Source organism: Zalophus californianus, chromosome 9 (assembly GCF_009762305.2).
Source record: "Zalophus californianus isolate mZalCal1 chromosome 9, mZalCal1.pri.v2, whole genome shotgun sequence".
Taxonomy (NCBI): Eukaryota; Metazoa; Chordata; class Mammalia; order Carnivora; family Otariidae; genus Zalophus; species Zalophus californianus.
Genome location: NC_045603.1, coordinates 108104418 through 108248596, shown reverse-complemented (window position 1 = coordinate 108248596; position 144179 = coordinate 108104418). Strand labels below are relative to the sequence as shown.

Genomic DNA, 144179 nt, shown 5'->3' with positions numbered 1-144179 from the left:
ATGACTTCCCGTTCCCACTGTAAAACAAAAATGGTAACCATCCTAATTTACATTGTTGGCCAGGGAAAGTACTGGGTGAGGGCTCCTTCCTCCGGACCTGGCGAGCTGCTCAGGCTGCGGCCCTGGGATTTCAAGCTACAGAGGAACTCAGCGCAGTGGGCAAACCAGCCCAGAGCTGCCTCCTGCCCCTTCCTCCTGGCTGACAAGGGCCCCTCACTGCGCTGTCCGCCCAGCCCGGCTGCTCGACGGCTGTCCAGGCCTGTGCTACCACCTCTCCCCCAATGTCGCCTCGGCCAGCGGCTGACAGACTGAAATTTCACAGGTGTGCTAGTACACAGCAATGGCTTGGTGCTGGAGGAGGGCCCCATCTCTTAGTCTACCTCAATGCAATGCTGAGGCTAGAACAGTCACAACCCAGTAATCAAAAAGTGCCCTCAAAGCCATAAAGTGTTACCCAAATATAAAGTGGTATTTTGATTGCTGGAGCAGCTATTGGAGTTGGACAGATGAGTTTTGTCTACAGGATTTCTCAATCTCTTTCCCTCCTAAAAGTGGGTGCGTTTAGAGAACGCAGGGTGTGAGCTTGTTTTTAACTGCAGGGACTTCAAATCACTTTATTTTCAGTATTTCGCAATCGCCCTTGAAATAGACACCCGGGGGTGTCCTCAAACCAGGGCTGGGAATCATGGATTTAACCACTTAGCAAGTAGCGTAACTAGGGCTGGGTCCAGGCAGACTGGAAAATCTTGTTTGAATTTTTGTTCATCACTCTCTCTGTAAACTAGCCACATTGTCGCTCTTATGTTGTTTTTTGCTTTGGGGACCTGAGCAAGGTAGGGGTGGGGCGGAATAAAGGAAAGGACACGGGAGGTTTGATATGCATAATCCCCCCCCCGCCCCCCCGTTAGTCAGGGTCTCTGCGAACATGGTTTTTTCTAGTCCATTGTCATCTTCACAAGGAGGACCCTGCTTTCTCTTTTCCCTTTGAGCCACCTAAGAGGTACCCATGGGTGCAATGCTTCTTTATTTAACCCTCAGCACTGTGATTGCCCAACTCCCCAGAGAAAAGCCTGGATCCACAACCCGGCCATGGTGAGTAATCAACCAACAAAGTGTGCAGGATCTGGGGAACAAGGAACATATCTGGTTATACCCAGGTCTCATGGTAGCATGCTTCTTTTTAGCTTTCTCTCTTGGAAAAAAAAAAAAACCTCTTTTTTTGATTTCATGTATGGGTCACACTGGGCACCGCTTGGTCAGCCTTCTTTGCTGCAGGCTTTCCCTCTTACCAGGGCAGCACTGTGAGGGGCATGGCTCAGGCGCCCCGGCCTCAGTCCCTCAATGGTGGGTGATGTTGGGTGATGGTGGGAAGCAAGGACCCCATGTGTCTCCGGAGCCTCTCTGGCTGTGTGCGTTCAGGGAGTCCAGGTCCGCCTGAAAGAGCTCCCCAAATCCAGTATGTGGGCTCCTGGCCCCACCCGGATACCCACTCTGTGCTGGGTCCAAGGTAGTGGGGCAAAGAGGCCCTCTCCCTGTCTCTCCTCCCGGCTTTTTTCTTTCTCCACAAAAGTGCTTTTCATCATTTGCAACAATGTTTCCACTATGGAAGCAGGTTTCCCCAATATTCATCTGTGTCCAGAAGTGCCCTTCAACAGGTAAAACACAGCGCACATCAAAGACAAACTTGCCAACAATTCAATTTGTGACTAAAAGAGTAACTGTGTGAGGTGATGGATAGTAGCTAAACTTACGGTGGTGATCATTTTACGATATATACAAATATCAAATCATTCTGTTGTACACCAAAATGGATTACCATGTTAGATGTCAATCATATCTCATTAAAACTGGGGGGAAAATGCCTTAACTAAATGTAAAACTGCTTTATAAGGTCCTCCCTTCCTCTGCAGATGTCATTAAAAGCATTCCTGTAGCTCCTCCTGGCTTCCCCTCTATGTTCCACACAGTCTCTGACCCAACTGGCATGGCAGCCAGACGTGTGAGGAGACCTGCAGCTGCGCGTGGCCAGTCGCCTCCTGCGTGTCCCTCTCCGCAGGCCCCGCAGAGCGCCAGGGTGACGCCGGCTCAGCGCTTTCTATGACGAATCCGCCTCTCTTCCCTCCCACCTTCGTTCCTTCGCGCCGCAGGCTTCGCTCATCACAGAGGTTCCCACACCGTTGTGTTTGGCTGAGCTTTAGGACTGGACTGGTCGTAGGTTTGTTTAGCTCCAACTGCTATCGATATGTCCCTGAGCATGTGCCACTTGTTCCTTCTTCCATGGATGGCGGTCCCTGGGTGGGCTCTCAGCTATCTGCCTAAAGACACGGCGCCATTGCCGATGACGGCTGTTGGGAGAGTCCAGCTTCAAATGTCCATACAGATCTGGATGTAAGGGGTCTGGAGAAGTAGGGGGGGCAGGAGCATGAGCTTGAAGCAAGACTGCAGGGAAGGCGGCACTGGCTTTCCTAATGCCTTTCTCTTCCGAGGAAAGACGTAGTCACTGCCTACCCTTTACTTCACTGGAGCCAGCAAGATGGCTACTCCGAATCCCTTCAAGTAAAGGAGCAAGATAAAAGCCAACCCTTCAGGTAATTTTCCACCTGCCTCCCCTGAAAATGCCAGCTTATCTTTTTAAACAAAAGTACTTGACAACACCAGAAGTCCCCTATTTAAGGATCACAAAGCCTTTTTTAAAATTCTTTTTCTTTTCATCAGAGCAATATGTGTACTTGGACGCAAAACAAAATTTTTTGAACAAGACGAACCATTAGAGAGGATGGACTCTGAAAAACAAACAGGGTTCTAGAGGGGAGGAGGGGGGTTGGGTTAGCCTGGTGATGGGTATTAAAGAGGGCACGTTCTGCGTGGAGCACTGGGTGTTATACACAAATAGTGAATCATGGAACACTACATCAAAAACTAATGGTGTAATGTATGGTCATTAACATAACAATAAAAAAATCAAAAAAATTTGTTTGAACAGTTCCATGTCATGTAAACCTACCTTCCCAGACTGTTTGAACCTTTATGGTTCCCGGCAGAGGGCCACGCGAGATGGCTTCTGCCTGTCACCTGGGCCTTTCCGTACCTTCGACTGAGACCTGAGCGAGTGGGGAAGGAGGCAGGGTGCGGGGCTGCATTTTGCCAGTCAGGCTCGTCCTGCTGAGGACAGCTGGGGCTGTGGGCCTCGGGGTGGCGGCCCCCGGGCGTGGTAGAGGCCGTGGCTCCTTCAGTGGCTGCTTCTGCAGTCGGGCTCTGGGAACCACTGCAGAAGCACAGCCTAGAGTCTCCCTCTTCAGACCTCCCATGATTCTTGGAGTTATAGCTATTCCTTAATAAACTGCTTGCTGTCTTCTTAAGAAAAAAAGCTATAGTGGATTCAGCTGTCTCAACTAAGAACCCCAACAATAACGGATTACGGACTTACAATGAAAACCCGCAGCGCCTCCCCATTTTAGCCGATGCTTCCGGTATATGTTAACTTTAGAGCCAATGTTTTGACAGGATTTTGTGAATTTAACACAACCACATATTCCTTTTTCCCCTTTCACTTTCCAAATATATTGATACATTAAATCTATTTTAGACTAACAATGTAAATGTTTACTGTTGAGTTAAGCAGTGCACTATATGTTTCCTTTCTAGTATAACTTTTATTTCCTGATTGTTTTTCAGTTGCTTAGCTGTCTAAGAAAAAAAAGAAAGAGAAAAGAGAGAGAGAGATCTGTTCTGATTTCCAATGTCCCAACAGATCCAACAATGCCTAACCAGGATGAGGATATTTACACAATTTGCACAAGATGCCACAAAGAACAGTTGGCAAATGGTGCAACGAGAACAGAGCTTCGGTGTTCCGAAGGGGCTTGCCATCCTTTGTGTATGCATATTTATAAAAGACACTCCAGAAAGTCAGGAGGTAAGCAGTCATACATATGAGACAAAACCCAGCTAAGTTAATACCATACTCTTAACGTCCATTGATTTAGAATGGCACTTTCAACTCTTCTCAAAAATGTATAAGAATGATAAAGGTCAATGACATGGGGGAATGTGGTTTTGCTGAGCCTCCATGTCTTTAATTTGCTTTTAGGCTTCAAATCCTTATTTTTATTGATGGATTGATTTTCATATTTTATCGCTTCCTAAAAATTACCAAGGTAATACATTGGCAATGGATCAAAGCCGAATAAAACATGAGCAAATAAAGTAAAAATGTGTCTTCTTAACTCCCCACCACCACCACCTTCCCCACAAAAGAGTGTGCTCCCTCTGAGATCTTCTTGAGTGGTTAGGTGCATGGCAGGTGGTCATCTGGCCGGAAGGCTAGAGGGCACGCTTGTGAAGCATTAAGCTTTGACGTGAAAGAGACCCGAGTTCAGAGTCTGGCTTTGCTGTCGTCTAGTTGAGTGACCTTGGGCAAGCTCCTTGGGCTCAGAGCTCTGGCTGTCCCACCTCCAGCCCATGGATGATTGTGATGTCCACCTCACAGCGTCACCTGAGTGCATCTAGCCACATCATAAACCCAGAACTTTGGGACTCCCAGAAACCCTGATCTGCTGACCACCCAGCACCCAAAACTCAGCATGTTCTTCTCATTCCAACTCTCGTGAAGAAATTATAACTTTCAGCTTGTGTAGATATTATACTTAAGTTTATTTTAAAAAGATGAGGAGCTTTATAGAAAATAGTCCTAAAAAAGCCAGATGTTATGTGTCAGTAGTGGAAGTTCAATAAAAAGTAAGAAAGTGATGGTTCTTAACCAGGAAAATCAAAATTTTGAATAAACTAAGGAGTAGAGTTTTAGCTACAGTGTTGCCTTGGCACAAGAATGTGCACGCTCTGCTCTATAAACAGGAAAATAAACACAGACGGCAATTTGTGGAACTCTTCTCAAGCAAAGGCTCTAAGTAGTACAAAAATTGCCCATGTGAGAAATATTACTGAAAATTTGAACTCTAATTAACTTGCAGGGTGAGGAGAGACACAGAAACCATGTGAAATCAGATGGAAATATGCATAGCCAGGAATCACAACAAACACTTCCTTAGCCAAAACTTGTATGGATTATCAAAGTCTCCAAAAATATCCTTCAAAGATCCTTTTCTCATGACTGAGGAAATAACCAGAGAAATAGGAAATCCTTGAGAAATTGGACCCCTGGTGGTGCAGAGGTCTGGAAGGAGTGAGAACAGCTGACTTGAGTGTCGGGATCGGTGCCCAGTGCCACAGAGGAAAGAGTCTGAGGTGCAGCTCTGCAGGTAAAAACACCCAGCCCCAAACCCGCTTCAGTGCCCACTGCTCAGCCCTTCCTCAGCCTCCCCATACGTCCTACCTCAAGGGCCCAGAGCCTGTCTCTTCCAGCCTTTTTCTGTGCTTCTTCTTGGGAAAGGAAATGACAAACTCATTTGCACTCGTGCGTGACAAGTCTGTCACCTGCTCTCTAACAAAGCCTACATTGTGGTCACAATTACAAAGGCCTACAGAAGTCCAGATTTTTGTGTCAGCTTTTCCTATTTTTATTTATTAGCAACTAACCAATTTTGGTTAAAATCCATGTCCATGGACAGCCTTTGGCTGACAGGACACAGGGGGAGGGAAGACCATGTACAGATGGAAGATTGGAGTGATATGTCTGGAAACCAAGGAAGATGGCCAGCAATCCGCCAGATGTCAGAGAAAGGCAAGGAAGGATTCCTCCCTACAGGTTTCAGAAGGAGATTTCTGACGTCCATCTTCTAGAACTGTGAGAGAATAAATTTGTGATACTTCATTACAGCAGTCCTAGCAAACCAACATAGATTCTGGTATTTTATGTCCTCTGAAGCACAATGTTAGACATCACTAAGACCCAGGGGGCATCTTTGCACACCACGCTGGTGACCTCCAGCTGGTCAGATGGCCCTATTCACATGGCCTTTTGTTGAAAGGGAGCATAGGGCCACGTCAGAGCAAATTCCTCTCTGAGTTGGATCCAGGGAGATTCATCTTAAGAGGACAGGACAAATCGGGTGAGAGCCCGGGTCAAAGAGCCTGGAGCCAGAGCAGGGTCTCAGGGCTGCCCTGAATCAGGCTGAACTATTCCTCAGCATGGACGCAAAAGACATTTGTGTGGAAGTGTGGGTCTGTTGCTGAAGAGGGTGTAAGGCCACCCAGGGGAGCTCTATGGGATGGTGACAAGGTCCAGGCAGAGCAGGAGCCTACAGGAGAACATGGGCTAAGGCAGGAACCAGGAGAGCAGATATTACTCTGAAAGTAGGATGCAGGACAAGGTGCTCAAGAGAGAAGGTGTGACAAAGCAAGCATGCTGGGGTCTTGGCCCTTTTGGGTTCTGATCTTGTGGCCCAGGGGTGCAGGGCTGGTTTAAAGAAAGAGGACCAGGCCAGACAGCAAGAGAAATAGGCCCCTTGTCCCCTCTGTAGAGCTAACGAGGATTCTCCCTGTGTCCTTCACAGGCAAGGATGCCAGATAAAATACAGAACACTCAGATAAAGCTTAACGTTAGGTCCACACTGACAGATTTTCAGGGTATGTATGCAAATATTGCATGGAACATACTTAGGCTAAAGATGTATTTCATTGTTTATCTGGAATTTTGACCTAACTGGTGTCTTGTATCTTTATTTGCCAAGTTTGGTAACCCTATCCCAGGCAACAAAGAAAGTACTTCTGTGGCATCACAAGTCTCATCAATACCCAGTAAACATCCACATCCAGGAGAAAAAAAAATCCACAGGGCTGCAGAGAAAAACAGGGCTATTTGAACAGGCAGAAACATGGTAAATTAAGCTCCTCTTCCTGCCTCCAACAGCTTGAAGGTCACGGTGATGACAGCCCTTTAGAAACTCAACCCAAACAGTCCTTCTTTTTTCCAGACCAATTCCTAGTAAGTTGCAGGAGATTTCAACGTCTTTTATGATTACTAACCGAAGACACCATCTTGAACGTAGCTTGCAATGCCAGGAACGTGGTTTGGGTCCTGGCCCAGTGCAGTTTTCCCCAGAGCTATTATAAGGAAGTAGTCATGAAACAAAATGAATCTATCGTTGAAAACTGCAGTGCTGACCCAAAATATTTCTAATGTGTGGAACTAGCTGGCAAGATGAGAGCCTGAGAAAACAAAAAGAGCTGTTGGCTGCTTTGAAATGCCCAGATCCTCAAAGTGTGGCTTTGCCTTCATGTTATTAACTGGGTTCCAACAGGCGGAGGGCCAAGTTAGGCACTTCCAGTGGTGGGGGAGAGGGGGTGTTGGCAGACACAGGGCTTGGCCTTGACAGCTTCATTTGCAGGATGAGAAGGGGTGAGCCGGCGGAAGGACGCATGGAATGAGAAGGCCACAGCCTGTCCTTGCTTGGGTGTGGTGCCTCGCATCTTCACTGCCTTGTCCACACACACCACCTTGCCTTCCACTCCTTGCAACAACCCTGTGAAGTCGGCGTGTTCTCTCCATTTTCCAGATGGGGAAAGTGAGGTTTCCTAAGTTATCTGGTGGGGTAGAAGTTAAGCTCAGCTGCTTTCAATTTACACTTCTTTTTTTGTATAGATAATACATTTACGTGGTTCAAAATCCAAAGTGTGCCTTGGGATGGAGTGAAAAGTCTGTCTCCCCAGGTCCCAGGCTCCCAGTTCCCCTCCAAGGAGTTGACTGGTAATGTCCATTTCTTATATGGCCTCCTAGAGAGCTTTTATAAATATGGCTTTTGCTTTTCTTTTTTTAGACAGATGGTAGTTTACTATATACACTCTTGTGCTATTCTGACTGAAACCAAGCTCTTTCAATCCCCATCTAGTGATCTTCCTTGCTAAAAAAAAAAAAAAAAAAAAAAGATTTCCCATTATAAAATATACTAAATTTAATAAAGAGAAATGGAAAGAATATAATATCAACCCTTGTCCTGCTTTCCAGAGGCCACTGCTGCTAGCGGTTGGATACCTCACTCCAGGTTTTCACATAGCTGTTGCACCACAGTGGTCACCTCTTTGGACAGAATTAGGGGCAGGACGACAATGGGAAGAAGAAGAGAAGAAGAAACAGGAGCACATAACTCATCCAGCGTGTGTCGGGGCTGTGGGGGCCAGGAGAAATCAGTCCAGAGAGGAAGTGAATGTTTATTCATCCCTTTGAGGAAACTTTTTCCTTTTTGAGTTCCAAGTACCTGCTCTGTGGGAACACAGATCGTATCATAAAACAGAGAGTGGGAGGAAGATAAATCAACAGACCATTTCAACTCTGTGTGATAAGTGTTAAAACAACAGGAAGCCTGGGGAGCTGAAGAAAGCAGAGGATAGGGTGGGTGTCAGAGCGGGCTCCCCGGGAGGGTGACACCTGAGCTGAACCTTGACCCACCACCTGTAGGGTCAGTCCAGGTGATGAGCGAAGGAGGCATTGTCATGGAGAAAGGGGTTGCAGAATTAGAGATTGCAACAGGAGCGGCAAGAGACAGGAAGGGACAGGTGTGGAATATGAAAGGAATTTTGGCTTCATCTTGAGGGTAACATGAAGCTCTTGAAAGTCTCAAAGCAGGAAACTGACAAAATTGGATTTGCACTCTGATAGAGGCCAAGTCTGGCTGCTGGTGGGGAATACATCAGGAGCAGCCATGGCAGCGGGGAGTCTGGAGCCTGGAAAACTAGGTAGGGCACCGCGGCACACGTCCAGGTGAGAGAAGATGGTGACATGAACAAAGACTGTGGTGACCCTAAGGATGGAGAGACCTGGGTGGGTTTTAAAGAGGTTATGGATGTAGATTTAGTGACTGGGGATTAAATGGCTCCCAGACTGAGACTTAGGCATTTTTTCTTTCTTTCTTTCTTTCTTTTTTAAGATTTTATTTATTTATTTGAGAGATAGAGAGAGGGAGGGAGCACCAGTAGGGGAAGGGAGAGGGAGAAGCAGACTCCCCGCTGAGCAGGGAGCCTGATGTGGGGCTCAGTCCCAGGACCCTGAGATCATGACCTGAGCTGACGGCAGATGCTTCACCAACTGAGCCACCCAGGTGTCCCAAGACTTGGGCATTTCTTGACTCAAAATTCTGTTCTGGCTCAACATTTTTCTAGAAAAATATTTAGGCTTCTGAGCTTGGCATGCAGACCCTCAATGACCTCATTTCAACCTTCCTTTGTAATTCTCTCTCTGTCGCTCTCTCAACTTGTACTTGAGCCATAGCAGAGTGCTGGTGATTCCCCCAGCATGCCCTCCCTTCGCCCAAAAGGTGGGTCCTTCTCTACCATCTGGACTTCCTGAAGCCCATCTCATCTTTCAAGCCCAGCTCAATGCCACCTCCTCCAAAATGCTTTCCCAGACCTGCCCTTCCCTTCTTCCCTCTACTCGTTTGGAACAAATCTAGGCTCCAGTAGCACTTTGTTCTCCGTCTGCTGAAACAACACATTCTACATTTCAGTTTTTGCAGAAGTATCTTCTTTGCACTACAAAGTTGTTCTTTGTTTTTGTTTTTTTTTAAGATTTTAGTTATCTATTTGAGAGAGAAAGAGAGAGCAAGCTGGTGAAGGGGCAGAGACAGAGGGAGAAGCAGGCTCCCCGTTGAGTAGGGACCCAGACGCGGGGCTCATTCCCAGGACCGCGAGATCATGACCTGAGCCAAAGGCAGACACTTAATCAACTGAGCCACCCTGGTGCCCCCAAAGTTAAAAGCTTCTTGAAGGCAAGAACCACAACCCCCTTGGAAGCTCAAGGAATGTCTGTTCAATTCAAATGAGCACATACTGGGAAAGTTCAGAGTCAAGATTTGTGAACTAAAGGAGAATCAGTCAGGCACAGGGGATCCATTTGGGTAAACAGAGTCAAACCTATAAGAAGGCTCCAGATACAGGTAGGTTAGGCAAAAACATAGTTAATGTGAAGGCCAAGATCTCAGGCCCAGGACGGAGGCTGATGCCCTGGTTTTAGGTTCCCTCCTTCCACCAAGAAGCAGAGATTCACAAATGTTAGTAGACCCTGAATAGAGCAGGACCAGGGGACCAGGTTTTTGGGAGGTGCTTGGAGTCAGACCCCAGCCCCATGGTTTCAGGAAATGCTCTGCTGTAATTCAATACTCTGCCCATCCCTTTCCCAGAATACAAACATGCTCTTTTCTCTTACTCTCCTTGAGAGCTTACTGTCAACTTCTATGACTTATGGGAGCCTACAGTGACCATAGGCCAGACTGCCATGGCCTGGGGCTCCCATAACTCGGTCTCAAAGCAACTCTTTCTAGTTCACCATTTCTTTTTGAAAATCAGGGTGGAGGGTGGGGGAGAGGAAGTGTCCTGAGGACATTCCTGCCTTGAGCAAGGTGCAATGCTTTGAATGCCACCTTATGTGCACGTCCTCAGAGACCAAGGTATAAGTTCTCCCCAGATTGCACCTTCTGATTGAAACAATGAAGGACCAAACAGGAGGAAAAAAGAAGTTCCACAAGATTGTCTCTCAAAGACAAGAGGAGAAGGCAGGTTTGGGAGCTCCATTCTTAAGAGTAAGTACATTCTAGATAAGAAGTCTCAACGGGTTCCAGGAACTCTGCCTCTGGAGGTCTAAGGAACTACAGACCAGCTGGAGAATTTTGGAACCTTCCATGCATGTTACTTGGCCATCTCCAGAGCATCCCTGGCTGGAGCCCCTCACTCTGTGTGTGGTGTGCTGGGCTGTGAGAAGAATAGTAGAGGAAAGGAGGGGAGTGATTAGTAGAAAACTTGAGAGAAAGAAACAAAGGGCGGGAAGGAGCTTCAGTGCAGTTTGAAGTTGCTCAGTAGTGGAGAAGAGGAAGCAAGACCACTAAAAGAACAACCAATTCTTTAGTCTCTCATTTATTCACTCACTCAAGCACTTAGTGAGGGACAGGCATGGGGGCGGGGGTGGACACAGACAACACCCCCGAGGAGTTTCCCATCTGCTGTGTGGGAAAGGAGAAACCCACAGAGCTGTAATACAAATGCCATAATAAAGGTGGGAAAGGCCACTGCAGGATTTCCAGTCAAGAGCTTTTAACTCGGGTGGAAGAGATCAGAGAAGATGGCATCGTTGTTGAGTTTTGAAGAATGAGCAAACTTTTGATCTGAAGAGGCTGGGAGAACAATATGAAGAGATCGGAAGGAAGGAGACCGGTAAGGAGGCCAAAGCAACCATCTACAAAAGAGGTTAAGCATTAAAGCAGGAAGAGTAGAAACGAGGGGACAGAGACCTTGTTTGGGAAAACTTCAGCCTTTTCTGAACTAAGACATCCAAGCAAGACTCAGGAGATGGGTGCTGCCTAAGGTAGAACTTGAGGAGATGGTGGAAATGGGCCCCAAGGGTCAGAGGAGGGGGATTTTGTAGCGTCTGATACGCTGTAGGGGCACATCACAGTGGGGGCGGCTCAGGGGTTGGGAAACTCCACCAGAGACCCCCGGACTCTCTTCTCCATTCCTGGAGTTTTCGGTGCAGACAAGGTGGGTCCTCCCTCGTAAACCAGCTGCCTCTGAGGCATCCACTGTTCTGTTGCCTCTCAGACTCAGAGACAGGACAGGGCAGAGGCTGAACACACCTAAACCCCAGCCCTGTGAAACCTGCCCCTGGGCTTAGTCTGCAGCCCGCCTCCCCCCAAGCTGTGTTAATACCAGCCAGGTTGGCCCAGAGATTTTAGGTTAGCTGCTCAAGGCCTCACAGCTTGTAGGAAGTAGAAGTCAGTTTCGAACACAGGCCAGAGTCTGATGACGTAGTTGATAGTCTTTCCACATACCCTACACCTTTTGATCAGAGCAGGGGAGGCAAACAGGGGGAGTGAAAGGGCAGCAACCCTGTAGCCAGTCAATTCTCAGGTCTGCCAGACACATGCTGGTGACCTTGTGCAAATTACTCACCTGTCCTAAACCTCAGTTCAAGCACTTGCAAAAAAGGGATATTGACAACCACTTCAAAAGGTTGTTTTGAGATTTACATTATTTTTTAAATCCAGGAGAAAAAAATACAGGTAACCTATCACAGATCCTGGCGCATAGTAGATACTCAGTTAAATTTAGCTTATTCCCTCTTGCTTTTCTGCTTCAGATAATTCTCAGTACCTCCTTTGAGAAAGAGCGTGGAGGAAGAAAGGTGGGAAGAATATCTACTGGTTAGCATTCTGGGTAGTATGCACAGGGGCCAGTTCCAGAGAGCAGAGAATCCTGGAATTCTGGAGGAGAGCTCCTTCACAGGTGAAGAGATGGGAACCCAGGAAAGAGTAAGATTGTTGCTAAGTGCCACATTGTCAGTCAAGGCAGAGTGGGACCACACATCCATCAAACGCCTGTGGTCACTGAGCCTCTTCCATGTGCCGAGGTCCTCTGCAGCTCCGGCCATGCAGGATGGTCCCGACAGATGAGGTATCTGCCCCGAAGGAGCTCACACTTCGGCAGGGAAACTAATTACAAAGAAATAACTGCTGAGCTAAGGAACCCTGGGAGAGAAGGGGGCTCCCATCAAGAAGGTAAGTTGAAGACTTAGAAATTAGAAGGGATCCAGAACATAGGACAGATGAGAAAGGGAACACCCTCTTCACTGCAAGAAAGAGAAGTGTAGTGGACGTGGCAGCACCTAGGACTGCAGGTTTGGGGCCTAGGGACTGAGGGAACCTCCATCTGATGCCTTTTCTGTTTGCTGTGGTCAATTTTCTCTAGCTCAGGGGAAGCTTCTCTTTGTTCCTGTGGTTGCCTCTTGACCCCATTCATCCATGTTGCCACACACAGTTGTCTTGATCATTGACTGCTTTCAATGAATACAACTTTCATTGCATTTCTTCCATGAATATACCACTTACCCATTCTGTTGTCGATGGACATTTGGGTTCTTTCTAGTCTCGAGCGATTTCAAATAATGCTATGTACATTCATATATATCTTTTTCTTTTCTATGAGCATATTTCAGGGCAGGGTATATATCTAGGAGTAGAATTGCTGAGTCACAGGGTATGAGGATTTTCAATTTTAGGTGACTGCCACAATTTCCCAAAGGGATTGTTGCAATTTATTCCCACCAGTAATGCATAAAATTTTCATTCTGGAATAGTCAGTTTCTAAAATTTTAGCCATTCTGGCTGGTGGGTGAGTAGGGGTATAATATTGTGATTTAAGTTCTTCTTTTCCTAATTACTAATGAGGTTGAGCATCATCTCAAATGTTTACTGAACATCTGGATTTATGCTTTTGTAAAGTTCAGTCTCTTGCCAATTTTTCTGTTAGGTTATCTGTCCTTTTCTTATTGATTCACAGTACTTCTTTCAATATTCTAGATTTAAGCTCCTTTGTCAGATACAAGGGTAGTTCTCCCAGTCTGTGGCTAGCCTTTGGTACTCTCTTTATAGTATCTTTTCATCAACAGAAGTTCTGAATTTTAAGGTACACAGATGTATCAATATTTTAAAGGAATTTTAGTATTAATGCAAGGTCATGAAGATATTCTGCTATGTTTTATTCTAAAATTTTCATTGCTTTGCCTTTCATATTTAGTTGACAACCTGAATGGGACTGACTTTTATGTACAGTATGAGGTAAGAGCAGAGTTCCATTTTTTCCTTCTGGATGACCAGTTGTTCTGGGATCATTTATTTATAAGTGAATCTTTTCCCACTGCTTTGCAGTGACACTTTTGTCAAAACCTGTATTTGTGTATATTCCAGGATCTGTTTCTGGGATCTCTAGTCTATTCTACTACTAAATACCTATACAATATTGACTTAATGTATAATTTTTTAAAAAAGATTTTATTTATTTATTTGACAGGGAGAGACACAGCGAGAGAGGGAACACAAGCTGGGGGAGTGGGAGAGGGAGAAGCAGGCTTCCCGCGGAGCAGGGAGCCCGATGCGGGGCTCGATCCCAGGACCCTGGGATCATGACTTGAGCCGAAGGCAGACGCTTAACGACTGAGCCACCTAGGTGCCCCAACTTAATGTATAATTTTATGATAAGTCTTAATACTTGGAAGAGCAAACCTTCCCAGCATGCTGTTCTTTAAGGTAGAGTGTTGATTATTGTTGGTCCTTTGTACTTCCATATCAATTTTAAGACAGATTGTCAAAAACATCTCTTGAGAGGGAATCACACTGAATCTACACATCAATTTAGGGAGATGTGATAGCTTTATGGTAACTGAGTTTTCCGATTCATTAATATGGCATATCTCTCTATTTATTTAGCTCCTTTTAGTTACTTGTAATACAATTTTATAGTTTCTATATAGAGATCTTACATATCTTTTGTAAGATTTTTTAGTTTATCCCATTTTTTATGTCATTAAAAGTGATATGCTTTAAAATTTATTTTTCAATCTTTGAACACTGACTTTGCATTCACCAACTTGCCAATTCTAATAATTTATAAGTTCTCTTTGATTTTCTAACTACATAATAATGTGGCCTTCAAACGTGACACCTTGGCCTTCCTTCTAGTTCTTATACTTCTGATTTCCTTTTCTTGATTTATTACACTGGCCAAGAAATGTCACATGGAAGTGGTGAGAACAGTAATCCTTGTCTTGTTCCTAACATCAAAGGGAAGGCTTTCAACTAACTCTACCATTAAGTCTTTGGTTTTCCTAAAGATTTTCTAGGTCTGAGTAAGGGGTTTCTTTTTTACTTATCCTATTTATAATTTGCTGGCCTTCTAAAACCTGTGGCTTGATGTCTTTTGTTAGTTTTGGAAATTATTCAGCCAACCTTCCTCAAATATTGTTTCTGCTCCATTTTTCTCCCGTATGAGATTCTGATTAAGCCAATATTTAATCCAACACTAATAGAACCTGCTGCAATAATGGAACTTTTCTGTATCTGTGCTGGAGCTAGTGGGCATTTGAAGTGTGGCTAGTGTGATAGAGGAACTGAATTTTAGATTTTCATTTACTTGTAATTCATTTAAATTTAAACAGCCATGTTTGGCTAGTGGCTATCACATTGGCCAGCATATATTTAGAACCCTCCAACTCTATCATAAATATCTCTTACCCTCTCTATATTCCTTCCTTCTGATCTGTCTTCCAGTTCCCTAAATCTCTCTTCAGTTGTGCCTAATGCACTATTACACACATCTCTTTTCTTAACTGAGGATATTTTGTTTTTGAGTTATAGAATTTCTTCTTGTTTCTTGCTCTGGTTGTTGATTTATTATCGCTCAACTCCAAATTTACCCTTTTGGACTGCTCTGTGAAAATAGATCTTGCCCCCTTAAGTATTTTTTTTTTCTCATGCCAGTCGGCACTGAAGCTTTCTTGGTAGAGATGGCTGGAGAGACCCTGCAGGGAAAGGGTTTTGCTGCCTGGCTCCAGTGTACTAGGCTAATAAGTAGGCTCTGGCAGAGCACATGGCTTTTCCAGGGCTAGGATTCTGCAGTGACTGTAGCTTCCCTAGCACCTGGCTCCAGCAGTGTGTCCAGTTCTCCCCGTTCTGGCAGTTTTGTAGTAGAGCATCTCTAGTGGGACCCTTCCTGGTGACCAGCTACCCCCAGCACCCCAAAGTGCAGATTTCTGGCAAGTTTCAGAGGGCATAATTCCAACAGGTTCCACCAGTGCAGCAGCCCAGGGATTGCTGTTATCCATTGAGCCACAGTTAGCCATGGCCTCTCCACAAGGTCAGAATCTCAGTTCTGGAAGTGGGAGAAGACTTTTCCATGGGTGTTCTATCTCAAGGATTAGTGATTTCTCCTTACATCTGCTATTTCAATATTATTAGAGTTCTTTTTATTTCTTATTAGCCAATCCCTCATTACTTTGATCCTTTGTTGTAGTATATAATTCTTTATATTGGACTCTTCCCTGCTTAAATTACTACGTGGTTTCTCTCTCCTATTTGGATCCTGACAGATACAATTCTTTTTCAAACATGCAGTGTCACTTTTTATAGTTATAGTTTCTTGCTGAAGTGTTTTTTCTCTTGCTGAAAAAAATTTTTTTTTAAGATTATTTATTTATTTATTTGACAGAGAGAGAGATAGCGAGAGAGCAAACACAAACAGGGGGAGTGGGAGAGGGAGAATCAGGCTTCCTGCGAGCAGGGAGCCTGATGCAGGGCTCGATCCCAGGACCCTGGGCTCATGACCTGAGCCAAAGGCAGACGCTTAACAACTGAACCACCCAGGCGCCCCTCTTGCTGAAAATTTTAAGATTGGCTTTTATCTTAATGAACGTAATAGGCATGGTTATTTCAGTTTGCATCTAGTAACCACTTCTGGAGTATCTGTGAGTCTGTTCCTAGTGTCTGCATTTGTACTGATTCTTGTTTATTTGCCTCATCCCCTCATTATGTTTGATTTTGTGTTGCTTATTACAATTTTACAACTATTTATAGAAATAAGTTGTGACAAAGCATAGATGCTACTTTTCTCAGACATGTCTTACTTAAGTTTCTGCCAGGGTCTTAAACATACTAACAATACAAAACTACCTCAACATAATATCAACTGACATTTTCTAGACAATCCAGAGGACTTAAGAGCGGGCTGCAGGTAATATAGTTACTACAGATTTTCCTTTACTCTCAGGGTACAACCCTTGAAGGCCCAGCACTAAGCACAAGGGGTTACACAAAATCCTCACTGTTGACCATGCCTTGAGTCCGGTGTTTGTCCTTCTAGCCCTGGAAGGCTGTTGCAATGCTGTTCAGCTACTCAGCCACCTCTTCTGGGCCAGCAAATGTCTTCTCAGCAAAAGCAGTCACAAATGCTAGACTCAATTCTCTGGATTCCTATTTCATCTTGGATCTTATCCTTATAACTTTCCACTATCTTTTTAGTTCCTTGATGTTTTTAGAAAGATTTTTGGGGGCTCCTGGGTGGCTCAGTCAGTTAAGCATTTGCCTTCGGCTCAGGTCATGATCCCGGGGTCCTGGGATCGAGCCCCACATTGGGTTCTCTGATCAGCTGGGAGCCTGCTTCTCCCTTTCCCTCTGCTGCTCCCTCTGCTCACTTGGGATCTCTCTCTCGCTCTCAAATAAATAAAATATTTTAAAAAAGATTTAAAAAAAATATGTTGTCTTTTTTGCTGGCTTCAACAAGATTGGGGTATTAGGTTGTTCAACTCACACCTAATAGTAGAAGAGAGCCATTATTTATCCTTTACTGAAAACAAAGTCTTGAACCATGAACCATCTGTAGGCTTAGCTCATACTCCAGAGCATCATTTCCCCCAGGAAGCTGTCTTCGAGCACCCACCTTCACCTTCCATAATAACCTGTGCATTTTTAATGATCCATTTAATCCTATCAGACTATGAGTTACTTGAAGGCAAGAACGGTTTCATATTTATTCTTCATATCCTTGCTATCATGGCACCTTGCCCATGGGAGGTGGGCGATAACTGTTACAGGATTGAAGGAATGATTAATCATGGCTTGGTTCTGATTTCTTAAATTTTTGACATTTCCTCCAAAATGCTGATCTTATCCTTGGGAGCAAGAGTTCAATCTGTTCTTCAACAACTGAATATTAAAGGAGAGCTAAGAAACTTGCTCAGGCTTGCTATAGACTCCTGTCTTTCTTCCTTTTTCTCATAGAGCTAATCTCTGCTCCACTGAGAGCTTTTCTTTCCAGGTATTCATGTTTCAGCAAGTCAGAAGGCAAATGATTAGACATTAACTTGGCATCAAAAAGAAAGCAGCCTGGGATCACAAAGTGGATTTTTAAAAAATCCACACACAGAGAATTAATTTACTTTAAAGTGCTTTAATTTTCTTTAAAGTATTTTGGCAAGGACAATATGTAAATGTGTGTGAGTGTGTGTGGGGGGGCGGTGTTTAAGATGCATGTAAGCAGAAGTCAGTTTCTTTAATCAGGAAACTTGCTCTTCAAAAGCGGTCAACTAACATTTAACCTAATAGCCACACAGCAGAGTCAGCTACTACAAAAACTTCACTACACATATATGCTTTTTTCCCCTGGATTTTTTTTCTCTCTTTTATATATATCTTGATCAATAGCAGAGTCTTTTTTGTTTTTACTAGAAAAATGAATGTCATATATAGGTTTTCATTTGTAAAATTTCTAAACAATATGATGGGGGACATCTGGCTGGCTCAGTCAGTAGACCATGTGACTCTTGATCTTGAGGTCATGAGTTCAAGCCTCATGTTGGTGTAGAGCTTACTTTAAAAAAATAATAAATAAAACAAAATAAACAATAAGATGGATGTCAGAAGTGGGCTCTTTCCCCACAAAGAAAACTTCAAGCCCAGTTTGTTTTATACGCAAGTCTGCCTATTTGAAGAATAGATCATTCTAATTTATAAAGACTTTTTTAGAGAATGAAGAAGAAAGATTACTCTCCAACTCATTTCATGAGACAAATATAGCTTTGAATTTTTAAAAAAAATAGTAGGAATAGTATCCTTTAAAGTCAGAAAGGAGAGAAAGATGCCCACGATCACCAGGTCCATTCAACATGTCCCAGCCAGCACAATAAGGAAATTCAAGTCATAAGCACTAAAAGGGAGGAAAGAAAATTAGAATATTTTATGATGATACTTGTCTTCATAGAAAACTGAAAGGAATTAACAAATTACTAGATATAACAGGAGAAAGTTTGGCAAGCTGATAGATATCAGCATATAAACAGTAGTTCCATTTTATTCAGTGGCAACGACCGATTAGAAAATTGAACTTTTAAGAAAACACCATCTCATAGTAACAAAAACCTAGAAATAAATCTAATGAAAGATATGCAAACCCTGTACAAAGTAAATTATACAAGTTTATTGAAAAACTTTTAAAAAGACCCAAATAAAGAGAATGATAGTATGTTTACGGTCAGGAAAGTTTAACTTGAAAGAGTCATGCTTCACATACTGATCTATGGACTTAATGCAACTCCCATCAAAATCCACAACAGAGTTTACGTGTTTGTTTTTGTAAAACATGACAAGTGTGTGAGGAAGAGCAAATGTATATTCTAAAATGTGTAAGGAAGAGCACTTCAGAATATCCATAACTCTTCTGAAAAGAAGAGGAAACAGAAGAGCTTAGTTCTGCCAGATATAAAGACTTATGAGAAAGCTACAGTAATTAAGACCAGGATGTCACTGGCACAGAGACAAAGCAACCAATAGAATGAAACAGAGAGCCCAGAAACAGATCTATACATATGAGGGGCATTAATATATGACCAGGGGGTCATGGCAAATCCTCAGGGGAAAGGAAAACTACTCAATGACAGAAAACAGGTTATCCATCTGGAAAAAAAAGGAACATGGATCCCTACCATAAAAACAAATCCTGAATAGATTAAGAACTTGAATGTCAATAGAAAGAAAATGTAACGTTTAGAAGAAACCATAGGTGACTTTTTCTAACCTCAGAGTAAAGCATAATTTTAAAGTAAGCCCTACTCTACAAAATACTTGACCAGTACTCCTCACAACTGTCAGGGTGCAAAAAGCAAAGAAAGACTGAAAAAACTGTCCTATACCAGAGACTAGGGAGACATGACAACTAAATGCATTGCGGTTTCCTGTATAAGACCCTGGAAGAGGAAAAGGGCATTACTGGGAAAACTGGCAAAATCTATGTAAAGTCTGGAGCTTAGTTAATAGTAACATTCCAGTGTTGGTTTCTCCACGTTAACATGGTACCGCGATAAGATATGATAATGGAAGGGAAAATCGACACTGGTCAGGGGGATACAGGAAATCGCTACTCATCATCCCTGAAACTCCTCTGTAAATCTAAAATTATCCCAAAAGAAAAATTCTATTTAAAAAATAAATAAGACCCAAGAATCTCTAGTGATAAAACAAAATATTGACGAACTTGACATCGATAAACTTAATAACATTTTTTACCCAAAATATTCAAATCACTCATTGATAACTGTTAACAAGTGGTGTATTATTAAGCTTTGGGTACTGGGGATTCATTATATTATACTTCAGACTTTCACGTGTTTAAAATTTTCCATAATAAAAAATAAAAACACACAACTAAAAAAACAAACAAAAAAGATCCCCTAAAGAAAGTAAAAAGAAAATTATATACTGGAAGAAGGTATTTGCAGTATACATCACTGACAAAAGATTACTACCAAATATACATAAAGATCTCCTAAAAATCAATAAGTGAGAAAACACAACCCAATAGAAAATAGGCAAAGGGTAAGAACAGGCATTCAGAGAGAAGGAAACACGTGGGAGCCAGTTATGAACGAGGGATTGCCATTCCTAGTGCAGGCCCAGGCAAACATTCTAAACTTTCGGGAGGAAGAGCTTCCTTGTCAAAACGAACTCCCTAGCCCCAATTTCTAAAACAAGTCCCTGACCTAGAACATGTCCCAGCCACATTAAAATGTAAAAATCTGTTTGAGATGGGAGATTTGAGGTTGCTTTCTGGGCCAGGCTTCCTGGAAGGGGGTGATCTGCTGGCAGAGGCTCTGCTCCCATAGGACACTGACCTGTGACCAAGGAGACAGACAGTCCTGAGGACAGCAACTTCCACAAAGCTGGGCTTGTTTCCTGTGGGTGCCAGGATGCTGCAGCTCGATGCCTGAGAGTGCTCCAGGGCAGAGTCGGCTGCTGTCCCTGCCCAGGAACCTGTCTCCCTGGGGCCAGATTACACCAGATTTCTCAAGAGAAGGATGGTCTGGTCCAGGGATGACCAAACTGACTCTAGGGTCCCTCTAGCCCACAATTCAGGCCCATGAGAGCTCTTGGACCACAGTTAAGGGAGGTGTATTCAACTGGCTGTTGAAAACCCACCCCAAGCCAAATTATTTTCTAAAATTAAATCAAAGCACCCTAGATCTGCTAGCTTGTATATTCCCCACATTAGGAAAGTACCTGCATGATGAGTCTGAGTCATTTATGGGTCTGTTGACTCAGCTCATTCTCTATAGTTGTGTCTTGCAGTAACTCCATTTGGGCATATCAGACTTGGTTTTACCCTTGGCTTTCTCTTTGTTCTTTTCAAATATAACTGGAAACCTCTAAGCCAACATGAGAATTTGAGTCCCAGTGCAATGATTAGGAAAAAAGGCCAGATCTTCTCTTAGTATAAGTGGCTGGTCCTAGGGCTGAACTCAGAAAGTACAGATGAGATTGAAACATCTTGTTGTCCCAGAAAATAAAGAAAATAAAGAAGTGCTCTAAAAAGGGGAACATGTCAAAAAGACACAGAGACCAGTTTGGAGGAATTCAGCCTGGCCAAATCTGGGATAATTTGAGCATCCAAATAAATGCTAATAATGAATTATAATCCTTTGAATAGAATAGGAAACCACAAGTCCATGCTGATATAAGTAAGGGAATAAATAAAGGGTTGGTGAGAAACAGGGTATTTACGTAGTTTCAAAACACCTGCCCATAACATGCTTTCTAATTCCAAAGGGAAAGGAGTAACCCTACAGCCTGGGAAATACCACCTGCCTCTGTCAACTCAGGCTGCTGCAACAAAACAACCATGTTTAAGTGGCTTATAAACAACAGAAATTCATTTGTCACAGTTCTGGAGGCTGGAGGTCTAAGATCAAGGTGCCAATACAGTCAGGTTCTGTTGAGAACCCTCTTCTGGGTTGCAGACTGCTGACTTTTCATTGTATCCTCATATAGTGGAGTGCAAAGAGATGATGTAAAGTCTCTTGTGACCCTCATGAAAGCACCAACCCCATTCATGAGGGCTCCACCGTCATGACCTCATTTAATCCTAATTACCTCCCAAAGGCCCCAACTCCTAATACTATCACATTGGAGGTAGCGTTCAACATAAACCTGGGGAGTGGGGGCGGGGAACACGAACATTCAATCCATAACACCATGTTAACATAGTGATCAAAGGCAATGTCACCTGTTATGGGACAAATCAGAATTATGGGCCACCTGATGGGATGCCATGAGGAAAACGTGACATCACTTGTGCAACACTCCTACCAAAGATACACAATAACCAAAGTTACATCAAATGAGAAGGAAACATCAGACACACCCAGACTGAAGAGCATTCAGTAACTGAATAACTGACCCAATAATCTGCAAAAGTGTCAAGGATTTAAAAGTCAAGGGAAGACTGAGAAACTATTTCAAATTGAAAGAGACAATAAAGACATGGCAGCTTAATGCCCCAAGTGATCCTGACCTGGATCTTTTTGTTATAAAGGACATAACTGGAGCAATGGGTCATTCTTAAATGGAGTTTGAGGATTAGGTGGTAGTAACATGTAATGTCAATTTCCTAATTTCCAGGGGTTTATTGAGGTTGTATAGGGAAATATCCTCATTCATGGGAAACACATGCTAAAGTATTTAGAGGTAACTCTAAATAATTAGAGGTAACAGGTCAGCAACATACTTTCAAATTATTGAGGAAAAAGAAGAGGTTTTTGTACTGTATTCAGCTTTCCTGTAAATTTGAGATTGCTTCAAATAAATGAAAAAGAAAGGAAGAAAGAAAGAAAGCCAGACAGATCACAATGCTCCACCACCGTGAATGGGAACAAGGGACAAAAAGGAAAACAATGTCCACATATCACGCTTAGCATATAATTTGTTGTTTTTTTTTTAAAGATTTTATTTATTCATTTTGAGAGAGAGAATGAGATAGATAGAGAGAGCACGAGAGGGGGGAGTCAGAGGGAGGAGCAGACTCCCTGCTGAGCAGGGAGCCTGATACAGGACTCGATCCCAGGACTCCAGGATCATGACCTGAGCCGAAGGCAGTTGCTTAACCAACTGAGCCACCCAGGCTCCCACGCTTAGCATATAATTTGTAATCACCACGTTTTGCCTCACATTTTAAGCCAAGGTGTGACATTAACTAATGGGACTATTGAAGGTCATTCCCCTATTTATCGTGTTCATCTTCCAGTAGTTACCACACGAGTAAAAGCAAAGAGTTAACCGCTCCAGACGACTGACAGAGGAGAATGGAGGAAGAAATGTTCCTGATTCCTGGAAGCTTACCTGGGAAGTGATGGGACTTACAGCAAGGAGTGACAAGTCCTCCTAGTGGCAGGGTCAGGGGTCCCTGGGCTTGGACTGAGGCAGCTGAGGGAGGGTTCCTAAGCCTGCACTGCAGGGGGCTGCTGGCTCCGCCCAGGGCCCCTGTTGTCCCCTGGGATGGCTCTTCCCTGCACAAGTTCCAGTGGTTCTGGCTGTTGGCTGGCTGGCGGGGGGGGGGGGGGGGGGGGAGGGCAGGTGGGCTAGCAGTTCCTGACTAGCAGGAAAGAGGGGGGACAAAAGAATTGCCAGCTGAGATCTGCACCATCTCCCCTCTTTCATCAGCTGCCTTTGCAAACGAGGGTGGGAGGGCTGAGGAACAGACTGGCCAGCCAGGAAACCTGATGCTGGGCCTGGGGAGCCCCCTGCTTCGGGTCCTCCCCAAGTGATATGCCATCCTGGTGAAACTCATTTCTTGAAACTTCCCCTTACTCAGGGTGGGGCACTGGGTGGTTCTCAGTGCCCAGCTGTCTAGGAAACTTACCTGGGCAGTGCTCACTGTTTTCTTCTCCTGCTAAAGGGACGAAGATTCGAAAGAGGTGTTTTCAGATTCTCAAGTCCCTGAAAACACAGACTACACCGAATATTGTTTTTAAGGTCAGTTTCATCCTCATTGGAAACTGTACAAACAAGTCTGGTGTTACTGGGCCTAAGACCACAGTCCCTTTCAGAAGTCAGGCCTTACACCTTTCTGTGAATCCAAAATTTGAATCAATCACAGCATCGGGGACAGCAGTATTGCTGCAACAAAGAAACTGAGCAGCTAGGCTATGCATTAGGCAGAGTCTGCATCCAGAGTCATTATTGCAAGAAATCAAGCTTACCAGTGGATGACAGGTTAATGAGTAACAGGATATTTGACATGGTCTTAGAGTATATCCCCACAAATTGCTTCTTAATTACAAAGGGAAAAATAATAACTAGAGTGGAGAAGCCTGGCAGACCCCACCTTAACCTGAATCTAATCATGAGGAAACATCAAACAAGCCCCAGTTGAGGGGGTCGATGCCCTGCGTCAAAGTCTGACAGGAGCATGTCTGTGATTGAATGAGCTGGCTCTCGTCCTAGTCTGGGTGAGGGAGAGTGCACACTCTGTGATGTGGGCCCTCAGTCAGAGGGTGTTAGCACTTCTAGGACTTGGGCCCTGATAGGGTGGTTTGGAGGAGGGCTTAAGGAAGCAGGGCTTTGCTTTGGATTGGATACTATCAAGAAGCAGGAGTGAGTTGAACTGGGCATCTTAACAATCTTGTTTATAAGGAGGGCAGGCTAAAGCTGTAATTGGTAAGGCAGCAGTCCTTCATACTGGCCAGAGAGGGAGGTACTTGGTGCTTTGTGGTTTTGACAATGGTCATGTTTTGTCTGTGTTCAGACATGATTATAGGCTAGTTTTGTTTTAGTCATAATCCAGCACGGTCACAGAGTGGCCTCGGTGCTGTGGGTGTTCTGTGAGGTTGCTGGTGTTCAACAGGAGAACACCAAGACCTTCTGGTGAGTGCCCCACCAGCCCAGAACACCACTGGGGCCTAATGACAGTAGCCAGCCAGCGCCTGGTTATCAGGGGCTCCATTTCTCCTTCTCAGAGACATCCACCAAACTGCCTACTACTCTTCAAGAATATGGTCAAGAAAGACAAAGAAATGTTGAGACATGTTTCCAGATTAAAATAGACTTAACAGAAATGATAGTATATGATCTGGACTTTGATTCTGGATGAGAAAAGTATCAAATTTGAATATGGATTTCTTAATAGATAGTAGTATGTAAATGTTAAATTTCCAGCTTCTGATTATTGTTCCATGAGAGAGAATACACTGAAGTATTTGGGGAGAGGGATAATGTCGGCAACTTATTCTCAATCTGTTCAGGAGGAAAATGTTTACATAAAATGAATAATAAGGCAAATTGGGCAAAATGTAAATAATTGGTGTATCTGACAGAGGGGCATCACAGGGTTCCCTATACTATGCTCACATTTTTGCATGTTTGAAATTATAAGAAGATGAAAAGTCATTGAAAAAGGGTAAACCTTGAACAAATGATCATTTTTCTTAATTTTCTTCCCTCAAAGGGAGCTAGATCACAACAAAAATATAACTCATCATTTAGAGCCCTGGAGTCTTTTCTTCCCTGGAATGTGGAGGATTCAGGGTGATGGTTTCTCTACTAGGTCAGGGAAGAGAACAGAGCTGGAATCTTTGACCAAGTTTCTATGTTGCTTTGCTGCTTGCCAGCTTGGTAAGTCAGCCAGAAGTGGGATTTTAATCACTCCGTGTGTCTGCGGGGGTCACATAGACCATATTCTTTTTATTTTACAAACATGAAAAAATAAGGAGCAGCATAGTTGAAGTTTGTTCTTTTTTTTTCTTCAATTTTTATTTTTTAAATTTTTTTTAAAGATTTTTTTTTTTTAATTTATTTATTCGACACAGAGAGAGACAGCAAGAGAGGGAACACAAGCAGGGGGAGTGGGAGAAGGAGAAGCAGCCCTCCTGCTGAGCAGGGTGCCCGATGTGGGACTCAATCCCAGGACTCTGAGATTATGACCTGAGCCAAAGGCAGACGCTCAACGACGGAGCCACCCAGGTGCTCCTGTTCTTTTTTATTTTTTTAAAGATTTTATTTATTTGAGAGAGAGAATGAGTGAGAGAGAGAGAGCATGAGAGGGGGGAGGGTCAGAGGGAAAAGCAAACTCCCTGCCGAGCAGGGAGCCCGATGCGGGACTCGATCCCAGGACTCCAAGATCATGACCTGAGCTGAAGGCAGTCACCCAACCAACTGAGCCACCCAGGTGCCCCCCTATATTATGTTATTTTATTAAGTAATCTCTAAACCCAGCATGGGGCTCAAACTCACAGCTTCAAGATCAAGAGTCGTGTGTTCCAATGACTGAGCCAGTCAGGTGCCCCCTAGGACGGAATGTTCTGAATATATCTGTTAAATCTACCTGGGCCAGTGTGTCATTCAAAGTCACTGTTTCCTTGTTGATTTTCTGTTTGAATGATCTGTCCATTGATGTAAGCGGGGTGTTAAAGTCCCCTACTCTTATTGTATTATTATCAATTAGGTCTTTTATGTTTGTTATTAACTGTTTTATGTATTTGGGTGCTCCCGTGTTGGGTGAATAAATATTTACCATTGTTATATCTTTTTATTGGATTGTCCCTTTGTTATTATTATATAGTGTCTTTCTTTGTCTCTTGTGTAGTCTTTGTTTAAAGTCTATTTTGTCTGATGGGGCGCCTGGGTGGCTCAGTCGGTTAAGTGCCCAACTCTTGATGTTGGCTCAGGTCATGATCTCAGGGTTGTGAGATTGACCCTGGAGTTGGGATCCATGCTGGGTGCTAGGTGTGGAGCATGCTTAAGATTCTCTCTCTCCCTGTCCCTCTGCCCCTACCTCTTCCCTCCCTAAAAAATTAAAATAAATAAGTAAAGTATTTTGTCCAAGATAAGTATTGTTACTCTGGCTTTCTTCTGATATCCATTTGCGTGGACATCAAGAAATATTAAAGACATGGAGAAAGAAAGAAACATGTAGTTTCTCCATCCCCTCACTTTCAAATCTGCAGGTGTCTTTAGATCTGAAATGAGTTTCTTGTAGGCAGCATATAGATGGGTCTTGTTTTTGTATCTGTCACCTTATGTATTTTGTTTTTTAAGATTTTATTTATTTGTCAGAGAGAAAGAGAGAGTGCACACAAGCAGGGGGAGCAGCAGGCAGAGGGAGAAGCAGGCTCCCTGTTGAGCGGGAGCCCGATGCAGGATTTGATCCCATGCCCCTGGGATCATGACCTGAGCCAAAGGCAGACACTTAACTGACTGAGCCCCTGAGGTGTCTCCTTTATGTCTTTTGATTGATGCATTTAGTCCATTTACATTCAAAGTAATTATTGATATGTATTTATTGCCATTTTGTTACTTGTTTTATGGTTGTTTTTGTAGTTTTTCTCTGATCCTTTCTTCTTGCTCTCTTTCATGGTTTGCTGGCTTTTCTTAGTGATATACTTGGATTCCTTTCTCTTTATTCTTTGCATATCTGTTACTGGTTTTTGATTTGTGGTTACCATTCAGTTTGTATATAACATCTTCTGCATATAGCAGTCTATATTAAGTTAATGGTCACTTAAGTTTGAACCCATTCTTTACTCTCCACCCCAGCGTTTTAGGTATATGGTGTCATATCTTACATCTTTTATTTTATGAATCCTTTGACTTTTTTTTATAGAAATACTATTACTTCTTTTGTGTCTTTTACTTTTCGTACTCTCATTTATGGTCTTTCCACTCAAAGAGTTACCTTTAATATTTCTTGTAGGGCTGGTTTAGTGGTCATGAACTTCTTTAGCTTTTGTTTGGGAAACTCTTTATCTCTCCTTCTATTCTGAATGATAGCCTTGCTGGATAGAGTTTTTTTGGCTGCAGATTTTTTCCCTTTCAGCACTTTGAATATATCATGTCACTCCCTTCTGGCCTGCAAAGTTTCTGCTGAAAAATTGCTGATAGCCTTATGGAGTTTCCCTTGTATGTAGCTGTCTTCTTTTCTCTTGCCGCTTTTATTTTTTCCTTTATCACTGCTTTTTGCCATTTTAATTAATGTGTGTTTTGGTGTGGACCTCCTTGGGTTGATTTTTTTGGGGATCTCTGTGCGTCCTGGATCTGAATATCTGTTTCCTTCTCCAGATTAGGACATTTTTCAACTATTAATCCTTCAAATAGTTTTTCTCCTCCCTTATCTCCCTTATCTCCTCTTCTTAATCTGGGCCGCCTATCATGCAAGTGTTTTTATGCATGATGGAGTCACTGAGTTCCCTAAGTCTGTTCTCACTGATTAATTTCCATCACTCTGTCTTCCAGGTCATTAATTTATTCCTACTCCTCTAGCCTGCTATTTATTCCATCAAGTGTATTTTTAATTTCATTTATTGTGTTCTTAATTTCTGATTGGTTTTTTTTTATCTCTTTGTTAAGGATCTCACTGATGGCCTCTACTCTTTTCTCAAGTCCAGTATCTTTATGATCATTACTTTGAATTTCTATCATGTGTATTACTTATATTCATTTGACTTAGGTCTCTTGATGTGGTGTGGTCCTGTTCTTTCATTTGGAACATATTCCTCTGTTCTCATTTTGCCTAACTCTCTGTGTCCATTCTCTGTGTTAAGAAATGTCAGCTAAGTCTCCTGCTCTTGAATGTCCTTATGAAGATGTCCTGTAGTGCCCTACAGTGCAGTGTCCCGTTCCCTAGGACCTGGCACTTCAGGAAGTGTCTCCTATGTGTGCTGTATATGCCCTACTGTTGAGTCCTAGCTGATTTTTCCTTCAGTTCATTCATCTGCAGAGGCTCTTTCTGCCTGTTTTGGGCAGTGTTTGGTACCTGGCTGGGTGGGGCAAATTTTAAAAAGGTGTGCACTGGTCTGCTTGCTAAATGAGACCTGATGCCACCACTGTTAGAACTGAGGCCCCACAAAAGTCATGGGTCAGGAAACCCATTGCTGGTGAGGTTTGCACCAGTCTTCTCTGAGAGGGGCCCCACAGTGCCGGGATGGAGGCAAGCATGACTGGGAAGGGAGAATTCAATGAAGCATAGGGGTAGGGCTTGGTGTAAGCAAGTTAGGCAGCAAGTGTGGGCACTGTGGTGGTTCTTGCAGGTGGCCGTGTGTTTATGTTGGGGGGTGGGAGAGGGAAATGGCACCTGTCAGCTCTTTTGTTCCTGGGCGGGGGGGGGGGGGAGTATTCTCATGATCCGTCTCTCTGGGACATGCTTTGAGATGAGCAAATCACTCTCCCTCCTGTGTGATCCAGGCATTTTTCAAATTGCTCCTTCTACACGGTAATTCTGCTGACTCTATATCATGCTGTCTCTTTAAGGGTAGGACTCCACTTCCTAATGCCCTCTGGACTCTCCTAGATTGAGCACACCAATTTTTTTAGAATTCCAGCCTTTAAATCCTGCTGGTTTTAAGAACTTACAAAATTCAGCCCTTCTCACTATCAAAGCCAAATGTTATGGGGATTCATCTTCCCCATATGGGCTCCCCAGTGTGACAGTCTGTTTCTTGCCCTTCGCTGTGACCCTAGTTCCCTCCTGCCACAGATGCCCATAATTCATTTTGTTCCCAAACAGTGTCTCTGCCCTTCCTACCGTCTTCTATATGGCCTCTTCTCTACCTTTAGTTGTAGAGTTTGTTCTGCCAGTCTTTGAGTCAGTTTTGGGGTTATTTGCACTGACATGAGTGCTACCTAGTTGTATCCATGGGATGAGCCGAGCTTAGGGTCTTCCTGCTAAACCATTTTCCTTAATTACATCTTTTATCAACTTACACTTAAAAAAATTTATTTATTTATTTATTTGAGAGAAAGCATGAGTGGGGGAGGGGCAGGGGGAAAAGTAGACTCCCCACTGAGCAGAGAGCTCAATGTGGGACTTGATCCCAGTACCCTGGGATCATGACCCGAGCAGAAGGCAGGTGCTTAACCCACTGAGCCACCCAGGCACCCCTACACTTTCTTGATAGTGTTGTTTGACAGAGAAGTTTTAAATTTTGATGAAATCCAATTTATTTTTTTGTTGGTTGCTTATGCTTTTGGTGTCCTATCAAAACAAACAAACAAACAAAAAACACCTGTTGCTTAATCCAGGGTCATAAAGATTTACCCGATTTTTTTTTTCTAAGAGTTTTATACTTTAAGTTCATACATTTACATCTTTGATCCATTTTGAGTTAATTTTTGTATATGGTATGAGGTAGGGGTCCAAATTCATTCATTTGCATATGGATATCCAGTTCTCCTAACACCATTTGCTTGGAAGACTATCATTTCTGCATTGAATAATCTTGGCACTCTTGTCAAAAATCAATTGACCATAAAATGTAAGGGTTTCTCTCTGGACTGTCAAGTCTACTCTATTTTTTTTTTTAAAGATTTTATTTATTTATTTGAGAGAGAGAATGAGAGAGAGAGAGCACGTGAGAGGGGGGAGGGTCAGAGGGAGAAGCAGAGTCCCTGCTGAGCAGGGAGCCCGATGTGGGACTCGATTCCGGGACTCCAGGATCATGACCTGAGCCGAAGGCAGTCGCTTAACCAACTGAGCCACCCAGGCGCCCTCAAGTCTACTCTATTAATCTATATGTCTATCTGTATGCCAGCAACATACTGTCTTAATTACTGTACCTTTGTAATAAGGTTTAAATTTGGGAACAATGAGTTCCTCAACTTTGTTCTTTTTCAAGATTGTTTTAGTTATTCTGGATCCATATGAATTTGGGTTGGCTTTTTCATTTCTGAAAAAAAAAAGGCTGTTGAAATCTTGATAGAGTTTGTGTTAAATCTACATATTGCTTTGGGGAGTATTGCCATCTTAAAAATACTATCTTCCAATCCATGAACATAGGATGCTTTTCCACTTATTTAGGTCTTCTTTACTTTTTTTTCAGCAATGTTTTGTAGTTTCCAGTGTACAAGTCTTTCACCTCCTTGGTTAAATTTATTCCTAAGTATTTTATTATTTTTGATGCTATTGTAAATTGAATTATTTTCTTAATTTCATTTTGTAATTGATCTTTGTTAAACCACAGGCATACTCTTATTCCAAAACACACACACACATACACACAACTTGTTGAATGCAAAATTCTCTGTATATGAAACTGCATATCTATTAAACTATATTAATTATCTTGTTCAATTTCTCTCCGTTTTTACTTGCTGTTTTATCTAACAGGCCATTCTGAGAAAGATACATAAAGTCTCTTATAATGTTAATAATCTTTGAAGCTGGGTGATGAAAACATTGGAAAACATAGTCATTACACTAGTCTTTCCTCTTTTATGTATGTTTAGAAATTTCCATACAGAGTTTATTTCTTAGATTTCCAATACAATCACATTTTTACTACATTCTCTTTGCATTTCTAATTATTCTTTGGCTTTATACATTTAGCTACTGTGGTTTGGTGGATACAGATTTATACTAGTTCTATCTTTTTCATAAAGTCTGTCTTTATTATAAGGCCACTTTCTATTTTATTTTCTATTTTTAACCTTAAATACTACTTTGTCTAAGGTTAAGTGGCAACTTTGCACCACCGTTCCCCCACCCGTGCATTTGCCAAGGATAACTTTGCCTATTCCTTTATTTTCACCCTACATTTACTACTTTAAGTGTGTGCATGTGTTTTAGTAGAATGCACATTTTTAAATTTTTTTTAAAGATTTATTTATTTGAGGGCAGGAGGGACAGAAGGAGAGACTCTTCAAACAGACTCCCTGCTGAGCGTGGAGCCTGATGTGGGGCTCAATATCACCACCTACGAGTTCATGACCTAAGCTGAAAACAAGAGTCGGATGCTTAAGTGACTGAGCCACCCAGGTCCCCCTTAAGTATGTTTCTTATAAACAACATATAAGTTACAATGTCTGTCTTCCAATATAATAGGGGATTCAGTCTTATCACATTTAGTGTAACAAAGATTATAGAGTAAGAGTACTTGATTTTAATCCATTCATACTATTGTTTACTCTTTATTTTATATTGTTGTTTCCTTTCCTTGAATTTGCTGATGTGATCACATTCTCCTTTCTCATCTCCCCTTTTTTTCTTGTTAATTTGGAGATTTGCAGGCAAGTCGTGTTCCAGCTGAAAGAATGCTGGTGTGTGTGGGGGGGCTATTGGGGATACATGGGCACTGACTCTGGTCCCAAGGCAAGGACTTGATGGTTCTGATTTTGGTTCAAAAACCAGCAGACCTTCACTTGTATTCATTCATGAAATAGAAGTATTAGGGTTGTTTGTATAAATTATTCCTGAACAGGATTGCAAGTCCTAAAAATAAAGGGTTGTAAGGTATCATAGAATTGAGCCTCTCATATTAAGCAAGATTTTAGCTGCACTGAAATGCACAACTTCTCTGGTTCTGTAAGGTCTCTTCACTATGTTAAGTTTCTGTATTCTTGGCCAAGGAAATGAAGAATTTCCAGTGTATGAATATGGGACTGGGGAGTGGGGATGGAGCAACAAACAGCTGTGTCTTTCTGCCATTCCTTAGCTACCTGAGAGATGCCAAGTTTTACTCTAATTTTCCATTCCACTAGGGTAACCATCCTACACCTAGTACACATAAACAAATATTTACTATTCCATGTAAAACCAAAAACACCGTACAAACTACTTCCCTACACCAAGGTCCTCCTTTCCCTCACTAATAAGATGAAATCTTGAGAATGCTCTAAGTACCCTATTTCCCCTTTGCCCCAAATGGGACACATGTGTGGGCCATGGCTCTGATCAGATAGTTTAGTACTTCTAGTTTCTGGCTATTATTGGGGTTTTCCTTATAGAATCATTTCTGTTTCAATATCCTTATTTAGCACTCTGTGACCCATTCCTAGTCACTCTATCATCTTACCCTATATTACACCACAAACACACACACACCAACACACACCAGTTGCCATGAAAACATGACACTCTAGTTGGAGGGACAAAACTTCATGTCCCAAAATAGTAAAAACTCATCCCAATAATTGAATGTCTGAGTTTCTTGCAAAGAATGCCTCTATTTGCCAGAACTCAAACCACCAAAGGGAGATAAAGATCTCTAGCAGAGCACCATGGGAAACGTTTGTTTCCCCAATTCCTGCTTCCTCCCAGTGTCCCTGCCTTTTTCTGACAGTCTCTTGGGCTGATCCTCCCACCTCCAGAACTCTTCAGATGGTCTCCTTCCAACCACAGCTCAAGATTTGTGACCTGACTCCTTTAGGCAGACAGACATATAACTTGTTGGGTTCATCTGGTGGAAAAGCAGAGACATTCTAAACGCGTGAGCCCTCCCAGAAAACCAGTTCGCACAATAACCAGGAATTTTGACTCAAATCCAAAGGAGTCTTGAATAGAGAAATTTTAGACACTGAGGTGAGGGTGATGTTTGGAAGGTGTTTTTGGTCAGAGATTTTTCCAGACCCCTCAATTCACAGTGGCATAGAAACCTCAATACTTCAATTCTAGAAGAGCAGATTTTTGGTTGTCCAAGCAATTTCAGCCTGGTGTCAAGAAAAAGGCCCTCAGTCTTTTCCTTTCTAGGAAAAAGAAACCAAACCAGGCAGCATTTGTTGTCTCTCATGTTACCAATTCTTCTGGAGATTCTGGAGGTTCCTTTCATTTGGTTCACAAAGGGAACATCTAGAATGTTTACTCTAACCTGGAGAACTGGAGGTGTCTCCTTGGGTATTTCTGCTGCACATGAAAGACAAAGCTATTTCATTTAAGCCAAAAACATATGGAAGGGGCTTTTTCAGTATGAGGTTTAACTATTTGACTGTTAAGCTCCAACCTAACGCTGTGCATTAATCCTACTGGGGCCCATAAGACACAAGCCTGGGAACTATCATCTCTAGGTCCTCAGTACATACACTCAACTGTCTGTCCTTCTTGTTTGGAATCAGAGTGTATCAGAAACAAATTTCCTTGGTAATCTTGTTAGAATGTGTTAGGCCAGCTTTACTATCACCCCAGTATCTCACAGTCTCTCCAAACTGAGGCCTCTTGACCTCCTTTGCAGGTGTAGCCCCATTCCAGCCTCCAGACCAAATCACTGCAGGAGAAGAGATATATAGTCCAGCACTGCTAGTTCAGGCTTGTCTGGTGTCCATTTCTGGTGAGTGAACTTCTTCCTATTTCTGAGACCTTTAGGCTGGCTCCACTTGGGTTAACTGAGGTTTTGTATTGCTTCTTGTACATGATCTCTGTTATAAAAAATGCTGGGTCTTGGCTTGCACATTCCCAGACTCATAGCTGGGCCCTGATATCTGCTGACTCCTTTGCTGATGCAGGTTCTGCTTGTCCATACTGCTGAGTGTCCCTTGCCTCCAGTCATGCTGATATGCTTATCTGCAGCCTACCCCTTGATACACAGATCTGCTGCTCTGCCAGAATACTGTCATTGTCTCTGGTGCAATCCATCTGCCATTTTCTGAATATGCTCTGAATGCAGAGTCAACAAGTGGGATATGAGAGATAGAGTAAAGGAAACTCTAAGGTTTGGCCTGAGAAACTAGAAGGAAGGAGTTGCCATCAATGGAGATGGGAAAGGCTATAAGTAGAACACGTATGGGGTTGCAGAAGACCAGAAGTTTAGTTTTGGGTATGCTAACATAGATACGTTCATTAGCCATCCAACTATGGAGATTGAGTTGGTCATTGGACATACACTTCTGAAGAATGTGGGAGAGAGGCCTGGACTGGAGGTTATTTTGGATGTCACTAGTATATAGAGAGAATTTAAGCCATTGCACTGGGCGAGATCACCAAAAAAGGTTGATGTAGATAGAAAAAGTCCAAGGACTGAACCAAGAGACACTCCTACATTAGAGAACATGACCATAGATGCATGCTAGGATCTAACCAGAGTTTTTCCTGTTTCTTCACAGTATGTGCCACACTTCACACACAAATAGGATGCTACATACCATTGGCTGAGGCCTTTTTTGTATAGTTCTTACTATAGTAAGAACTATAGTGGACTTGGGTTTGCTCCAAGTCTTCCCCATTTTCTCCTGATATGTGTGGGATCAGTAATATGATTTCCATGGAGATGCAGCAGAAGTGATGACTCTGTCCGGAGAGCAGTACAGTTTATAGGTTCACATCAGATTGAATACAAGGTTTAACTACCCAAATATGCTAACCAATCATACCTGCAGGAGAGCATTTGGCTTTTTGTGTACATATTCATCATCTGGTAAATGGTGATTCTTGGGGAACTATTTTCTCTATGTCTTTTTAAGGAAAAACTGGAAAATTTTGTGTTTCATTGGCTTTTATATGAAAGTGTAATCTCCTAACTAAAATATAAACTATTTAAAATATTAAAAGCCCAGAAAAAAATTTTAAACAAACCCATTGAAAAAATGTATAAAGGGAACTGTATTCGTTTTCTAGGGCTGCCATAGGAAAGCACCATAAACTTGGTGGCTTGAAACAACAAAATTTATTCACTCACAATTCTAGAGGCTAGAAGTCCAAAACCAAGATGTTGGTGCTCTCTTCCTTGTCTGTTTCTGGTGGTCCCCAGCAATCCCTGGTGTTCTTGGCTTGTTGCTTCACATTCCAATCTCTGCCTCTGTCTTCACATGGTCTTCTTTCCTGTGTCTGTGTCCAAATTTCCATTTAATTAGAAGGACACCAGTCAATATATTAGGGCCCACACTAACCCAGGATGGCCTCACTTTAACTTAATTACAAATGCAAAGACCCTACTGACAAAGAAGGTCACATTCACAGATTCTGGGGGGATATGAATTTGGGGGGGGGGGGCACTATCCAACCCAGTAGAGTAAGAGTAAACTTACTCAATATGTAGCTAAATACATTATATCATTCTCATAAAAATGAACATACATGTCCACAGCAAATAAACACTTAACAGAAGAGGACTTACCCTAACTCCCAGTTCATATCACACTTCGTTGTGTTTCTCTAGTGTATTTTCAGAAACCATAGCACTCTACTACTGTGCTCCACTGTGTTCCATGAGATTCCTTAGTTGGCCACTTACTTGCCCTTTTATGAGTCATTCCTGATGGGTTTGATAGTCTACTAGGGACAAAAATGAATCAGATAGCTCTTTGGTTCTTCCTTTATCTCTGCTTCACAGAGAATCCCAGATTAGTTGCCTCAAGCTCTTCCCCTAGGTCTCCAAACTTTTGGATCTAATCAGATTGGATTTATTTTTATTTTATTTTTAAAGATTTTATTTATTTGACAGAGAGAGACACAGCGAGAGAGGGAACACAAGCAGGGGGAGTGGGAGAGGGAGAAGCAGGCTTCCCGCGGAGCAGGGAGCCTGATGCGGGGCTCGATCCCAGGACCCTGGGATCACGACCTGATCCAAAGGCAGACGCTTAACGACTGAGGCACCCAGGCGCCCCTCAGATTGGAAATTAAATTACTGGGCCAGCAGTGAGCCTTACTTCTTCAGAGCTAGTATTGGCCTCCTAAAGGGACAATCTCCTGTGTAATGCATACTGGCTCCCTCCATTCAGACATGGGTCAATGCAAGTGAAAGCACAAAAAAGTTGGGGTGTTAGGCTATGGACACCTCTTCCTTACTCTGAGTGCCACTCTTCCCTGTTTTGTGGAGCAGTGGACAAGGTGGCCCCAAACAGGGTCAAGCACATAGTTTACAAGTGGGGAGAGCAGGCACCTGATTTCTTCTCATACATTTCCAATTTACCAAGTGGCTGGAGATCTTCATCCTGACTGTCAACATGTAGAGATGGTTATTTTAAAATATACAATCTAAACAAGGAATCTCAGATATTTACTTCATAGCACAGATTTAAATTTTGTCGCTTCATCACTATATAAACTAAAACACTAAAACAGCTTTTTTTTTCTATTCAGCATTCAACTTTTCCTTTAATGTCTGAATATTTCTGCTGTATCAGTGGCCTCCTTGGGCCAAATATTAGTTACAATTTATGCTAAGCCAGTTTACTACTACTAAAAGAAGATCTTTGCTTATCATGTCTGTCCTTTCTTCCCTAAGAGACAAATAGGTAAAACCCACCCACTTTAAGAAGTTGAGGCTCTCAGCAGATGACTGAGTGCAGTGTTAGGGGTAGTCTCATGAGCTAGTTGATAAACCAGAAATTTTTCATCTTTTCCCTACACCACCAAAGTTCTTCCAAGGAAAATATCAATTTGGCTAACCCACTAACTTTACCTGCTCCCAGGACTGCTAACTTAACACAAGCTGTAATTCTTCAACTACTGTAACTATAAAGAGTAAGCTACTAACAATGGAGAAAAATAATAAACAAAAATGGAAAAACCCTTCCTTTCATGCTCAAGTTCTTTCCCACAAGTTGGTTCCCAAAGGTTCCTTCTTTTTGCTGAAAAATGGTATCGTTAAGCTTGTCAGGAGAATGCAAAACACTGATATATTTCTCCCTCAAGGGCAGTGTGTAACCAGTAGCTGACAGAGATTTGTGAATATAAGAAATAATCATATGGCAGATTAACTTTTGGCTCAATTACCCCACTACCATAAATGTGTCCTTGCCTCAAAGTGGGATAACAAAGACCACCCACCGAAGTACAGAAAGACAAATCCTAGAATGGGTATAAACTTCTAAATATTCTCATCCCTTTTCATTCTTGTTTTTATGATTCAAAATGTATGTAATACATTTGTTTGGCAATAAATGTTTATCTCTAACCACATTTAACCTGGACATTGTTGAATTCATGGCAAGAGTCAAGGAAATGAGAATGGATCAAAAAGCCTCTAGGGAATGGTTTCCAAGATTCAGGGCAGGAGCCTCTACAAAGCGGTTTGAGGCTGTAGAACCAACTGCCTGTTCCCTTCGGTTATCTCAAAAGCACATCAGATGCAAGGTGTTATACCCAAGCTCATTATGTTCCTCCCCCATCCTCGTCCTGTTCCAGGCTTCCTCTAACTCACTAAGTTGCATGAGTTGTGAAAGCCAAAAATCTACAAGCCATCTTTGACTCATCCCTTTCGTCATTCACCCGAGCCCAACGCATTACGAAGACATGTCAGCTTCATCTACTTTTATCGCTCTGGAGATGGCCGCTGCCACCACCACCGTAACTGCTCACCTCGCGGTGGTCTCCTAGGATCCACACTATCCATCATCAGCCCTCTAGACTCTGTTCTTCACATTAACGCAGGTTACCCATTTTCCACTGAAATGTGCAAACAGTACTTTGAAATAGTTCACAAACACTAAAGAAAAAATATAAATATGTACACTATAAAGCATAATAAAATGAATATTCATGCACCTACCACCCAACTTTTTTTTTGCCCTGCTTAAAAGCCACGTATTTTAGCCATACAGGTACTTTGGTTCTTAGGTTACGGCTGCTGCTGCTTACCTCAGGATCTTTGCTGTTACTATTTAGAATATGCTCTCCCGCTTTTTCTGCCCTTCTAACTTCTCTTATGCAACTCTCCTTAAGGTACCCAGGGTTTTCCTTCGCAAGCACTTACATTAGAAATGGCATATTTATGACTGATTGTTACAAGTCTAAAAGCTCCATGTTGGCACAGACCATATCTTTTTTGCTTGTCATTGCAACGATTGTATCCACGTAATACCGTGGCACATCCACGTAATACCGTGGCACCAGTACATGTTTGTTAGATGATGAAAGGTGAATTGGCTCAACTATGGACGGAGAGCAGGGGAAGGAAAGATCCTTAGAATTTCCTGTTGTATAGTCACTATATATGAAAGGGGCTTTTCTCCCCATCAGTGAATCCTACCTTAATGAATTCTAGCCCATGGGGTAGTATATCTCACATAAGAATTGCCTAATTTAATTGCCTCAGCTTTAGATATGCTTCATGAACTTCAACCAGTGGGCCTCTCCATATTATTTCTACTCATTTAGTTACAGTCTATGTACAGCTGCCCTTAGGACTAGTACTTTAAAAGTTCACATCTTTACTTTGACCTTGCTCAACCAAGAATGTGTACTAGAAACCAAAATTAAGAGCTTAATAAATTATCTATTGCTACTACATAGTTGGAGAAATTTTAACTGAACACACGTTTGCATTAAGTATATATACTTGAAATAAATGTTCTATAGCTGTACATGTGAATGTAAGATATTAAATTTGCAAGTACCCTTTGCCACGAATCAGCTATAAGCTGTTTAACAATGTATATATACTTCTTAAATAAGTATCTTAAGAAACTAAAATAGGAAGCGTTGATTCTCACAAATCACCTAGAAACAAATTTTTATTCTTTTAAGTCAGGAAAAACTATTCTTTATGTAAAAACTGAAGTTACTTCTATCTTATACGCTATTTTATATATATATATAGAGAGAGAGAGAAGGAGAGAGAGAGAGAGACTGCATTTATTAGGTCCACAATTTTGACTGGGATTTAAATTCAGGTTCTGCAGTTTCTGGCAATGACTCCTGGAAAACCCCTGATTTAGTTTCCTCATCTAGGAGAGAGGAGCATTGCCTGGTTAACAGGATTATCTGAAGTTCAAACGAAATAACATATGAGGAAGCACCAGTCACAGTCTGTACTCAGTAAAGGTTAAAAAAATTAACAGAAACTTTATAGCATTGTAGCATATACAGGTTATAAAATCCTATAAAGGTAGTAAGTTATAAATAAAGCAAAACACAAACCCCAGAAGTATCTCTTCTCTTGTTTATAGTAAAGCAAACTGTCATAAAATCTTGGACTAAACCCCTAGAATAAACCTACAGCAGCAATTAAAATAATCCGGTTTCAAAGAGGACAGAGTGTGAACAAAAGTTGCATGCTGTCTGGCTGAAAAATGTTTATCACTGACTCACTGTGTTAACTATCTCAGTATTAATAATAATTTTTTAAAAGCTTCTGAAAGTTTTGCTCACATTATTTTTGTTCCAAGATCAAGCACAGAGAAGCCTTTCCTCTCCTTCCTCTTCTTTCCCTTTTTCAGCTCTGACCCCCTCTGCCCACAGGGCCTGCCAGGTTAGTGCTCTGGGCCATGTGCTAGGGTCTTCTGCAGTAATGACTTCAAATGCTTGACCTAACTTGACCAGACTGTAACCTTCCCTTCATTCTCCTCAGCGGAAGGTGTGTGCTAGACTTCATTTGAAACACTGCTCCCTTTCAGATGGAGACTTGGTCAAATGTGTCTGGCCTCTTCTTCCTCACACACAAGTGTATCTTTAATGTTTCCTTTCAGGTAAAATGAGAAAAAGATGTGAAGAAAACTCTTGCCAGTCATTTCTGTAGACCTCAGCACAAGTATTTTGTCCATTTTTCAATATATTTTCTTGACGATTTAGATATCAAGATAAGACTTAATTTAACATTTATAAATACTAAAAAAAAGGAATCAATTTGGAAACTTTATCAACAAGTTATCAAAACAAAGGTTTGTTTTCTGACAGTGAATGTACAATATTAATATGGTTTGCCATTACTTCCTCTCTAGGAAGAAAGGTAAAATGAGAAATACAGTATATAAGTAAGTCATTGGAAGTTCAGTAGATTTTTTTCAACACTTAAAGAGACAGGAGTCAGAAAAAGTGCAATCAAACCAACCAACTGTAGAAGCCATTTTGCAACAAATTTGAATATGGACCACATATTAGATGATACTAAGTAATTATTGTTAGGTGTAATAATGCCATTATAGTTGTGTTTTTGTTGTTTTTAAAAAAGATCTTATCGGTCAGAGACACAAACTGAAGTACTGTAAGTAAAATGATTCATGTGGGATATGCATTAAAACATTCCAGCTTAAAAAAATTACATTATGTGTATCATAGTGGTGGTGGAATAGATAGATAATACAATAGACCAGAGTATTCTAATACTGCTGTTAATATATATATATATATATATATAATAAACAAAATAGTGGAATTTCATGTCCATATGTAAGTGGCACCTGGTGTAATGCACCATACAGACAAAAAAAAAAGGTATTTAGGTTATGCAGTGCTAAGCGCACCTATGACTTGTGAGAGTGAATCTAGTGTCAAAATGTTAGGGTGTGTAAGGGTAATATATAGGTAGGAGAATGGAAAGAATACACTGGTATCACAGGATCTCCTATAACCCAGAGAAAGGTAGAAAGGGAGGTATTTGAGAGAGTTGGGGTATTTGTCTATATTAGAATTAATGTATTATGAAAACAGAAGACAACTTTTGAATGAGAAACTCTTTCTATGCCAGACTTGAGGCCACCACATATTCTCCTCGTCCTTTATTTCTGTGGTGTAAGCCTATCACCAGAAACTCGATAGAATTAAATCCTCGACATTCAAAACGCTCATAATCCAACACAGTTCCAATCCATAAAAATAAAACATTCTTTATGTTGAATGCATTATTATGCATTCAAGAACAATAATCTAGACATTTTTCACGTAGGACTTAAGTAGGAGTAAAAGTGAATTAAACCATTTGGATAAAAATGCAACTAAAGCTGCATTAGCTGCTTTGATGACTCATGAACATTTATATATATACTATTATGTGTGATACTCCATCCACATAAAAAAAGGCATTCTATTTCTTTATTTTTTTTATTTGACAAGCAGCATTATCATGTTTGTCATTTTAATGTAGATACAATTATTAGGTTATCTGTCATATTACAATATTTAAGTTTTTTATTTTATGTCCTTTAAGATACATTAAAAAAAAAAAAAAACACATCAACTGCAAACGTGAAGGGAGAAAAAGCATGGTACCCAACCAAATTTCCACATTTCAGCAATACTTCACTCATTCTTTTAATAAAGTTTTAAGAAATGTCATAATGACATGAGCTTGAAATATCTCTAGGCATTTTCTCTGACGCTCATGACGTGGCACTGGTGATGTTGTAAACAGCAGAAAAACAGGGGCTGCCAAATGACCAAATTATGGAGGCACAGGCCTGCTTTTTCCCACAGGAACACACCAAATGGTGATGGCAATGATCTTCTCACACCCACACTAGAGGAGAGCGACATCACGCTACGTAACTGTATTCATCTGCTGACGCTTGGCTGCGTTCGATGTACTGTTTGTCTATGAGAACTTCAATACACTTCTTAATCATGCTGATACTAGGATTAAACCTAGCTCTTGACTGGCTAATCACCTGTGTGAGAGAGACATGGATGTCAAACTACTGCTAATCAGTCAGCTATAAATAATTACTTTTAACCAATCAGCTGTGAAGTGCCTCAAATGTACTGAGGTTCCATCAAACAGACCTAATCCATATGGGAAAAACATACTTAAAGTAGTTACAAAATCGTATTAATTAAAATGACTAAAATCATTCTAAATGGATGGATGTGATACATCAAGCAAGTGAATGCCATGAACATTATTAAATTTTTTAAGCTCAGATGTCAGTGCACAAGGAGAGAGGAAACAATTAGATCAATGGTGATGACAAAAAAAATTTAATGCAAAATAAGGAAAAGGCCTAATGTTTCTGTTGTGAAGGAATTACAAAACAGAACACAGATACAGCAAAATCCAATAATATTCATAAATAACTAAATTAAACTATAAATTAATTCATCTATCTAAATACGCATCCACACTCCCCAGCTTCTATTTAAACTTCACTCACCTTCCAAGTCCTAGCTGAACTAACGCCTTCTCAAGAAAGCTTTCCCCAACATCCCCTAAGTCAGTACTTTTGTGTACATTCTCATACTACTGTAGCTCTTTTCCACTGCATGTTAATGTAATTTTATATTTTGCTTGCATACTATTTCAATAATGTATTTCTTCCCTATTAGAAGGTGAACTCTGAAAGGGCAGGAACCACATCTTGGGTTGCTCTGCATCACATCCCTAATGACTATCACAGCACTCTATCACATGTAGACACTCATATATTTATGGAATGACTATTTGAAATCATCGATTTCCTTCAATAACTGGACAGAAGGCTCAAAATATTGGTGAACTTTAGACCTCTAAATCTAAGCCAAAGCAAACCTGAATTTAATACTGAAATTATAAGTGAGTAACTGTTTTCATTAAGTAATGAGGCATTTCTATACGCTATCTGGGAATCCTATAATTTATGTATCATTTTGACAAAGAAACATTCCTAATCCATTCATTGATAATACCCGTTACCACAAAAAACCTTGAGGGCTTCTCCTCCTTTTACCTCTTGAATAAGGGCATTATGACGAAGTACTTTTCGTGCTTTCATGATACGAACTATAGCAGCCTGGAGATACATTTTCCGGTCCTCATCTACAGCACTTCTCGTCTGCTCCATTTCCTGTTTCACAGGGGGAGGAAAAAAATTAAATGAGACATTAAGTCACTGAACCTTTCATAACTGATTTTATCAGTGAGTTTACATAAATTTCCAATCAATACCGAGCATCAAATTACACAGTTATCATGTGCCCAGTATCACATAACCATTACCAAACGAATACCTACAGTCAATTATTTATAATTTCTTGGGTTAAAGTTGGAAGGTTATTAAAAAAATTAACACTATTGTAAAATGTATTTAATGTAAACAGGCAATAAAGTAGAACTTAAATGACACAGAGCAGTGATTTTCAAGACTTCTGCTTGAGATTCTCTCTCGCTCTCCCTCTGCCCCTCTTCCCCTCAAATAAATAAATATCTTTCAAAAAATAAAAGATAAACTATAATCCAAATATTACAAATTATTATTCATTACTCCAGAGAAAAATGGGATCGCAAACATTTTAGGGTTTAAATTTAATTAGCAATTAACTAACCATCAGTCTCCCCATGGGGGAGTAATTCCTGGAGAGGGCCTAACATTTTATATAACTTTGCATTCTGCCCCATGCCCAAGGATAGGGTGGCACATATAAGGTAATCAAGAAACTTAAGAGACATTACCAGGCTATCCCATAACAAAGCAATAAGCATTAGTGAGTTAAAAGAATCAACAGTAGATGTTCACCTTGCAAACCAGCTCATCTGGTAGTCTGAACCTCACTCCAGACCTATTAGATTACACTGTGAGTATCAACAAGATCCCAAGTGGTTCATTTGCACATGAAATTTTGAGAAATATTTCTAACAACTTTTCTTTGAATAAAATGTTATAAAGCTTTCCCTTATTTTACAAATGAAAAATGTGAGAGATTATATTACTATTCAAGGTAGGAATTTTTGTGAAGAATGCAAGCAATGCTCCACATTTTAATATAGTCTAAAAGTAAGTATGACTATACTGCAACACCTTTTTCCTTAGATACCCATTATATTACTATTTTTACAATCTAAAATACTGGCAGCAGTTTTGTTTGCAAGATTCATAAATTCAGAGAATAAACCAGAAAAAAATGTACCACATTATCAATTTCGATGTGCAAAGTTTTGCATTATCTCAGTTACCACTTGTCAAGTTCAATGCTTAAATATTTCCAAAAGAAATGACATTAAAAATCACTTACCTGTGGTGTGTCTTTCTGCATTGATGTAGTAATTTTAAATTTTGTTCTTTTACTGCTAAAGTTCATATTTAATGAAAATGAAGATTCTGCATCAATGTCTTCCTACAATTAAAAATAATTCATTTATACTTATAAAAAGTAAAATCATTGGAGTTGTGCAAATAATATGCCATGAAATTAAATGACCAAAGAAGGCTTAAATTCTCATCATTTTACATTATAAAGATTATTTAAGAGAAAAGTACCTGTCTTCTGTCAAAGAAAGAAAGAAGCAAAAAACAATTCTTTTCTAATTTTACACTTGAATTTTAATCTGTTTAGATTTAGAAATAAGCTATCTCGTGGCCCAACTATTATTAACCACTGGATAAACAGTCAAAAGCTCATTGGCTTAAACAGAATTTAACATTTTAATTCTTATGAACTACTAGGCTCAGAGTTTTTCTATCACCCCATTTTGAAAAAGTGAGCAACCAAATGTCTTTTAAAGTGTTGCAGTAACATGGAACGCCTGGGTGGCTCAGTTGTTAAGCGTCTGCCTTCGGCTCAGGTCTTGATCCCAGGGTCCTGGGATGGAGCCCTGCATCGGGCTCCCTGCTCAGCGGGAAGCCTGCTTCTCCCTCTCCCACTCCCCCTACTTGTGTTCCCTCTCTCGCTGTCTATGTCAAATAAATAAATAAAATCTTTAAAAAAATTGTTTAAAAAACAGTGTTGCAGTAACAAAATACAGATTATAAATAACTGGATGACAGAAGCAAGTAGTTTCCAGCGGCACACATGACCCTCGTGTGGTTCTGATGAAGTTTACCCTTGAACTCATGTTTTAATTCAGTCTACCTGAAGCAAGTGGCCTTTTCTCAAGTGTTAAGTTAAGCCAATTTTTATATTCATAACTTCTCTATCAGGCTTTAAAAAGCCACTCTGAGCATACAGTGAGTTTTCTCATCAGCAGGATCAAAAAGCACTTGGCAAATGAACTCATTCTCAATACTAAGCTAAGAAGTTCTGCTAAGGAATGTCAGATTCATAATTAAAATTTAACGTGCAAACAAGCAAACTATATTTTTGTACATTCCTGGGCAGCAAAAGTAATACATTTTAGAAAACTATACAACTTCTTAAGCCCTTAAAATTTAGCCTGCAAATTTAAACTTAAACTTTAGGTTTTAAAAAATTCATGCTTAACTTACAATTAATTAATTGACTTAATTAAAATCTTAATATTAAGAATTTAGTATTTTGTTAGGATGCTGAAGTCAGAAAAATCAATTATTTCTCAGTATTAAGAAAAGCTTCATTTGAATTTCAGAATATATGCCATTTAAAGCTATTCAATTACAAGCTAAAAAATATCATCAATTAGGGGTGTCTGGATGGCACAATTAAGCATCTGACTCTTGGTTTCAGCTTAGGTCATGATCTCAGAGTCATGAGATTGAGCCCCATGTTGGGCTTTGCACTCAGTCGGGAGTCTGCTTAGGATTCTCTTCTCCCTCTGCCCTCCCGCCTCTCAAACATCAATTAAATGAATTGATGACAGAAATAGTAGGTTATTAACTTCACCAAAATAAAAATTATACCTCATTTACAAGAATTTTTTCTTATAGGCACAATATGAATTAGATTTAACTCACATCTATTGCTTTTGAACCACTTAAATATCCAAGATATACTGTAATAATAACAAAAATTTGTTACTAGGAAAAAAAATCTAAAATGAAAAGAAGTATATTACTGGCTTGCTATTCTTGTGACAGATAGTACAACCATATGGTGGTTATTAGTTGAGTCCTGGAATGAAGGGCCAGGAGACTGAGAGCATTTAGGATGGTCACACAAGCCAAATATGCATACAAATAATATCAATAGGTGGTCATTTCCTATTACAGAACCATGTAATTAAATAAATATCAATTAAACACATGAAAAAAAATACGCTACAGTTCTTAACCTCAAATAACCAGAATCCACCTGATAGCAATTCTTTCACAATTTTCAGTACACTGTCACAGTATGGGACAAATGAAATCAAACTATGAAGGGCACATAGGCACCAACTTCTCTGTGATTCCAGAAGCTCATAGTTGTAAGGAGCCTGCAGCATTGTTAGCTGACTCAAGTGCCTTCCAAAATACAAAGGACATTACCAATTACTATCTTACTTTAAAAAACTCCAAACATCTCATGAAAAAGATATATTTATAATGCTTAAATTCCTTGAAATACTACCCCATACCTTTTCTGAATCATGGTTAATCATTTTCACATCAAGTAATGATTTGATTGTTTTTGTCAGTTCCTTTTCATTCATCTGAGTGCTGTCCTGAAGCTCTTTATAGCTGACGGTTTCACTGTTGTTAAAGGCAAGAAGAACTGCCATTTGGTATGTGGTAACCATGGCTACATATGGTTTGCCCAAATAGTTCATTTTAACTTCACCTACAATTAAAACAAAATTGTTGATAATAAACTGATCATTCAAAGAAACATTTCAAAATTACTTGAGTAATAATTGTTTATTTCAGCTACTTTCTCCTGGGAGAATGAACCAAGGATTTATTAAATTGCTATGAAGCCATTCTTGCTAGCAGTGTAATCAGTTTGTTTGTTTGGGGGGCTGGAGGGAGAGCTATTAGTTTTGAGTATGCAGTATAAATCACAATTAAATGATCATACCTCTACCAGTAAGTAACAATGTCTTTAAATGTTACTAGAAAAGCTATGACTTGGGCAAGAAAAAGCAGTTATGAGGAGGTGAGGGTAGGAGGAGAAATGGACAGATAGACAGACAAAGGGAGAGAATGACAGCTTGTGACAAATAACCGCCTCATGTGCTGTCTCCATCTGGCAACGTTCAAGCACTCAGGGAGGTCTACAAGTATACAGGAGATGCTTCTCCAATGGCTCTGTCTAACCCACAGTTTCTGCTAAAATTTAACAATGCTATTTTGTCTCATATACAAACATTATTCTTCCAAGTAACTTCCTAGGGGCAAACAAATGGAAGGAGAGACAAAAAAGACAGATTCATTATTTTGCTGAAATAATTGATAGAATAAAAAAGTTATAGATTCTATACTACCCTGAAAGCTATAAATGATACAGCAGGTTTAGGCACACTATGGTTCTGCAACATCCCAAGGAGAGAGCACACTGAAAAGTTTGTAACAAACAGTATGACAAACATGTATGCACTATATAACATGTAAAATAAAAAGCTAATGCAAGTCAACAAACTGTTTCCTAAAGCATAAAGCCGTGGTTTAGTGACGGTATTTCTTTATCTGTGTCTCTCATACACACACACCCTGAATTATTTGATTGTTAACAGATTATAAAATAAACCACTACAAGATCTGGTTTTAGAGCTCTACATTTTAACTCAAGGAAGCTGTATTTCACATGAACTTACCCTAGAGGCTACATTCTTTCTCCCTATTAGTGGTAATTAGTAACTCTGATGAAGATTTTGTGCTTTGATTTATACATATATAATTAAAAAATTTTAAAGGATATGAAGTCAATTCTCCAACTAACTTATTATCAGAGAGATGCCTATTCTAATTTTCATTCTGCCTCAATCCATTTCAGAAACAAGTTACTCAGATAATTATTTGGAAACACCTTAAGAAAAAATTTGTCTCTGAATCTTCATGAAAGGAGGTTTAATATATTAATTAGAATAATCAATTCGCACAAAGAGTTTAAGTAAAAAGTTAACATCAGGAGTATCCTGCCAACAGTACAAAGAATACTTTAAGGACTCTCATCTCAACATTTAAGTTTGGGAAATGTGGTGAAAAGCAAAATATCACATAAATTGTATCATTTGTGCAAGGACTATTTAATCATATGTCAGAAACAAGTATGAAACAATGCGTCAAGCAAGTAGATGATGAAGTAGGACCATCAGGCCACACATCCAGTGATGTATATATCAGATCCAGTGCTATAATATACTGTCATGGGTTGGGACCCAGAATGAGCTTCTTGCCACACCAAATAGTCTTTCATCACCACCAGAACCCAAGAAGCATTAGGAGACAATGCCAGTAAAGGGTCAAAGTGTCATTTAGTTATTAAGTTCATTCTGCAACACCAGGAAAACTAGTTAGTACCATATTAAGGCCCTTTCCCCGCCCCTTCTATTTTTTAATTGTTGGCATTAGGGGTATCTGGGCCTCTTGCCCCCCTTTCAGCACCATTCTATTAGCTCACAGTTGAACAGACTGGGATAAGGGTAGAGGGCACATGTGGGGCAGGGAAGGACATCTCTAATTTGATGATTCACTTAATTACTGCCATGCAAACAGAAAAGGAAAATGACAAAACAGGTCATTTAACCTGCAGAATAGGTTAGCAAACTCGATGAAACTCCAAACTAGAATAAAGCATTCTGATACACACTTACTTCAAAAAATACACCAAACATAACTGAAGAGATATTTACAACTACAGGAAGTAATGAGTAGGCAGAACTCACAATAGTTTCACCCAAATTACTCTCCTATTACCGACAGCTCCTTAGTCTCTAAGGGAAAGCCTTTCTTTACAGAAGAATGTCAGTTACTAAATGCCAAATGAATGATATAGTATCACCAATTTGCAGCCAGTAATGGAATAACTGATTCAGGCCATGATCATCAGTGGGTGCCAAAGCCATTAGGTAAGGTTGTTCCTGAAAAAGGGTATTCATATGGGACCTCGGTATCACCCCTTGGATCAACTGTTCATTGAAAAGGGGAAAAGAGTATTTTTACAATGAAGAGATCTGGTGGTCACCACCTTACCAACTTTAGTTCTCTAATAGTGGACAATCTGACATTACATGCCTTCAGATGTAATGCATTACGAAGTATACAGGACTGCCATTTAAAAAGTATTCTTGCTGGGCGCCTGGGTGGCTCAGATGGTTAAGCGACTGCCTTCGACTTGGGTCATCCTGGAGTCCCGGGATCAAGTCCCACATCAGGCTCCCTGCTCGGCAGGGAGTCTGCTTCTCCCTCTGACCCTCTTCCCTCTTGTGCTCTCTATCTCTCATTCTCTCTCTCTCAAATAAATAAAATCTTTAAAAAAAAAAATTAAAAAAAAAATAAATAAAAAGTATTCTTGCTGACAATATGTAATTTGAATAGAATCAAACTTTTGGACCTAATTTAGAAATACTAATTTAGAGAAGTACAGGCAATAGAAAACAAATAAAATACATCACAAGTAAATAATGTGACAAATCCAAACACTGTCTGGTCTTTTTAAAAAAGTATGTCAAGAGGGCTAAAAGGGGTTAGGAAAGAAGTGGTAGGGAAAAGAAGCGGGAAAACAATATAACCAGGCGCAATTAGTGACCTCTGATTACATTAAAAACAGGCAATAAAGTCTCTCTGGGGACAGTCAGGGAAATCTACATATGGACTGGACATTAGATAATGTAAAAAGCCCTCACAATTTTAGCTGTTAAAGTACTTGAAATCAATAATGAAAAGAATTCAGTCAAGGATAGAATAGAACCTTTTAAGGTATGCGCAACAATATGGTGTGACTTTCATTTTGGCAAATAACACTTATAGGACACAGTTCACTAATTGCTAGTGCAATCTAATTATATGTATTATTTATATATTATCTACATATTTATGTATTAACCAAGGAAGTGTTACCTTCCTTGAATTCATTTCTCAACTTCTCTCTCAGCAGCTGACAGGATTCCTACAAAATCTTGATGTGCCATAAATAAAACTTATTTATATCCAGACAGTGTAAATTTCTGGGTTCCGTATTTATTTCTTCATCCAGTTTTTCTCTCAGAATAATTCTATCCAATATCCTAGTCATAAATCCAATGGAATTTTCATCGTTCTCTCATTCAGTAGCTCTGTCACATCTCCTAGCATAGTTGCTTACTTCTTAAAATTCTCACCTCTGTTGGTAATATGCTCTCAACATCCTTCTTTGCCTATCTTGGCTAAGTCCTATTCACACTTGAAAATCAAGTTTAGATGTTATTTACTCAGAAGCTTTCCTTTACCAGTGGCTGTCTGCTACCACCAATCCAAGGGAAACTAATACCCTGGGCTTGTCTCTCTATTACAACAGTCAAAACATTTATCATAATTATCTACTTGTCTGTCCTCCCATTAGATGTGAGTTTTTTGAGGGCTGGGCCTCTGTATTTTATCTGTACTTAACATACAGCAGTACTAGGAACAAAGAAGATGATTCTCTGAATTGATAAATGAATTTTACAAAGATAAAGATGAAAAAATGGGCTCAGAGAAGTTAAGTAATTTGCTCAAGGTTACAGACGTAATAGGCTAATAACCCTACATGTTCTGATTCTAACTTCCTCCAAATACCACTTGATACCCCATCTCCAACCATTTGTAAAGACTCTTGGATTACAATACAAAAAATACCTGGAAATGTGGAAATGGACTAGGAAAGAGTAATTCTGATTACATGTGTAAATATGAACGACAGGGGTTCTCGAGAAACAGAACTCTGAGTGATCAGTCCAGAACCAGAGCCAATGTTTTAAAGGAGCCCTGGAGCCTCATGACAAATGTGGGGACACCAGAACAAGCATCTTAAAGGTGGATGGTGTTTGAGAACTTTTTGTTAATGAGAAACAAAACCAAAATAAAACCTTAGCCAATGGCTTCACTGATAGATCTCAGGTATTTTCAGTGCTTTCAGTGATTCAAAACAAGAAATGAATTTACAAGGCTAACATCTCTTTTCCAAAGGAATAAGCTCTTTGGCTTTAATTAAGACACATGTACACAACACTAAAGACAGACCAAAAAAAAGAACAAATGAGCTCCAAAAATCTGGTTATTATGGACCAGCTTGGGAATTTAGTACAGTTCAAAAACAGGAAAAGAATGTTGATCTCCTTCCTATTTAAGGTGTTACTGATAACACTTTTCAGGTCAAATTCCAATGGCAAAAACTATGTATATAGTTTTTTCTTTATTTCTATATACAATTAGTTGCTGAACACCAAAAAAGTGAGCCCCTCATTAAAATACTTTAGGAGACAGGCTGATTATTGCTGAGGTAATTAGAAAAACAAAGAGAGTAAACTCCACAAGACATTCAGGGTAAGTAAAACTAAATTAAATTCAAGTACATTAAGATATATTAGAAATTCTTTTAGTTATCTAGAACACTGGTTGAGTGGGGCACTTGGGTGGTGCAGTCAGTTAAGTGTCCAACTCTTGGTTTTGGATCAGATCATGACCTCAGGGTTGTGAGATCGAGCCCTGTGTCGGGCTCCCTGCTCGCGGGGAGTCTGCTTGAGATTCTCTCTCCCTCTGCCCCTCCCACTTGTGCACTCTCTCTTGCTCTAATAAATAAATCTTTAAAAATAAATAAATAAATAAAAATAAAACACTGGTTGAGCAATTTTTTCCCCTTAAAACCAATTATATTTACTAAATGAAAATAGAAAAAATTCATAACATGTAAAACTAAAGGCCAAGTACAAACTGACCACTTATTAAGAATATCATATCTCTTTATTTCACAAACTGCTGAAAAAAATGTAAATGCCCAATTTAATAAAGATAAACTTGTATAAGTATATATTACATGTACCAATTATATACTAATATGTACTAACATAATGAGACATTATATTACAAATATAAAGTGGTCAAATAAATGGCACTTAAAAGAAATTACTTAGATGAAGTTTCTCTTAATGAAATTTCTCTTATGTGAGTGAAAGAATTTCCTAACAAAGGTTATGGCACCTGACTGATCAAATATTCTCATGCCATTCCTAGGAGATATATACCCTTTCCTTATACAAAAGGAAAGTTGATTCAATGTACTTTCAAAGCATAGCTTTAATGAAAGTAGAGAGAATTTGAGTGTTTGCTTTGGCTAACATCTTCAGGCAACTCAGAGCAACTGCACAGTCTACAATCATTCAGGTATTAATCCTACTATCAAATAAGTGGACCCCACTGTTCCAAAAAGAAGCAAAGGACTGGATTCTGACTAAACTTTTCTAAAACTGAAACTACTGGAAATTAATTGCAACATTTTGGAAAAAGCATTTATTACTGCAGTTCACTACAGTACCACAAATAAAAATCAAATGGTTAAATATCCTTATGATGCTATAATGGTTAAAGAAATTTCTGAGGATTTCTGACATATTTAGAGAAAACAGTTTTTTAGGTGTATCTGACCTGTCAAGTCTTGGTTTCTAGATAAAATTTCTAATGTCTAGATAAACTGGTGTGTTACAGAAATGTAATAAACTATTATAAAATTCAGAAACTTTCTTAATAAGCAGTAATAATATAAGCAGAATAAATTTATAAAGCACTATTAAAAAAGTGCTGCACTTGGGGCACCTGGGTGGCTCAGTTGGTTAAGCGTCTGCCTTCAGCTTGGGTCATGATCCCAGGGTCCTGGGATTGAGCCCTGCGTCAGGCTTCCTGCTCTGTGGGGAGTCTGCTTCTCCCTCTCCTTCTGCCCCTCCCGCTGCGTGTGCTCTCTCTCAAATAAACAAATAAAAATCTTAAAAAAAAAGTGCTGCACTTAAACTTCATTAATAGTTGCTTTAATGATAACCAGCAGGGTAGACAGAGGAAAAGAGGTTAAAAGCCATCATTAGGGAAAAAAACTATCATTAGGCTATAAGAAATCTTTTCCTAAATTAAGATACTTTTATCAGGTAAATTTCACCACACTAGATATAATTAAATGCATGTTACCTGTACAGAGATAATGTAACCATGTCAGTTTCCTTCCACTGAAATGCTGGCTGTAAAATAATTCAAACTGTAAAAAAGAAAAAAAAGTATTTTCAGCTACTATAACATAACTTACTTAGCTATTACTACACAAAAGAAATTGATGTCAGAGAAGACATTATAACCCATCTGGTACACTTACTCATTTTATAGATGAGAAAGCATATCCATGCAAGTCCCTGACCAAGATCATACAAATATTAGTGCAGCTCTTTTCACTTACAACTTTGTCCAGGGTTCTCTCCACTAAACCACAGCCCTCCACATTTGACTTTTTGTATAAATTCAGAAATGAGATAGTCAATGATTATCAGTTTTGAATGATAGCAATTTGGACTTTATAAATACTAATTACTGACCAAAAACACCATCATATAAATTTCAATATGAAAATGCAAATCATACCTTCATTTCTATTTTCCTATTTGCCAACATATGCCTTTGCTGAAGTGACAGGTTAATATTTCTGTGGTTACCTATAAGGTGGTATCTACAATTTAACTTCCACATCCAGCCAAACACTAATACAAACAAAACTTCAAAGTACTCATCTTTATATCTTTTGTTGATATTACTGTAAACAATTTAACATTCTATTAACGTTGCTTTGAAATTTAAAAAACTCTTTCCCTGAATTGAATGTGTAATTGAAGGACATCAATCCAAAAAATATCTTTTAAAGAGTCAGAACATAAATATATAGTGAGAAAATGATACTGAAATGTAAAAAAAACAAAACAAAACCCGAAACACTCAATTTCATTATTAAACTGAAAAATAAGCAAACACATCAAATCACAATTCAGAATTGTGGACATACTTTCAGCATAATGTGCCACATGTAATATTTACACCTAAAGCTTTTAATTGTATCAAACTTAACCTTCTGTACTCCCAAAACAAAGTTTCAATAAAGCAATCAGCAATGTTTGACCTGCCAGCCAAGAGAATTAGTGAATTTTTTCAGCAGTCTATTCCAAGTTTGCTTAGTCCTGGTAAGCTAACTTGCTGAGCATGCCTTCCCTCCAATGGTGCAAATCCACCAAGTCCCTGGCATGATAGACAGGAAATAACTAACAATTGAAATACTTAGGATTTTCTGCCTGGATCTAATCTAGACAAATGAAAGTAAAAATAATGTCATGAAAGGATCCCAGAAGTAGGCTTTGACTAATTAATAACCTTCAAAGGTGTCAATAAAATTCAATTACTATTATATAACTCCTAATTTAATTATGAAACATTTATAATGACTTTGTGGACAAAAGCAAAATAAAACATTCTGAAATTGAGAAAACCAAACTTTAAAATGTTCTAAATTATTTAAGTGCAAGGATGTATATTTCAGGGATCGAGCCCTGCATCGGGATGTATATTCCAAGCTCTGAAGGCAATGTTTTGCCTCTTTCTACTCCTAACAACTAGTACTATCAATAAAGTTTTATTGATAATAACAGATATGCCAACAGAAAACACTCCTTTACCCTTAAATTTAAAATCTGCTTAAAGATTTTCATAAATAACTAGTCAAGAACAAAAAGATTGAGTACCAAATGGAAACATTATAAATTCATCTGGTATTCAAAGACAAAAGTTATAAAACCTTGCTTCATTATATCATTAAACAATTATGCTACCAAAGTTTATTAGTAAAAAATATATCTTGCCTAAACTTCTCATTTTAAAATAAATAATAGTCAGGCTAGGACACCATTCTTTAAATACCATTTGAGAGTATTAATTAGAACTCAAAGGGCCTTAAAAATAAACAATTCATATTTACTTCTAATAAAGAGCTGCACTAATACACACTACTTTATATTTCTTCGGTATTATTCAGATTTGTAGACCAGGTACAAAAGAAATACAACAATGAAGATTATTGGTCTAATATGCAAAATAAATTACTTTTAATTAAAGCTTCATTTCCATAGTTTTAAGATTCATATGTGTAAAATGAAAGTCATTTTTGATAAACTGCTATATTTAAGATTAAGATATAAAACATATAAATCATCACTAAGGCAAGATGAATTAATTTATATGTGAAAATGTACAGTGTTAAGTACACAGATGAATTTTGAGTCCTATGTAACTGAACACTTGGATTTACTAGGAAAAAAATAGAAGGACAAACTCCCTCTACTGGTATTTAGAGAAAATCCAAATGGAGAGGACAATATTCTTAGAATCATAATTTTATAGTCAGAAAAGAACCCACTTCCTGTTTGCAAATGAAGAAACTGAAACCTGATGAAGGTTATACATTAATAAAAGTTGAAGGGGTTAAAAAACTGTTAATGGAAAATGATTAACTCAAGGGGAGAGAGAACCACAACATAAAATTAGAAGGAAACTATTTCTGGCAGCACCTATTCTCTGCCTTAATTGCAATTCAAAAACTCAGGTTCTTTTAAGAAGTAAGTTTTAGTACTGTTAAAGATGAGTACATCAAAATGTCTTACCTGGCTACCCCATCTCCTACCCCTAGCTTGCATCTATCCTTTTTACAAAATCCATAATAACCTGCCCACCCAAATGAATGCTTTTCTTCATACAGGTTTTAAGATGGTTGTGCTATCATGCCTTTCTAAAGAAGACTCAAGAAGTTCTTAAGTTAGACTCCTAGTCTACCTTATGCTTGGTATCTTGAAATCTACCTGGTTGTTTATACTCTGCTATTATCACTACTACTATAACTATTACTTCTTCTATATCAGCTACCATTTATTGAGTACTTACTATACACCAGGCTAAGCGCTTTACATTATTTCATTTTATCTTCATATCAACACTCTGAGTAGTCCTAACATCAGAAATATCAGAAAGTTATTTGCCCAAAGTCACAGAGCATAGTAAATGGCAGGACATATGAAACCAGAAATTATGATTCCAGAGCCTACACTGTGTTATTGTCTTTATAATCCTTATTTTGAAAGAAACAAAAAACACACTTACTTTAAAAAATGACTCAAATTACCCATTGCAAACATCTGTAGGGAATAGTGTAATGAAATACCATTTTCAACCTCAAGTTACTGCCCAAATGCAATAATGAAGATTTCTTTAGAAAAAAATGCTACCCAAACTTCCATCCAGTCAAGAGATAAGAAACCTCTTTTGATGAGTTAGGAAATTAAAAAAGGTTAGTTTCAAGAGAAATGAAAACATGTCCACTCAAAAACTTGTACATGAATGTTCACAGTAGCATTTTCATATACCAAAAAGGTGGAAACAACCCAAATGTCCATCAACTGATGAATGGACAAATAAAATTTGGTATATCCATACAATAGAATATTATTTGGCAATAAAAAGGAATTAACTATTGATACATGCTACAACATGGGATAAGCCCTGACATTATGCTGAGTGAATGAAGTCACAAATGGTAAGACTTTGAGATGTCCAGAAGAGGCAAATCTACAGAGAAAGAAAGTAGATCGCCTAGGGCTGGGAGGAGTGGGGAAGGGAGTTGGGGGAAAATGGGGAATGACTATTAATAGGTAGGGGGTTTTAGAGAGATAGTTCTGGGGCAATAAGAATGTTCTGAAATTGTGTGGTGGTTGCACAACTGTGAATATACTAAAAATCACTGAAATTATATACTTTGAATGAATGAATTATATAGTGCTATGGTTTGAACATTTGTGTCCCTCTCAAATTCATATACTAAATCCTAATGCCCAGTATGATAGTATTAGGAGGTGAGGCCTTTGGGAGGTGCTCAAATCATGAGGATGGAGCCCTCATGAATGGGATTAGTGCTTACTATAAAAGAGACCCCACAGCCCATTCTACCATGTGAGGACACAAGAAGTCTGTGACCTTGAGAGGGCCCTCACGTGACCACGCTGGCACCCTGATCTCAGGTGTCCAGCCTCCAGAACTGTGAGCAATATACTTCTGTTGTTTATAAGCTACCCAGTCTGTGGTATTTTATTATAGGAACCTGAACAGGCTAGGACATATGGTATATTAATTATATCCCAATAAAGCTGTAAAGATATAGTCTCTTTAAAAGCTTTTTGGTAAGCGTTGTAAGGTTTATATTCAGTCACACTTTAAAGCATTTTTTCTAGATTATTTCACATTCCAATACTTACCTAAATTACAGCCCAGAAATAAAAATAACTATTATAGGGGATAAATGTGGGGGCACAAAATTGGCTCCAAATTCAAATGAAAAGTTAGAAAATGACTATTTTAAGTACTGGGTTCTAAATTTTCTTCTAATACCAAAATTTCTGTAATTTAAAACTGCTTAAGAGCAGATAACTGATTTAATAAAAATAAGAGATACACTTTGATAAAGAACCGTATGACACACCCTTAGCATTTTAGTTTTAATATTAGGAACTACACTAACTTAACACTTCCTACAGGCAGACAAACTATCATTTGTGCATATACTTTTATATCATATGAGGCCTGAAGACTTTGGAAAAATATTTAAAGTAATATAACATGAAGACAATTATTAAAGTTTCTTTGGTCTTATAACATATTTCCTGCAAACTTACCATCTGTACACTTTTTTCCAATTCCTGGGGAATTGCAAATGTAGATGAAGGAGCCTGAGTAAGAGGCCATGCACCAGCCTAGAAGGAAAGAAGTTAAACAAATAAATACCTAACTTAAAAATAAAAATTTGTAAAATGATTTAAGTGACTAAAGCGCCTTTTTGTTTTACCTTCCTCAAAATGTTGATAAAACCCATCAACATTTCTATCATGACACATTTCATTCCAATTCAATATAACATGTTAACTTTAGAAGCTACCATCCACTGATTGAAAGAAATGTAATCAGGCATCCATACATTAATCCTTTGCATCAGAATATTTGAAGTGGTAAATAAATGCCCACAATGGAACACATACTCATACCTGCAGAACATATATTTGGAAACTAATTCCCAAATCTATTACTGTGTCTTGATTTTTGATAAAATTGTTAAATTTATTGTTGAGATCGGCACTGACGCTCATATCTGTATACATCCGATGTAGCTTGCTGGTAAACTCATAACCACAGGCTTGCTGTAAAAGAAAAAGTTTTTAAAAATATAAGATTTAAAAAGAAAAATAAAAAACCATACTGATTATTAAGAATGTGTTTCTACTGGGGCGCCTGGGTGGCTCAGTCGTTAAGCGTCTGCCTTTGGCTCGGGTCATGATCCCAGGGTTCTGGGATCGAGCCCCACATCGGGCTCCCTGCTCCGCGGGAAGCCTGTTTCTCCCTCTCCCACTCCCCCTGCTTGTGTTCCTTCTCTAGCTGTGTCTCTCTCTGTCAAATAAATAAAATTAAAAAAAAAAAAAAAAAAGAATGTGTTTCTACTGATAGGTCTATGGTCAAAGGTCCTGCTTATATATTTACTCCAAAGGCCTATATTATTCATAATCCAAAGCAGCTATTCAAAGCAAAACCTTTCAAAGATTTTTTCCTTTTCAATGCAGAATAAATGAAAATACAGATTTATAAAACAATAAATTTCCCTTTAAAATAAAAACTTTTCTATAAATCCATGTATCTTATTTCAACACTACAAAATGCTCCATTATTATATGTAAGATACCTTATAAAGTTTATATATAGGATCAAATACACACGAAAGATGACTAGGCATATTTGAGTCAGTAGTCAGTTTAAAAAGGAGGGTACTTAGGCATATTTTTAATACCATCTACTGAATAATGAAGAAATCCACTTCCTTGAAATTATTCAAAACTCTGTCATCACCAGTTCAGAACATTTGGATCTCTAATTTGGGATATAAAATGCTTTGTGTTTACATTATTTTTAAAAATCAAAAGATAACTATTGACTGGTATATTTAAAAAGGACCACATGGTATATTCAATGTCTACTATGTAGAAATTATCAACTACTAACTCACGATAAATATGAATCAGCTATTTATCTCATCAGTGTGTATGCCAAAATGACATAAAAATGACCTGAAATTCAACTGCACTCCAAAGCTTGTACTTAAAGGAATACTTTAGCTGTATTCATTCATTAAGTAATACAAGTCTTTTGTAAAGTTAACATTGTTTATATCTTGTGGATGATTCTAAATCAATATAGAGAGATTCTGTCTTTTCAATACAGTATTTGCATATCCCACCACATGAATATACATTCTATATTTTTTAACCAGTCTCCTATTGATGAAATATTTCATTACTACATATAATGCTCCAATGAATATCTTTATGTGCTCATGGAATAATTTCTAGGACATTATCAGATCAAAGGCTTAAATTACCTTTAATTTATTGATCATGGCTTCTTCAGAATCCATAGACATAGATAACCCATGAATTAAACGTTTTGCCAGCATTCTTGCGTAGAACTGTATTAAAAAATATTTTTAAAGATTACTTTCTTTCTGATGATTTGAAGTTCAAAATCAAATCAAAGCTGACTAAAACACAAATAAAGCTTCTCTATTAACAACTTACCTTTTGAAAAACATCCTTATCATCGATATACTTGAAAACGGTAATGAAGCTCGTGAGTTTGTCCTCTACTTCATTCTCGGTCATCCCCTTCGCTGACTTCTTTAATAAGTTGTCACAGTACTTAGCAAGCTCAAGTAGAAATTGACAGTAAATCTTAGATAGGGCCCTTCTGTACATATCATGCCTCAAAGGAGGCAAAGTGGCAACAATACAAAATAAGATCAATGGGTAAGGTCTTTGCCATCCTAAAGCTTATGTCTTAAAAATTATGAATATGCCCCAAAGAACTTAAAATATATTCTATAAGGTTAAAAAAAAAACTAGAAATAAGTAAAAAAGATCTAATCAACATGTAGAGCCCAATAAAGCACTGATATAAGTAATAAAAGTTTCAAAAGAATATCTAGATGAGTTTTGAGAGGCTCTGGTATTTTTTACATTAAACAAGTACTTTTTAAAAATCTTACAACAACCTTGGTAAGCAAATTTCCTGTAAAGGCTAACAAAAATTTACCATACAACTTCCTTTAGATTTCAGATAAAACAAAATCCCTATGAGAAGTAATGCAAATTATTCCAAAGCACACATGCTTTAAACGCCAAACGTTGTGAAATGGAGTATTTTCCCTCAGTTATTCCTTTAAAAAAAGGCTTTAATACATGGCTGATTGCATTCCTTAAATAAATGGCAAATTATAAACAATGTACATAATCATTTTTATTTTTAATAATTTAATTTCATCTTTTTTTGAAAGATACTATAAAACCAAATTAATGTGATGCTTTCCTCAGTTTTCTTTCTCTAATAATGATTGTCTGGTAAGATTACTTTTAAGCAACCATCAAAACTTACCAGTTCAGGTGCTTTGCAAACAGACTTGGGTTCTCTGTAATTTACAACTGATGTAAGGGCCTAAATAAGAAAACAGACCAGTAATTAGCCCCCAGTAATGGGGTAAAAGTGCAGCTGGTTCAATATAGTATGCTATAATCTGTACATCCAAAAATTACTGCCTCACACAAAACACGGCATTCTGATGGTAGTGTGTTCCTGTTTTCATATTTAACACAGGGTAAATTTCTAACTGTAACCCTCATGATAATTATATAAAAAATTATATATACTCTTCCTACTGAAAGATATTCTCTATAATTCATTACTGGTTTTTGGACACAGATAAAATAAGACTACATTTTTAAAAATCTTATAATAACCATGTAAACAAATTTCCTTTAAAGGTTACCAAAATCCAAAAGTTTGTAAAACATACTTATTTTTATTTCAAATATTATTCAGTATAGTACCTTAGTATTATATTTAAAGGAAAAATCAGCACTAAAGGATATTAAAATTACACATGCATTTTTTTAAATTTTTATTGTTATGTTAATCACCATATATTACATCATTAGTTTTTTGGTGCAGTGTTCCATGATTCATTGTTTGTTCATAACACCCAGTGCTCCATGCAGAACGTGCCCTCCTCAATACCCATCACCAGGCTAACCCATCCCCCTACCCCCTCCCCTCTAGAACCCTCAGTTTGTTTTTCAGAGTCCATCATCTCTCATGGTTCGTCTCCCCCTCTGACATACTCCCCTTTTCTTCCTCTCCTGTTATCTTCTTCTTTTTTTCTTAAAATATGTTGCGTTATTTGTTTCTACACATGCATTTTTTTAGAAGATACTAGTTTATTAGCAATTCCCCCATGTAGCATACTCATGGGAAATTCAATTCCCATATAATTCAAGCATTCAATTTAACCACTCAGTTATTAATCTGAAAGTTGTATTTCTATTTTGACTTTGTCTAGATTAGAAATCACATACACAATCAATTAGGAGCCCTAATTCTGAAACTGCCTAAAGAATGGTGATTAAATAAATTATATATATGCATATTAAAAAGTTACCTTATCCAATGCACTCATAAAGTGCTGATCACCATTTAAAACAGTGTTGATAAGTTGAACAAATTTACCATGTACTTCCAAAACTGACTCCACAAATAGTGTTGGCATCTAAAAATGTGAAATACAAAGTACAAAAATCACATTTTAAGAAGTTCAAGGATAAAATGAGGCTTACTAAAAAAATTGTTTAATTACGTGTAAAGTTTTCCCCAAGCAAATTAATAGTACACACACACACACACACACACACACACACACACACACACACAAACCCTCAAAAATGTTTTTAGCTAAGATAGCCTTAAAAATCTAGAACTTTAATATTGAAATTAGCTTGTCATTCAACCCTAGAGAAATGCAGGACTGGAGTTCTTCTGCCAGAAGAACCCACTAAAAACACTCCTCTCTGTGTTGGAATACCGTATCTTCAGGGTAACATGATACAGCCTCTGAACTACCAGGCCTATCACTTTCATAGAGGATTATATAAACAAAAACTGCCTTCAAAGCTACTGAAGGCCGAGAGAAAAAGAAGAGTTAAAAAGCCAGAGTCTGTGAAAATAGAGACCCCTGAACTAAGCAGTACAATTCCCCCACATCTGAGACGGAAGAAGTATCCAGCAGTGCAAAAGTGAGTTTTTGAACTTACTGGAGGGAACTACGTCAGCTAAAATGATTTGGGTCTCCTACAGATGTATTCTCTTACACTTCCATCCCCGTCCTTGACACCGCACCCTATGGCTCTTTGCCCAATATCATTCAACACCCTGAATCTAAAAGACTAATAATATAAACTAATGGTTTTACTTAATGCATTACTGTGGCAGAACATAAAATCACTGAAGTGATCAGCATTTAATAAATGCTTCTGAATGATGATGTCCATATAAAAATTATTGCAAATGAAGAGCCAAAGCTCTACTTCAGGAAGAGAAATAACTTTTCATATGATGTCTATCTTATTGGTTAAGCCATCACTAAGTAATAACAAAGAAGTTGATCCAACAAGATTTGATGACAGTAACACACTTTGAGAGGAAAGACACCTTGCTGTAAATAGTCATTTGGTTGGCAGGGAACTCTTCAGAAAGATAAGTATTAGAGACATGAGGATCACTGCTGGATATTTTGGGTAGCAAGCATATATTTAGAGAAGACTGTCTTAATTTAAATTTGCTTCTTGGGCTACCAAATTCAGAGCATATACAAAGAAAGCAAATTGTAACTTGCCTATATTACTACTGATTAATACCATTACCACTACAACTATTAATGCCAATTACATAGAAACACAATCATTTAGAAACAGCAAACATATTTTTCTGTGAGAAGTTAATTAACAACTGCTAAATGAACACATCAATATGACTATGAAGAAGCCTATTTCATTCAATGATTTTCTAATAATACGATAATTCCAGAAGGAGGCCAACAAACTACAGGTTTAACACATTTTAATAAAGATGTTTCATTTGTTATCATGGACTTTTTTGTCATTGTTTAAAACAGTAAAGTCGTAAGAGAAACTCCATGATAATCTGATTAAGAGAAAAATATCCAGTTCCTTATATAACTCACATTTTCCTGAGTAAGGTTACTGGTTGCTCTAAGGCCCTCATCATGGATATGATTTTGCAGCTCCTGAATCATATGAGGTAAACCAGTGGACACAGCACGAAGTAAGACATACATATTTGCCATGTCTGCAGAGAAAAAAAAAATTTGATTATTAAATTTCCAAAGAGTTCAAAAAATATTTTAATGTATTTGGTAATGTATGGTTCAAAATGCAGAATTATAAGAGAATGCAAAGAAAGTCCCCTACACCCATCGCCCAACCATCCACAGGAAAGCAATATTGTAGTTAATAACAGTTCAAAGATGTTTCATGCACATTCAAACAAATACATATAGTCTTCCCTCTGCCTCTTTTTACACAAATAGGGTAGCATATTTTATGTATTATTTGCAACTGCAGAACACAACATTTTAACTTAGAGATCTTTTTATATTATTACATAAAGGTTATTTTACAATTGCATAGCACCCCCATTATATAGCTATATTATAATTTCTTAAAAATTGATGAAAACTTGGTTGTTTCTAATCTCTTGATATTACAGTATTACAATTAATAATCCTGTATATGGGCAAGAATATCTGTAGTATAAATCCCTGGAAGTGGGACTATTGTGCCAGAGCTTCATCTTATAGACAGATCCTTCTAACACAGCTCCCAGTAGCAGGAAGTTCCCTTGCCAACAACGTGTTATCAACGTTTTGATCTTTCCCGTTGAAAATGATGTCTCAGTGCAGTGCTTTCTATTTTAAACTTTTTATTGAAATATAACACATATACAAAAAGTGTACAAACCATAAGTATATATCTCAATGAATTATCACAAGTGAACACATACACACCCACGACATCACCCCCCAGGGTATGAAACAGACATTCCCTACACCTAGAAGTTCCCTTCATACCTCCTCCCAAACACTATTCCTCTTGCTCTTCTGCAAAGGTAACTGCTATCATGACTACCAACCCACAGATTAGTTTTGCCTGTTTTGAACTATTTATAAAAATGGAATCATACAATTCCTTCATGTTTGGTTTCTTTCATTCAACATGTTTATAAGGCTCATCTACATTTTGTATGTAGCTGTAATTGTTCATTTTCACTTCTCTAATAATATTCCATTATAGGAGTATACTGCACTTTATTCTACTGTTAGTGGACATTTGAGTTATTTCTGGTTTGGAGCTAATACAAGTAATGCTGCTATGAACATTGTTTTACCTTTTTGTATATATTTGCATGCAGTTTGGGCAGGGGATTATATATCTGGGATTGGAAGGGCTGAATCAGAAGATATGCATACATTCAGCCTTAAGAGTCAATGTCAGTTTTTCAAAGTAGTTGCACCAATTTATACTCCGAGCCCAGGGTATATAACAAATTCTTGCTCCTCTACACACTTCCCAACACATACTATATTTGGTCTTTTATTTTTTTCCTCCCAGAATCTCTTGCTTTATTTAACACTATCTAAATTTCAACAATCTCTCCAGTTTTACCCTAGTATTTTTTTTTGTTATGTTAATCACCATACAATACATCATTAGTTTTTGATGTGGTGATCCACAATTCATTGTTTTCGTCTAACACCCAGTGCTCCACGCAGTACATGCCCTCCTTAATACCCATCACTGGGCTAACCCATCCCCCACCCCCTCCCCTCTAATGGTCTTTTAAATTTTATATCAAAATGTGAGTTCTCTGATATCTTAGTGTGGATTTTAATTTGCATTCCTCTATTTTAATAAGATTTAGGGCCTTTGTATATGTTTACTGGCCACTTGGATATCCTCTACTCTGCAGTACCTGTTCAAATTTCTTGACCGTTTTATATTTTGGACATAATCCTTCTTCAGTGATTGCAAATATATTACCCTATGATTGTCTTTTGATGCTCTTAATGGTCTTTTAATGATCCAAAGGTTTTTTTTAAATGCAGTCCACTTGATCAATCTTTCCTTTGTGGTTAATGTTTTTTGTGTCTCATTTAAAAATATCTTTCCTTACTTCAAGGTCATTAAGTTATTCTCCTGTATTATCTTCTCAAAGTGCTACTGTTTTACATGTAGGTCAAAAGCCTACAATGTATTGACTGATTCTGTATACGGTATCTGAGGCAAAGATCAAACGTTACTTTTTCCCAAGTGAATATCCAATGGACTCAGCATTGTGTGTTAAAAAGACTATCTTTCACCTACTGCTCTACTGTGTCACCTTGGTCTTAAATCAAGTATCTATATATGCAAGGGTTATTCTAGGCTATTTTATTCCATTGGTCTATTTGTTTACCCTCGCACCAATGTCTCATTGTCCTAATTACTGTGGTTTTATCATAAGTCATGCTATCCTGCAAAGTCTTCCCATGATGGTCTTCAAGACTGTCTTGACTTTTCTTAGTCTAAGAGTTTAACTTTCACAATTAAAACAAACAAACCAAAAAAACCACTGCAGTTTTGAGTAGATTCTCCTGGATCTATAAATCAATGTTGCTTTCAACAATGTTTCATTTCCTGTGTGGGTCTGGCACGTATCTTGTTATGTTTATTCCCTGTTATTTGAAAATTTTTAGTGCTATTTTCTCCTTTAAAAAAATTCCATTTTGGGACACCTGGGTGGCTCAGCTGGTTAAGCGCCTGCCTTTGGCTCAGGTCATGATCCCAGGGTCTTGAGGTAGAGCCCCACATCGGGCTCCTTGCTCAGTGGGGAGTCTGCTTCTCCCTCTGCCTGCCACTCCCCCTGCTTGTGCTCTCTCTCTCTCTAATAAATAAATAAAATCTTTAAAAAATTCCATTTTTTATTGCTTATTACTAGTATCTCATATCTTTATTTTGTATTTTCTTCTATTTTAAATGAGATTGAGCATCTGCATATATTTAAAATCTATTTATATTTCCTTTTCATCTGTGCTTTTTTTCCTGCTGTTTATTAGAAACTCTTAATGTATTAAGGAAATTAGCCCTTGTGATATGTAAAAATGTGCAAACACCTTTTCCTAGTTTTTCTTTTGACTTTGGAATACACTTTGAAAACATACCTTTCCAAAATAGTCCTTTTAAAGATTAAGAATTGGTAAAAAGGCATATCAAATATTTTAGATTATTACTAAAAATGTCTGAAATCTAAGGAGGCTTGGAGATGATGTAGAAAGTGGGTTTATAATTTAATTTCTATTCACATTCACTGTTTCATATCACTTACCATTTTTTTTCTCTTGTCGGATGATATTATGACATTCTGCATGTAGGAACTGTAAGTGGTCTGCTACCATTCGTTGCTGACATTCATGAATCACTTTAGTATATGAACTTGGATGCAAGTATTTTCGACATCGAATTTCTTCATCTTTTAATCTACCTAGAACCTTTAGAAATATATTCTTACAGTCACGACCTACTATGAGGAAAAACCTGTAATATCAGTAAGTAACTTAGGCAGTCTAATTTTAATGGCTCAATTAAAGATGGCCAGGTAACAAATAAGGATTACATAACCAATTTAAACCCACATTCCATAAATCATTTCAAATTTTTATTTAGGCTATTAGCTATCCCCTACATTTTACCAAAATCTTACGAACACGAACTAAAGTTAAGTGGTCTGCATTTTGTCTTCATTTACTGACCCTGATCATCCTATTATATAGGAAACCTTACATGCAACAGGAAAAGTGAGTAAAAATTATTAAAAACCAGAACAGGTGGTCACTCTATGAATATTCAACTATCAAACTAAAAAATAGTTTATATCAACTGGATCAAGTGGTTTAACCTAATTATTTTATGTTGGTCCCTCTTCTTATAAAAAGTAAATGTAATCAGTATATACATGATAATTACCAAATTAAAGATTTCATTAAAATTTTTCAAAGTCAATTATATTTAGTCATACTTAAATATGTCAATCAAGAGCTTTAGTAAAGCTTATCCTATATAAGAAACACTGGGCTACCAACAATACACTGATTAATATTAACAAGAACCAGCTAATAAAGATAAAAGCTAAAGAATCTGGCTAATTTCTACCTCAAAAGAAAACTACATTCGCAATTAAAATCATGCTAGCATAGCACATACACACACAAATGTTTAGACTTTGAAAACATTCTACTATATGAAGCTATGTACCTAGAGTTTCTGAACTTAACTGGTCCCAGAGAACTATATACAGTCAAGCCTTTGGAGAGTACTGCTGACTTTGCCTGGACATAAGAAGGTAATACTGGGAAGGAAGGTGATGTTGAGAGGGGAAATAACACATCATTCCTGGATACCTCTCAGATACCTTTTGATGAAAATGAGGCAAAGACTGAAGAGAGAGGGCGCCTGGGTGGCTCAGTTGGTTAAGCGACTGCCTTCGGCTCAGGTCATGATCCTGGAGTCCCGGGATCGAGTCCCGCATCGGGCTCCCTGCTCAGCAGGGAGTCTGCTTCTCCCTCTGACCCTCTTCCCTCTCGTGCTATCTCTCATTCTCTCTCTCAAATAAGTAAATAAAATCTTTAAAAAAAAAAAAAAAGACTGAAGAGAGAGACTCAAGGTCCTATCTTTCCTACTATGCTCCCTGGTGGGGCCAGAAGTCTAGGGAAAAGTCACAGAAACCAAAAGTAGGCAAGAAGGTACCTGGACTAAAAGATGTTCAGTGCCTATTTAAAGAAAGTCATTTTTGTCAAAAAGTTTTTCTTTTAAAAGAGAACTATCCCTTAAAAGGATTATGCCTGTTGGTCATTATAGCGTACTGTAACTTTAATGTTTATCGATTAACTAAATGCAACAGGAATTAGAGTCAGGAGATGAGGGAGGATGAGAAAAGGGAAAAAATTAATGATAATGGCAGGGGAGGGGTGCACATCAAAAGAAAGGAAGGCAAGAGTGGAGTGTCTCAATGGGGGGGCTTCAAAGAGTTATAAAACCACTTACAGCTGGGGAGAAAAGGCCAAAACTACAGGTAAAATAGAGAAAGAGAAGCAGGAAGGCTACATTAGTCTGTTAATTAAATGAACTAATCTTATAAATGGTACTTCCCAAACGTAATTTCCAATGGTCCTCATTTCAACAGTTTGAGATATAATTTACTTATTGTATGATTTATCCACTTAAAATTATAATTCAATGGTTTGGGGTGTATTACATTAGTGTTTTCAAAATTGTGGTAAAATACATGTAACATAAAATATGCCATTTTAACCATTTTTGAGTGTGCTATTCAGTGGCATTAATTACACTCACAATGTTGTGCAACTATTTCTAAAACTTTTTCATCACACCCAACAAAAACTTTGTAACCATTACAAAATAATTCCTCATTCTCTCCTCCCAATAACTTCTCATCTACTTTCTGTCTCTATGAATTTACCTATTCTAGATATTCCATATTCTAGACAGTGTATGGCTCTCTATAAGTGGAACATACAATATTTTTGTCAAGGGCCTCTTTTTGAGAGCCAAATATAACAAGGAGTATATATGTATCACTGACAATCCGTGTGCACTTTTCAGGATTGGATCTAGAACCTTTAACGAGAGTTTAAGAAGCATAAAGGGCTTAAAGCTAAGAGCCACTGACTTGGTATAACCTGTACTTAATTAATAGATGGAGAAAATGTCCTAGAAGGCTTCGTTGAGGTCCTAGAGCTAATCAGTTTCAACAGCAGGAAGAGAATTGAACAGCTCAGACTTCCAGACCTGGGCTTTGTGGAATTTATAACAATGTACTGGTATTTCTTGACCTGTGATCTACGGAGGCCACTCTACAGCTATTCCACTTGCAACACATTATCTTCTTGGCTAAACAAACTAACAAAAATCATCGGATAATAAAACGCTTGGAATTCAGTACTGCAAATGAAAAAACCCGGCTAAAAATTTAATACATCTTATATGATGACTGACTTTGTAACACGACTATTCCTTTACTAAAAAAAAGTATACATGGGATTTTAAAAATAGTAATCAATACGTGTTGGTTTAAGGATTAATTAAAATTTCTTGTGGAGTTTTTCTCAGTCTTCCAAAAACTGAACACATCAAAAGAGTAACCTGAGTATCTAGAATTATTATATTTTTCCTTCCGTTGTAAAGAAGGAAAAGATAAAAACCCAAACACCTAGCTTCTAAACTTATCCTATTCCTCAAACATCTACTAAACACAAATATAATTTATTCTTTTGCCAAGAATGTGAATATTAATTGTAAAGACAAGCAAATCAAGCAATCAGGATTTATCAAGAAGCATCAACCATGATGAAAACTGGATAGAACTTTTCCTCATGGAGAATGCCACAGCAAGAACAATGATTTATCAATAGGTACTGTATATTAACTATAACTCAGAGCGATGATCAAACAAAAAAAACCCTTTTTCCACCAAAAAAATATATTAACTAAGAAAACAAATGTTAAATAAAACCATGCCTGATATATAAGAGATGATGCATTTAACATAATATGTTCTTTCTTACCTTTTCCATATACTGTGAGCAGTTTGATTCTTGTAATAAATTTGAAGCTTCTTGTTTGTAATACTCTCCTGTTTCAGTCAGAAAGGGAGACTCAAAGATTTCCTGATAAAACTAAATAAACCAATTAAAATCATATTTAATAAAAAAATAAAAAATAAATAAATCATATTTAAAAAATTAGAACAAGCAGTTTAAGAAATTAAAGGTCTGATTATGTTTTTAAAGGAGGCTTTTTACCTTTAAGGGGAATTTTTTCTTATACTGTTCAACATGAACAAAGGAGTTAATAACCCCATGGATTACTTTCTGGTTTGGGTCTTCTCCACCACGATCACTAAAACAAGATATAACAAAAAAATATTGAGAATACAAATTATCTGGGGAAAAATACCAGAGTATGCCAAAATATGGCTGCTTATTTTATTGGCCTAATCAAATTATAAAGCATTTTAAAGGTCAATGCATGCTTGATGCTTAAAAATAATTTTTTCATATCATAGCTGAATCAATGTTATGATAGTTAATGTACTCATCAGATGTCATTTCAATAAAAGCTTTGATTGTTACATTGATACATTTGATTACATTGACATTAAAATGATACTTCTTTAACTTTAGAGTAGACATAAGCCCATTAAGACTTTAATTATGCTGGTTAAGAATATTTGAATTTCACTTACCACAAACTCTATTACAAGTAGGCCAATTGTGATCTGAGAGTACACATTCCTCAAAGGTACACTTTATATATTATCACTCACTGACGGGACTAATAGCTGTTGTTCTTTAAGAGATCTGCTAGAGCCACTGAGTTGCTTTCCATTCAAACACAAAGGTATTTTTCTTTTTAGAAATTTAGTGAGATATGTTTTTGTAAGGAATCTAAAATCATCTCAATTATTCATGTGACATTTGGTAAGTTCCTACTTAGCCAAGGCACTATGTGTAATGCAAGTTTTAATCACTATAAGAAATGTACCTGAGTATCAGGCTTTCTAATTACAGAAAGAGGAAAATGAAATCGAAAAAAATAGTTTGCCTAAAGCCAGTCTGGCCCCAAGTTGGGAATTTCTGACTCCAGTACTAATGCTCTGATCAAACCATTATGTAGTCATTTACATTCCTACTGGTAATCTTTCACCTCACTTTAAAATGTTTTTTTTCCTCTGAATTAATGATTATTTTACAAAGAGAGCTACAGGAAGTATACTATCATCATTCCATTGTAAAAGTTTCTTGTTCTTTATAGTAGGATATAGACTTCCAAGCACTGTCCCTCCCTGCCTCCGTATCATCCCGCTAATCCTCTTTCATTTTTCAATTATCTGGATAATCCGGGAAAAGTTTTTTGTACATGAATTAATATGGGTACAGTAATTCTGTCAGTCATAGAATCTCAGATATAAAGTCTACATTTTGATATTACTAATAAAAACAATGAGTTTCTCTAAGGTCACATACAGTGAGCACATTTCCTCTACTCACCTTCCATTAGTTCCTTCCCAAACACAAATTAAATCTGGTAAAATAATGATCTAACCGAGCTTATCTATTTGAAACACACTGTTTTTTTTTTTCTTTTAACTTTGCCTAGGATCAAATAAGAATCAGTCAAGAATGAGAAACATCTGAATATTTGGAAAATCAGGTTACCTAGAATTCTTTTCATGACCAAATCCTATTCTCCTTGCTCTGCACCAGGAAAACTTGCACTACTGATACTCTCAACACTCCTGCCATTTGTTTCTGATCCCAAAAGGCCCAGATAAACTGGAATCAGGCAACATACTGTCTGGAAGAAACACTGATAGTCCCAGTGTTTAGTAACTAAGTTGTCCTCCCTAAAAAGGTAACAACTGAACACAGAAATTCTGAGGCATAATTATTCAATCTTTAAGATCACCACAAATTTTTATAACTGCACAAAAACATTATAAATATACAGCATTTGTATTAGGCTGACAGATAATGAAAATAAACTGAAGGGATGATGCTGTTAGTAATATACAAAAGCACTGACTAAACTGGTCATCTGAATAAATTCTAGTTTAATCTAAGAACAGTGGTCCCAAGAGATAAACCTTGAGAAAAGAATATGAAGAATTTTAGAAATATGGCTTATTATTTGATCCTAAGAGGACTGTGTGGAAAATGCCTAGAGCAATCATAATGAAATTGCCAATATAATGAAACCACTCAGCTGGGATGATGGGGACTAATAGGAATATTTAGCATAGACCTTAAGGCCAGGATTTTGGAGTCAGACTGCCTGGGTTTGAGTTCTGGCTGCATTAATTGTCACCTTGGACAAGCATTTCTTAACCTCTTAGTACTCAGATTTCCTCGTCTGTAAAGTGGGGATAATAAAAGTACCTAAACCTCATGGATGCAAGGATGTGGTAAAGATTAAGCATAATCCAAGAGCATGTAACACAGTCCCTGGTACCTGAGTAAACAATAAACATCACCTATTATTTTAAGTACTGACAGGAGCAAAATGGAACCATTTTTAATATATCATAGAGGAGAATAAAGCAAGAGACCGAAAGAGACCACAATCACTGACTGTGATTTTAAAATCAAGGCTTTTAAAGAAAACTAAATGAGCTTTTAACTCAAATAGCAGGCCAGATTTGTGATAGTCATCAAAAGTTAGGCTGGAACTCTGAAAAGTACTGATACTGAAATATGACAATGGACAACTTAATCTGTTAGTGAAACCTTCCCTTACCCTTAGGTTTAAAATGAGACTAGGGTCCCAGGAACTAAATGCAGTCTCCTGCTCCCACTCTAAATCTGAGAAATGACAGGAAAGGATACTTTTCAACACCCCATTGTTGGCAATAGCCCTTGGACTTACAGAAACTGAAAAAAGATGGAAAGAAGACTGCGTAACGTAGGAAAATAAAACTACACACCAAAATGCACAAGAGAAGGCTACAAGGAGAGGGTGGGAAGACAGTGGAGGAAGACAGGCCGAGAAGTGGCCGAGCTGGAAAGCTGGATGGCGCACAAAGGATGAGAAAAGCAGCGAGGTCACCAGGAGCACAAGTCAGGCTGTGCAGCGAGGCAACGAGCAGCAGCTGTGTCCACGTCCCTGCTGGAACCGTAGGCGGTGCGTGAGGCAGCGGAGCCCAACAGAAGGGAAACCTCTGCAACCAGACCACTTGCTGCAGCCCTCACCGGAGAACACCTCCTACTCTCCCCTGTTTCCACGCCAGAAGGCACTGGAAAATCAAGGGAATGTTTTCCCTTCAGAGTGGCAAGACTTCATAAGAGCAAGACTGCTGACTGGTAGAGAAACAGGCATTCTCAGACTCTGCTTATGGAAGAACAAGCACTTCAGAGGGCAAACTGGCAAAATTCTAAATATACATACTCTGTGACTCCAAACAAACATCTGCATTTTGTGCACAGAAAAAGCAAGAGTTGTATTAGTGGAAAAACTGGAAACAACCTCATGAGAAGAGTTTAATAAAATGAGGTGGAACCATATCAAATATTTTTTAAAGATTTTATTTATTTATTCATGAGAGAGAGAGAGAGAGAGGGGGGCAGAGGGAGAAGCAGGCTCCCAAGGAGCAGGGAGCCCGATGCAGGACTCGATCCCAGGACCCTGGGATCATGACCTGAGTGAGCCGAAGGCAGATGCTTAACCATCTGAGCCACCCAGGCGCTCTCAAATATTTTTTTAATAAGATTTTTATTTATTTATCTGACACAGAGAGACACAGTGGGAGAGGGAACACAAGCAGGGGGAGTGGGAGAGGGAGAAGCAGGCTTCCTGCCGAGCAGGGAGCCCGATGCGGGGCTCGATCCCAGGACCCTGGGACCATGACCTGAGCTGAAGGCAGAGGCTCAATGACTGAGCCACCCAGGCGCCACCATATCAAATATTAAGTAGCAGTTTAAAAAGAATGCACTATGTACTAACAAAAAAATTATCAAGATATATAATTGAATAAAAAAAGTACAAGTTATCATTTATGACTGTCAAAAGTTAGAAAAAATCACATGAAAAAGAAAACGATCTCTATATTTTACTTATTTCTGTATGTAAATATAAAAATTCATAGGAAAGGGTATGTAAAGACAGTTAACCAAATAGTAACAGAGATTACCTCTGGGTAGAGGAAGACTGAGGGAAGAATCTTGTTCATTCAAAGTTTTCCAAGAATGCATCCATGTGTCACCTGTGTATTTAAAACTAAGTTGTTTTTTTTTTAAAAAGGGGGGGGCACCTGGGTGGCTCAGTCATTAAGCGTCTGCCTTCGGCTCAGGTCATGATCCCAGGATCCTGGGATCGAGTCCCACATCGGGCTCCCTGCTCAGTGGGGAGCCTGCTTCTCCCTCTGCCTGCTGCCCCTGCTTGTGCTCTCTCTCACATGTTCTCTCTCTCTCAAATAAATAAATAAAATCTTTAAAAAAATTAAAAAATAAAACTAAGTTTTTCATTGAGTAGCTAGCTAATTACAAGGTCCAAGGAAGAAAATGTACAAGATAAGTCTGGAACATCCTGGCACACTAGATAGCAAGGATGACTAGGGTCATATCAAAAAGACCAACTAACCAAAGAGAGGCAATTTATTTTATTTTTTTTAAAATTTTATTTATTTATTTATTTGAGAGAGCGAGAATGAAAGACGGAGAGAGAGCACATGAGAGGGGGGAGGGTCAGAGGGAGAAGCAGAGCAGGGAGCCTGATGCAGGACTCGATCCTGGGACTCCAGGATCATGACCTGAGCTGAAGGCAGTCGCTTAACCAACTGAGCCACCCAGGCGCCCCAAAGAGGCAATTTAAACTTTAATAAAACAGTGAAGAGAAATGAATCAAATGTATTTAGGTTTATAAGTTTATCACAATATAATGAAAAAAAAGCTAACTGGTCACTTTCTGAGGATCACAGCAAACCAACTAATTACCTTGACAAGTGAGTAAAGGAAAGAAACAAGCAGTTATTTTATCCTCCCTATATGACTTTTTACCACTGGGTAACCAAATAGTAGAGGAGAGGGAAGCATGTCTTTATAAGATTATTCCAGGTAAAAATGAAAACAAAATGAGAGAATTAAAGTGACAGTTTTACAAACTTCAATAAACAAAAAGATGTCGGTGTTCAACATCAGTGGCTGCTTACATCCAAAAAAGTGAAAAAACAGACACTATGGAAGAGTATCTATAGTCTTGCCAGAGGGAACCAATGAGTTTGAGTAAGCCTCTGGTCTGCCAATTTGCGGGAAATACAGAGGACAAAGGAACATATTTAAATGTGCTTCATGCAATCAGCAAAATCCAGACAATAGGAAAGTCTAAAAGATCAACCGGCCAGGGTTCATCAACAAAGTACAAGGGGGAAGAAAAGAGTGCAAAAGCAACCTGTTGATTAAAAGACTTAAAAGACATGTAAAGTTCTTTTGGATGGACAAGACTAAACTCTTAGAGACTCTCGGAATACACGTGTGGGTGATAAAACCATAAGAAAAAGAAGAAAGGAATTACCTTGAGAGTCAGGATAGTGGTAAACTTTTGGAGAAAGGGAAGGGATGGGACACAATCAAAGGTTTCAGGGGTGGCTGGCATGGTTCTATTACTTGACTCTGGTGGTAGTAACAAGAATATTCACCTTATAATAATTCATTAGGCTGTACAACTGTGCCGTACAACTGTGCTGTATAGTTTTCTGTATCTTGTATTTTACACTAAAAAAGTTAAACAACACACACACACACCAAAACCCTCAAAAGTACAAAGAAAACTGATACAACAATATTAGCATGTGCCACAATAAAGAAAAAGTACAAGATAGACAAAAATACTACATAACAATAAAAATAACCATGAAGATGACAATCCTAATATTTATTCAACAACAGAGGTATGAAACAAAAATGAACAATTGCAAGGAAAAAAGTTAATAAATCTAAAAATGAGCTGGGAAATTTTAAAACATATCTCTCAGGAATTGAGAGATACAAAAGAATAAAGACTACTAAGTTAAGATTTTATCTTTATCTAAGACTGTATTTTTCCTCAATGAAATCTCCAACATCTACACAATTTAGAAATAGAATAACACATGGCTATATCAGAGAAAACACAAATCAGCCATAGCAGCCTATGTTACAGTGTTCCAAATTCAAAGGGGAAGAATTTCATTTTAATTTTTACTTTTGTTCAAAGAGTACTCAACATTAGAACGTTAACTACAGAATTACTGGAGAAAAGAAACGCAATTTTGAATCCTTTTAACATTAAAAACTCAAGGGTTTTCAACAGTATCCTTAAACATCTAAGCAATTCCTTTTACCAGCGTTTAAAAATATATCTATTTTGTCTGTTTTTATAATTTCATATATCCAGTTTTAATTTTAAAGATTTATTTATTATTTGAGAAAAGGAGGGGGAACATGTGCAGGGGAGGGCGGGGAGAGGGGGAGAGAGACTCTCAAGCAGACTTCACGCTGAGCACGGAGCCTCACATGAGGCTCGATCCCATGACCCTGAGGATCAATGACCTGAGCCAAAATCGAGTCGGAAGCTTAACGGATGAAGCCACCCAGGCACCCCTCCAATTTTAATTTTAAAGTAAAACTAAAGTTCTTGCAGAAAATTTATACCATAATATTTATGTTTCCAATTATTTGGTTATGCTTGCCTTTTTATATATCACTGAAAATATTCAAATCTTACACTGTGACATTTAGATACATGAAGTTACAATTTTTATTTATTAAAATTATAAACAACTTTAGGTTGTTACTGCACTGAAAGTCCAGTTGGCAAGTCTACTATATTAATATAAAAGATAGATAAGTTAGCATATGAATAAAATTCACCCAAGTGAACTAAACACTGAAAAATATGCAGATATACAATCTATGGTCACATCAGGTGTTTTCTTCCTCATATGAGAGGAACACATTTACTTAAGGACTCATCAATTGTATTTTGTGTGTACAGATTTCGTGTTACCATGAAAAAAATTTTTAACCATTGTTTCATCGAATCTCTTAACAAAAAAAAAAAGTTTACAACCTACATTTCACTTGTAAATCTAGTTTTCTATAAAACACTTCTTTTTTTCAAAACGCATGAAACTGGGATTATTCCTATAGTGTTTACATATCTCAAGAGAAGCCATCTTTTACAAGAACACAATTAAGCAAAAAGAGACCAGTCCTAGTTTATATCTTAAAAGCAGATGATGCACGATCCTTAAGCCATGAGCTCCTCCTTTTCTCCCTTTACATCATTTTATATTGCTGTCTTTTCTGTCTGTGTTCTTTAGACCTTCTTCTTGTCTTTCCTGCAGAAATCCCACTGCATCCAATTACAACTTTTCTCCAAAAGTCATGAAATACTAACTACAGTTTACTAAGTATTTCAGCATTCATGCTCCATAAGAATTTTCACTTAGGAGAAGATACTGATTTCACAAGGAAAAATCCTCCATTAGCCTGACAGATAACTTCTTTAAAGGCTGAAATAGTGCTCAATTTTCTGAAATCTTCCAAGAAAGTACTTTGGGGTTGGGAAATCTTTATGATCTATATATTTCTCTTATAATAAGGAAATGTAAGATAGTTCTATGCACAATCATATGCAAAAATTCCTAGAGATATAGGTGGTGGTATAGCATAAAATACACCTAATACACCTTCACATAACCAAACTTACATTAGGAAGTCAGCTTTTCTTTAATGGTACCAACCAAATTAATTCATCTACTGATGAGTTTAAGACTACACAGCTGAAAGAGGGAGAAAGTACATTACTTTGGTTAAAAAAATTATGATCATTATAAAATTAACTGAGGTAGAGATTAATCCAAATTGTAGGAAAACAGCTATCCCCTTAGTATCAGATAACTACCTATGCAGTAGAAGCAAGCATTTTAGCTAAAGGACAGTACTTAAGGGCTAAAATGAAATGTAGACAGCTGCTGGAACACAGTTTTAAAGTACCAGTACTTAGTAAATGTTGAATATCTAAGTGCAAACAATATACTAAGTATGTAAGAATTAAGAAAGACACGTTCTTTTCTTTTAGCAACTCTTGGCCACTGTGCTAAAAATAACCTTCAAACTACATTAAATAATTTTTGCACTACTAAGTGAGAGCCATCTAAGCAGGAAAAAACTACAGTTCTACCAGTCAAGGATTGCTTGCTCGTTATTACTGTCTACTCTGAAGTCTTTTCACTGTATAATCTTCTCTTCAGTTCCATTCATTTTTTTTTCAAACTATGTTTCCTTGTGCTCTCAGCAATTTACCAGTCTCTTGTCACAGAATATTATCATGCTTTCTCAGCATCCTATTTATGACAGTTTAAATATAATTAGACCTCATATAAAACCAGATATTGCAAAACAGAAATTTCAAGTTGAAAGGGGCCTCCAAAGTCAGCTGATCCAACCTTCCCTATTTTACAGGTAAGGAATCCAAAGAAGTAATTTACTCAGGAAACAGAGTAGGTGGAGGAAATCAGAATGCCCTGATTACCAATATGTCTGTTGTTCATACAAATGATCCAGAGAGGGCTGCTTAAAATTTAAAAGGAGGTGGGGGTCAAGGAATCAAGAAAGAGTAAGACCATGAAGGCTGAGAATCATTTTTCTGAATATATCTATGAATATTTTGTCAAGAATTTGGGAAGTAAAACAGAGTAACTCCCAAGAGTGAGAAAAAAAATTGATCCAAAAGGCATTTCAACCTGATAAATACATTACAAATTTGAGGTGCCTGGGTGGCTCAGTTGGTTAAGCATCTGCCTTCAGCTCAGGTCATGATCCCAGAGGTCATGATCCCAGGTTCCTGGGATTGAGCCCTGCATTAGGCTCCCTGCTCAGCTGGGTGTCTGCTTCTCCTTCTCCCTCTGCTGCTCCCCCTGCTTGTGCTATCTTGCCCTCTGTCTCTATCAAATAAATAAAATCTTAAAAATATATATATTACAGATTTGAAGAATAGATATAAGTTATCTGCATTCATTAGCAAGTTGTAAGAGGTTAAGCTGTCTTGACAAGCTTTACATAAGAACCTGTTTAAAGAAGAATATCTACATAAGTTGGATTGCTTTAGGGAGTTATAAAAAGTTTTCACTTGGATGCTAATTTTACTGACACTTATTGTATCTTATTATGCCTCAGGCACTGTAGTAAATACTTTATACAAATCATCTCATTTCAACAACAGCAATATAAAATGGGTATCGTTAACACTCTCTTTTAGGAACTTGATTTAGACAAAATTCTTTTGGCATCAAAGGGAAAATAGCAGCTAAAACACAGAAGAGTGTAAAGATATTCCCTGGGGAATAAATTACTCCACGCTGGTATTTGGTAAACTTGTAATTTTCAATCAATTTTCATTTTATTTTACTTCTTACTCCTAATTGCTCATTTTAAAAAATAAATTTCATTATTTTTTAAAATAAATTTCATTATTTACAGTAGGAAATATGGGCAGTTATGCAACTAAGATTTCTTATTGTTATTCTTAAATATTTTTAAAAATTAATGGAGTTCTAAGTAATTAAAATAAGCTACAATAAGCTAAGTAAACTATTAATGTCTTCGTTTCCTTAACTGAGATTACCACGTAGAAAATAATTTTTAAATATCCAGAATTCTAAATATTGTCTCACATTAGGAACCCTTCCTCAACCTCCATACTATATGTTCATAACTCAACTGAATGAATACCACAAATTACAGTAAAAAAAATACTTTGGTTAAAGATTTTGAAGTCTCCCCCTCACCAAAGATTCTACATCCATTTCAGCCCAATCTAAAAACACTCTTGTCTCCCAGAAGAAGGAAAGGAAAGAAAAATAAGAATGGAATAATAAAAGAGAAAGATACAATAGGGAAGATCAATAAGACAAAATTGATTCTCTGAAAAAAATGCAACAAAATACACAAACCTCTCACAAAAGTCATCAAGAAAAGATGCACATAAGCAATATTATGAAAGAAAACATTATTCCAGATGGGGATTAAAAAGAAAATAATACATTAACCAAGTGATTAAAGTTTATCACAAGTAAAAAAAAAGTACTGTTGATATTCACTACTCTTTGATATTTATATGACGAGAAGGAACTATATATCACCATGTGGAATTCTTCCCCCAAACCCATAATCTCAGTCTAATCATGACAAAATATCAGAGAAATCAAAGTTGACAGACATACTACAAAATACCTGATCACCCTAATTTTTTAAAAAAGTGTCAACTCATGAGACACAAGGAAAGGCTAAAAAATTCTCCACCAAGTACAGGAGACCAAAAGAGACGTGAGAGCTAAATGCAGTGCTGTAGTTTAGACTGGATCTTGGGGCAGAATGAACACGTCAGTGAAAACACTGGGGAAATGCAAATACAATCTGTAGTTTAGTTAACAGTTTTGTACTAATGTTCATAAATACACCATGGGTTGTCAGATGATAATATTATGAAAACAGGAGTATATAGGAACTTTCTGCACTAGTTTTGCAACTCTTCTGTAAATTTAAAGTTCTTTCAAATAAAAAGTTTTTTTTAAAGAAAATACTGTCAACAGCTACTTCCAGTAATTTTGAAAAAAATAATTCACAACTGACTTAGAAGAAATAAATATCTTACTGAAAAAACTACTATAGGCAGTGTAAAAATCTTATTTAAAAAATTCTGAGACAACTGCTTTGGAATCCAGCACTCCTAGAGACTGGAAAGATGGCAGAGTAGGAGGATCATGAGCTCACCTCATCCCATGGACAGACACACCAAGGCAACAACTACATCTACACAACTAACTCTGAAAATAATCTAAAGACTGGAAGAACAAATCTTCCACAGCTAGTTGTAGAGGAAGCCACATCAAAAAAGGTGGGAGGGACGGAGATGCAGTCTAGAACCAAACCTAATCAACTAACTACAAGGTAGGAGAAACATGACAAGCAAGGAGTGAGGGGATCCGACCCTACAGCAGGCACTCCCAGCCCTGGGGACCCACACTAGTAAAACGGGTCCCCATAATGTATGGCTTTGAAAATTATCCAGCTTAACTTCAGGAGCATTAAAAATCAGCAGAGCTTAACCCCTGGAGAGCTGGAGGGTAAAAGGAAATTGAGTCCCTGCCCTTAAAGAACCAGCACTCTAAATAACTTGGCAGAAACATAGCAGAGAAGCAGCAGTTTGAAAAGTGCCTGGGGTATATGTGAAGATTTATTGACTAATCTTAGAACATGTGCTGGAGGGGCAGTGATCCACAGGAGATTTCTCAAGGAACTACACTGTTGGTGGGTACCATTTCTATTCCACTCCCTGGTCTAGATAACTGACACAGTTCTAACATTCTCCCATCTACACTGCTTCCACAGCAGGTCCTCCCTGCCCCAGTGCTCCCCTATAGATCTGCTCCACCCAATAAACCCACCTCAGCAGACATCCCTCCAAAGTGGCTCTTGCCCTGCCACACCAATCAAGCTGCCCCTGCCAAGGCCAGTGCCACTCCAAAGTGACTCCTGCCCTGAGAAGTTGGGAGACAACACAATACACTAGCCCACCCCCAGTTCCTACAGCCAGTCCTCTTAGCTGGCTGCACACAGAGCAAGCCCTTGCCCTTCAACGCGCTTGCAGCGGTGGCAGAGGCTAACTGCGGACAACTAGGCTGAGTGCTGGCCCCAACCACCAGTTGCAGCTGGGCCTCTCAACAGTGTGGGGAGCAAATTCTGCCCAGTGTCCCAACAGCAGGCAAAGTGGGTTATAGCAGACAGTTGCCCAGAGCAACTATGGCTCAGCCACAATAGGAAGGCACATACAGCTCACACAGGGAATACCAATGGAGCATCTGGTTCTGGTGACCGGGGGTGATTGTGCTACAGGGCAACACAGGACTTCTTCTACACAAGGCTACTACTTTCAAGACCGTGACACAGCTAACCTAACTGATACACAGAAACAGAGAGAGTTAAACAAAATGAAAAGGCAGAGGAGTACATCCCAAATGAAAGAACAAGACAAAGTAACAGAAAAAGAGCCAAGTAAAAATGGAGATCAAAAATATTTTTTAGAGTTCAAAGTATTGGTCATAAAGATACCTGCCCTGACAGAAGAGTGGATGAACTTAGTAAAAACTTCAACAAAGAGATACAAAATATTAAAAAAAAGAGTTGAAGAACATAATAACTGAAATGAAAAATATACTAGAGGGAATCAACAGCAAACTAGAAAATGCAGAAGAATGGATCAGTGATCTGGAAGACAGGGTAATGGAAAGCAACCAAGCTGAATGGAAACAAAAAAAAAGGAAAAAAGAAAAAAAAATAGGTTAAGAGAACTCTGCAACATCATCAAATAGTAATAACATTCGTATGATAGGAATCCCTGAAAAAAAGGAGAGAGAAGGGGCTGGAAAATTTATTTGAAGAAACAATAGCTGAAAATTTCCCTGATCTGAGAAAGAAAGCAGACATCCAGGTCCAGGAAGCATAGACAACCCTTAACAAGACAAACCTAAGGAGATCCACACCAAGATACATAATTCAAATGGCAAAAGTAAATAGAGAATTTTAAAAGCAGCAAGAGTAAGGATACCTGGGTGGCTCAGTCGGTTAAGTGTTTGACTTTTGGTTTTGGCTCAGGTCACAATCTCATGAGTCATGAGATCAAGTCCTGGGTCAGGCTCTGCACTCAGCGGAGAGTCTGCTTGAATATTCTCTCCCTCTGCCCCTCCCTCCAACTCACATGCTCTCTCACTCTCTCAAATAAATAATCTTAAAAAAATAAATAAAAGCAGCAAGAGAAAATACTTATATACAAGGGAAATACTTTAAGACTATCAGCTGATATTTTAGCAGAAATTTTGCAAGCCAGAAGAAAGTGGCATGGTATATTTGAAGTACTGACAGGAAAAAGCTACAACCAAAATACCCTGCCTGACAAGGTTATCATTCAGAATTGAAGGAGAGAGAGATTCCTAGACAAAAGTTAAAAGGAGTTTATCAGCACTAACCCAGCCTTACAAGAAATGTTAAAGGGACTTCATTAAGTGGAAAGAAAGGGCATAACTAGAAGAAAATAATAAAAGGTATTTAATTACACAAATAAAAACAAACATATAGTAAATATAGTACATTAATTACTTATAAAACCAGTATGGAGGTTAAAACACAAAAGTAGTAAAATCAGTTATACCTACAAAAATCAGTCTAGAGATAAACAAATTAAAAAGATGTAATATATGACATCATATACGTAAAATGTGGAGGGAGGGCGTAGAAATTTAATGCTTTCAGAATGTATTCGAACTTGAACAACCATCAACTTAATATAGCCTGCTATACACATAGGATGTTATATATGAACCCAATGGTAACCACAAATTGAACACCTATACTAGATACACAAAAAATAAAGAGAAAAGAATCTAAGCATAACGCTAAAGAAAGCCATCAAACTACAAGGGAAGAGAACAAAGAAGAACAGAGAACTACAAAAACAACCAGAAAACAATGAACAAAATAATATGTAATAAGTATATACTTATCAGTAATTACTTTAAATATTCAAGGACTAAATGCTCTAATCAAAAGACATAGGGTGATGTGGATAAAAAAAGAAGACCCATCTATATGCTGCTTATAAGACACTCACTTCAGACCTAAAGACACATACAGACTAAAAGTGAAGGGATGGAAAAAAAATATTCCATGCAAATGGAAATGAAAATAAAAGCTAGAGTAGAAATACATACATCAGACAAAATAGACTTTAAAACAAAGACTGTAGCAAGAGACAAAGATCATTACATGATGATAAAAGGATCAATCCAAAAGGAGAATAGAACAATTATTAAGTATCTATGCACCCAACATAGGAGCATCTAAATATATAAAGGAAAAATTAACAGACATAGGGTGCCTGGGTGGCTCAGATGGTTAGGCGTCTGCCTTTGGCTTGGGTCATGATCCCAGGGTCCTGGGATAGAGTCCCACATCGGGCTCCCTGCTCCTTGGGAGCCTGCTTCTCCCTCTGCCTCTCTCTCTCTCTCTGTCTGTCTCTCATGAATGAATAAATAAAATCTTTAAAAAAAAAATTAACAGACATAAAGGGAGATAGTAACAGTAGTACATTAATAGTAAGGAATTTTAACAACCCCACTTATATCAGTGAGTAGAGAGATCATCCAAACAGAAAATCAACAAGGAAACAATGGCTTTGAATAACACATTAGACCAGATGGACCTAACAGATATACATAGAACATTCCATCCACAAACAGCAGAATAAACATTCTTTTCATGTGCACATGGAAGATTTTCTCAGACAGATCACATGTTAGGGTACAAAACAAGTCTCAATAAATTTAAGAAGACTGAAGTCATATCAAGCATCTTTTCTAATCTCAACAGTAAGAAACTAGAAATCAATTACAAGGGGCGCCTGGGTGGCTCAGTTGGTTAAGCGACTGCCTTCGGCTCAGGTCATGATCCTGGAGTCCCGGGATCGAGTCCCACATCGGGCTCCCTGCTCAGCGGGGAGTCTGCTTCTCCCTCTGACCCTCTTCCCTCTCGTGCTCTCTATCTCTCATTCTCTCTCTCTCAAATAAATAAATAAATAAATCTTTAAAAAAAAAAAAAAAAAAAAAAGAAATCAATTACAAGGAAAAAAATTGGAAAAAAACACAAACACATGTAGGCTAAAAAAACAGGCTACTAAACAACCAACGGGTGAACAAAGAAATCAAAGAGGAACTCAAAAAATAAATGGAGACAAATGAGAATGAAAATATAATAGTCCCAAATCTTTGGGACACAGAAAAGAAGTTCGAAGAGAGAAGTACACATTGATACAGACCTACCTCAAGAAACAAGAATATTGCAAATAATCAAACCTTACAAAAAAACAAAAACAAAAACAAAACCTTACACTGAAAGGAACAAAAAAATATGAACAAAGCCTAATGTTAGAAGGAAGAAAATAATAAAGATTACAGCAGAAACAAATGAATTAGAGACTAAAAAAAAAAAAAAGAAAACACCAATGAAACCAAGAGCTGGTTCTCTGAAAGATAAAACTGATAAACATTTAGACTCATCCAAAACAAAAAAACAAAAAAAAGGACTCAAATAAATAAAATCAGAAATGAAGGAGAAATAACAACCCACATCACAGAAATACAAAGAGCAAGAAACTACTACTAATAATTACATGCCAACAAACTGGACAACCTAGATGAAATGGATAAATTCCCAGAAACATATAATCTTCTAAAATTGAATCAGGAAGAAATAGAAACTTTGAACAGACCAATTACTAGTAATGAAAATGAACTGGTAATCAAAAAACTCCCAACAATAAAAAAGTCCAGGACTGGATGGCTTCATAGGTGAATTCTATCAAACCTTTAAAGAAGGCTTAATACTGACCCTTCTCAAACTATTCCAAGAAACTTAGAAGAGGAGGGAAAACGTCCAAATTCATTCTACAAAGCCAGCATTACCCTGATATCAAACCAAGACAAAGACACACACGCACACAAAAGAAAAAACAAACAAAACTACAGGCCAATATCCCTGATGAACACAGATGCAAATTTCCTCAACAAAAATATTAGCAAACCCCATTCAACAATGCATTAAAAGGATCATTCACCACAATCACCATGATCACCACGATCTAATGGGATTTACTCCAGGGATGCGAGAGCGGTTCAATAACTCACAAATCAATGTGATACCTTGCATTAATAAGAACAAAGACAAAAACCATTTGATCATCTCAACAGAGGCAGAAAAAGCATCTGACAAAATACATCCATTCATGATAAAAACTCCCCAACAAAGTGGATTTAGAGAAACATATAACAAAGGCCATATACGAAAAACCAACGGCTAACATCATATTCAGTGATGAAAAACTGAAAGCTTTTCCTCTAAGATCAGGAACAAGACAAAAATGTCCACTCTTACAACTTTCATTCAACATAGTACTAGAAGTCCTAGCTGCAGCAATCAAACACAAAAAAAGAAAGAAAAGGCATCCAAATTGGTAAGAAAGAAGTAAAACCATCACTATTTGCAGATGACATGATACTAAATACAGAAAACCCTAAAGACTCCATCAAAAAACTATTAGAATAAATGAATTCAGTAAGCTTGCTGGATACAAAATTAATATACAGAAATGCTGTGTTTCTATACACTAATAATAAAGAAGCAGAAAAAGAAATTTTTAAAAAAAATCACACTTACAATTGCACCAAAATAAAATGCCTAGGAATAAATTAACCAAGAAGGTGAAAGACCTACACTCTGAAAACTATAAAATATTGATGAAAGGAACTGAAAATGCACAAACAGTGCTTGTGAATTGGAAAAATCACTATCATTAAAATGTCCATACTACCCAAAGGAATCTAGCAATTGAATGTAATTACTACCAAAATACCAATAGCATTTTTCACAGACCTAGAACAAATAATCCTAAAATTTGTATGGAACCACAAAAGACCTTGAATAGCCAAAGCAAACTTGAGAAAGAACAAAGCTCAAGGTATCACAATCCCAGATTTCAAGATATCCTACAAAGCTGTAGTAATCAGGGAGCCTGGGTGGGTCAGTCAGTTAAGCATCTGACTCTTGATTTCAGCTCAGATCATGATCTCAGGGTCCTGGGATCGAGCCCCACATCAGGCTCCCCACTCAGTGGGGAGTCTGCTTATCTCCTCTTCCCTCTACCCTTTCCCCCACTTGCGCTCTCTCTCTCTCCCTCTGAAATAAATAAATAAATCTTAAAAAAAAAAGGGCAGTGGAAATCAAAACAGTATGGTACTGGCACAAAAACAGACACAGAGATATATAGAACACAACAGAGAACCCACACTTCTATGGTCAATTAATCTATGTCAAAGGAAGCTAGAATATACAACGGGGAAAATACAGTCTCTTCAATAAATGGTGTTGGGAAAACTCAACGGCTATATGCAAATTAATGAAACCGGACCAGTTTCTTACACTATACACAAAAATAAACTCAGCATGGATTAAAGATCTAAATGTGAGACCTGAAAGCATAAGATGCTTAAAAGAAAACATAGGTAGCCTTAGCCTTTGCAACAGTTTTATGGATATGTCCTCAGGAAAGGAAACAAAAGCAATAATAAACTATTGGGACTACACCAAAATAAAAAGCTTTTGCACAGCAAAGGAGACCATTAATAAAACAAAAAGGCAACCCAGTGAATGGGAGAAAATATTTGCAAATGGCATCTAATAAGGGGTTAATATCCAGAATACATAAAGAACTTACACAAACAACAAAAAAACCAAACAATTTAATTAAGAAATGAACCAAGGACCTGAATAGACATTTTTCCAAAGAGATACAAATGGCCGAGAGACACATGAAGAGATGCTCAAATCACTAATCATCAGGGAAATGCAAATCAAAACCACAATGAGTTATCACCTCACGTTAGTCAGAATGGCTAGTACCAAAAAGACAAGAAATAACAAGTGTTGGTGAGGATGTGGAAGGGAACCCCCATGCATTGTTGGTGGGAATGTAAACTGATGCAATCACTGTGGAAAACAGAATGGATGTTCCTCAAAAAAATGAAAAACAGAAATATCCTATAATGTAGTAATTCCACTACTGGGTACTTATCCAGAGAAAATGAAAACATAAATTCACAAAGATATATGTACCCCTGCAATTATTGCAGCATTATTTACTAGAGCCAAAAGAGGGAAGCAACCACAGTATCTGACAGAATGAATGGATAAAGATGCAGTATACATTTACAATGGAATATTACTCAGACATTAAAAATGAGATCTTGCCATTTGCAACATGGATGGACCTAGAGGGTATTATGCTAAGTGAAATAAGTCAGACAGAAAAAGACAATGCTACATGATTTCACTTACATATATAATCTATAAAACAAAACAAATAACAACAAAAAAAAAACACAGACTCTTAAATACAGAGAACAAACTGGTGGCTGCTGGAGGGGATGTGAGTAGGGCGGGGATAGGCAAAATAGGTGAAGGCATTAAGACATATAAACTTCCAGTTGTAAAATAAATAAGTCATAGAAATGAAAAGTACAGCATAGGAATGATAGTCAATAATATTAATAATGTATGGTTACAGATGGTGACTACACTTAATCGTGGTGAGCATTGAGTAATGTATAAAACTGTTAAATCATTATGTTGTACACCAGAAACGAATATAACATAGTATGTCAGCTATACTTCAATCATAGAAAATAAAGGCAAAGGTTAATTTGTAAATGTGAAAAAAAAATTCTTCTTACAAAGAAACTCTAGACCCAGATGGTTTTGCAGGATGTTTTACTAAATACTCCAAAAAATGATCACCCCATGAACATTAAAGAGGGCACGTGATGTAATGAGCACTGGGTGTTATATAAGACTGATGAGTCACTGAACTCTTCCTCTGAAACTAGTAATACAATATATGTTAATTAACTGAATTTAAATAAATTTAAAAAAATGATCACTCCAGTTTTATACACTCTTTCACTCAAAAGAAAAAGAGGGAATAGCCCCTAATCCATCCTACAAGGATGAGCCTGATACCAAACCCAAAGACATTATGAGAAAGAATATTTATAGGCCCATGAATGGATATAGATTCAAAATTCTAAATAAAATATTATTTAGCAAATCAAATGCAAAAGTGTTATAAAAATTATTATAGACAATAACCAACCTGGGTTTTATTCTAGTTATATAAGGATAGTTTAATATTAAAAAATCCATAAATGTAACCTACCACACTAACAGATTAATAGAAAAAACCATGATCACTCAATACAAATAGAAATCATTTTATAAAATTCAATACCAAATTCAAATTAATTTCATCATTCTGATAAAGAGTATCTAATAAAAAAACTAGAGGAAGCATCATTTTAACAGAGGAAATGTTACATGTGTAACCTTTAAAATGAGGAAAGAGACAAAAGATGCTCATTATCCATCACTCCTATTCAACACTGCTGTGGAGGTCCTGGTCATTGAGGTGTGTGTGTGTGCACAGCAAGTGTATGTGCCCACACACAAAAAGGAAACATAACTATCATTTACAGATTATGACAGCTTACATACATAGCACAAAAATAAGCACAAATTTTTAGAAATGACATTTTTTTTTCTTGGAGAAGAAGCTAGAAATGATGGAATTTAACAAAGTGGCTGAATTTAAGATTTATATATTAAGAGTACTGTATTTCAATACACTAGCAGAAAACAAATAGAATGGATAATTATACAAACTTTTTGTATCAGTATCAGAGAATATGAAGTATCTTGAAACAAATCAAACAAAAAGAATGAAGAACCTTTACAAATAAATTTATAAAAATTTTTTTCCATTTGTCACTTAATTCTTGCCTTTGTTTATGATTATATAACAGAGAGAGGATGCTAAAATCATGACTGCTTTGCTGCTGAGTTACAATTTCAGAATAAATAAAAACTTTTCCAATTCAACAAATATTAAGCATAGAAACTTATTTCAGATTACAATTTGCCAAATGATTCTCTTGGGGATAAAGAAGTCCACCATGTAAATTCTAAGGCAGTAATTCTGATCCTATGAATCCATAAACCTTCTAAAAAGTATGTAAAGTTTTATGTGCATATGTATATTCAGTATCTTTATGGGGGGGAGGCTCCAGAGCTTGCAGCATCTTCTTAAAGGAATATAAAGATTCCACACAGAAAAAAAACAAATAAAAACCACTGTACTTAAATAAACAAATATTTAGGTAAAACCATCATCAGTAGTTACTTGGGAAGAGAAGAAAGTTGCAGCTAAAAAAAAACAGGGATATTCACATTTTATGTGCCAGTTAAACTTAAAAAATTTATTTTTTAATTTTGAAATAATTATAGATTCACAGGAAGTTGCAAACATAATGTAGAGTGGTCCTGAAAACAGTCATCTGGTTTTCTCCAGTGGTAACAACTTACGTAATTATGATACAACATCAATCACAAGAAATCAACATTGATTCAACCTACAGACCTTATTCAGATTTTTGACCTTATTCAGTTTTTATGCACAATTATTTGTGTTTGTATATATGTAATTCTACGCAATTTTATCACATATCCAGATTCATGTTACTGCCACTATATTCAAGATATACAACTACTTTATCACCATAAAGCAACTAACTCCCTCATACTGCCACTTTATAGTCTCACAACTACCACTAATCTGTTCTAATTTTTAAAAAAATATATTTTAAGTATTCTTAATCCTTATGTAAACTCCCCGAGTGCAAGTACATATGTATGTGTGTATATGTAATATATATGAGTGTAGATATATACATATGCACATCCATATAAATGCATGTACACACATGTATGTGTGCACACATACAATCTTAAATGCATGAAGAATTTCTATTAGAAAATACTTTAAATCCTTAATAGTGGTTTGCTTCAATTAACAGAACTGAAGGCATCAGGGGAAAAGTGAAAGTCTTTTAATTTCTCTTTTTAACCTTCTTTACATTTTTAAATGTGTACAATCAACATATTTTACTTTTATAATTTTTTTGTAGAAAGTTAATGCTTTTAAACATCCCTTGTGTAAAGCTGATTTTCAGTAGCCAACTTGTGAAACCATGTTCACAATAATGCCCTTTAGAAACTTGTAGAAAACATCTAGGAACCTAGGGATGATTACAGGGGAAGGAAATTGTGAATAAGCTGACAGGAAATCAAACTTGTAATATGCTCTGCTAGATCTGAAAAGATTTTATTCTGTAAGTTTCCTGCAGCTCTTTCCACAAAGAAGTTGTAGGTACACATAATAAAATACTTCTTTGTTAGCAGCAATGGCAATGAGATGCAACTTCAGCAAACTACTGCTAAGAATATGTAATATATGGGTAAAACCACAGACTCAAGGACCAGAATGACCTAACTTCTGATCCTAACTTCTGATTCTCATTAAGCCATATACTAGATACGTGACCTAAGTTGACTATCCTCTCAAGCCTCATTTTCCCCATTTGTAAAATGAGCCTATGATAATATTCACCATCACATCCCATTATAAGGCTCAGATAAGTTTACCAATGGGGAATACCTACCACAGCCACTTGTCCTTGTAATGGAAGTTATGATATCTGGCCATATTATCTCAAACGACAATGGATAAATAGATATTAAAGCAATGCAGTGGAAATACCAAAACTGGAAGTTTGTAGGCATGGAGTCTCTTTCCTTAGCTATTTCAAATTCAATAAATCATTTCTACTTACTGAAGTTCAATTTACTTACTTATAAATAAAACTTGCCCTGCCTCCTTAAGATCAAGTAAAGAACTATGTGTGAAATTACTAGAATATTCAAAGCATTATAAAACTAAAATGTATATAAAAGCTAAAGTACTAGAACTAGGAATGAAAGAAATATTCTGTGAATTTAAAAGATAGGCATAATAGATTTAGAGTTAGCAGAATCCATATTTGAATCCCTGGAATTAAGAAGATAGGGGCTGGACTCAAATCAGCTGTGTTAGAGTACCACCACTGACATCTTCATTTGTAAAAACCGGAATGCAAGTAGTATCAACATCCCAGAGTTAGGAGGATTAAATGGGATAATGCAAGTAAAGCTTTTAGAACACTTCTTGGCACATAGCTCCCATATTTTATTACTATTGTTGTTGTTATGCCTTAGTTTCCTTAGCTGTAAAATGTGGGACTAAAATGTGGGACAACACCTACTTAATAGAGTACACATGAAAAATAAATGAGGTATTAGTAGGGCATGTCAAATAATACTTTCATGGAAGCTGATTATAACAACAAAATTAAGACAAGTTGGCCTAATATCTCTAACCAAATAATCTCTATGTCTTTTCCAGAATAACCTGTATTGTATTATTTTTTAATTTTTATTGTTTTATTACTATTGTACTATTTTTCATATACAGTTAGATTTTCTTTCATTTCTCATTAAATTCATTCTTAACAAGCTAACAATCACACTTAAGAAAATTTACTAGGTTGGGACAAACATATTAAAAGAGATTTCAAAAAACTACATTTAGAAAATTAAAACAGTATTTTCTTTTTTTTTTATAAAACAGTATTTTCAATAAACTTAATCTAAAATAGCTGAATTCCAAGTCAAGAAACAAGTTAATATTTCATAGCAAAATAAATACATTAGAACCTACAAATATTGTTGGGAGTGTTCTTTTAGTTAATTATGGTTTAGTAGAGAAAAGAGAAAGAAAAAGAATTTTCCCACCCTACTCCTTCACTATCCTTTTCTCTCCATCTCCCTATCTTTGGAAAAAAATGGAATCATTAAAAGGGTGAATGACAGTTTTTTAAAACAAAGTTACTAATTGCTACCATCTACTTTCTACTATTTAGCATTAACATTAAATTCTAAAATATTCCCTTATCCTCTTTGGCGGCTTGTTTTTTGTTTCTGTTTATTTGTTTGTTTTTTTTTAATGTCCTATGAAGAGCCCATAGAAGGAATAATGCTTTCCTTTTCTTTCCCCTCACATAAAAAAACTCATATTTGGGTATTCTTAAAGAAAGCATTTTCAGATGGAGTGGCCATCATCACACTGCAATTCACTGGTCTAGATAATTCCTACAACATCAGTTCCAGTAAAATGAAATTTATTATACACACATCTGTATGACTGACTTTTAGTGCTTCTGATTCCCCAAAACTGAAGTCTAGTAAGAATTTTTTAGGCCAGGGGCGCCTGGGTGGCTCAGTCGGTTGAGCATCTGCCTTCGGCTCAGGTCATGATCCCAGGGTCCTGGGATCGAACCCTGCATTAGGCTCCCTGCTCTGCGGGAAGCCTGCTTCTCCTTCTCCCACTCCCCCTGCTTGTGTTCCCTCTCTCGCTGTCTCTCTCTGTCAAATAAATAAATAAAATCTTAAAAAAAAAAAAAAAAAGAATTTTTTAGGCCAGAGCTGACCCAAGGATCTTCTATTCTGGACTCCACAGGAAAAGTTACTCTCTTAAATTCTATTCACACAGCAGCTAGGTAAAGAGTCCACCATGCTGGCCCATGAGTAGAGTGGGAAGCCATTTTCCCACAAACTAACCTCACATATAGACAAGTTATGAATTTAACACTGGGGCTAAGAGATAACCAACTACCTAGAAAAATTTGTGTTCTCAAATAGGTATGTTATCCTTTCAAGATTTAAACTGAGAGAATATTCAGTTCAATATTCAATATTCAGTTCAATTCAGCTATGCTCTGGAAAATCCAAGAGGTATCAGGCTTGCAACAACAAATGACAGGTCAATTCATGGAAATCAATGAGAACGAAAACACATCGGTCCAAAACCTATGGGATATTGCAAAGGGAGTCCTAAGGGGGAAATACCCATCCAAGCCTCACTCAAAAAAACCAGAAAAACCCCGAATTCACCAGCTAACTTTACACCTTAAAGAACTAGAGAAAAAGCAACAAATGATGCCTAAGCCACGCATTAGAAGAGAAATTAAGATTAGGGCAGAGATCAATGAATTAGAAACCAGAAACACAGTAGATCAGATCAACGAAACTTAGAAGCTAGTTCTTTGAAAGAATTGGTAAGATCGATAAACCACTGCCCAGACTTATCCAAAAGAAATGAGAAAGGACCCAAATTAATAAAATTATGAATGAAAGGGGAGAGATCACGACTAACACCAAGGAAATAGAAACAATTATTAGAAATTATTATCAACAACTATATGCCAAGAAATCGAGCAACCTGGATGAAATGTATGCCTTTCTGGAAACCTATAAATTCCCAAGACTGAAACAGGAAGAAACTGACAACCTGAATAGGCCAATAACCAGTAACAAAATTGAAGCAGTGATCAAAAACCTCCCAAAAAACAAGAGTCCAGGGCCTGATGGATTCCTGGGGGAATTCTACCAAACATTCAAAGAAGAAATAATACCTATTCTCCTGAAGCTGTTTCAAAAAGCAGAAACAGAAGGAAAGCTTCCATACTCATTCTATGAGGCCAGCATTACCTTAATCCCTAAACCAGGCAAAGACTCCATCAAAAAGGAGAATTTCACACCGGTATCCCTGATGAATATGGATTCCAAAATCCTCAACAAAATCCCAGCTAGTAAGATCCAACAATACATTAAAAGGATCATCCACCACAACCAAGTGGGATTTACCCCCGGGATGCAAGGGTGGTTCAACATTCGCAAATCAATCAATGTGACAGAACACATTAGTAAGAAGAGAGAGAAGAACCATATGGTCCTCTCAATTGATGCAGAAAAAAATATATGACAAAATACAGCATCCTTTCCTGATTAAAACTCTTCAGAGTATAGGGATAGAGGGAACATTCCTCAAGTTCATAAAATCCATCTATGAAAAACCCACAGCGAATATCATCCTCAATGGCGAAAAGCTGAGTGCCTTTCCCTTAAGATCAGGAACACAACAAGGATGCCCACTCTCGCCACTACTGTTCAACGTAGTACTAGAAATCCTATCAACAGCAATCAGACAATAAAAGGTATTCAAATTGGCAAAGAAGTCAAACTTTCTCTCTTCGCAGATGACATGATACTTTATGTGGAAAATCCAAAGACTCCACCCCCAAATTACTAGAACTCATACAGCAATTCACTCATGTGGCAGGATACAAAATCAATGCACAGAAATCTGTTGCTTTCTTACACACTAACAACACAACTGTAGAAAGAGAAATTAAAAGAAATGATTCCATTTACAATAGCACCAAAAACCATAAGATACCTTGGAATAAACCTAATCAAAGAAGCAAAGGATCTATACACTAGGAACTACAGAACACTCATGAAAGAAACTGAAGAAGACACAAAAAGATGGAAAAACATTTCACGCTCATGGATCAGAAGAATAAACACTGTTAAAATGTCTATGCTACCCAGAACAATCTATACTATACCTTCAATGCCATCCCGATCAAATTTCCAATGACATTTTTCGAAGTGCTGGAACAAACAATCCTAAAATTTGTATGGAATCAGAAAAGACCCCGAATCACCAAGGAAATGTTGAAAAAGAAAAACAAAGCTGGGGGCATCATGTTGCCTGATTTCAAGCTATATTACAAAGCAGTGATCACCAAGACAACATGGTACTGGCATAAAAACAGACATATAGACCAATGGAACAGAATAGAGAGGCCACATATGGACCCTCAACTCTATGGTCAAATAATCTTCAACAAAGCAGGAAAAAATATGCAATGGAAAAAAGACAGTCTCTTCAATAAATGGTGCTGGGAAAATTGGACAGCCACATGCAGAAGAAAGAAACTCGACCATTCTCTAACACCATACACAAAGATAAACTCAAAATGGATGAAAGACCTCAATGTGAGACAGGAATCCATCAAAATCCTAGAGGAGAACATAGGCAGTAACCTCTTTGACATCGGCCACAGCAACCTCTTTCAAGATACGTCTCCAAAGGCTAGTGAAGCAAAAGCAAAAATGAACTTTTGGGACTTCATCAAGATAAAAAGCTTCTGCACAGCAAAGGAAACGTCAACAAAACAAAGAGGCGACCCACAGAATGGGAGAAGATATTTGCAAATGACACTAGAGACAAAGCACTGATTTCCAAGATCTATAAAGAACTTCTCAAACTCAACACCCAAAAAACAAATAATGAAGTCCAAAAATGGGCAGAAGACATGAACAGACACTTCTCCAAAGAAGACATACAAATGGCCAACAGACACATGAAAAAATGTTCATCATCATTAGCCATCAGGAAAATTCAAATCAAAACCACATTGAGATACCACCTTACACCAGTTAGAATGGCAAAAATTGACAAGGCAAGAAACAACAAATGTTGGAGAGGTTGTGGAGAAAGGGATACCCTTCTACACTGTTGGTGGGAATGCAAGTTGGTACAGCCACTTTGGAAAACAGTGTGGAGGTGCCTCAAAAAATTAAAAATAGAGCTACCCTATGACCCAGCAATTGCACTACTGGGTATTTATCCCAAAGACACAGATGTAGTGAAAAGAAGGGCCATATGCACCCCAATGTTCACAGCAGCAATGTCCACAATAGCCAAACTGTGGAAAGAGCCGAGATGCCCTTCAACAGATGAATGGATACAGAAGATGTGGTCCATATATACAAGGGAATATTACTCAGCCATCAGAAAGGATGAATACCCAACTTTTATATCAACATGGATGGGACTGGAAGAGATTATGCTAAATGAAATAAGCCAAGCAGAGAAAGTCAATTATCATATGATTTCACTTATTTGTGGAACATTAAGGAATAACATGGAGGATATTAGGAGAAGGAAGGGAAAAATGAAGGGGGGGAAATTGGGAGGGAGAGATGAACCATGAGAGACTATGGACTCTAAGAAACAAACTGAGGGTGTTAGAGGGGAAGGGGGTGGGGGGATGGGCTACCCCGGTAATGGGTATTAAGGAGGGCATGTACTGCATGGAACAGTAGGTGTTATACGAAAACAATGAAGTGTGGATCACTACATCAAAAACTAATGATGTATTGTATGGTGACTAACATAACATAATAAAATAAAATTAAAAAAAAAAAAAAAAAGAATTTTTTAGGCCAGAGCTGACCCAAGGATCTTCTATTCTGGACTCCACAGGAAAACTTACTCTCTTAAATTCTATTCACACAGCAATTAGGTAAACTCATGCTGGTCCATGAGTAGAGTGGGAAGCCATTTTCCCACAAACTAAGCTCACATATAGACAAGTTACGAATTTAACACTGGAGCTAAGAGGTAACCAACTACCTAGAAAAATTTGTATTCTTGAATAGGTATGTTATCCTTTCAAGATTTAAACTGAGAGAATATGTTCAAACAATTCAGCTATGCCCTGGAAGATCCAAGAGGTATCAGGCTTGCAACAACAAATGACAGGTCACTTCCTTCAGGGACTTACTTATTTACTAAGCATATTGGGCTAAAGACCAAAGACCTATCAAAAAAAGATTATAAAACAATTTTAAAATATTGGCATTAAGATGGAAAATGAGGCTTGTTTAAGTAAACCAAGGCCTATGTCTAGTTAACAGCCACACAACTGTACACTATTTGAAACCATTTCAAACAGCAAATTAAAATTGATTCAAGAAGACAAATATCAGTACTCACTTTTTTATTTCTCGGAGCAACATTCGGATAAGGATGGTCTGAAGTGGTTCAACCATCAATTTCCTCCACATATCCAATGCTAGCTGCCAGGAAAAATAAAAATTATCAAGGATAAATTACCCAGTACTTGTTTTCAACATTTATTAAAATGTTAAAAGACTTTACACATCAAGTATTTACAACTAATATTTCAAAGGTCAAGTGAAAATTGAATATACATAAAAAAATGAATTTCTAATTTAAATTGAAAATGAGTATCAGATTTGTATAAAGAACAATTAAGGCTTGAATTAATTGAAATTGAATTGAATTCAACTGAATAAACTGAAAATCTTTAAGAAATAATTGATTTGATTTTTATAAACTATAACTTATTGACTGTTAAATGCCTGGTATCACGGAAAGGCTGTATAAATGTCAAGACTAAGAGAAACAAAGGAATTACGTTAAAGTGATTTGGCCGTTGGCTGATTTTTAAAATTACAAAACCTCTCATACAAACATAAAGCATAAGTCAATTAAAAGAATAATAAAATAGAATATCCCTGTATTCACCACCCAGTTTAAGAAACACAACTTCCCCATTAGTGTTGCTCCAAATGTCCTACTTTCCCCTCAGAAGTTACCACAACCCTGAATTTTGTGTTAAATCATTCCCTTGCCTATAGTTCTATCAAATGTGTACATATCCCATTTTTTTTTAATATTAAGTCCAGTATAGTTAATATACAGTGTTATTTAGTTTCAGGTGTACAATATAGTGATTTAGCAGTTCTATGTATTACTCAGTGCTCATCAAGATAAATGTACTCTTAATCCCCTTCATCTACTTCACCCATCCCCTCACCCACCTCCCCTCTGGTAACCATCAGTTTGTTCTCCATAGTTAAGTCTGTTTATTTTGTTAATGTTTTTTTCTCTGACTGACTTATTTCACTTGGCATTATACTCTCTAGATCTATCCATGTTGTTGTAAATTACAAGATTTCATTCTTTTTTATGGCTGAGTAATATTCCTTTGTATAATACAGACCACATCTTCTTTATCCATACATCTATCAACGGACACCTGGGCTACTTCCATAATTTGGCTATTGTAAATAAGGGCACAATATACACAGGAGTGCATATGTCTTTTTAAATTTGTGTTTTCATTTTCTTTGGGTAAATACCCAGTAGTGGAATTACTAATTATAGGATATTTCTGTTTTTCATTTTTTGAGGAACCACAGTTTTGTTTTCCATAGTCATTGCATCAATTTACATTCCCACCAACAGTGCATGGGGGTTCCCTTCCACATCCTCACCAACACTAGCTAGTTCTTGTCTTTTTGATAATAGCCATTCTGACTAGGGTGAGGTGAGATCTCATTGTGGTTTTGATTTGCATTTCCCTGGTGATTAGTGATTTGAGCATCTCTTCATGTGTCTGTCGGCCATTTGTATCTCTTCTTTGGAAAAATATCTATTCAGGACCTTGGTTCATTTCTTAATTAAATTGTTTTTTTGATGTTGATTGTGTAAGTTCTTTATGTATTCTGGATATTAATCCCTTATTAGATGCCATTTGCAAATATTTTCTCCCATTCACTGGGTTGCCTTTTTGTTTTGTTGATGGTCTCCTTTGCTGTGCAAAAGCTTTATTTTGGTGTAGTCCCAATAGTTTATTATTGCTTTTGTTTCCCTTGCCTGAGGAAACATATCCATAAATACGTTGCTAAAAACAATGTCCAAGGGAATACTACCTATGTTTTCTTTTAGGCATTAAATTGTTCAGGTCTCATGTTTAGATCTTTAACCCACTTTATTTTTGTGTATGGTACAAGAAAGGGGTTTTTCCATTCATCTGCATGTAGCTGTGCAGTTTTCCCAGCACCATTTATTGAAGAGACTCTTTTCTCTATTGCATATTCTAGCCCCCTTTGTCATAGATTAATTGACCATAGAAGTGTGGGTTTGTATGCATGGGTCTTTTATCCTGTTCCACTGATCTATGTGTCTATTTCTGTTAGTACCATTCTGTTTTGATTACTACAGCTATGTAAGATAGTTTGAAATCTGGGATTATGATACCTTCAGTTTTGTTCTTTCTCAAGACTGCTTTGGCTAGGGGCGCCTGGGTGGCTCAGTCATTAAGTGTCCGCCTTCGGCTCAGGTCATGATCCCAGGGTCCTGGGATCAAGCCCTGCATCGGGCTCCCTGCTCGGCTGGAAGCCTGCTTCTCCCTCTCCCACTCCCCCTGCTTGTGTTCCCTTTCTCGCTGTGTCTCTGTCAAATAAATAAAATCTTAAAAAAAAAAAAAAAAAAAGGATCGCTTTGGCTATTTGGGGTCTTTGGTGGTTCTATACAAATTTCAGGATTATTTGTTCTAGTTCTGTGAAAAATGCTATTGGTATTTTGATAGGGATTACACTGAATTTGTAGATTATTTTGGTAAATCCTTGTGGTTTTAACTGGCATCTTCTTGTGTGAGGCTGGGCATCTTTTTGTATGTTTATTGTACATCTTAGTTTTTTTCTGTGAAATGCCAATTCATCTCTTTTGCCCACTATTCCATAGTATTTATCTTGTTCTTAATAAAAACTAGAAGTTTTTTATATATTGTAGAAATTAATCCCTTGACAGTTTTATATATTGCAGTCATAGTTTGTGACTTAACTTTTGAGTTCCTTTAGTGTTTTTTAGTAAAAATAGATTATACTTTAATGTCTCAAAGTTATCCATCTTTTCCTTTATTGTTTGTATTTTTCTTGTCTTTTAAGAGCTTTCTTACTCTAATGTCAGGGGTATGTGTGCTCTTTTATTGCCATCCAAAAGTTTTCAAGTCTTGCTTTTCATATTTAAACTCCAATGTATTTTTCCCATAAAGAGTACAAATTATTCCAGTATCAAAAATTGATTGCTCCTCTGTTTCCAATATAATTGCATCTACACAGCCATTATTCTGGTTTTAGCCCCTCTATTCTATTTCCCTGGGGTAACTTTATCCTATTTCAAATATGTAAAAGCATCCGCCATCCCACAAGGACCATTCTTCAAGTTTCCCCTTATTTTTTGCTTTTTAAATAGCACAAACAGGGAAAAAGGGTGATAAAGAAAATGAGATGTTATAAGCTATGATAGGAGAACAAACTATGAAGGCTTTTGAAAGCAAGCTGGAGGAGCTATCAAAATTCAGGGTGTGCTTAGACCCAGAAAATCCACTTTCAGGTACCCACTCTAAGAAAATGTCTGCTTGTGTACAAAGAGATAAATACATAAATGTTAACTCCCTAAGTGTAAGATCTGTGTCTACTTTGTTCACTACTCTATTCTTAGTATATACAAAAGTGCCTGGCACACAGAGGGGTTCAAAAAATTTTTAATAAATGAATACATGAACAATGATATTCACAGCAGAATTGTTCAAAGCAACAAAGAACTAAAAACTAAGTAGAATAGTTTAATAAATGATTAATAAATTATTCTATATCCCTATTATAGAATACTGAGCTCTCACAAAAATAAACTTATGTGCAAAGAACTAGACACATTAACCAAAAAACAAAACAAGCAAGAAATACAAGCTGCAAGATATATGGTATGCTATCATTATGTGTACATACGATACCATTAATGTTTAAAATACAAAATTAAACCATCATGTGCATAGTATAAGTATTTATATGCAAATGCACAGGTAAAAGTCAGGAAAGACATATTGTTTAGGGTGACTTCCTCTGGGAGGAAGAGTGAGCTTGATGGTATTGGTGATAAGGGACAATTATTAAAATACTCACTAATAGTCCTACGAACTAAAGCAACTACTATTTCCCACTAATCTGTTACTCTACATCCTTTTCCCCCTACGGTTTTATTCCTATTAAACATATAATGTGTCTAAATTTTTTCATGAAATATTTTCCCCTTTATTAAAGTTTCTATGAACTGTTTTCTACTACTAATTTATCTCTTTGCCTTCATAACAAAATCATACTGTACATACTCATCTATGTATGGTTTTTACTGTTGGGTATTAGACATTTAGATGGTCTATCTGTTGGTCATCCTTATTAACAATAATTATTTATTTTGGTGTAGTCCCAATAGTTTATTATTGCTTTTTAGGCATTAATTAAATTGTTCAGGTCTCATGTTTAGATTTTTAACCCACTTTAAGTTTATTTTTGTGTATGGTATAAGAAAGGGGTTGTTCAATAATATTTCATTTTTAAAGATTTTATTTATTTATTTATTTGACACAGACAGAGAGTATGAGTATAATAAGCAGGGGGGGCAGCAGGCAGGGGGAGACAGAAAAGCAGGCTCCCTGCTGAGCAGGGAGCCAGATGCGGGGCTCAATCCCAGGATCCTGGGATCATGACCTGAGCCGAAGGCAGACGCTTAATAACTGAGCCACCCAGGCGCCCCACAAGGAACACTTTTAAATATTTAAACTTTTTTCCTGTTATTTATTATTTTCACAGTACAGATTACCAGACATGGGATTATCTGGTTAACAGATATTGCACATTTTAAAGTCTACTGAAAGACAATGACAAATTTCTTTCCAAAAGGATTATTCTAAATAAAATTTCTACTAATGCTGCATCTTAGCTGTTTACTTTTTTCATTAACACTCACCACAATTTCACATTAATTTCTATACTTATTTGGCATTGCTTCCCCATGAGGACAGAGACCTTCTGTTTGTTCACCATTGTATCACCAGTACCTGGCTACTCAATAAATACATATTACATGAATAAACAAACATTGTACTAGAGTATTTCTTTCACAGTGAATATATGCTTTATGTAATTTTCCACATTTAAATTTGTACTGTACCTCAAGAATCTGAAAGAACTACTTGACCTCCACACTTCATTGTTTTACTCTGAACTTCTTTAACTACTTTTTAAAGTTAAATTTGTTATATCCATAAATCTGTATTTCCTCTCTTTTAGGATCTTTTAAGCCTATGACCTTTGCACTTTATTTTTCTTATAGAGAAGGAGCATGCATGCACGTTAGGTGGGGGTAGGGGCCGAAGGAGAGGGAGCGAGAGAAAGAATCCTATGCAGGCTCCACACCCAGCACAGAGCCTGACACAGAGCTCAACCCCACAACCCTGAGATCATGACCTAAGCTGAAATCAAGACTCAGATGCTCAACTAACTGAGTCACCCAGGCACCTTGACTTTTGCACTTTTTAACTACAAGAATCTCAAGAGTATTTTCTAAATACTCTTACAAAGTATTTTCCAAAAGACTTTTTGTGAGCTTTTTCACACAGTGGAACTATTAACCTGTCATTTATTCATCCATCAACTTAATTATTAAAATAATACTAATCATATCTCTTCTGTTCTCATCTATATGAAGATTCTTAGGAAATCATTGCAGTGTTTTATTAACTTAACATTTAAGATGTTTTAAATCTTGACAATGTTAAGATAGTCAACATGGTGTCCTTAAAAAAAAGGACAGTGAATCAAATTCCCTCAATATATACAAAAACACTCTCATGTTTGCCAGTCATTTAAAGAATTTCCTACCTCTCCTATTTCCATAAGTGGTTCATTCATATCTACACCACCATAGCCATACTGAAGGTCAGCTTCTGTCAATTTATTCTTTTTAATAAACTGGGTGTTGAGATACCTGAAAAACAAATACAGTACCATTGGACACTATGTTAAAATCAGTAGGAAAACAAACAACTTGCAACTTGAAAATAATAATTTTAGGGTTATAAATCAACTACAGAAGAGTGTGGCAATATATCCAAAGAAATTCTGCAGAAGTTAGAAATATAATTTAAAAGGATCAAAGGTATCAGCCGAAGGCTTTAAGAGTGAAAGAATAACCTCTAGAGTAGGGAGAAAAAAACCCTATTACCTCAGTCTCACTTTAAAAAACTCAAGGGTTTTGCTCTAAAAATTTCCAATACTCATATAGCCCAACAGCTCCTACCTAAGGAGCTTCTACAATCCTTCTACAATTTGCTCATTCCCAGGTTCTTCTTAGAAAGTCAGGATAAGTTCACTGTGCAAAGAATTAAACCAAAAAATAGTTAAAAGATAAAACTCAGGTCAGTCCTTCAATTTATATCTATCACCAGGAAAAGATGTAACTTTTCATTTTTAAACAACAAAAAGAGATCAAATTAGTAGGTAAGAAAATGAAATAGACTATTATAGACAGTAAGAAGTATGGGCAAAACTGACAAACGTAAGATCACTTTGTCTACCAGAAGAAAACAGCTTTATAATGTTTCAACATATTCTAAGATTAGTAACTGTAATGAACTCTACAAATTACTAAGATGAATATAGATTTCTTTAAAGCAAATAAAATGTGTAGAAAGGGCTCAAAATGTTCTAGCACTCACTTTTCACAATCTTAGATTTCAATATAATTCCTATAATGCTCACCACCTAAAAGTACTCACTTGAAAGGCTCTGCCATGTGTAACTAGCTATAGACAACACGAATAGGCAATAGCCACGAAATCTCTATAGTAAAACACACACTTTCTAGTGTTCACTGCATCAAAATGAAAAGTCCACTTCACGTTTACAAATGAAACTGAAAACAAAGACAACAAAAATTTCAACTGCACAACTCCACCAACAACTCTAGGAGACAATGAAAAACACAATTCCTGGAATTAACTCCAAAGCTGTATAGATACAACCATTTACAAAAGTTGCACTCCCACACTAACTACAAGCCTCTAGACTCCAAGACTTAAAACCTTGGTGCTCTCTTTGACATTTAAGTCTCCTCTACCCACATGTTAAAATGTCCTATTATATTTTTCTTCAAAATGCCATTTCACCCTTCCTTCCATTCTCTCTAGTAGTATAACTTCCTAATTTCATGCTGGCTTTTCAACCATGCCTTCCAACTGAAGAAAAGGTAATAGGACTGAGAGAGACAGAAGAAAGAGGTAGAGAGAGAACATCTGGGATATCTGGCCTGAAATAGGGATATATATAAAGTGGAGAGATCTTTTAACCTCTGGCCCCTGTCATCAGGCTCAAACACACTTCTCTCAGGCCTGATCTGATACCAATCCAAATGAACTTTAACTTCCCATCCCATTAAAGTAATTACACGCAACTGTTTTATATTTTTCACGGTACTTACTACTTTGTGAAATAATTCAATTCTTTTATTTGCTTACTTACTCTGTACATGTGTTGCCTCTCTAAAATGTAGGAACTACAAAGCAAGGACCCTGCTTACACAGCATCCAGAACCTGCGGCAGGTAAATATGAAGTCCTCAAAAAATACCTCCTTGATGAACGACTGAATACATAAATGGACAGCATTCCCAGACAGCAGGGAGAGCAAAAGCTAGTATTAGATTACAAACTTAGAAAAGCAGCCTGGAGCCAAATCATAAAAGCCACAAACGCCAGGAAATAAAAGTAATCACTAACATTTACTGAGCTCGTGTCATGTGTCAGGCATACCCCTAAGCGTTTTAGGCGGCTGAATACTATGAAGTAGGTATATGTGGTACTACTACGACCCTCCTTTTATATGTACGAAAACTGCAGCTTAGCTTAAAGAACTCGCCAAGGGTCAATCTGCTAGTGGGTGACAGAGCGGGCACAGAAATTTCACAAGTTCTCCCTCTCTCGTTCAGCAAGTATTGACCAAGTGTGGACTCCAAATCAGGCAGTGTGCCAGGCCCCAGGGACAGAAAGATGAAAAACAAAAATGTGGGCTTCCCGCACAGAGTTTACACATCTGGTAGAATATACAAACATAAACAAATGCAATATTTCAACAGTAACATGTGCTCCCTGAGTAGTGGGAATTTAATTGTCATATCTTTACCATTTATATGTGCCTTCCTATAGGGATCCTTTGCACCAAACCAGTTTCTTTTTTGGTTTGTGGTACCATGGCCATCCCAGTAATCCCACTAAAAGATTAGAAACATTTATCTCTCATCCTTCCCTTTTACTACTTTAATCAGCTGCTCTTCACGTCCTCCTAAACTACTCATCATCCTCTCCCATTACTTTCCTTCTCTCTTCCAATGCCTTTTGTTTAATCTCTGCTTCGATCATCTGCAACACTCCCATGACTGGTCTTTATTTCCTGTTTCTGCCATCTCTAATTCATCTAAAAATTACTCACCTATTCAGAATACTAAGTAGCTCCTTTATACCTATAGAGTAACTATAAACTTCTTAGGATAGCGGTTTGTTAATGCTGAACAACCAGCTGCTAGATCTGCAGAGATCTGGAATCACTATTCCGTTTCAAAGATCTGTATGTATATTCTTGAGCCAGCATACTGCTTTAGTGGAGCTTTATGTTTTATATCTGATAGGACAAGTCACTATTCTCTTTACCTCATGGAAAGAACTTGAACTTACGTTAACTGTATCTTTCTCATTCCAGATTTCTACTCCTGATGTTAAGTTTAAGCCTGATAGACAAGCTTTTAAAATAATTTAAAGATATAACTTAAAATGTAAACAGTGCAATTTTTCATTTTGATGTGGATACAATTCTTAATTTCTAAGTCATTGGAGTATTTTACAGTCAATTTTATTCATCACAGATTTGTTTTTAAATAAAGACATATGTTCTAGGAAATCATAAAAGAATCAGGTCCCAATAATTTCTTAAAATATTTTATACTCTACCACACAGGCAATACCTGGCTGTTCTGCTCACATATAATGCAATAGTTTTTATAATTTTTATAATGTTTTTATAATTTATTTCAGCAACAAAGTGTTTAATAAGTATCCTTTGCTTTCCTGGAATATTAGCACTGACACAATTAAAAATAGTACTTGACAATAATGACTAGCGAAAATTTTGAAGCCTCCAAGAAACCAAGCACTTCAATCTGTCTTAGGAAATTCCATTACAAAAATTGTTCTCATGCTAATACCTACTGGATTTCAAGAGTTGTTAGTTCTCCAGCTAATATCTTACGTACTCCACTTCAAGAGCCAGCAGGGTCTAAAGAGATATGTAGTACTGGGAAACGTGACGCAGGAATATCATTATTTTCTTTAAAGTAGAATCCTTAAATTACCTATGCTAATGCATATCCATCTTATAAATCAATCAGAATAAAGAAGAGGGTAGAAATTACTTCATAAAAATATTAAAAAATACTTTTAAAACAAAATTGAATTTTTCCTTTCTATTTCTTTACACAGATTTCCTTATAGAGTATGACTAAAAATGATTAGCTAGCCTGGATAACCTCAGTACCCCACAATTAAAAACTATCACTAAGCAGTTTTCATCTAATTATTGCCAACTATATCCTCTATGAAAAGGATTTTACCATCTATTCTACCAATATAATTAAATAAATGATGATCAGCCACATGATGCCAACATCACAGTGGTCAAATAAAATTCTCTATAAGTGAATCCCATGAGCCATTAGTTCTAAGTCTTTGCTACAGAGAGTGGAAGGTTACTACGTGATTTCAGAGAGTGATCAGATTTGCATGTTAGGAAAAAATAACATGAGTTCAATAAATAGAATAAATTTGAAATAAAAGGCCAGAAGACTGGTTATAGGGACTTTAATAGTTCAGGTGAGAAATGATAAAAAGCTTGCAATGCAAAGGAAATAATGAATTTAAGAGACATGTGGAGGACCTGACCAACAGGGATCAGGTAGAGAGGACAACTGTAAGTGAAGAAAGGATAACTGAGACTTCCGGCATCTATGTCTGGATGTACAGTATTACTACCAATTAAAATTAGTAATACTGGGGTGCCTGCGTGGCTCAATTGGTTAAGTGTCTGACTCTTGATCTCAGCTTGGGTCTGAATCTCAGGGTCGTGAGTTCAAGCCTTGCACTGGACTCCATGCTGGGCATGGAACCTACTTAAAAAAATAAAAAAATAAAAAATAAAAATAATACTGGGGATAGTGTGTATGTAAAAGATAACAAGCTCAGTTTTGAAATCTGCAGTACTACAATGTACCCATGGAATACCCTGAAGGTATAGGCAGGCTAGGTAAAAAAATACTCCTCTGAAACTTAGACCACCTGGGATAAACACGTATTTTGGTGGTTAGCAACATATAGGTTGTAGCTAAAACTAGGAGTAACTGAAATCATTTTAGAAAGAATGCATAGTGTAAGATAAGGGATGAGAACAGAATCTACCTAAATGACTAAAAGAGTGTATCCAGAATGAGACTAAAGTAGAATGAAGAAGTGAAATGGGTTTAATTGGACTGATCTGGGTTTAAATTGTGGTTTTTTTTGTAGCTGAGTGACCTTGACCAAAGTCTTAAATGACCTCTCTGAGAGCCTGGTTTCCTTAGCTGAAAATTTGGAGACACCAACTACCTCATACGGTTTATATACACACATACATTTGTGTATATAGCATATATATTTAATAAAGTTCACTAACAGTACCAATTTATTATTAATATTAGTATTAATTTAAATAGTACCAAATTATTGATTTTGATGCAGGAGAAGCTAGAAAACTAAAAAAAGAAAGAAAGAAAGAAAACCAATTTAAATCTTTACTAAAATGTCTCAGCTCAAGAGGGAACCCACAGCACACAGCATACTGTATTGGCATATAGTCTAAATACTCATTAAGTCATCTATATACCAGTGGCCCAAGCATGTGGCCAACGTCACACACGTGCTCTCACTCTTATCCTTAAAATTCCTCTAATTCACCTCCACAGTTTAGCTAGGGAATTCTTAAAAGTTCTATTTATGACTATCTTACTTTGGTGGATGAGGTAAAAAAACAACCATGAAATGTCAGGATGTTTTATGTATGGCAAACACTGTTTTATAAAAGCCAAAGCCACGGTAAACCTTGTGCTTGTCAGCAACTGCTAGCTTCTGATTTTATTACATTTGGCTCTTCTAAGAAGAAATAAAAGCTAATGGAGGTTGAAATAAGCTCCAGTTTCTAACAGAGGCAACTTACAGTAAGTAAACTCCAGTGTTGTTATAAAAACAGGAACATGAACCAGTGACAAAGGACAAACACGCCAAGAGAACCAAGCCCTGGCCTCGGTGTGGTAGTCCAGCAATGCATGAAATAACTGTACACATAATACTCTGACACTGAGCTTCGCTCCTCGGTTTCTCACTGGGGAGAACTGAGGACCTGAGGAGTTTCTCCCCAGTGAGAAACTGGGGCAGGGGTCCATCTCTGCCCATGCCACAATGCACAGGCCAAAATTATCACCACCTCCATCACAGGCCACAACCATTTCAAGAGCAGACACTCTCATTCCAAAGGTCAAAGGCCCAGGTGACTTAATGACCCTATTCCTTATTTATCTACTATTCTTCAGTAAATAGGTTTCTGCCTTATGTCCCCAGGAATTTATTTCCATTGTCTATGTGAATGGGTTAGAAAGGATCAGCGCAGAGTACCACAGGAACATGCAGGAGTGACAGTTAACACCAAAGATCTAAGTAGGAGACTGGGTAGAACAAGGAAGAGGGAAGTTCAGAGACAGAATGGTGGAGAAACACATCAGAATTCGTCATTCAGAGAAAGGAGGACAAGCAATCCAGACAGATACAACAGCACAAGGAGAGGCAGGAAAATGTGAGAGATCACAGGACATTGTGACACTGTAGGTAATTTAATATAATGCCTAAAGGATAAGGTAGAACTTCAAGGGAACAACTGCTGAGTGCTTTAACTAATAGTGTTTCCATGAAACATAAAATACTGGATCTTAGAGTCAAATAAGAGCATACGGGAGGGGAACATGGGCTTGGATTTACTCCACCAGGTTTCATCCAAGCTGAAGTTGCACTTTGGAACTCTGTCAAGATCTAACACGTGCCATATATACAGAGAGAGTCCCAGACAATACGAAAAAAAATGAACTATGAAATTAAATATAGTTTTAGTTTTCAGAGAATAACTTTCCATACACTGCCTGGCTCCCAAAGACTCACATGACCCAGACTACAGACCTTCCCCCATAGGAGACAAAGTCGATTGACTACAGAATGCTTTAGGTTTGTTCATTCATTTAAAAATTTAAAAACAAAAAGCCAAAACCCAAAACTCCTTCAATTACTGAATACAGGCAACACTGTTTAGGTTGTCAAAGAGTTTAAAGGCATACTTACCTATACAAGCAGTCCATATAGTCTGCACCTTTGCTATATTCCTCCCAATACCTATGATACATAACAAGTACTTGCTCTTCAGACTCCAGAACTCTCTATATAAAGAAGAAATATATTTTTACTTGGAAAGCACTAATGATTTTCATTTGTAAGCTATGAAATTTGTCAAAAATGAGTGTTCTAAAAAGTAGTCTAAATTACATTTACAAATTACATTCTAATTTAACTGCTTTTAGTAAAACTGAAACAACCAGAAAAAAGTGTGTCTTAGATATGAAAATAAAGCATCCATACTAGAGAGTAAACAGTTTCATTCTCTAAAAGGATAAAATGTGATGGTGTGAGGTTGTCTTTGGGCTAGAATATCATATGAAGATCAGTTTAAAAGAGGATGTAATTCTACTGCCACATATCTGTGTGCTTCCTCAAATCCCTCACTTTTGATCATCTGCTAGTTATAAAAATATATCATTACTCTGAATTATTCACTTATGTCAATAAGACTATTTATGAAAATTGACACCTTTTCTATATTCCCCAAATAAGTTGTTTTATATTTACTTAACAGAAATCGATTACTTTTTGAAAAACAAAAATCAAGCTTAAATCTGAGATCTAACTTTTTAAAAGTTATTTTTGAAGGAAATCTAGTCTAACAGTAAAAATACACTGGACTGATATTCAAAAGATATTAGGTTCTTCTATCTCAGTTCTTTCATTAACTCTCCATATGACTTTAAGCAAGTCATGACCTCAATATCCATCTAATTAATTCTCTGCTGAAATGCTGTGCTTTTAAACTTGGAATTGTAATAATTAAGGCTCAAGAGACAGAAATAACCTATAAATAGTATCTTTTTTGCCTGTCATATTAATAAATTAATTAAAAACAGCAACTACTATTAATAATGCTGGGGGGAAAAGCACACTTAGAAACTGCTGCTGCTGGGTGAATAAATATAAGAACAATTTGTTACTGTATGTCAAATCAATAAAAAATGTTCATGACCTATGGCTTAATAATTCTATATCTAGGTATTTATCCTATAAGAAACTCAGCTACACAAAAATAATTTAGCTACCAGGATAGTCACAGAAGCACTCATTGTTTATAAAAACAAATTATATATATTGCAAATAATCCATATGCCCAGCAGTATGACAATATTTAAACAAATTGTAGTATCTCCACACAATGAAAAATTTTACAATCATTGCCAGGATTATAAAAGTCCATTTAATGACAAAGAAAGAGACTTATATTATTATTAAAAATCAAAAAGATTATAAAGTATATAATATGATTCCATTTTCTAATAAAAATGGACGTCTACACAAAGCAAAAATATGCTAAGGACAAATATCAAATTTTATATGTATATATAAACATATGCCAAGACAGATGTATTTTAAGTATAGATAATCAAAAATATCATAGTAGTTAATACTGTAAGTATGTTATGAGTATTGTTTCAGTGATGATTTTCTTCTTTTTGCTTATCTGTATGTTCTAAATTATCTAAAACGGCAATGCCGGGATGCCTGAGTGGCTCAGTCGGTTAAGCGGCTGCCTTCGGCTCAGGTCATGATCCCGGGGTCCTCAGATCAAGTCCCGCATCAGGCTCCTGCTCAGCGGGGAGCCTGCTTCTCCCTCTGCCTGCCGCTTCCCCCTGCTTGTGCTTGCTCTCTGTCTCTCTCTCCTTCTCTCTCTGACAAATAAATAAATAAAATCTTAAAAAAATAGAAAATAAATAAATAAATAAAACGGCAATGCAATACTTTAGTAATTAAAAAAGTTCCCTCCCCCAGTCAAATAAAATTTTCTTCTCACAGGTGAAACTGCTTCAAATCTGTTGGCTATGTTAATAATTTATTTGTCATCAACATATTAGCCAACTTCTTTTTTGTCACAGGATCTGAGAAAACATATGGTATACAATTATATAAGTATTCTAAACATTTGTAAAACTATTTCACATCATTTTAAAGTGCAATTATACCAATGTTAATTTCCTAGTGTTAATAAATGTACCACTGTTATACAAGATGTTAACCTTAAGAGGCTGGTAAAAAGGATATAGGAATTCTGTATTATTTTTGCAACTTTTCTGTAAGTCTGAAAGTATTTCAAAATAAAACATTTAAAAAAACACAACCCATGCTAAAATATAAAACTGCAAAATTTGTAAGTGCCTTACACAGGTAACAATTATGGTATAACCAAAGTTCACTAGATTATCATAGCAGAACTTTAAAACTAAATTATTAAACACTGTAAGAACAATTTAAAGTACCTGTTATCAAAACTGCTTTCATGAGCTGACAAATGCACATATTAGAACACTAAAATGTATCTGCCATGTATAATAAAAAGTAGAGCATTTCCTTCAAAAGTTTTAAAAGGGAACTATCACATGATCAATTGCACTCTGGGGTTATCACCACTTTAAAACGTATCTGCACCTAGCCACATCCAAGGTTAGACACAGTATTATATAGTGTTATTGTATCTCCAATTTATTTTTATTTTATTTAAATTCAATTAATGTACAGTGTATTATTAGTTTCAGAGGTAGAATTCATTAGTTCATCAGTTGCATATAACACCCAGTGCTCATTACATGAAGTGCCCTCTTTAAGGATCACCCAGTTACCCCATCGCCCCACCCTTCTCCCCTCCAGCAACCCTCAAGTTTGTTTCCTAGAGTTAAAACAGTCTCTTATGGTTTATCTCCCTCTCTGATTTCGTCTTATTTTATTTTTCCCTCCCTTCCCCTATGATCCTCTATTTTGTTTCTTAAATTCCATGAGTGAAGCCATATGATAATTCTTTCTGACTTATTTTGCTTAGCATAATATCCTCTACTATATCTCCATTTTAAAGATAAAGAAACTTAAATTTTAATCCATAAGGGAGATTAAGTGAGTTGCCTATGGTCACACAGCTAATGAAAGGTACAGTCAAGTTTCTAGCCCAGACAATAAGTGATCTCTTCCAGTTCCTGATCAGATCAGTAGTCCAAAATAAGAAATACTGTCTAAAGCCAAATCCCGCAAATTCTTTGTTCATACACAGATCAAGTCCATGGTGTTGCCCTTGTACATATGGCATACTAACTAAAATAAGTGGTCACAGGGACAGTTTCTACCATGCTTTTTAATTTGCCATTTCCCTTTGTCATTTTAGGTTTTTGTAAGGTTTTATGTAGGATATGAAGAGGCAGCTAAATGGCCGAAAATAATAAAGATAGAAAACGGTTCTAATAAACACCATCCAGAGGACATAGAAGCAAATTTTGAAGTTGAACAAACCTTGATTTGAAACCCCACTATTTCAGTTACTAGTTATATGATCCTGAGTAACTAAACTGAGAATCTAACAACATAATGCTTAACTCATAAACCTTAAATATATATAATCAGAAAAATGCTATTTAGGAAACAAAGCAAATAACCTTAACGTGATATAAGTTCTGCACTGGAAAACAGTAAACTAGTCTAATAATAACTACCCAGCTACAAACATATTTATATCATGTAGGTACCACTCCTTACCTTGTGCAAATGCCGTACATGATTTTCCAAAAAAATCTTAGTTTCTGTATAAAGTCTTTCTCCAAGGGGTTCAGGATAGGCCACACATAAAGCATAGATATCTCTAGTTAAATTGTTAAGGTTTTCATATCCATTGGGGAGATATTACTTTAAAATAAGAGATTTAATTCAAGTTTGCCATTAAAAAATGAAAAATCCTTTCAGGCAATTTAAGATTATACAGATATAGAAAAAGTAAAAAAAAAAAAAAAAGCCATGCTTACTTTAAAAAGCACTATAAGTGTTATTCATTTATTCATTCAACAAATATTTCTTGAGGATTATTAGACAGCATTGTAAGGAAAACTGTTCTTCTCAAAGAGCTTAAAATTCAGAGCGGCATTCTGGTAAATCAAGTTACCAAGAAATCTACAAAATAAGGTTTATGTAAGGATGGACATAAGCATAATATCAACAAAGGGCTATGGAATATCACAAGCAGATATGTGTATGCAATTCTGAGAAACAAGTTACAAAAACTACTCACTTGACACATTTTCCCACATCATAGTACTTATAACATCCTACAACCTACACACTATCCTTCAGTATTTATTCCATTGGAAAGAATTACAGTATGAATAGTATTATCAATTAATTTTTTGAGTACCAACTGACTACCTTGCTAAGTATCACAAGTCATAGATATGCTGTAGCAGACAGCTCTTAATCAGGAGACAGAGAGTGCCTGGGTGGCTCAGTTGGTTAAGCGACCGCCTTCAGCTCAGGTCATGATCCTGGAGTCCCGGGATCGAGTCCCGCATCGGGCTCCCTGCTCAGCGGGGAGTCTGCTTCTCCCTCTGACCCTCCCTCCTCTCATGTGCTCTCTCTCTCAAATAAATAAAATCTTTAAAAAAAAAAATCAGGAGACAGAGGAAATGGGATCTGATTGAGACTTTAGTTTTACTAGCCAGTGATCCTGACCAAGTCTCTTCACCTTTCTGCATTGCCATTTCCTCATCTCTAAGCTAAGAGTAATAAACCCTCTCTTGATATCTCTAAAGAATCCTTTTAAGACCCAAATAAGTTCATGAATGTTAAAGTGCTTCATAAACTATGCATCACTGAACAGATGCTGAAGATAAAGCATATGTGAAGCAATTTGAGAACAGCCTAATTAGAGTTGCAGATAAAAACTGAAAATAAGGTTATTTGGGATGGAGTCAAGTATTTAATATACTTAATATACTTTTATTTATATTATAAATATACTTAATATAAGGATCGGGAAATATTTCAAATAAAATTTTTGCTTAAAAATATGGAGGTAGGGGGCGCTGGGCTGGCTCAATTCGAAGAGCATGTGACTTCTGATCTCAGAGTTGTGAGTTCAAGCCCCATCTTGGGTGTAGAGATTATTACTACTACTACTACTAATAATAATAATCTTAAAAAAATTTTAACAAACTTCCATTATAAAAAAATATACAGAAGTAGGAGGAAGATTGTTCCTCTATCTCCATAACATTTTATACATTTTTCTTCTATAGAACTTACTTTAATACAATAGAAATTACTTATACCTTTATCATCCACACTAGCCTGTTCTTAATCATCTCTAGAGTCCCAGCTCCAAAGCACAATTCCTGGCACATAAGAGGCACTTATTAAACACTCGGTGATAGAAGGGAGGTAGGGAATTAATATGTGCTCTGTTTACCTAGTATCCTTACTCCAGAAAGAACAAGCAGCCCTCTCCATATGAGGTCAGGGATGGGTAGATTTTGGTCAGACTTTGCCAGGCTCCTTCTAAATCCTTTTGTTTTTAATTATATATAATTAGTAAATAAAGTATCTTCATGTGTATATGTATACATTCTTCAGTATACTATTGTGCTAAATATAAACTGAAAAAAGTTTACAGTAAAAAAAAGCAAAAATATCCATATAGTGTAATACTGCTGTGCCAGGTTTTTGTTTTTTGAAGATTTTATTTATTTGAGAGACAGAGACAGCATGAAGGGGGGACAGAGGGAGAGGGAGAAGCAGACTCCCCGCTGAGCAGGGAGCCCAACTCGGGCGCTCAACCCCAGGGCCATGAGATCATGACCTGAGCTGAAGGCATATGCTTAACCAACTAAGCCACCCAGGTGCTCCTGTGCCAGGTTTTTTGTAGAAAAAAAAATATACAGTAAGAAACAAACTATTACGATTACTTTAAATGAGATATAATGAACCTTTATAAATAGATTAAAAAATAGTATGTAAGAACTATTTACCAACAATAACAAAAATATTAACATACTACAAAGAAAATGAAATTTTAACATACATCATCTAAGAAAGAATTTAGAAATTTATCTGGACACAAATTTTAAGAGAATTGGTAATAGTCTGGGGAGAGGAGAAGGAGCAAGGTATGAATACAGAAGAAAGGTGCTCCAAAATAATGTATTAGATGAGCTCCTGGATCTAGCTTGGAGGTTTCAGCTATAAATTCCTCAGGGGAAAAAAAAAAAGTCCTAGTTCACCACATAAGAGATTTGTTTTGTTTTATCATATATTTATATTCAATCTCAATTACTCATCACAATCTTACCCTAGTAAAGACAAATATAAAATTGTTGTCAGAATTAAGCATATTAGAAGTGAAGAGAGGGGCGCCTGGGTGGTTCAGTCGTTAAGCGTCTTCCTTCGGCTCAGGTCATGATCCCAGGGTCCTGGGATCGAGTCCCACATCGGGCTCCCTGCTCAGCGGGGAGCCTGCTTCTCCCTCTCCTGCTCCCCCTGCTTGTGTTCCTGCTCTCGCTGTGTGTCTCTCTGTCAAATAAATAAGTAAAATCTTAAAAAAAAAAAAAAAGTGAAGAGTAGTTACCCCTAGTGACTGAGGGGGAATGTGGGGTGCTTCTGGGATGCTAGGAGTGCTATTTATTGGGTACATGGGTACATTCATGTTATGAAAATTCACCTGTGTGTTACTGTCAGTGTGTATACTACACTTAAATTTAAATTTTTTTTAATAAAGATTAAATTTAGGCAGGATCTAGATCAACAATTTTTTTGGCTTAGGTGTTGATGCATTTAAGATCTTTAAGTTCTGAATACTTATTTCAAGAATTTTCATCTATATTTGCTCTTTTTTTTCCTGAAGCCATAATACTTATTTCTAGAATACACAACTTGATACTGAAAAATTAACATGATTCAATACCATAATTTCAGCATGATATGCTAATTATGTGCCCAAATGTTTTGTATCACCAAAATTAGTATCTCAATACATCCACTGCATGTACATGTAAACAAAATTGGCTGAAAGGACACACTACAGGACTTACCTTCTTCCCACTTAGGGAAAAAGGATCTGTGCAGGACAGGGAATACAGGGAGACTTTCCCATTTCAATCCATATACAGGATTTATATACTGTTTGACATCATCAGTGAGGACGTACTTGCGTGTTTTTCAGTGGAGTCTACCTTAATAAATCTTTTAATTTTTTAACTCACCATAGTTTGGGGTGTCAGTTAACCACTGTATAATGTCACTTAACTGTCTAAAAGATATTTCTAAATATGCTGTTTTTCTCTAACCTATTCAAATATCTAACCACCCTGGAAATATTTGGGCCTTAGGAAGAGCACCTAACCCCTACAGGATTCAATTATGATTTGGTTTTAGACAAGGCACTTTAAAAAACAAAAAATGGGAAATAACTGGAGGAGGCCAGTTTTAGATTTAAACACTGTCTTCTCCAAAGTCATCTTTTCCTTAGGTTACTCTTTTGGGAGCCAGGATATACAAATTCCTCTATTATGAACTTTCCACTTATAAAAATTCTCACAAAAAACAAAACTGTTCCAGAGCAAAAGTTCTGAACTCTGTCACAACCAAAAGACAGTGTCGGCCAGCAGCAAAATCATTTATTTTGGTTCATTTTCTCTATTAAAGGTGCTACCTATGCTTGGGTTTAATTTTTAATTTTAACACTATTAATTCTATTATGTAGTGGGTCCAAAACAATGAGTTCTACAATGGGGATGTAAAGATTATCCACAGCAGCAGGACACACACCATCAACCATTTTCTAAGAAAGAAAACTGCCCACCTGGAAAGGAGGAGTAACACTGTATTATTATTTTGGAGGTCTTGACACTGGGCTGCAAAATCCCCCTTCCTTTCTTCTGTCTCTGCTCCCCCTCAACTCTTGCTGTCTAGTCTTTTTCCGTCTGGGCCCTCACCTGCCCCTACCCTAGGCCCTCTCATCCTGTGTGTCCTGGTCCTGCTGAGGGCCACTGCAGATGACTCTCATTAGAAACGAGAAAAAGAGGAGCAGTTTACTGGCTCGGTCAGTGGAACATGAAACTCTTGATCTCAGGGTTGTGTGTAGAAATTACTTAAAAATAAAATCTTTAAGACAAACAAACAAACAGAAGAAAAAAAAAACAATGACAGAAAACCAAGCCATGGGAAAAGAAGTACACATTGCATGTTTATGGGTTCTTATTATGAAGGTTTAGCTTATAGGAGATTCATATGGATGTGCTTTTAAGTTATGTATATTACATATAACAGGAAACAAATTTTTAAACAGTGCTGGTGAATTTAAAAAAAAAAAAGGAAAGCTTATCTTAAAATTGAAAATGGTACAATGACCAAAAAAGTATTGACAATAAAAAATAAAGATCTTTATTGATATTTCTGAAGAAAAAGAATAAACATGCAATATGTAAAAGATGCAGTATCTATGAAATCATCAACTAGCAAGCAAGGATATAAAATTATTGGTTAAAATGGAAACACTTTAAAGTGTATATAACTACAGAATCACAATAATCAAATATTCACCTGATTTAACGTGGAATAGAGTGAAAATGTTACTGATGCTTCAAGCAGAGAAAACTACAGATAAGACCTTTCCCAATCTGTACAATCTAAGAAAAAATGATGGGCTACTAAGTGCAGACGCCAAGGTTAATAAGAAGTTCTCCTAAAATTTGTGAGGATCATCAGGGATGGAGATGACCTACTTCAGTACTTTTCAATGTAGTCAAAACTGGTCTATGTTTGAAAAGATGCCTGACAGAATATATATTAGAAATGAGGACAACAGTACGCTTGGTTTTAAAACCTGGTTTTTCTATCTGGGAGAAATACATTCATGAATGCATTTTAGATTTCCGCTCACTTATCACTTTGGACTTACATAAAACCATTTAGAATCTACCTTGCCCTTAAGTAGGAGAGCTTCTATACTATACTGCAGGGTTTGGGAATTGTCTTAACAGCTACGAAAAGGCAGAAAACCGTGACTAAAAGTAAACCAAAACAGTCAAAGAACTCCAACCCAGAAAAACACAACAGTAAATCTAGATCTATACCTAGCCTTACTGTAGAAAAGCACTTGACAGAAATCCTCAGTAAAGAGTAAATCCCAAACCACCCTAAGCTGTCATAACGTTTCTGTTAGGAAGTATTATTACTTGTGTTAGGGAGAATTCTAAAAATGGCCTCCTAAGATTTTCCACCCTAACACCTGGGACTGCTACTTTACATGGCAAAAGGGACTCAGAGCACAAAGTCAGAATTATGATTACTAATCAGCTGACCCCAATAGAGAGAGTAGCCTGGACTTTCCAGGCGGGCCTAATCCAATCAAATGAGCCTCTTAAAAGCAGATCTCCATCTGCTTCTAGCCCTCTGTGGTTAACTGCAGAAGGGGAAGTCTGAGAGAGCACAGGAAGATTTGCCATGTCACTGCTGGCACTGAAGACGGAAGGGAGTCACATGCAAAACCTGAAGTGTAACAAGTCACTGAGAGCAGTTCACAGCCAAGAGACAACAAAAATGGAGACCTCAGAACTAAAACTGCAACAAATTGAATTCTCCCAATTAACAGCAATGGGCTTTAAAGAGGCCCTGAGCTCTAGATGAGAGTTAGCCAGCCAACTCCTTGATTTCGGCTTTGTGAGATCCGGAGCAGAGAACCCAGTCACACCGTGGACCTCTGATCCACAGAACTGTGAGATAATAAAAGGATGTTTCCCAAAGACACTAAATTTGTGGTAATTTTTTATGTATTAAAAAACTGAGGTCTTTTATTTACACTGCCTATCAACCAGAACGCCTTGCATTGTACCTGGACGCAGTACATTTATGAAGGATGAGTGTTAAGAAACCTGCTTATCAACACAATAAAAGAACTACCTAAATATTAATGTTATTTATTTCATCTGTGCAGTATACTTAATGACATTTGACAGTAGCTATTCACTCCCCAAATATTTACTGAATACCTACATGTGCCAGATGTTGGGAATACAGCAGTGACCAAAATGGCCAAGAATCCCCGCCCTTATGGAGTTTATATTTAGTAAAAAATGCTGTGGACAGGGTTCCATAAATTCTGTACTTACACATGTTAAACACTTCAACTGACAGACCAAGCTTCCTTAATGCCCACTTCAAGAGCATAAGGAGACTGGAGCATTTTACTTCCGCATTCTATCCTACAATATGAGTAAGTCATCTTATCCCATCACTAAACCACGACATCCTCAGCTGTAAAATCGGGCTATTAATACATATTTTACAACGTCACTGGTAACAAATTAATCACATACATGTATAAGTTGAAAGAAAAAATTATGACACAGAAATATATACACAGCATGATTCAATTTATATAAAGTTCCAAACACAGAAAGAACCAATTAATTGTTAGGGCTGTATACATAAGCAGTTATACTATTTAAAAAAAACAACAAGGAAACAATAAGTGCAAAAGTCACAAGAGTAGTTCCCTCTAAGATAAGGAGTGGGCTTGTGAACTGAGGTGGACATGTAGTAGGGGAGAGTTGGTGGATCCTGGCAGTGTTCTAGTTCTCAACCTGTGCAGCGATTATGCAGGGGTTTGCTTTCTAACTATCTGTTCAACCCCACATGTACATCTTATGAATTTTTCTACACATGTACCAGTTAACCCTTGAACAATGAAGGAGTGAGGGGTGCCAAACGCCCAGCAGAAGGAAATCCACATATAACTTTTGACTTTCCCAAAACTGAACTACTAATAGCCTACTGTTGACTTCACCTTATCTGAAATAGAAATAGTTGATTAACACCTATTTTGTTTCTGTATTAGATATTGTATTCTTATAATAAAGCAAGCTAGAGAAAAGACAATCTTATTAAAGTCGTCAGGAAGAAAAAATACATTTTCAGTACTGTATTTGTTTAGAAAAAAGTGGGGAAGGGGTGCCTAGATGGCTCAGTTGGTCAGACACCTGGCTCTTCATTTCGGCTCAGGTAATGATCTCATGGGTCCTGAGATCGAGCCCCACATCAGGCTCCATGCTCAGCAGGGAGTCTGCTTGAGATTCTCTCTCTGTTCTCCCTCTGCCTCTCTCCTCCCCAGCTCGAAAATCTCTAAAATAAAATAAACCTTTCCCAAAAAAACCCACGTATAAGTAGATACATGTAGTTCAAACCTGTGTTCAAGGGTCAACCACATTACACTTCACACACCCCAAAAAATGCTTTATAAAAGATCAATTACTATCATATACAGTGATACACAATTTGGAGTAGGCTTCTTTTCATTTTCAAAAGATTAAAGTTTTATAGTCTCTAAAATTTTTACCTAAGATACCTAAGAGTCAGAAGTCAACCTCATATTTTTGGGCAAATTAACAGGGAAAGGGATTTTACTTCAAAACAATTTGTAATACAGTCCTTTATTTTCCAAAATAAAATTTAAAGTAAGAAATTCTCTTAATTTTATTGTTTTCGCAGATATTCTTTATTTTAAAGAGAGGAGAAGAAAATTCATGAACAGGTAACTGGACTATCTTAAATGAATCAAACAATAAACATTTTAGAAATAAATGACCGAAGCGACACTTTCCAGGGAAGTCACGTATTTCTATGACCAACTCCTTCTTTCTCTGTTCATATTTTAGTTGAAATAGCCTTAAAACTACCTATGTACCTTGTCTAGTAACCTTATTAACACACAAGTAACTTTAACATTTTCCATTTTTTTAAGATTCCTATGCAAAACAACCCATGATGTTCCATAAAAAAATTAGACTAATTCAATAATAAGCTCTTCAAAGGCAAAATCCATATCAATTATCCTCTAGATATACTGGCAAGTATAGGGAATTAGATGTTAGAAATCTCATATTTAAGTCTGTGCTCCTTCGGTTACTACCTGCATGATGTGAGTATCAATTTCCTCCTTTGTTAAATAAAGACAATTATTACCTGCCCCACCAATCTGACAGGCTTGTTTGAGATACCAAATAATATAAAAAATATAAAACACCCTTGCAGACTATGAAGGCTTCCAGAAACATTACCATCATTTTATTTATCTTTAGTGCCTAGAACATAGGTAGCCTAACACATTTCTTAGTAGTGACTACAAATGTAATGAATGAGATGGTTTGCTGTTGGTCTAAAAGAACCTCACCGTTCTTGCATCAACATTCAGCTTAATATAAAAACTGAATTAAGCATTAAGAACAAGTTGAGTCAGTGTTATAAAATCCAAGCTTCTCTAAAGAGCATATGCCCACATTATGAGGGTAGCCATCCCTTAGACCCAGAAGACTGCTAGAGGGCAGCACAGAGTTGGAAAAAACTGTGAATCTCCACACACATTTTGGTTAATACCTTCACATATTAATTTCCCTTTCTGGAGGAAGAATCTCTGGTTCCTACAATATCCAACCAGTCCTCAAGGTCTCCTGCAAGGACCTGGGGCACTACCTTGCCATTTGGACCCAGAGACACCCAGGCCTCAACCTTACCCCCTTTCTTTACCCTGAGACAGGACATGTATGGTGTTACCCGTGGTAAAAGACCGAGGCAGTTCAGAAGTCTGCCAGTGAACATGTTCCAATGTACCTACGTTTTCCCCATGCCCACCCAGCCTTGGTCCCTGGCAGACATTGGTAGAGTTGATGAGACTACCATCCATGGCTTTGCCCCAGGTACCTGTGGCCAAGGGTTCCTAGAGACCCCTTTAACCTCCCAAATACTAAGAAGCTGAAGTATTTTAATATTTGGGATTTTTTCTTGGTGCCAGAGTTTATATACAGAATGCCGGGGTGCACAGTGTTTTTTATATATAAGTAATATATACAGTATGTATATATTAAAAAAAAAAAAAGGTTGCTGTCATGTAGGAATGCAGGACACCGGGATTCAGATTATTCTAGAGAAACCACAAATTTGTATTTTCATATAAAATTGCTAATTCACAAATATAGACAACCCAATTAAAAAACGTATTTCTAGCTATCAAGTCATTAAACTTGCCATTCACTCTCTACCTGGAACATTCTTCCCCCAGATACGACTTTTGTTCCCTCGCTTTGGTCCAGTCTCTGTTCACATATCACCATCTTCCTCAGAGAGGCCTTCCATGATCATCCAACCTAAGAGAGCTGCTTACACACATACTCCAACCATTCTCCATGCCCTTACCCTGCTTTATTTTTCCCTACAGAGTCTATCACTACCTGCTAGTAGAAGCAGTGGCATTAAGTTTTTTTAAATACCTGTTTATTGTGTGTTTCTCTTAATAGAATGAAGGGAAAGTGGTTTTGTGTACAACTGTATTCCCAAAGCCTCGAATAGTACCTGACATATACATGAGTGCTCAGTATTGTTAAATGAAAGGTTCTCAGGTTGTTGACTGACACATACAGATGAACTTGGAAATGTAAACAATATATGTGAAAGTAGTCACACTGGCATTCTCTTTCATTTATATAAGCATAAACCTGTTCTCACTTTTCAACAAGTTTATCAATTTTAGGACATTTACCAATTTTCACTGATACAGTTATTGATACAATATCACTATCAATACAAGAATATTTATCAATCCTCACTAAAAGGATACGAGAAACGATCGTTCCATGTTGCTCTTTCGACGTATTCCAACATGACAACAGCTTTGATTGTCGTTAAAAGTTTGTTCCATGTTTCATCAAAATCTACTACTCTTGGTTTCAAAGACATTGTGCAAGTTTAGTGTTGAAATCTGTTAATTGAAAACAATAGTAATGTTAGCATGAATTCTACAAACAAGTTACTTGTTTTTAAAGCATCACATAATTCAACAGCACAATAGACAATAGGGGTGAGAACAGAACCTGGCACATAATAAAAACACAATAAACACTGGCCACTATCTTTTCATGACTATCTAGACAAGGAATTACATAGAATATTTACATTCATTACAAACTCTAGGAAATGGAAAGCTTTTACTACAAGTTATTTATGATCAAGTGTGTTGTTTCAAGGATTCAGAAGGCTCAATGTGTTGAGGGAAAAAAAAAGCTGGGGCCCCGTTAGCCAAAAAGCCAACTCCCATCATAAGAAATATGCAAGAGACACTCAATAAAAAGGTTTTGGCTCCAAATCCTTGTATGTACTCTTTAAACTGGGGAGTGAGGGTAGTATGTGGGTGAATATGAGAAGACACAAGAAAGTAAAAGGGTTTATCTTCCCAGAGCCTTAGTTGAGGTAAAAGATTAGGGAGGAAATTCACATTTCTATCAAAACAAATGAAGTGTAAAGTAGAATGCAAAATCCACATGAACCTAAAAAGATAAAAATATTTATAGATTTCGAAGACTATCAGGGATGTAGCAGAGAGCTGAGGCTCCATCTTAGATTCTCAGAGTATCCAATCCCACTCCCCTAATGAAAGCATGGCTCTAGCATGAAACCTCTGGTTCTGGTGACCTTAACCAGCCTAGAAGTGAGCTAAAAGAATTCTTTTGCCTAGGCAGACAAGCTATATTCTAGAAGTTAGCTGGTTTCTGAAACAAAAGGGTCCTAAGGATAGAGAAACTTGGCTCAAGTGCTAGATTCCAAATGCTTCTCAATATCACATCAGAAAAACAGATTAAAAGAGAACTCTTTTAAAGTCAACTTTAATTGAAGAAGGGAATCCTTTTCTGACATGTGTTTTAACATCCTCCCCAAAGTTTTCCATAATTACTAGAACTGTGAACACCACGCTAGCCTGAAGACAAGGCCAAATAAGGAGGAAATCCCTTCTCTTGTCTCTCCTACTGTGTAAGAAAATAGGGGGTAGGAAAACAATGGGGAGAAGGGGAAGAAGCATAAAGAAAAAAATGAGACACGGGGAGGGAAGTGGCTACACACCCCCAGCCCACCAACTGGAGGTGGATCTAAACCCTTCTTACACTTCTGTCCTGAGAAGAAAAGAACTCAAGGAGTCCAAGGAAGAAACTTCAAGAAAGAGAAAGAAAAGGAATCAGAGAGAAGCCAAACAAAATCCAAGAGGATGTGCCACACTGAATCAACAGTCTTTCCTTAACATACCAGAAACTAACCACCAGGCTTTATTTAAACTTCCAGTACTAACTAGAACGGATGAGCGCTAATCTGAGAGTAAGAGTGAGTCAGTGTAAGCGTATGTGTGTGTGTCGTGTATGCATGTTGTGAGTAGGGGTAGGGGAGAAACAGGAAGGGAGGGAGGTAAAGCTCTAGCTGTACAAAGGGAATTAACCTTAACTCCTCTCACTCTTATTTACCACATCCTATCCAACTGTGTTCCTGAATATTTCTTAAATTCATCCATTCCTATAATATTTACATAGTACTTACTATGAGCCAAGCACTATTTTAAGTGCTTTATATAAACTAATTTAATTCTCAGAACTATCTGATTAGGTAGGTCCAACTATTCTCTCCATTTTCCAGATAAGAAAATTGAGTCATAGGGTGATTAAGGAACCTGCTTAAGGTCACAGCACTATTTAATGGTGGCCTCAGAAGGATTCAGACCTGTGGTGGATCCCATGCTCCTAACTGCTATATGCAACTATACTGCCTTACTAGCATCTTTGGTGAATCTTAAATACTTGCCAGGCACCACTCTAGCCTCTGAGGATATAGTGGTCAATAAATAAAATTTGTGACCTTCAAGGTTAGAATCTCAGAACAGGCAAAGACAAAGACAAAAATAACCTACCTACCAAAAAGGTGACCATGTCACTCTTGTACTTAAAGCCATTTGGTATTTTCCACTACAGATAGCACAAAGCTTAAGCTCACTGACAACCTGGCACACTAAGCTTCTATGATTTGACCTTATTAGTATAAGCATCTCTCCAGCTTCCTCTTCTCATGGGACTCCCTTCCTTGACATCATAATCCAGTAACTTCTCTCTGCTTAGAGGTCATTGAACTCAACAGGCTGATACATACACCCAGCCTTTACTCTTTTTGTGTTCTTTACCTAAAATTCTTCTCTTTTTCTTCCTCCCTCTTTCTACCCACTCACCTAACTCTTAACTGATATTATAGGCTTGGTCTAGTATATCTGTCTTTAAAAAACTTTCCTGGGCTCAGTTAAACCAGGTGAGGTATCCTATTTTATGTAGCACTTGAGAAATGCTATACTTACCACTGTTAGAGCATTAACTAACCTGAACTGTAATTATCTGAGCGTTTCTTGAAGATAAGGCCTATTTTGTTACTGTTTACCAAAAGTTGTCAATGTTCCCTTCACAATAGTTTTTTCCCCTTATAAAAATGGCATTATGCCCACTGCTTGTAAATTATTTTAATAGCTACATAGATTGCCTTTTACCTTTATTCAAATTTTGACAGAATTAGAGTGACACTGACTTCTTTGCTGAGACCAACAGGTTTATGGTAGAGTGGGTACATATGCAGTGATAATCCATTTTTAGATGGATGGAGAATATGAAAGTTAAGGTGAGAAAAATACTAGCTTAGTGAAACATACTGGAAATTAATGAACCAATAGCTGAAAGTATGCTGAAATTCTTAAATTCTCTGCCTGCACAATAGAAAGCTCATATAACTAAAAATCTAAGTTCCTTCAACTTATTTAAATTGTTTACATGGTAATTTATTCAGGAGGAATTTATATAAGAATGATACAGAGCAAATAAAGAAACAGGACCACGATCACTGCACTATTCTTCTACATCACCCAAGCTGTCTGGTAATTCGTAAAAACAAACGAGTCTTCTTCATCCCTGTGCTTTACTAAAGACCACATCATGGTCCTATGCCTGACATCCTGCCAAGACCATTTCCATCCCCACTTAGATTATGTCCCACTGAGTATCCACAAAGTTCTCACATTACCAGCTTAGCTTTTTTCTGGGTTCCACCCAGGCAATGTTAGGATTTTGTTTTGTTTTTAAAGATTTTGCTTATCTATTTGAGAGAGAGAAAGAGAACACAAGATGGCAAGCAGCAGGGAGAGAGAGGCAGGCTCCCTACTGAGCAAGGAGCCTGATGTGCGACTTGATCCCAGGAACCTGGGATCATGACCTGAGCCAAAGGCAGACACTTAACAGACTGAGCCACCCAGGCACCACAATGTTAGGGTTTTTAACACTTAGGCAGTACACAGGTACTATGCCTAAGGCCCATGAGTGTTATGAACCCTAAAAACAAATCACAGGCTCTAAATACAAAAAAAAAAAAAAATTCATGTGTCATTACATTTCCAAATAACATTATGTCAACATTAATTATAATACCTATAAAATTTTCACTACATTTGGAAACAATTTATAGACTAGATTTTCTCAGAGAACCATTTCTAAATATATATGATTATCAACAGTAAATTAATTACGAGTGATTTATAGAAACATAGAGTTATCATATGACCCAGAAATTCCACTCCTACATATATACCCAACAGAAAACATGGCCACACAAAAATCTGTACACAAATGTTCACAGCAACATTATTCATAAAGGCCAAAAAGCAGATATTAACTCAAACATCTATCAACAGATAAATGGATATATAAAATGCAGTATATCCATACAATGAATTATTCCACATGTAAGAGAATGAACTACTATAGATGTTACAAAATGGATGAACCTCAAAAACATACTAAGCGAATGAAGTTGCTCAAAAAAAAAAAGGTCGTCTGAATGCATTCTATGCTATACATGTTATATATTCAAGCATTACTAACCTTCGACCTACAAGTCAGCAAAATCCAGACTGTAGGAAACTAACTGGATAACCAGTTGGAAAGTCTTTAAATTTATCAAGAGCCACACTGGAAGCTGGAAGGTAATATAAAGTTATGCCTTCAAAATTCTCAGGGAAAATGGCTAACCACCTAGAATTCTCTTATCAAGAGTGGTATCAATTTACTTCCCACACAGCCTTTTTTCACAGGAAAATAGAAGATATATTCTACCAGGAGGGAATGAAACAAACCAAGAAAGACTTGGGATCCCAGAAACAGAGGGATCTAACAAAGGAGGAACAGGAATTTCTCAGAAGAGCAACTATACAGAGTTTAAAAACAACCTGTCCAGAGAGACAGATAAGAATAAAGGGCTCCAGGAGAGTTATCCCCAAGAAATGGGGAAAGAGGAACTAATAGATTGTCTCAGGTGTCAACAAACTTTTCTTGTAAAGGAGTAGATACTTTAGGCTTTGAGAGCCATTTAGTCTCTGTTACAACTAACTCAATTCTGCATTGCAGCACAAAAGCAGCCACAGACAATAAGCAAATGAATGAGCATGGTTGTGTTCCAATAAAACTTTACTTACAAAAAACAGGGAGAGGGAAGGATTTGGCCCCTGAGCCGTATTTTGACTCCATCCCTTCCTTCCTCACCCCTGCCCACTTTGCATAACATGTTTGGACACTGCAAGGAGTTAGCAGCTCTGGTGGAGAATAAGGGGATAATTTAGGTAGATCACATTAAAAACTAAGCAAAAGATTAAGCAAATATTTCCTAGTTATGGCACAAAAAGCCTGAATCATAAAAGAAAAAGCTGATAAAAAACTGGACTTCATCAATATTAACAACTTCTGGTCTTGGAATAAAATAACGCTGGCAAGAAAATGATAAATATATAGCAAAGATAGTGGATTATTGCTTATAAAGGTAGTTATAAAGGTTAAAAAACAAAAGTAGTAAAAATAACTATAACTGTAATAATTGGTTAAGCAATACACAAAATAAAAGGATGTAAAACATGACTTCAAAAACATAAAATGTGGGGGAGAGTAAAAATGAAGATAGAGTTTTAGAATGCGCTCAACCTTAAGTTGTTATCAACTGAAACAGTTACAAATGTAAGTTGTTATATGTAAGCCTCATGGTAACCATAAAGCAAAACAAAAGATACACAAAAGATAAAGATACACAAAAATAAAGAAAAAGGAATTTAAGCACACCAGTAAATAAAGTCATCAGACCACAAAGGGAGAGAGCAAGGAAAGAAATGAATGAAGAGGAGCTACAAAACAGCCAGAATACAATTAACAAAAAAATGGCAGTAAGTGCATACCTATCAGTTACTTTAAATGTAAACGGACACAACTCTCCAACCAAAAGACAAAGAGTGACAAAATGGATTTAAAAACAAAAACAAGACTCATCTATATGCTGCCTATAAGAGACTCACTTCAGATATAAGGATACACACAAACTGAAGGTGAAGGGATGGAGGATAGTCCTTGCAAATGGAAACAAAAAGAAAGCTGGGATAGTTATATTAGACAAAATCAATAAGGAAACAGCAACCTTAAACATGTTAGACCAGATAGACTTAATAGAAATATATAGAACATTCTATCCAAAAGCAACAGAATACATTCTTCTCAAGTGCACATGGAATATTCTCCAGGACAGATCATAAATTAGGCCGAAAAATAAATCTTAATAAATTTAAGAAGACTGAAATCCTATCAAGCATTATCTCTGACCACAATGGCATAAAACTAGAAATCAGTATTAAGAAGAAAACTGGAAAATTCACAAATACATGGAGATTTAACAACATGCTACTGAACAACCAAAGAGTCAAAGAAGAAATCAAAAGAGAAATAAAAAAAGACGGAAAGGGGTAGAAAATGAAAAATACAACATACCAAAACTTGTGGGATGCAGCAAAAGCAATTCTAAGATGGAAATCTGTAGCAATAAATGCCTACAACAGGAAACAAGAAAAATCTCAAATAAATACTAGCTTCACACCTCAAGCAACTAGGAAAAAAGGAGCAAAGGAAGGCCAAAGTTAGCAGAAGGAAGGAAATAGCAAAGATCAAAATGGAAATAAGTGAAATAAAGACTAAAAAGATAATAGAAACGATCAATGAAACTAAGAGCTGGTTCTTAGAAAAAATAAACTAAATTGACAAACCTTTAGCTAGACTCACCAAGAAGAAAAAACGAACTCAAAATCAGAAATGAAAGAGAAGACATTATAACTGATACCATGGAAATATAAAGTATCGCTAAGAAATGACTATGAACAAATAATATGCAAACAAATTAGATAATGTATAAAAAAAACGGGTAAATTCCTAGAAACATACAACTTACCAAAACTGAATTATGAAGAAATAGAAAATCTAACCAGACTGATTACTAGTAAGGTTGCATAAGTAATCAAAAACCTCCCAGCAAACAAATGTCCAGGATCAAATGGTTTCACTAGTAAATTCTACTAAACATTCAAATAATTGATACCAACTGTTCTCAAACTCTTTCAAAAAAATAGAAGAGGAAGGAACCCTTCCAAACTCGTTTTACATGGCCAGTATTACCCTGATACCAAAATGAGACAAGGATGCCACAAGAACAGAAAATTATAGGCTGATATCCCTCATGAACATAGATGCAAAAATCCTCAACAAAATATTAACAAACCAAATTCAACAATACATGAAAAGGATCATACACCAAGATCAAGTGGGATTTATTCAACATCCTGAACTCAATCAGTGTGATAGACCACATTAAGAAAATCAAGGATAGGGACGCCTGGGTCGCTCAGTTGGTTCAGCATCTGCCTTCAGCTCAGGTCATGATCCCAGGGTCCTGGGATCAAGTTCCACATCGGGCTCCCTACACAGCAGCTCCCTGCTCCCTCTGCCCCTCCCCCCATGCTCACTCTCTCACCCTCTCTCGTGCTCTTTCTCCCTCTCTCTCTCGAAAAAAAGAAAATATTTTAAAAATCAAGGATAAAAATCATATGATCATCTAAATAGATGCAGAAAAAGCATTTGGCAAAATTTAACATCCATTTATGAAAAAAACTCAACGAAGTGCGCTTAAAGGGAATGTACCTCAACACAATAAAACCCATATATTACAAGCCCATGGCTAACAGTGTAATCAACAGTGAAAAGCTAAAAGCTTTAAGACAAGGTATCTACTCTCACTACTTTCATTCAACATACTATTGAAAATCCTAACCACAGCAATTAGACAAGAAAAGTAAAAGGCATCCAAATTAGAAAAGAAGTAAAACCGTCACTTTTTGCTGATAACAATATTATATATAGAAAATCCTAAAGGCTCCACCAAAAAACTATTAAAAATAATAAACTAATTCAGTAGTGTTGTAGGACACAAAATCAGTATACAAAAATCTGTTGTATTTCTATACTCTAATAACTAACTACCAGAAATAGAAATTAAGAAAACAATCCCATTTACAATTGCATCAAAAAGAATACCTAGGAATAAATAACCATAGAAGTAGAAGACCTGTACACTTAAAAATATAAGACACTGATTGAAGAAAACACAAATGAAAAGATATTCCATGTTAAAACGTCCATACTACCTAACACAACCTACTGAGTCAATGCAATCCCTATCAAAATTCCAATAGTATTTTTTTTTCCACAGATAGGAAAAAAAATGATAAAATCTGTATGGAACAAAATAACACAAAATCATAGATACAGAGAACAGACTGGTGGCTGCAGAAGTGGGGAGTAAAGGGTGAACAAATAGGTGAAGGGGGTCAAAAGGTACAATCTTCCAGTTATAAAATAAGTCCTGGGGATATGATGTACAGCATGATGACCACAGTTAATAATACCATATATTACATACTTGAAAGATGCTAAGAGAGTAAATCTTTTAAAAGTTCTCATCACAAGAAAAATTTTTTTCTAACTATGTAACAGATGTTAACTATACATACTGTGGTAATCATTTGGCAATATATACAAATACTGAAATCATTATGTTGTAAACCTGAAACTAATATGTTATACGGCAATTATACCTCAATAGAAAAAAAAATGAACAGAAAGAAAATGAAAAGCTGCAGCCTGGGAGCAAATATTTGTGAGATGTAGATCTGATACAGAACAGATATACAACACACATACAGGATTAGTACCCAGAACTCTCAAAGAACTCTCTGTAAAGAACGCTCAAAGCTCAGTAATAAAAAAACACAATCCAATTAAAAACTAGCCAAAAGACCCAAAGAGTTCAGAAACATTGATAGCAAATGAGTACATAAAAGATGTTCAACATCATTAGTCATTAGAAAAATGCATATTAAAGATACCACTGCACACCTACTGTAATGGGTCAAAAATCTGACAGAATCAAATGATGAGTATGTGGAGCAACAAAAACTCTCATTTGTGCAAGTGGGAATTTAAAATGAAATAACCACTTAGGCAGTTTCTCTTAAATATACACCTTTCATTTAACCCAGCAATCCCCCTTTTGAGTATTTATACAGTAGAAATAAAGATACAGATTTACAAAAAAACCTAAACACAAATTTTCACAGCACCTTAATTCGTAACTGCCCCAAACTGGAAACAACCCAAATGTCCATCAACTGGTGAATGGAAAAACAAAATATGGTGCATCCATGCTGTGGTATACTATTCAGCAATAAAATGGAATAATTACTGATATATGGACAATAGATGATTCTCAAAAGCATTAGCTAAGTGAAAGGAAAGACTCATTTGACTAAATACTGTAAGATTCAATTTACATTACATTCTGGGAAAGGCAAAAATACATGGACATACATCAGAACACTGATTGTCAGAGGCTCAGAAAGACTACAAAAGAGCAATAGGAAACTTATGGGGTGATATTAATTGTGGTGGTACTTACAGGATCATATAAGTTTGTCAAAATTCAAAGAAGATATTTTTCTATGTCTAAGTTATACTTCCATAAACCTGACTCCTCAAACTCCAGATGTCCATCCTTCTGCAGTATTCCACATCTCAGTAAATGATGATATCCAGAGTTCCTCAAGCCAGAAATTTTATTAGTCATCTTGATTTCTCTTACTCTCCTCTACAAATCAATCCAATCAATAAGTCCTGTCACCTCTATCTTCTAACCATTTCTTGAATTCACCCACTTCTTCCCATTCCCATTGATATCACCCTAATCCAAACCACCGCCTCTTACCTGATCACTGCCATAGCTTCCTAAGTGAGTTGCCTGTATCCTTTGACCCCTTGATACATGTCACATACCATAACCAATGTAAACTTGCCAAAATGCAAATCTGATTATTTCATACACTCTGCTTAAAATTCTTCGAAGACTCTAACTTACAATCTTTAGTATGTATCATATATTAACAAAAAAAATTCTGTTATCTAATTTATCACTGACATCTTTCCCATAAAAGTTGGTAAATATTTTAATAATATTCTGATGACAAAGATTTTAAAACAAGTTATCAGTTTTAAGAGAATAGCTAAGTAACCTACGGTAAAGATGAGTATAAAAAAGTAATCAGGAAAATCAAACTGATGAGCTATCTACATTTCCAATAGAAATGTTCTAAAATCTCTTTTAGGTTTTCTCCTCACTACACATACTTCATTCCTCAGAACACTAAAAGCTGACCTGTCACTAAGAATCTTAACTTTCCAGTGAGTTTTAGGTTTCTGACGCTGAAAGAGAGCTCCAAATGAACATGCTACTACCTAAAGTATGATGTGTTAACATAGCCTGACAAAATTGTTTTAAAAACAAATTTATGAAAAATAGCAGAAATAAAAAACATATAACTTTGCCAAGATCAGAAGGATCTTAATTTGAAGCAGTATTGTTCTTCATTTGGACATTTTTTTTTTAAGATTTTATTTATTTATTAGAGAGAGAGAGCAGAAGTAGGCAGAGCGACAGGCAGAGGGAGAGGGAGAAGGCTTCCCACTAAGCAGAAAGCCCGATGCGGGGCTTGATGCCAGGACCCTGGGATCATGACCTGAGCCGAACAAATGCTTAACCGACTGAGCCACCCAGGCACCCATGAACATTTTTCATATAAAGAACTGTTTTGGATAATTACATTTCAGCAGGTAAAGAAGTAATAGAACCTCAAAACATTCCATTTTAGGTACACAATTGACATATATATTAGATAAATATTTTATTTGCAGTATAAACTATTTTTGGAAAATGTATAACCACGTTTAACATCTTGAGGAAGGTGACTATAGCTTAACTACTGATAAATGCTTTAATATGCCACTTTTTTTTTTTTTTAAGATTTTATTTATTTATTTGACAGAGAGAGACACAGCAAGAGAAGGAACACAAGCAGCAGGGGTGGGAAAGGGAGAAGCAGGCTTCACACGGAGCAAGGAGCCCGATGCAGGGCTTGATCCCAGGACCCTGGGATCATGACCTGAGCCAAAAGTAGACACTTAACAACTGAGCCACCCAGGTGCCCCAGTATGCCATATTTTTTCACTTCCAAAAGTATGATTTATGAATAATGTAAAAGGCTAAACACATAATACTGTGATTCTCTTTTTTAAAATGTATTTGAGAGAGAGTCCATACACACACGTGCATACACACGTGGGGGGAAGGGGTAAAGGGAGAGGTAGAGAGAGTCTCAAGCAGACTCTGCACTGAGAGCGGAGCCCCATGCAGGGCTTGATCTCATGACCTTGAGATCATACCTAAGTAAAAAGCAAGAGTCGGAGGCTTAACCAACTGTGCCACCCAGGTGCCCCGTGACTCTCTTTTTAGTAAAAAAAACAAAACTAAACTACCAAATGATGACTTATTTCAGTATTGATCACTACTGACAATAATTTGGTCATTCCAAGAATTACCAATAATATAATACTGGGGCCTAAATTAATTTCAGATAGTCAATATACCATAGTTAGTTTTTCAGATGCCATTTAATGGGCTTAGAGCAGGTTATATTCTAATTAATATCATTATAATTAATATAATTTGAATACTTAAGGCCCAATACAGAACATTAACTTTGCAGTATTTTCCACTTCCATAGGAAATGCTTCCTCTACTACACACTGACTAAAAATGCTGTCATTTCATATAAAATAAGCTATAAGATTGCATCTAAACAATTTCATCTTACTGTATTCAAATGAGTGAGCCAATAGATAGAGCCAAAAGATATCTTTGTTACTTGATGAGGCATAGGGTACAATGCTTTTTGTTGCAGTAAGATTTGATCCATGGAGCTCTAAGTACTCCACAAATGTCATTTCCATCTTATGTTAAAAAAGGAAAAAAAAAGACAAAGTAGGGGAAAAACGGTAAAGAGAAATACAGCAGTCTCTCATCAATCTCAGTTGGCAAAACGTACATTGCAGGAAGAAAACAAGGCCATAAGTCTCAAAAAAAGGGAGGACAGTGGGGAGTAAGGAATGTATTTATGCTACAATAAGTAAGTTATAGAAGGCAAGTGCTTCCAAAATAAACCCACCTGACCAGAATTAAAGACCCTTCTCTCGTCAAAGAACTTGAGATTCTCCCCAAAGTCTCTACAGACTGTACCTTTTTTTCTCAAGTTTTCACATTGCTCTTATCAGCATGAAGTTTAATGTCCCTTTTACTAGCTTTCTCACTTTTTTCTTAATAATTTAGGCAAGGAATTTAAGACACAAACCAGCCTTAAAAAAAGAAAAAGAAAAAAGAAAAGAAAAAGAAAACCATTCTCATATACTTATCTCAAATGAGTTAGAGAACTTGAATTTGTCTAACTCCCTCAAAGGTAGGCAAGCTCACACTGGCATGCATGCTAAACAAAGCTGTGACCAACCAGCCTTTTCACAAATAATTACAAGATCCAGAGCACAATTCCTAGACCTGATCTTCTACCCAAATATTAAAAAGGGTTACCCTAATCCTCCTGTCTTTGCACTACCCAAAGAATTGCAATATTTGTTATCCTATTCTTTTGAGAGCTAAATTAAATCACATATATTTAAAAATCTTGGATTTAAATCTTTTCTCACAAATACAGGCTAAGATGCTAAGATTAATAGTAATTTGCTTTATCTGATTTGTTTGTTATGGGTTACCTAGCTTTTTTGGAGGAGGGGATCACATACTAATCAGTTTCTACTGGTTCATTATTAGCTAGAATAAAATTCAGAGTCTTTGCTTCATCTTCCAATTCCTATCAACTTTATCACTATTTCTCAACTGGTCCTTTTTTCCATTCACATTAATATACTTGTGAGCTGCTAAATATATTAATTCCCACTTAAATCCTGGCACAGCTACAGAAGACAGAGACACGGAAGAATAAGAAAAGGTGATACAGCTATGGAGGGTACACATCTTTGCTGACCACCTCCTGTTTAAAATTCCAAAAACAGCATGGACAACACAACCTCTTACAATCCCATTCTTTCACTTAAGTGTCCCTTAAGGTAAAGAATAAAGACAATCCAGTGGCACCTGGGTGGCTCAAGTCAGTTGAGCATACGACTCCTGATTTGGGCTTGGGTCGTGATCACAGGGTCGTGGGACTGAGCCCCATGTCAGGCTCTGTGCTCGATGGAGAGTCTGCTTCTCTCTCTCCCTCTGCCCCTCCCCCTGCTCTTGCTTGCTCTCTCTCTCTCTCTCAAATAAATATTAAAATTAAATATTAAAAAAATAATAAAGAAAATCCAACACAGCAAGTTATAAAAAAAAATGCAAAATAATGACACCAATTTTCCTACAGGAGGGACCCTAAGCAGGATGTACTTTGCCCATTCCTTACAATCATAACAGCATCTAATTAGAGTTGTCAATAATAATAATAATAGTAATAATGATGATAGCAAATCTTTATTGGCTGCATATATTCCAGAAACCATGCTAAATACATTTTAAACATTATCTCATCAATTCTTCAGAATAACCCTAAAATGGCTATTATCATTCTCCCTGTTTTAAAGATGAAGAGATTGACATTTAGAAAATTTGGGTATATTAACTAGCAATCCCTGAATCTGAATCCAGATTCATCTGGCTTCAAGATGAAGCTCTTATCTACTGTCCTCTACTGCATTTATTATTTGCCACTGTAGAAACTAGAGTTGGCTCAGAGGAAGTGGATGGGATGATAGTTCAGCCTTCTAGAAGAAGGCAAGTCCCACCTAAAAAGCTGAATGTCTTAGCATGATGGAGGAAGTTTCTGCCAGATGTCAAAACATAAGAAAGAGGGGCACCTGGGTGGCTCAGTCAGTAGAGCATGTGACTCTTGATCTCAGGGTCAACTCTTGATCTCAGGTTGAGAGTTCAAGCCCAACACTGGGAGTAGAGTTTACTTAAAAAACAAAACAAAACAAACAAGCTATGAGAAAGAAAGAGAGGAAGGAAATAAGGAAAATACTGGTCTCAAAAATGAAAAGGGGTGAATCAAGACTAATAATTCTAAACTGGCCCTGTCAATGACAGTGTGATCCTAGGCTAGCTGCTATTTCACTTTCTCTATCTGCACAACGTAAAAACAGTATAAAAAGACAATATTTATAAATACATCTCAAGTTTGCTGGACAATGCTAAGTTTAGGTAGTATTATTTTCTACTCTTTTCTGTAATTTAAGTTTTCCATCCATGTTTTTGAATCTAATGAAGACCAAAACTATACCATTGCTGAAATCTTTATGCCTTTACCTTTCTCATACTTTATTCCCATACATCAATTTAAAAGGCTTTCTTTCACTCTATTTTTCTCATAAGCAGTTCATTTTAATGTTCACCTGTTTCAGATAGGAAAAAATTCAATTCCTTTCATCATAATGCCACACAAGTTTCTTAATCCTCAATTACCTTCTTTATAACTGATTTTTAGCCCTCTAAAATTTAACTTCCAAGCTAGTCAAAGTTCGGAGATAACTAAGTGCCAACATAAAGCATCTATTGATAGTCCACACAAAAGAAACTGTCCTTACTTACATTATATGCAAAATTTAACTCAAAATGGAAGATCTATACTTAAGATCTAAACATATAAAAACAGAAAACTCATACAAGAAAACACAGGGGAAAAGCTTTGACGTCGGATTTAGGAATGATTTCTTGGATATGATAGCAAAAACACAAACAAAAGAAAATACAGATAACTGGTCTTCATCAAAATTTAACTTTCATGCATCAGAGGACACATCAAGAGTGAGACAATCCACAGAATGAGAGAAAACATTTACATCTCATGTCCAAAAAGAGATTAATACCCAGAGTATATAAAGAATACCTTAACAACAAATTTTTAAATGGGCAGAAATCCTGAATAGACATTCCCCCCAAAGACACACAAATGGCCAACAAGCACATGAAAAGATGCTCAACATCACAAGTCATTAGGGAAATGTAAATCCAAAATACAATGAGATACCACTTCACACGTGGTAAGATGTCTATTATCACAACAAGCAAAGATGCCAAAAATGAAAAATGGTGAGGATGTGGAGAAATTGGAATCCTTGTGTAATGCTGGTGGGAAATGTAAAATGGCGCAGCCACCACGGAAAACATTTCAGCAGGCCCTCAAAAAACTAAATACAGAATTACCATATGAGAGCACCAATTGCCAATTGCCCTTCCAGGTATATACCCAAAGGAAATGAAAAGCAGAGAATGAGAAAGATAACTTGTGTTAGAATGTTCACTGCAGCATTATTCACAATAGCCAAAAGGTGGACAGAACTCAAGTGACCATTAACAGAAGAATGGATAAGCAAAATGCAATACACATAAAAGGAATATTAATAATTCATAATAAAGGAGTAAATTCTGATACATGGTACAAAATGGATGAACCCCCAAAACAGTATGTCAAATAAGATATACCAGACACAAAAGAACCAATACTGTATGATCTTCCTCTTATAAAGTACCAAAGGAGACAAATTTATAAAGACAAAAAGTAGCCTATAGGTTACCAGCTGCTGGCAGGAGAGGCAATGGTGAGTTATTGCTCAATGGTTGCAGTTTCTATTTGGGATAATGAAAAAGTTTTGGAAATAGTGGTGATGGTTGTGAAGACACTGTGAGTACAATCACTGCTAGTAAACTCTACACTTAAAAATGGTTACAATGGGAAACTTTGTTATGTATATTTTACCACAATAAAAAAAATACAGAAAAAGGTAGTGTCCTTGTAAGTGTTTAAAATCCAGATCATATGAACAACAAAGTTCTGATGCAAAAGAAAGTATCTGAATCTCAGTGCAAAGTGATCTCTAAAAAATTTTAAATGTAATTAAAACAATACTTAGAACTATGAAGACAAAATGTGATTACTTTTCGTTTATACAGACTTTTACCAAATAAAAGAAATATTTTGAAAGCTTAACATGTTTCTTAAGGTTCAGGACTATTTGGGGATCTTCTTGTTACATTCATTATTCTGGTAACTTCATACCAAAGTATGTTCTATTTCTCACTGTCAGAAAATAGTAATTATAAACAAAGGGGGACGGCTAGCATAAACTCTACAGTGTCTGGAATCAGAGTTATCAGTATGAACTCGTGGTTTAATAACACAGATAAAAAGATACAGAAATAAACATGGATGTTTGTGTATGTGTGGATTCATGTGTACACATACATTTATTTCTAGCTCTGTCTGCTGAGAGGGCCTAATAGGAGCAATGGCACCTCAGTAGCAATAAGCACACATCACATCCAGAACTTGGTTTCTAAATATCATCTCCAATAGAAGGAACCAGAGCTCCTTGGACAAGTGACTGATTCCAGGGTCTCGGCAGAGAAATATAAGATAAACCTAGAAAGTGTTATCATGCCAGAAAAGAAGTACTTTCCTAAAGAAAAGACCAAGGGGGCATACTGAAAAGACAAAGAGCCAACCTGAAGACCACACCTGGAACAATCTGAGCAACAAAATAATGACAGCATTAAATATATTATAAACCATAGAATAAAACAAATATCTATGACTCAATACTAATATAAACAAATTACTAAAAAAATAAATAAGGGGCAGTTCTTCCCTACAGAAAAATTCCAATCAATAAATGTAGAAGGAAATGAGTAGAATAAAATCACCATCAGGCAAACACCACTATTTTAATTTTTACAGGCAAGATCTACCAAAGAATACTGAAAACAACTGGGCAAAATTTGAGAACTAGGATATCTGCACAGTTTCAAAGAATCTTCCCAAGATACCTTGTAATTACAAAGAGAAAAATGGTGACTTTACAAGTAGAGAAATTTGACAGACATGAGGTCCACCAAATGAGAATTAATATCATCTCAAATAGGATATACTGACATCCTATACTCAACACTACTAATGTTGAATGTAGGACTCAACATTACACTCAACGTTACTTCTATAGTATTTTTGCCAAAAATGCAAAACTTCAATAAATCAAGAAAACATCAGACAAACCCAAACTGAGAGACATTCTACAAAATAAATGACCACACGCTCATCACAAGCGTGAAGCTCATGAAAGAAGAGAAAAGACTATCACAGATCAGGTAAGATTAGGGAGACACAACAACTAAATGCAATGTGGGATTCCTGAAAGAGAAAAAGGATGTTATTGGAAAAACTGGTGAAATTCAAATAAGGTCTGTAGTTTAATTAATAGTATTGTACCAATGTTAATTTCTGGTTTGATCACTGTGCTCTGGTTGCATAAGTTATTAACATTAGGGAAAGCTGGGTGAAAGGTACCTGGGTGAAGGTATATTTTTCAAAATGAAAAAAATTTTTTTTTAAGTATCCTATTATACATTCTCTCCCTCAAGTGAGTTAAAACAAAGTTGAGAAATTCAAGAAGTATTTACACAGGGTAGGTAAATCCAACATTTCAATATTTGAAAAGCAACCTACGTTGAAACAAGACTTAAGTCATTAAGAGATACTTATGTATTTACAGGTGCTAGAGATGCTGCCTTCAAGAAACTTACAGCTGGTAAGAGAAACAAAAACGATAAATAGTCAACTTTGTTGATAAAAAAAATTCTGACACACACACAATCAGGCTATAATCCAATGATTAAATAACAAGAGTAACATCATTTATGATGTTAAAGTATGTAAGTGAAAATCATTTAGATAACTAAAATCTTCAAATAGAACATTAATACTTATACATTTACAGAATTTAAGTTAGTTTAACACACTCACTACACATACTTCAAATAGTAGTCATACATAATTAGTGTCTAATGCTTCAAAAAGTACTATTAAATATTTTCCATCTAAGATTATATTTCTCCAACCTAAAAACTAGTAGCTTAATCTCCAGCAAAAAAGAATATAAGAGAAGTAAAGATAACAAAAACGACCACAAAAATAAAACCAAACCAAACAATTCTTAAGTCAGAACAATCTCAGGGGTGCCTGGATGGCTCAATCAGTTAAGCATCTGCCTTTGGCTCAGATCATAATCCCAGGGTCCTGGGATCAAGCCCTGCCTTGGGGTCCCTGCTCAGAGGGGAGCCTGCTTCTCCCTCTCCCTCTGTGCTCTCCTTCTCTCTCTCAAGTAAATAAATAAAATCTTTAAAAAAAGAACAGTCTCAGAAAAAAACAGGTAGATAAAGCTACATAGCAAGTCACTGGCTAAAGACAGCTAACTGAAAATCAAAATGTCAAAACCAATATATAAAGCATTATAAATTCATTAAAAAATATTCCATCGTCCCTCCTCCAGGTAGGTCAATCAACAGGGTTCAACTGCTCCCCAAAAGTTGTAGAAGATGCTAATGATTTTAACACTACTCACTGTCTCAAAACTTTTAAGGATCAAAAGACCTACACTGTTCTAGTATCTCTAATAAGCCTTCCCAAACACAAAGTAGTAACATAGGATGACTCTAAACATTCTTAAAGATAATAATACAAGGATTATGCTAACATCTGCAATATAATAGAAACATTACTGTTAAGATTCAAACCCAGGCAAAGAGCCAGATCACTCTGAACAGATATTTTGATCAACTGATTACTGAGCAAGGATTCAGTCACACATCTCAAGTATCAAAAACTTGTTATAAATCTCCTAACATTCCAAATTTCTACATTCCCAGACTTAACAATAACCAGTCAAAAGTCTTCATAATATTAAGATTCCAGGGCTGGTCCTGTCTTCAATTTTCTTGAACTTAACTGACAGTATATACATGAAAACACTGCCTTCAATTATAATCAGACATTTTCAGGTTTATAACGAGAACAGGCAGATAAGAAAGGTGGAACACAAAAGAAACTTTTGTAAAAAGGCTCACAAAAAAGTAACAGCTCTTTAAACAACTCCATATCTGTAGGTCCAAAACTCAGAGAGCAGGGACCAACTTAGAAAATGCTGCAGTATTCCAGGGCTTTCTCCACTTCTCTCTACATTCTTTGCTTAGGTGGTCTCAACCTGTTTCATAACTTAAAACACCATTTCATACTCTAAAAAATACAAGGGGTCAAGGCAGGTGAAGTATGCTACCACTCCGGCAAAGTGGGGAGAAGAATATATACATATTTGCTTATATTATCTTTGGAAAAGTATGTAAGAAAACACGAACGCTGTTTAGCGCTACAAAAACTGGGTGTAACGGAAGACAAGAAATAGGGGAGATTTTCACTCTACCCCATCAAACATTTTAGATTTTGAATCACGTGAATGTAGTTTTTATTCAAAACATAAATAAACCAATAGGTAAGTGCTGATGACGCCCCATCTCCTTCTCTCCTCACTAGAATTTAAGTCCCATGAAGACAGATTTTTGTCTATTTTTTCACTACTATAGCCCCACGGCCAGGTCCACTGCTGGTGCCTGAAAAACATTTGAATGAATGACTTCTTAACCTCTTCACTAAACTCCAGATTGTATATCCACCTGCCTACTTCTCACCTCCACTTGAACATCTAACAGGTCCTACTTAACACGTCTACCTATCCAACCTTTCCCGCATATAACATACTTCCCTCACCGCCTTCTCATTACATGGCATCACCATCCTCCAGGTGAAGTCCAAAACCCAGGAGTCTCCCCTGTCTCAACCAACTGCACTTTCATGCAAGGCACAAGTTCAATCCATACTTTTAGCTCCAAAATATACCTCAAAAATCTTTAACTTGTCTCTAACACGCCAGTCACTACTCCAATCTACCACGGCCTTCTAACTGGTCTCTCTGCTTCTTTTCTCCTCTTATCCCATCTCCCCTGCAGTCAGATTGTAAATCAGACCAGATCACTTCAGTTTCACAAAAATTCCAAAATGTTTTCAATGTACTTTAAGAATAAAAGCCAAACTCTTTTGGACAATAAGACCTCACCAGATCTGGCACTTGGCTATGACCTAACTTACCCTCACTAAGGTCCACAGGCACTGAGCTTCTTTCAGCCTACTGACACCACCCCTGGGAACTTCCCTGTGCTATTCCCTCACATATTAATACTCTTCCCTCAGACTTCCAAAGGCTAAACTCTTCTGACTTTTCAGATATCAGGTTAAAGGTCACTTCAGACACGTCTTTCCCAACCACAGCATCTGAAATGGTCTTCTCTCAGTCACTACCACAACTTCCCATTTTATTTCCCTCATTGCACTTAATGATTCTCTGAAATTACTTTTATTTCTTATGTCTTATCTGTCTCTCCCTCTCCAACCAGAATTGAAGTTCCAGGAGGGCAGAACTTCACATCTTGCTTACTGTGGTATCCTTAATGCCTGTGATAATACTTGACATACAAACCAAGTACTTAATATTTAACTGATAGATAAGACAAAACTGACTTTAAAGAAGGCCCACAACGTTTAATTTAATGACAAACTGGTGAGGATAAAAGACATGGATAAACCATCTTAACTTTCATAAACCACTGAAAATCACCAGAGGATGGAGTGAAGTAAGATTATTTCAGATGCATCTGAACGTTCAAATACATAGGAAAGGTATGTTTCACACTCTATGTGCATGCACACTGTAGAAATGTTCCCCCCAATTATAAACAGCATCTAAAAAGAAAAAAGGGATAACTCAAAACACTGTGTCCCTTGTAATTTCACCTCTCACTCTTTTGGAAGGGTCTTCCAAACACTGTATTTGGGTAAAAGAGGCAAAGTATAACCAATTTGTCTGCCTTGGAAAGTAATGTGTGATTCTAAAGGGTAGTGTACAGCCTTTTGAGTGCTTTTAAATATCTATTAGGTAGTTGGTAGTCAATGAGAACAAAGTGATTATTTCCCAAATTTTACTGTGAATATACATTTGGGACAGATCTGGTTCGAAGATTTTTATATTGTCAAGTCAAAGCGCCTACAGTGTATGTTAATATCTTCAAATCTTATCTATTCTAGTTATCTAATCTAATTATGTTCAAAATGTAAACTTATACAGTGCCGCCCATCAACTGGTAATAGTAATCCCTGAGGGAAAGGGGATGATTTAACAGGAACACTGTGCAATTCACAGATGTTTTATTTACATGCACGTATCTGTGGGGTTGTAGGGAATGGTCCAGACTCCCTAGTGTGTAAGTGCTCTGAGGAGTCTAAGGATCTTATTTCACCAGACCCTAAGCGTAGAGACAGGTCTGGAGTGCACGTAGGTTACTCCTCCCCATAGCTATCAATCTTCGCTGTCTGCGGAAACAAAAGTGAAAACACTCGTGGTAAGGATGTAAGAGATTGATGCCCCCCCAACACACCCCCAAACACAGAGTTGTGTATCCGTGTGAGCTCGTAAACAAGCAGAAGAGTACACGCACTCTCACCTTCCCTCCTTCGGAAGAAAATGGGGCCGAGGGAGGGGCGGCCAAGGCCGGGTAGGGGAGGCCCGGGATCCAGTCCAGGGGGTGGCCGGGCTTAGGGGTCAGCGCTCCGGGGAGCCGGGGTCACTTACAGGACACCATCTTCCCTCGCCGCCCCCCTTCCATCCCTTTCCCTCCCCCCTCCTCGCCCCCAACTCCTTTCCTCCGCCCCATCCCCGCCACCCTTTAACCGGGAAGGGAAGTTTCCCGGCGCCTGCAGCCCGGCTCCCCGACCCTCAGCGGGGTTACCTTCTGCAGAAGCGGGACTAGGGACAGGGGACAAGGGGAGGGGGAGGCAGCCCGAAGGAGTGAAGGACGAAGCCCCCGGCGAGGAAGGTGGGCGGCGGCGGCTGTCAGCTCGCGTTCCCCAGCTCACAGCGCTGCCATTACTGTGCGCGGAGGCCGCCTCCCCGGCTGGCCGCCGCCACCCGCCCGGGAGACACGGGGGGTGGGGAGCGAAGCCCGGGGAGCCCGCGCGCCGGACGCTCACCTGCCACCGCGGGAACACAGCAAAGCTCAAGGCCGCCGCCGCTCCCGGACGGGACAGGGGCGGCGGGGAGAGGGGAAAGGGGAGTGGGAGGAGCTGGTTACGGGATCCGTAAAACAACCGTCCTCCGGAGCGCCCGGCTTTCCCCCCCCCCACCCTTCGGGCTCCTTCTTCCGCTACCTCCAAATTCCCCCTCGCAAAGCAATGGTAGAGTCCGCGTTACGGCAAGCGCAGAGAGCCCGATTTAGTGCCATTGCGAAAGGCCACGGAAATCAGTATTCGAAGTGACTCCTTGCGGCATTCCCTGTTAATGAGACAATCACGGTTCACTGAGCTCGAGCGACTCAGTACCCACCAAGTTTTGGCACTAGTAGTAACAATATGTCAGAAAGGTGTTTTCAACAAAAGTACTTTCCCTTTGAGTTGTTTCAGACCTATGTGAATATTCTGAGACCTACAATCTCCTTGCCAACTGTTCCATGGGCTTTTCAAATTGTCAAAAATGTATTAGCAAAACTATGTTCCCCTCTGACATACTCCTTTTCTAGTGGGTTTTTGTCTATAGATAAATTCTGAGACATAAATATTTTAAATAAAGGAACTTCTCTTCACAACCTTCATCACTGAGTCCCCGCCTCCCCAAAGCCCCCACCACATCAATCTAAAAGGTGTTAATTTCTTAATTTTAACCGGTAATGTTGACAAAAATGTAGGTTCACCCATCACTTCCTCGTATACACAAAACCGCAAGGAACAAAAGGCTGGCTTTATTCTTTATTTGCCTTTCATATCCACAAGATCTTAGAGGCTTGTTCTTCAAACGTCTTCCCTTCCAACCCTCTTTCTTAAAACTATTTGTACCAATCCTTTAAGGCCATTAAAAATCCTGTTTGCTTGCTTGTCCACGATTACAACTCTCTGATATTCTCAAATAAACCCATCTTT

At 37.4% G+C, this 144179-nt stretch overlaps 1 protein-coding gene across 4 annotated transcripts; it reads right to left on the bottom strand.

Moving 5' to 3' along the window:
• Positions 1-40973: 40973 nt before the first annotated feature.
• On the bottom strand, positions 40974-143412 carry CUL2 (cullin 2). 4 transcript variants are annotated; one of them, XM_027594887.1, is made up of 22 exons: positions 142997-143155; positions 142424-142580; positions 121809-121949; positions 111914-112016; positions 108359-108453; positions 101779-101884; positions 96242-96324; positions 69289-69385; positions 69052-69162; positions 65796-65958; positions 62596-62720; positions 61018-61125; positions 59958-60017; positions 59105-59233; positions 58909-58995; positions 57527-57679; positions 57161-57238; positions 52599-52665; positions 46106-46308; positions 43870-43971; positions 42588-42704; positions 40974-41552 (listed from the first exon to the last, which is right to left on the bottom strand). In XM_027594887.1, the coding sequence occupies exons 3-22, from the start codon at positions 121925-121927 to the stop codon at positions 41421-41423; spliced, it is 2238 nt and encodes a 745-aa protein (XP_027450688.1). In that variant the 5' UTR covers positions 121928-121949; positions 142424-142580; positions 142997-143155; the 3' UTR covers positions 40974-41420. The 4 variants fall into 4 exon arrangements, with proteins under 4 accessions (XP_027450688.1, XP_027450686.1, XP_027450685.1 ...); XM_027594885.2 differs by lacking the exons at positions 142424-142580; positions 142997-143155 and adding an exon at positions 143238-143412; XM_027594884.1 differs by lacking the exon at positions 142424-142580.
• Positions 143413-144179: the final 767 nt, after the last annotated feature.

Excerpts from the sequence above, each read along its gene's own strand:
- CUL2 (XM_027594885.2), bottom strand. The coding sequence starts at position 121,927 with ATGTCTTTGAAACCAAGAGTAGTAGATTTTGATGAAACATGGAACAAA. Across the intron at positions 69,386-96,241 it reads TTGCTCCGAGAAATAAAAAA|TGATCGTGGTGGAGAAGACC; the intron begins GTGAGTACTGAT and ends ATCTTGTTTTAG. Across the intron at positions 52,666-57,160 it reads TGGAAAAAAGTGTACAGATG|TTTGAATTATTTTACAGCCA; the intron begins GTAAGTTTGCAG and ends TCTTTTTTACAG.